General features: G+C 40.1%; 4 protein-coding genes and 3 long non-coding RNA genes across 7 annotated transcripts; 3 read left to right on the top strand and 4 right to left on the bottom strand.

Annotated features, from left to right (window-relative positions):
- Positions 1-12356: 12356 nt before the first annotated feature.
- LOC124267830 lies at positions 12357-27908 on the bottom strand. The gene is made up of 3 exons (XR_006896139.1): positions 27866-27908; positions 27633-27691; positions 12357-12438 (listed from the first exon to the last, which is right to left on the bottom strand). It is a non-coding gene; the product is annotated as an uncharacterized LOC124267830 (long non-coding RNA).
- On the top strand, positions 22811-24751 carry LOC124267829. The gene is made up of 3 exons (XR_006896138.1): positions 22811-23169; positions 24094-24149; positions 24603-24751. It is a non-coding gene; the product is annotated as an uncharacterized LOC124267829 (long non-coding RNA).
- A 686-nt stretch (positions 27909-28594) lies between the features above and the next one.
- On the bottom strand, positions 28595-29242 carry LOC124267856. The gene has a single exon (XM_046702848.1). The coding sequence runs from the start codon at positions 29240-29242 to the stop codon at positions 28595-28597; it is 648 nt and encodes a 215-aa protein (XP_046558804.1).
- Positions 29243-50232: 20990 nt separating this feature from the next.
- Positions 50233-97253, top strand: LOC124267826 (ADP-ribosylation factor 3-like). Its single transcript, XM_046702824.1, has 5 exons — positions 50233-50480; positions 88402-88479; positions 91965-92038; positions 92384-92621; positions 93370-97253. Exons 1-5 carry the CDS (start codon positions 50423-50425, stop codon positions 93615-93617), a joined length of 696 nt encoding a protein of 231 aa, XP_046558780.1. The 5' UTR covers positions 50233-50422; the 3' UTR covers positions 93618-97253.
- A 1825-nt stretch (positions 97254-99078) lies between these two features.
- Positions 99079-99660, top strand: LOC124267827. The gene is made up of 3 exons (XR_006896137.1): positions 99079-99089; positions 99201-99320; positions 99390-99660. It is a non-coding gene; the product is annotated as an uncharacterized LOC124267827 (long non-coding RNA).
- A 2426-nt stretch (positions 99661-102086) lies between these two features.
- On the bottom strand, positions 102087-116200 carry LOC124267825 (zinc finger MYND domain-containing protein 12-like). Its single transcript, XM_046702823.1, has 8 exons — positions 116006-116200; positions 112015-112156; positions 111735-111906; positions 109638-109807; positions 108739-108861; positions 108134-108257; positions 105175-105320; positions 102087-103568 (listed from the first exon to the last, which is right to left on the bottom strand). Exons 1-8 carry the CDS (start codon positions 116110-116112, stop codon positions 103461-103463), a joined length of 1092 nt encoding a protein of 363 aa, XP_046558779.1. The 5' UTR covers positions 116113-116200; the 3' UTR covers positions 102087-103460.
- An 8698-nt stretch (positions 116201-124898) lies between these two features.
- On the bottom strand, positions 124899-127484 carry LOC124267855. Its single transcript, XM_046702846.1, has 4 exons — positions 127299-127484; positions 126738-126903; positions 125780-125986; positions 124899-125270 (listed from the first exon to the last, which is right to left on the bottom strand). The coding sequence occupies exons 1-4, from the start codon at positions 127482-127484 to the stop codon at positions 124987-124989; spliced, it is 843 nt and encodes a 280-aa protein (XP_046558802.1). The 3' UTR covers positions 124899-124986.
- Between the last annotated feature and the right edge of the window lie 16695 nt (positions 127485-144179).

Below are 144179 nucleotides of genomic sequence, written 5' to 3'. Positions count from 1 at the left end.
ACTTTCATATATACCGTATCTATGATGGGGCTTTGTTTACATTTTGAGTTACAAGGTTCGAGTCCGTAGCCGCGGTAGTACGGTTCCGTACAGCATGTCCTCTTTGTCGCAGTCCTGAACCTCCTAGCTGTCGCACGCCTGCCGCTGTAAAGTAGTCAAATAAGACACGTTAACAGTGGTCGCAGGTACATGATCCGTGAAAGATTCCTTCCATAATATATGGGCCATACAACTATGTCATTTTCTGCACTCCGTATCCACACTGCCGCTGGCAAAGTAGTCAAATAGACACGTTAACCATTGAAGTCTAATTACGCCGCCCGTAATTCCTTCCATGTATGTTACATAGCAAGACATACGGCGCTATATTTATACACCTCGCTTGTCACACTACCCATATAAAGTAGTCAAATAGACACGTTAACCATTGATCTGGTCATAGTCCGTGATTCCTTCCATGTATGTTACATAGCAAGACGCCAACTATCAGTAATTATGCACCTCCTTGTCACTGCTGCTGTAAAGTGAGTCAAATAGACTTACGTTAACCATTGATCTCGTCATAGTCCGTGATTCCTTACCATGTATGTTTACATAGCAAGACATACAACTATCAATTGTGATATACACCTCCTTGTCGCACTGCCGCTGTAAAGGTAATCAAATGGGCACGTTCCAACCATTGATCTCGTCGTGCAGTTCCTTCCATGTATATTACATGGCAAGACTATGCAACTATCGAGTGCTATCCCACCTCCGTGTCACTGCGGCTGTAAAGTGGTCAAATGGATGCGTAGTTTCGCTTTCATGGGATCAATTAGTCTTACGATGAAGCGTCGTTAACGGATGCCATGTGGTGTTCATCGGCAAAGCATGGTCTTGACGGGTTAAATATTTGGAAATATTTGCACCGGCAAACATGTTTGGGTTTCGTTTTACGTGCCGCACCATGCATCGCGTGGGGTGTAATGCAGGCTTTTGGACGACGCTCTGTGGTAACAGATTGGACTGGACCAGATGAGGATTTGCGTTATGGATTGCGTTTGGTAGGTGTTTCCGGTGTTGTCGTGGTGGTTTGATTTGTTTTGTATTGACTGCGGGAAGTTATCGTTTCCTCGGAGCGGATTGGACTTGGCGCCGGGGTTGAAGCGTGGGTTTGTGTGGCGGTTAAATTTGACTGCATGAAATTAGTATTGGCGAAGATGTTCATGTTGCGTTGTCATATGTTTTTCGTCAAACATACAGTTAGAATAAAAGTTCTTATGAAAACCAAGTACGAGGAGTTTCGTGGACATTTATAATCAGACCCTCATTATTATATCATTTAGATTATGAAATGGTCAGGTAAAAATAATATAAAATAGAAGTGTGTAATTCAATATTGCCAAATACGTGGTTGCGAAATATATTTATGACAGGTTTATCAATGTTATCAAAATAATGTCTCAATTTCAAGTAATATATTGATAATTCCTTTCATTCAAAATGTCTCGAATTATATTCAGCGCTAGTGTGTTAGGTGAAATGGAGTTAGTGAAGGGAGATATGACGTAAAGCTGTGAAGGCGACTGAGACTGTAGATACAAGCAGTGGCACAGGTTACAGCATAGAGCTGTATGGTAAAGAAACAGTTGTGTAGCAATTCTGTCTATTGTTATGGAGACAGTGTTATGCGTTGTTCAACAGTACTTCTATTAGGTGCTAAACTCTGAGGGTGTGGGTTCGAATCCCGGATGGGACTCCAACTTAAAAGGTGCTAGAATCTGTACTTTACTGAAAGTGTTATCCCAATATAACATATGTTACACTGGTCCTATTTATTGGATTTGTTACTGTTACTGAAAAGTTAATATTACCACCATTGTCTATTGCTACAATCAATGTTCCTGTATTATATTTAGGAAGTAGAGTTTAACCTACCCCAATGTGTTTTGTAATAAAGTATGGTTTGCCCTGAACTATTATAATTAAAGAAAAGCACGAGGACGGTAGTCCCGCTCTACTAATAATGTTTTGTAATAAAGAGGACGGTAGTTCGAGGTGGCGCGATGTTATATTGGTTCGAGCGAGGCTATACTTTATTAAAACGACCGGTAAGAACAAACTTTATCTTTCTAAGATGCTAGAATTTAATACTTTCTAAGGATAATTACGATTAATTTAAGGCAGAAAACAAACGGCGGTGTCGGTGACCCTCAAATTAAGAGTCCTCGCACAGGGCTAGCTGGTGCGCTGTTCTATTGATGTGTCTGCCCCTACGTTAAGACAGACGTTACCAGAAAAAACAAATGATAACAGTTTGATGACGGTTTACGTTCGGATTAAATATCTCTCTGAATTATTTTAATTACATCTGTCATTAGCGGCGTAAACCATATGGGGCAATATAGACGTCGCATTTCTACTACCAGCGTAAGTTTAGATCGAAGGTACATCCAGATGAAGCTGGTAGTCAAGGCGACATTCCACGATTGCATTGTGGGAATGTAAACATTGCGAACGTTACCGTGTCGCTGAGAAACTTTGTGAGTCGAGATTGACACATTTTCAATACGTCGTAAAGAAACATAAACGTAATGTTTCCACACAAGTGATGTTAGCTGCGTGAGCGGCTGCAAACCAAAGCGAACAGGATTACAACGGGTAGTTTGCGCAACTGTAGGAGGCCGTACGAGGCGATGACAACTGACATGCATCGTGACGTCGCTTACATTGTGACTGTAATGTAAAATAGTTGTTCGATTACGAGGGGCGCACTAGAATGGATTCTTGCGGTGACGGGATAACGTCATTCAATTGTTGCGTCGTAAAGGCTATACATTTTGTTGTCTGATATTGTGTTTTTTCGGTTGTTTCTAACCGATGGGCGTCTTGGAATGTCAGTCGTATGTCGGGGTTTGGCTGGTTTTGGTGGCCCGTTGAGCGAATGTCCAGGCCAGACGTATTGCGATTGACGTTCATATTTGAGGTACTTATTGAATGCCCTCTGCCGGCTTGTTGTGTATGGCGAGCGTGACAGTGTTGAAAGACATTGTTTGATTGTTTGTCCTTATTTCCCAACATTTACCATGGACAGACTGCCTTTATTGAGAGATGCACGGTACGTGCGTTGTTTATTTCAGATAACTGAGTACTTTATAATGTGATGCCGATGTCTGCTTTCGGATAGTTTTTATGATGATCGACTTTCTGTTTATCAAGCGAAATATCACCTCTTCCGGGTGGGGATTTCGTTTCTTACGAAGCTTAATACGCAAAGCAACAACTGTTACCAATTTGGATGAAAGAGTGAAATACGGAAATAAAACTGTGTTCCGGCGATAGACGCCTCTCGAGATGGATGGCAAGCGTCTCGGGGACAGGGAGTTTGCGGACTTTTAAATGTAATCACGATTGCAGAGATTTGTTATGATGATGGGAATGGTTCTAATATCTATTATTGTGGACCAAACCCGTTACCACTACCACCTCATGCATGTGAACTCGAACTATGTCGCATGACGCCAAAACCTGTAATGGACGGTACACCGATAATGGCAGCAGTGTCTACTCATCATTATGACAAATACACCTACAATACGACGCCGGTCTACAGGAGGCTGCACATAGACACTTGCCCGACATAAGAAACATTTTCTCTCAAAATATCACGCACTTTTCAGCATTAAACAAAGGAAAAGAATAGACACCTAACATCATATAGGTAATTTTTTAGAAGAAGACCAAATATGGCATGTATCATGTGTTATTGTGTAGGATTACACAACCTATAGTAGTGTACAGATTCAAATGCATGGGGATGGAATTACCATCCAGGATTCGAACACACAGCATACACCTCCCAGAGACAGACACCGCCAGCACATCAATGGGACTTAACCCTCAGCAAACCTCAACTAAGTATAACATGTTGGACCACTTCCTTATAGATGTTATTTCTCAAATATGACATGTTGCAGTGGTTTTAAAAGTGTTTAAAGATACGTAATGCTGTTAACTATTTTACTTGCTTACCAGGTCTACAATTACAAATTTGTTTCTTTAATTTAAATTTGTAAAGGTTAGAAGAGACAACAAAAACGTTATTAAGGAAAAGCAAAGAACTGTTGGCAGAGGGTTAAGCTGTTGCAGGCAAGGTGAAGGTCAGGGCATTTCAAGAAATGGTTTCAGTGTCTCCCCTCTTGCTGTGGTACATTTTCTAAGGCGTTTTTGTGAATTTACGTTTAATTGCAAACAAGGTGAATAAACGTATTAAGAATGTCATGTTGATGCAAGAGCATTTACAGAAACAAAGGCAGTCGTTTTGAAGCAATATCTGATGAGATGGTTCCTTTTTTCCCCAATGCTGTCTTTACCCACTCTTTGCGGTTATCTCCTGCTGAATAGGGAGATAAATGAATGTCTTTATTATCCCCAAAGAAATTTGCTTTTCCCGGTTAAAATTAGAAACACCTACAATGCAACCAAGATGCATGTACATAAAGTTAAGCAAAACACTTACATACGTATGTAAAATGTTACAAAATGGCCCGACAGCAGCGCCCGGTATGCGGGGTAGGGATAAATGATGGATAAATAATAATGTATTTAAAGAGATTCCGGGGATATATGGTGAAATGGGCGGTTAAGAATCAACGGGGGTATTGGCGCTTTAAGGGTATGTTAATGTAACGGTTTGAGAACAATTGATAAGAGTATTATAAAATGGGGGTGACAAGGGCTTTGTATGGATGATCAACTTCTTCATTTTAACAATGGCAGAACAATGGCGACGTTTGATTATAAATTTATACCGTTTTCAAACATGTTAGGGAATGAAGAGGTACACCAGTTTATATACAAGATAAGATAAAGACATAGCTTATTAACAAGGGTGGGAAACAAAGCATCAAGAAAGTTGCATGATGAGCTACATGCTTATGATGTCATTAAAATATTTTTCACAGCTTTTTCAATTTATTTTGCTGTAAATAGTGCCGATATCTTGCATTTTTTAAGTGCAGAAATTTTACTTGCTGTCTTAACAATTTTTGGAAAGTTTACATCGATTTTAGAACTTGAACCAGATCCATTACCAGCAATGTATATTGAAAACTAAATACTTTGAATAAAAAAGACTATAAAATAACACGACAATATGGTTGTGTCGATACTTAAAATAACGAAGACGACGTAAAAGAATAGCCGCTTTAGTCCTTTCTTGTATATGTAATCAGTATTATTGTTCAGGTAAGCTTAGAATCTATCCACTTTTATTAGCAAGATACCTATATTCCTCAACTCTATCTATGGTTTTCGTTATCAATGGCAATTCAGCAGCAGCTCTTTTGCTTTTCCGAAAATCAATTACCATCTCTTTCGTTTCTTAACATTTAAGTTAAGGGATTCGTTTACGCAATCAAAATTTTGTGATTTGAAACGATAGTGTTGTCCGAGTGTCTTATAAATACAGCGAGTGTGGCGGAAACACCATGGAATATACGCAGTATCCTATTCAGGCTCACCCTTTAATTACTGGGACTTTTATAGATCTATTATATGATCTCTGGATATTTGGATTTGAAAAAATAAACACCTTAAGGCAATATAAGCAGCATTGAAAGAGCACAGTCAGCCAATGTGCAGATGCAGTTACTGACTGATGCACAGGAAGCTTCAGATAAAGTGAATGCAGCTGAAATTAGTTTACTGGCTGTCCAGGGTAGCTTTAGCGCGGCTTGATTGGCATAATGGAAGAGATTTGAAGATTTTTTTGGGCAGACGTAATTAAAGATGATTTGTGGTTTTCAGCACTAGAAAAGACGCCAACGGCAAACAACAAATTCAACAGCTGAATGAGAAAAGGTGGAAATAAACTTTGTTCATTAATGTGACAGTTGCATAGATGGTTAACTCTATCAGCGTAATTCAATATATCTTCATCACTATCACACCTCCTGGTGAATTCATGGATGGCTTGGACATAACTACAGTATTCATTTCTTTTTATTAGGGCGAAAATGTTTTAAAAATGTCTGAATTCGAAAACTATAAATATGCTGGACTTGTCATGTTAGATCTACAACCTGTATTGAATAATTTCAAAGATTAAAAGAGTTACGGAGCCGCACTGAATACTTGGGTCCCAGTTATCCCACATTATTAGGGTTACAAAGAACGTAATGCTCGATAACTGACAAGGCAATGTAACTGTGAGTGTTGGCCCCACTGAAGATCACGGGCCTCTCTGTCCTACTCCCCATCAGCTCAAACAGCTCCAAACGGCTCCGGTGGCTCAGGCAGCTCCAGGCGGCTCAGACGGCTCCAGACGGTTAGGTGTTGAACAGCCAGCAGTTGTTGAAATGAAGTCGTAATGCCAGCTACTTTTCTTCTTGAAATTGTTTGTGTATTTCTTATTTTGGATTTCTATTTCATTTCTTCTATAGTGGTATTGGTTTGGTTAAGTGATACATTTCGGGGAATCCTTTCACAGATTCTTGTGACTGCGAAAGATACTAGGAACGGAACAGTCGTTTTACAAAACGTTGGTCATAGTTTATTATGGATTTGTCATACAGACTCTGAAACAAATATATCAAAGAAGAGCTCATTGCAAATCTAGAATAGGTAGCAAGTCTAGATTTCCGATTTAGCCTGAAAATGAAGAAGAAAGTCTCTGGGCTCTTTTTCATTATATTTTATGAATAATTTTGCTTCTGTAAATATGTTTCATTTCCGAGACTAGATATGTTATCGTATGCACACCCTTGCACTTTACCCTCCTCCCACTTACTTGTGTGAAAGTGAGTGGAAACAGAAATGACTATAAAATCATGGTCTGTCGAGAAGGATCCACAGAGGATACCACATTTCTGTGAGGGGTGATTTCAGTTGCGATAAAGTCCTCGTCAATAGAAATCCCGGTTAGCGTAAACTAAGGATTAAAACCTAACCTAGAGCTGGAATAATGCACGTGTAATTTTATATGATATAAGTCATTATATTGAATATAATGAATAAACAGTGAAAGAATATGTCAAATCTTACCCTGTATGGAGATTACAAGAAGTAGAACCAAGACCCACGAAGCACCATGGTAGAAACGGAAGGAAATATATCGTTAAACAAACCTTGACGTACTGGATATCAATACATATTTGATCTAGGTTGATATCACAATAAAGCGCATGATATGGACAATATTGACATGAACATGCTATGTATCAATTGACAACATTGTTTTGGGAGATTATCAGAGGAATATCACCAACCCTACCTTTCACATAGGTGTTACAACGGCCGGTACAACTGGTGATCTACTGTTTGTGAGTAGATTCCATCTCCTTCTGGGGACAAAGTATGACGTATCAATCTTCCTCAGAGGAGGAAATAAAAGTCTACGATAGTAGCCTTGACTGGGTCAAGGTCATGTCACAAACGCCACATGCATTACAAGTTAATGTGAAGCTGAAACACGCAAAGGCTGCACAAATCCACAGAGACGGCTTACAATTACGGCCGCTACGTAAACGGCACAAACGGCAATGGTTTTGTTGTTACCCCGTTTATATGCAATATTAAGTGGGCACTTGTTTTATGTTATAGGAACATCTTACACTGCCTGAACAAGATGACCTAACCGTATGCACCTCTAATGACTTCCCGCTTGCACGGCTTCTGGCGGATGCTTGTTTCAGGAGGCAGCCGGTCGATGTCGTTGCCGCGTGGAAGTGTTTAGATGTAACTGACGTCCGAAACAAAGATGTTATAAACATACCCTAGGTCAGCTGCAATGGACAATCGCAGAATACTGTGATTGTATATGTATGTGGGGGTTTTATGCCTTGATTTGAGAGTACCAAAGGTTCTGCTCCTTCTTGGAGGTGTTCACGGTAAGTGAAGATATTCTTACTGTTGTGTTCGTTACAATGATCGTGCACCATTACTGTGTCCTGATGAGCTTCACTGGTCCCCAATGAATACAAAAAGCTATTATCGTTGTGCAGCGGGAATTAACGAAATCACCAGTGACGGTCGGGGACGCCTCCTTCTGTTCGCCTATGGCATCATGTGGCGGTATTCATGCATATTCAGGTCGATGCAAAGCCAGCTAACGAAGGCGAACAACGTACGTGATGGGCCTGCAGGCTCGCAAGCCCGTTCTTTTACTGCTTACCTGGGTTTATATTTCCCTGTGGGTGGCTGATAAAATGTAAATGCTTATAATGTACTCTGACATATGAATAGGAGGTGAAACCTTGGTTTTCTGTAACCATGGTGTAATACCATTGGTGCAGCCCTCCCCGACGGCGCGTCATCCAGTCTTTACCCGCCTATAGCAGGCTCTTATAGTCAAACCCTTCACTGGACGCACGATTGCAGGCAGACTGCAGAGCCAGGATTTACCAGTACCCTTTTTCCAATGTACCCTCATGTACTTTCCGTTCAGGAGTTCCTTTGGCTAGCTATACAATGCATGATAAACAAATTTACAAAGACAGCAATGAGCGAGTTTCCTGCTCTATGAGTTCCAGAATATATATACTTAAAACGTTGCAATGCTGGGTCTTTTAGATTATGCCTCTCTCTCTCTCTCTCTCTCTCTCTCTCTCTCCTCTCTCTCTCTCTCTCTCTCTCTCTCTCTCTCTCTCTCTCTCTCTCCCTCTCTCTCTCTCTCTCTCTCTCTCTCTCTCTCTCTCCTCTCTCTCTCTCTCTCTCTCTCTCTCTCCTCTTTGACTACTTTCAGTGGTTCCACAATTTCTGAGTTAACCTTGGCGTATGAGGGCATGGACCTTCACAGTCTGGAGGAAACCTTCGACAGCAACGGACAGACGATATACCGGGAGGAGGAATGAAGATGTGAGGCGGGGCTCTAGGAAGGTACATGCCAAAGGTGCCCATGTCAAACATTTTGATGAAAATCGTCTGAAGTTGTCGATGTGACCTTGTCTCGTGACCTGTACTGCACAAATGTCAATGTATGTGTCACATTACTGGCGTGTTTGGGTTTTGTTTTGTTTTGATTTTTTCTTGTTTTTGTGTGTATTTGGTGAGGCAAAGGAAATCAGTTTGGCGATGGACATGACGGACTCTATCGTTGCTTAAAATATAACAAGGGGATATAACATAGTTACAGGCGGCATTGGGCCATAGCAAAAGCTGTGAGTTATGGCAGATTGTGTGAGTGTGTCGTCTGGTTTCGAAGACTTGAAGGTATGTTGCCATTTCATTACTAAACATATAAACAGAAGCGACAAAACCCTTTCCACATCCATAAAGAATCTCTGCCAAAAGCAGAGTCGATTATACAGTTGTCACTGTATCATAAGCGGAGTGTTTGTTTCAGCAGTATTACGGCTGTATGATGGTGTTTGAAAACCGTGGGATCCCGAGGCCGGATGATCCGGGACGGGGCATGTGTTTGTGGATCGCTATGAATGAGTATTGATGCGGGTGTCCGCTAAAGGGTGAGCGTATCCTGCATCGCCGGTGGAACCCGTCATAGGCTTGTATGCTAGGAATCTTGTCATTTGTTCACCTGAGGAAATGCTGCGAGAGACATTATGGTGTAAAGTCAAGGTGGGGTGCTTCGGACATGAATTTTTATCACTGGGCTTTATCTTGTTGTTTGGAGCCTGGCCGGAGGACGTCGTCGGTGGTTGTCTCGGCACGTGGCGATGTTCCGGGGCTGCTGTCGCATTTCGGCAACAGTGTGGGTCGTTGGTATCGTACACACGGATTCCAGAGCGCAATGTTGGATCAGGGCGGTCCGCTCTTATTGTGTCGCCCCAAACCTGGTAGCAATAGCCCAGATCTACGGGACCCACAACACCCCCACAGCATACACGTCATTTTATCTGTCAAGCTGTCTCTAGACTTTAAAATGCCGTTGAACTTGTGACTGCAAGTTAGTGTCCCTTTCCTGTTGTGGACCGATCCTCCTGGTGTTAATGAACGGATTTGCTGGCCGGATAGCCGTCATAGAGCTGGAATATTGCTGACTGTGGCGTTACCCAACCGACAGAATACCTCCATAAACCTGGAAGGACGCTTACACCGGTATCCAAGTAAACCTGAGCAGCCAATATGACCAGACAAAACATTGATTACATACTAATTACAGATTGCATGTACCTAAAATCCTTATTTGTAGGCGATTCTCCTTCTACATTATGTTTCCAGCAATCATGCTACTCAGAGAATATCCTCGTGTTTGGATTAATTGAATATATGTCTTAAAGCTGTATGGTGTCTTAGGTTTGATCACAGATGACAAAACTCAAATGGGTTAAAAGCAATATCTTGATTGAAATTTATTCAAATAACATTCATTGTAACATGTAAAAATATGTATAAGTATTTACAATGGAAGTAAATGTGTTAGGGGGCAGTGTCGTGTTACAGGGTCCTTGAAGTGTCACTATTAGTAGCCATCTCCTCACTGAGGCCGTAAAAACGTTTGCATTTGGTACATAACTATTTATAAAGACAGGGTTACAATATAATTAAACATGACATATTTGCCCTTAGACCGTTCATATGTAGGCCGTCATCTACAGAAACACTATGACTGGGCCCATGTCTTCTTCATTAATTTCGTTGTAGATATGTTTGATTTCCGTGATGCGGCTTCCTTGGAAGAAGGCTACTGTCTTCCGTGCTCGTCCTGCAATAAACAATCGATTATCACAATTTGTATTATTTAAGTCAAAACTAATGGTTCTGTTAACGCCTCACCCAGCGGCAATCAACTCTATGGCGGCGTGCGGGGATATATTCAACCCCAAACCTCAAGCGTGTTCTGAAGCGAGGTTTCCATGAGTTATAAATGCCTACTTTAATGAGTGCGTTAATGCTTGACTTGATGGCGTCACAGAACGTGCTTGTGAAATCCTGTTCAGAAGAACAAAGACAGTTTAAGCAGTAATTCCCTGTAACATTCCTTATTCCTGTTTATACACAAATGCGCACTTCGACAGGACCAGCTATCAAGGTATTCACAGAGAATGTAAAAGATATAAAATGGCAAAATATCATTTACCTGTTGACACATAGCTTGTCTGTGAAGTACTCATGTTTGTACCCTTATGGTCCACTCGATAACCGCATTTTCGGTGCGTATAAGTGCATGTATTGCCAACCTTCAACGTGGGCCCGGCTAGCGGCGGATGTGGTTGGACACCAGGAGAGCCAGGAAGAGACGCCGCACAGCCTGTTGGGAGGTCCGATGTTGATGCCGTTCACTTGGTTCTGATGAGAGAATCATGTGAACGTGAATGGGCGGTTTAGATCGGTTGAGTTGGGGTTGACGGGTGGATGTGTTGGTGGGTGGGTCGATCTCTTGTTGTGGGTTTAACGGGTTGGTTATGTGTTGGTGGGTTGGATTAAGGATCTGTTTTGGGTTGGCAGTTGGATTATTACGTTTGATTGGTGGGAGGGATCGATCTCGGTGAATTAGCGGGGTTGGCTGTGGTGAATTGTGTTGCTGAAGTCGTTTTGGTGCGTCTTGGTTGAGTTCGGCGGTATATGTTGGTGGAGTGGAGTTAGGTCGATCTGTTCATTGTAGAGTTAGCATTGGATGTGCTGGTGAGATTCAATTGAATGTAGTAAAACATTCCGACTATGGAAACCATAAGTTAAGTCTATATGGTAAAGATTTGTATTAACAATGTGTTTTGCAGTACCTGTATCACATGTCGGCGCATTAAGACAATAGTCCATGGAGCAGTTGCTGGTACAGGAACGTTCACATGCACCTTCACTGACGTCACATCCGTTGACGCACGCGCCAGTCTTCTGATCACAGATCCCGTCACGACAAACCTCACAGCTGTTATTACAAAGCTCCCCAAAATACCCAGGTCTACATCCGTCCACACAGGTACCGTTGTGTGGGCCACAGGGTTAGTTCTTGCAGCGGCTTACAGTCTTACACGGCTCACAGTCCCTGCCAGAAATAGCCAGATCTACATCCATCCACACAGTCACCTACAGCATCACAGCGTCCACCACGACAACCTGCACTGCATGGAAAGAGGCACCGTAGACCATACCAGCCGTCTACACACAGCCATGGAGGCACTCGCCACTCTCCATGTGACACTCAGATGTACAGAACACCGAGGCACTGGCGCCATAGGACAGACATCTGATTGTGCGGATTGGTGCTGGATACAAACTTACAGTGTTGACTGCACTACATCAGGCAGTAGGCCTTAGTTAATTCATAGTAACTCTTACATTTAATTTTGCAGTTTATTCCATCGTAACCATGGATACAACCGTCAGTACATTTCCCCACGCCTGTCCTAGAAGTCGTCTTACATACATCATTCTTGCAGGCTTTGTTACATTTTGTTTGACAGAACAGGTCAAGGAATACCCAGTGTTACATTCTGTTTGTACAATGTCCTCTCTTGTCGCAGTCTGAACACTCCTGGCGGTCCCTGCACACTGCCGCTGTAAAGTAGTCAAATAGACACGTTAACGATTGATCTCGTCATAGTCCGTGATTCCTTCCATGTATGTTACATAGCAAGACAGCCACAACTATCAGTACTATACACCTCCTTGTCACACTGCCGCTGTAAAGTAGTCAAATAGACACGTTAACCATTGATCTCGTCATAGTCCGTGATTCCTTCCATGTATGTTACATAGCAAGACATACAACTATCAGTACTATACACCTCCTTGTCACACTGCCGCTGTAATGTAGTCAAATAGACACGTTAACCATTGATCTCGTCATAGTCCGTGATTCCTTCCATGTATGTTACATAGCAAGACATACAACTATCAGTACTATACACCTCCTTGTCACTCTGCCGCTGTAAAGTAGTCAAATAGACACGTTAACCATTGATCTGGTCATAGTCCGTGATTCCTTCCATGTATGTTACATAGCAAGACATACAACTATCAGTACTATACGCTACCTGCACTACTGGTGGGTACTTGACATCCGCGAATGAAAACTGAATTTGAAAAATATTGAATTGAAAAGCTAATTTCCCCTTTCATGGGATCAATTAGTCTTACGATGAAGCGTCGTGTAAGATACCATGTGATATTCCTCAACTTTTAAACATGGTCTGTGATTAAATGTTAAAATGTTTTCGCTAAACATATTTAGTTTCATTTACAATGCCACACCATGCATCACGTAAGGGTATAACTGAAGCTTTTGAACGACCTCATATGTGTACTGTAGATTAAACTAGACCAAATAAAGAATTACATTATAGATTACACATTGGCAAATATTTCCGTATTATCAGCCATTGGTTTGATTGTTTGTAATGACACAGGAAGATTATCATTCCTCGAGCAGATTAAGACTTAACGCTGATTACAAACATGTCCGGTTTAGTAATGGCAGTTAAATTGTTCACCATGAAAGTAAAATATGCCGAAAATGTTATATTGCATTGTCATATGTTTTCGGTCAAACATACAGTTAGAGTAAAAGTTCTTACATGAAAAACACATATGAGAGTTTCGTGGACATTATTAATCAGACCTCATTCTAATATCATTTGGAGGGAAATGGTCAGGTAAAAATAATATAAAATAGAAGTGTGTAGAATTCAATATTGTCAAATACGTGGTTCGATATATTTATGACAGGTTTATCAATGTTATCCAAAATAATGTCTCCAAGTTCAATGTATATTGATAATTCCTTTCGTTCAAAATGTCTCCGGAATTATATTCAGCGCTAGTGTGTTGGGTGAAATGGAGTTGAGTGAAGGGAGATATGACGTAAAGCTGTAAAGGCGACTGAGACTGTAGATACAAGCAGTGGCACAGGTTACAGCATAGGCTGTATGGTAAAGCAGTTGTGTAGCAATTCTCTGTCTATTGTTATGAGACAGTGTTATGCGTTGTTCAACAGTACTTCTATTAGGTGCCTGACTCTGAGGGTGTGGGTTCGAATCCCGGATGGGACCCAACCCAAAAAGTGCTAGAATCTGTACTTTACTGAGAAAGTGTAATCCCAAATATAACATATGTTACACTTGTCCTAGTTATTGGTTTGGTTACTGTAACTGAGAGGTTAATATTACCATCATTGTCCTATTGCTACAATCAATGTTCCTGTATTATATTATCCAATCATATGTCAGGGTTTAACAGTTTTTAGTAAGCCGGTAAGCGAAATGTCAAACCAGACATACGATGAAGTTCCTGTTGAAGCCTGTGAAATGCCCTCAGCCGGCTTGTTATGTATAAACGGCAATGACAACGTTGTGAAGACATTGTTTGATTGTTTTGACCATATTTCCCAAACATTATCCATGGACAGACTGCCTTTATTGAGAGATGCACGGTACATAGATACGTTGGTTATTTCAGATAAATGAGTACTTCCGTATAATGTGATGCCCGATGTCTGCTTTCGGATAGTTTTTTATGATCATCGACTTTCTGTTTATCAAGCGAAATATGACCTCTTCCGGGTGGGGGATTTCATTTCTTACATTATGCGCATAGAAACAACTGTTACAATTGGTATGTGAGAGAGAAATACAGAAATAAAACTGTGTTCGGCGATAGACGCCTCTCCGACTGGGTGATGGCAAGCATCTCGGGGACAGGGAGTTTGCAGATTTCTAAATGTTATCACGATTGCAGAGATTTGTTATTGCATAATTGACTATTGCATAAATATATTTTTAAGTATACATCAAATACAACTATTCTCTAAGTAGTCATAATTAGAGAGTTACAGTTGTGAGTGTCTAACAAGCTATTGTAGGATTATAAATCAATCATGAGAAGGTTGTTGAGTTAATTTAAGTATTTTCCTGAGAAAATTTGAAGCCTTGTGTCTTGATGATATAATCGTGGACATATTGAACTATTCAACTATGCCACTGCATAATGTTGACACCGTTCTGCTGTAGGAAGTCCCGTGTAGCTCTGGCAGTATGGGCCCGGGCGTTATCATGCTGGAAAATGTTGTTCCGGTGACGTGCGAAATGTGGTGTGACGTGGGGTCTGAGAGCTTGGTCGATGTAGCGTACTGCTGTGATGCCGCCACCTCTCCCTCTACCAAGGTTCCGGAACAACACAGGACCCACTCTCTGGTTCAGGCCTATTCCACCCTATACCATGATGCTTGCACCTCCCCATGTGTCTCTTTCCATAACACATTGGTGTGAGTCACGCTGGCGACGTTGTCGCCATATTCTTGTTCTGCCATCTGCAGTTGATACGCAGTACCGACTCTCATCCACAGAACAGTTCTCCATTGCCTGTATCACCAGTTTTGGCGTTGTAGGGCAAACAGTAGACGTTCACGCCGATGACGAGGGATTGGGATAGGTCCCCGGTAAGGTCTACGGCAATGGATGTTCCCGCTGTTACGACGTCGGCGTACTGTACGAGTACTGACTGGTCTTCAGTGTGTTCCCACTATCTGGCATGCTGTTTCGGATGCCTGCAAGAAGGGATTCTGCACATGCAGTAGTATATTCAGTGGGGGTACGAGATCACTTTTGCCAAAGGCCTCTGTAAAGCTTTATTTCATAGATAAAGCCTTTATCAGGACCTGATCTCTCTCCCCCCCCAAGTCCCCAAGTGTATATACCACTTCTGAATCCCCCCAACCAACTTCCTGGTCACTATGGCCTTGAATCGCTACTTGGGTGGCAATATGGTGCCGTGAGGTATGATCAATAATTCCTCTCTGACGAACCCCCTCAGCGGCCCGTCTTTCAAGTAGTACAAGTTCGGTTCGTCGGCTTTCATGTCCACTTTATCTATGCTGTAAGTCTTTACCGACCATGTCGGGTCGGTGGCCCGTTTCCGAGTGTCTCCTTCGTGTTTCCCCAGCTGGTAGAGGTACCTCACGAGAACCCGGTCGGGTATATGTTTCTCCTTCCCACGCGATGGTGCAGCCGATTCGGCCGTCACTGATTTCAGTTTGATAGCGTCGGCCGGTTTCTTGGTAGATAGCCGACACCAATTGGGGTAGCCGCGCTACCCATTCCGTCGATCGTCTCCCCCGGGTTGGCCATCTCTCTCGCATACTGGTGCCCGAATAAGCGCTCGGCAAAAGTCCGATTGAATCTCTCGACTATGGCTTGGCTGCGATGAGCTCCGGTCGCGCCACGCCTGACTTGGACGCCATGCTTGGCTAGCAGTTGTGAAACTGCACCCATGAACTCCCGTCCGGGATCAACTTGCAGCTCTGTGGGCCATGTCAGGGGACTGCGCTTGTATATGCGCTCGAACCCGCGGGCTACCTGGACCGATTAAGGGTTCAGCTTCTTTGTAGCGGCTGGCCACGTCAACGACGGTTAGGGCATACTTGTACCTCTTGCCGTGGGGTAGGAACAAGATCGGCCAGGTGGACGCTATTGGGCTTTGGCACAACGAACTTTCTTCTAGGCATGTAGTGTGGTGCCGGAAGGTAGATTGCCACAGGGCTTGTTTCCCCAACCACGCTTTCCCCAACCACTCTCGCCATTTTGGCTAGTGACCATGTCGAACTCCAGAGAGATGTTGTCGATGGTGTGTAACTGGCCTCATCACCGTTCGGCATACGCACGACTTTGCTGTAGTCGTTGAACGTGAGCTCGTATTCAAGTCTGGCCTGGTAAAACGGTGCATGCCCAGTGAGGAACTCAAAGTCGAGCAGCACGCAGAGCCTGTTCCTGTACGCTTCGGCAACTGCCTTTTCACCCGCGGGGATCTTGTCAAGCTTGTCTGCCGTGAAGCCATACCCAACGCGCAACCGAGTTGACTTAATAATAATCATAATAATAATAATGGCACTTATATTGCGCTATATCCACGCCAATAAGGTATGCTCAAAGCGCATTGCCTCAAACGATGGAAACAGAGGCAGTTGAGTTCTCCACAGTGGTATGAGTTATGGTATAGTGCTTGAAAAGGTAGGATTTAAGACTGGATTTAAAAGTTTCAAGAGATGGAATCAACTTCAGTGATTTGGGTAGAGAGTAGCGGCTGAGACAGAAAAGGATCTGGAGCCGAAAGTTTTAAGTTTGGTGACAGGCACCCGAAGGAGCTGTTGTTGACTAGAGCGTAGAGTTCTTGAAGGGAGGTAGGAGACAGTCAGATCACTCAGATAGGCAGGTCCAGTACCATGGACAGCTTGGTAAGTGTGTGATAGTATTTTGAAAATGATTCGCTCAGGAATGCGAAGCCAGTGAAGCGAGTTTAGTACTTGTGTGATGTGTGCCTTTATGTTCGTCCGAGTGACCAATCTGGCAGCATAGTTTTAGATGTGCTGCAGATTTGTTTGTTGTTTGGTGATTCCATAGAGCAAACTGTTGCAAAAGTCTAATCGAGAGAATATCAGAGATCTCACGAGGGAGGCAGCTGCGTCTCTCGTCAGCAAATGTCTGATGGCACTGATGTTCCTCAGGTGGTAATGACTGACCTTGCAGCAGTGGCTCACGTGATCTTCCATGGATAGTGAGGAGTCAAGGTACTTACTGACGCTTTGGTACACGTCGATGACATGTTCTCCCTCGCTTTTCCAGAGGTTCCCGTAGCAGTGAAACAAGTCGCTGTAGTCGATGCTCAGCACCTCGTTGCCGCTGATCTTGATTGTGGTCTTCTTGACGATGGCCCGATCTACGTTCCCCACGAGCTCGCGTTTGTCGTAGCCGGAGGTCAACGTGAGGTTGAAGGCCAGTCGAACCGTGCCGGGCATGATGAGGTCGTTCTCGCCAGGTTGGGGAATCGAACCAACAGCGTTTGGTTCTGGTCTATCTTGCTGGGATTGTTGGTGATGGTCACCGACTGGTGCACGGCTCTGGCGCCTAGAGGCTCCCTTGATCTCCGGAAAGGGTCTAGCTTCCTACCGTATGACATTGTTATATACATGAAATATATAAGTTTAACATAATTAAATATAATGGCTGAAGGTGGTTACGATAACATCCAGATGGATGACTTGTTGGATGATAGTGCCCACTCGGTCGGGGAAGAGGAAACCTCGTTCACCTTGGGCAACAAACTCCTGAAGCAGACCGTCAACGACTACTAGGACGCGTTGAAGCGTAGGCACAACGTCGAGGCGTTGGGACGAGACTATTCCAGGTTCACCCTCAACGAGAACGGCACGCTGCGATTGAAGGCTAACCAGAAGATCAATCTCATGAACGTGCGCACGAGAGAACCGCTTGCCTTATCGACACTCATCAGTCACCATGGGGGTATCCGTGATGAACTAGGCCTCATAGATTACGGTGGCGCACAGCCCCAAGCTTCCCCCGAAGGTCGTCCAAGATCTGCAAGCTACCAGGGCCGAACTCAACGATGAGCCCCAATGTGCCATCGAACAACTGTTGGACACGTACCATAACAAACCCTTAACTGGGCTCAAATTTACCGTTCGAGAACTGAGAGGGCTGGACAAGGCCATGCAAACCATTAGTGGGTCACTCGTGGACAACACGGCCAAACTGGACGCGATCAATGAACACATCACCCGTGAAAGAACCAAACTCGGTGAAGCGGAGGACGAGTCCAGCCGACGTCGGATCATGGAACGAATACGCAACCTGGAAGAGGAAAGGTCGACCTGGCTGGAAGCGATGTCCTCCTTCCAAGACCAGCTTCAGTCCCAGATCAGCCGCGTGTGGGAAACCATCGATCGAGTCCTCTATCAGGACACCACGCTAGCTGACAGGATCCGAATCCTCTTCCGAGAGCAAGGGATCACCATCGACAGCATTCTGACTGCATTGGGCTTCATCATATCAACCCTGGTCGTGTCGCTGATGGGTGGAGGTACACCAACACCCCCAACTGGTGGCGACGCCAGAGACTGGGTGAGAGGGCACCTGAAATCTCTCAGGGAGGCCCTGGCTAAACTTGCGGGTAAGGCCGCTGAAGCCCTGCCCGGCATCCTGGGTAGCATTGTCTCGTGAGTACGCTTGCTTAAACAGCCACATGGCTCGGGCAAAACCTGTGGGCAGCCATTGTCGCCATGGCCGGGCTGGTGTACGTCGCGGCTAAGGAGTTTTTAACCAGATGAGGCCGACCGCGATCCCAGCGACCACTAGCGTGGTTTTACTACTGGTGGAAGTGGCTGTGGGGGTGCGGGTCAAACCCTGCGCTCCGGGGGTGGTACAGTCCCACGTCGAACACGTAGTCGACTTTCGACCAGGCGTATTCCAACACGTTTTGGTAGCGTTGGATGGCACTCGGCAGGTCGACCGGTCTAGTGATAGCATCCTCGACGTTGGCCACGAACTGTCTCTGCATGTCGTAACCAGTCCTGGTGCCCACGATGCTGGAACGCGTTTGTGCCTGCGCACCCACCAGCGCCCACACATACGTTCGAATCGAGTTGTTCAAGCATGAACCTTTTCCAATTGTCCACGGAGTCTCGTCCTTGGGCTGCTCCACTTTCTGGACGGTGAAAGCAACACCACCTTTAAAGTTCATACGATCATCTCGCCATTCATTACTCGACAAAGCAAAGTCCTGGCGTAGTACATCTCGTTTCAGTAAGTCATCACTGACTTCTTTCACGGGCCGCACCCCATCATATTGAATACCCAACCCGTGGTTCGGCCCCGGCAAACGCCAATCTGTCTTCGGTCTAGTTCGAATTCATTGCAAACGCGTTCGTAGGCCCGTCGGTCGTACGGGTTGTTTGCCGCGTCCCATGCTTTGTCCTGTGGGAGCGGAGCACTGATCTCTTTGAGGATACGCCTGACCTGGTAGTACATGTGAAACATGAACACAGACCAACCCAGCGGGCCTCGCCGAGTGTCGGTCAGCGTCAAGCCGCACCCCGTTGCAGCGCACCACACAGCGAAGTTGAGTTGGTTCTGCCAGAACTGCATAGGGGCATTGAACCAAGCGTGGACTGCCTTCACGTTCATCACTGCAAAAGCCTATACCGGTCACCGTCATGGGTACGAAGGTACCCGACCTAGTCCCGTACCGCGAGCTGTGCATTCATCTCGATCAGCTGAGCACGACAGACAACATTCAGGCCGAACGCCCTTCAACGCTGCTGAGAGGCGTACTGGTGAAGACGGAGAAGTACAACGACGGTCGATACATCAGGAGTGGCCCTCAACACTCAGCTCGACCTAGTCCACATTGGTGATGATAGATGGTCGGTATACCCATCGTTCGATGGCAAACTGTTCGACCTAGAAGACGTCCAGAGCACAAACGTCGCCCGAAACAAGCCGTATGCCCTCGTCTTCACCGACGAAGACAAGTGGGTGTTGTTACCCTCTTGAGTCGACTGGTTTCTCAACATTAGGCTCGGCTCCCCCTACGTGTTCACGGAGAAAGACAACTACCTAAACAAAGTCGTGAACAATGGGACCCTGCTCATGGCTTACGTCCCGACGCAGAGGCGTAGCGTAGTCATCAGCCCACTCTCCTGTATGGCAGCCCACATGCTGTCGCGCAAGCCCGGGACGCAAAACGTGTGGTTGCAGGTGGTGTCTGAATTCGAACGCATGGTCAACATCCTGGAGAGTCTACCGGCGTACTCCAAGTCTACCTAGGTGAACCATCGCAGCGCGAAGTCGAAGTCGTGAAGGGGATCAAACTCCGGTGGGTCAAAGAACACCAGTATCACGTTTGCACTGTTTACGTGCCGGTGGGCGTCGACGCCCACACCAGTCTGCAGGGGGTCACCGTGACCGTGGAAGACACGATATCACTCACCAAGAACTTCCTACCCGACAACATACACTTCATGGGGGTGAGGTGCACCCCTGAACTACTATCAGAAAGACAGTTGGAAACTATCTTGTGATAGTAGTACAGCAATGAACAATCATCGTCCCAACATCACACTCGGGGACCTAGGAGACACAGAGGGGTTCGATCGGCTCGACGGGGAAGGCGTCTTGTATGGCCTGTATTTGAAAGGTGACGTGTACGAGCGGGTGTGGCTGGCAGCCTCTAAGGAGCCTGAGTGGTTGATCAACATTGCTTTCACCTCACCTTACATCTCTTTCAATGTAAATGGTCCTGTCTCCGAGGTTAAGAACAACGGTATCTTGCTTGGGGTGTTCACCCCGCATCTCCGTGATATAGGAGTCTCCCAAATACCGGATCACTCGGGTAACATGTTAGTTACAGACACGGAGGCAGAGTTAAGGTTGGCATAGGCGATTCCCAATTGGGGCTAATGGCTATGAAACCAAGCTCCACACTCTTCATAGAAGTCTTTCTCAAGGCCATTTTTAGGAGGGCAGAACGACAACTCCTACCCAGGTTGACACTACGCTGGATGGGCCTCAGTGACCAACGTTGCCGTATCGTCGTACACCTGGGGCCCTCGGGGTTTACTACCCCCTTATGCATCGGGGACATTGAGGTATCCACAGAGTCGCCTATTAGCCTCTCACCTATATCCCTGTACGATGATCTAAGCCTTATAAGCCTCAGGTACACAGGGCAAGAGTTAAGTATCACACAATTAAATCTTATCTCATAATATATTATACACAGGATGGGCCTGTACCCAGTCGTAGAAGAAGTAACGAAGACACTGGAAACTGTAGACGGGTTCTGCTTGAGGCAGTTATGCGACATAAAATGCCAACTAGAACAAGACCGCGACAGACGGGCAGCATTATGCAAGACGTACCATAGGGCTTTCAATGTCGTGGATGGGGTTGATAACGCCCTTATGACAACCAGCATGGGACTAGGGGCGGTAGGTGTCGGGTTGTTGGCCACCATCGTAGCTGCACCAATAGTGCTAGGCATCGAAATAACAGCTGGGGTGTCAGGGTTGGGGGGTTGGTGTTTAAGTTTGCATCCCGCTGACTGCATCGTAAAGCATTGAAGCACGATGAGATCAGGGTTCTGGCCGAAGCAAAGCTGAACATGGTAAGCGACCACATCTCCACCGCACTCACTGACAGTAAAGTCTCCGAGGAGGAGTTTCGTTTGGTCCTCTATGAACTCACCAAGTACCACGAGATGAAGCAAGAGATCCGGTCCAAGTCTCGTAAGACTGCCGTCAGCGAAGACGAGAAAAAAAAGTACATAGAACAAGGGGTACAACAAGCGTGGCAAGCCTTCATTACGAAGAACAAAGAGATCATAGGCGATTCACATTAAACTGTTTCGTCGAGGTCAACATGATGTAGGTGTTGGTTCGAGGTCATAGTGACCAGGAAGTTGGTTGGGGCTGCTGAGGGGGTTCGTCAGAGAGGAATTATTGATCATACCTCACGGCACCATGTTGCCACCCAAATAGCGATTTAAGGCCATAGTGACCAGGAAGTTGGTTGGGGGATTCAGAAGTGGTATATACACTGGGGAAGAGATCGGGGCCTGATAAAGGCTTTATCTATGAAATAAAGCTTTACAGAGGCCTTTGGCAAAAGTGATCTCGTACCCCCACTGTATATACTACTCATGCTGTCGCACAACATGGCGGTCTTGTCGTCGTTTGGTCACCCTTGGTCTGCCAGTACGGGGGCGATCATTGTGGTGTTGGTGGCCCGGAAACGTTGCTGCAGCCTGTAAATGGTCCGAACGTTGACCTGGGAGTGATTTGCAACGGCTTGTGCAGTGTGGCCATCTTCAAGTCTTCCTAGCGCCATTTTCCTCTGAGCTGTGGTGAGAAGGGGCATCCTGCTGACGTTGTAATGTGAATGTTTCAACCAGGTTTGGGGGTGCATTTTATAGGGCTGGGACTAGATTTTCGAAGCTCTCCAAGTGCTAAGATTGTCGTAAGTGCCATACATTAACTTTAACTTACGACTATCTTAGCGCTAAGACAGCTTCGGAAATCTAGGCCCTGGTCCTTGTGAACAGCAACTGCAGCATCAGTTGCATGAAAACATGGAGAAATGGGGAACATTCCTCAGTTATCTCCCTTTACAGCTTCGCCAAGAGATGGCGCCAATCACTACGGTCCTAAGTGTACTTCCGGCATAATGATGGCGTTCAAAGTTTGTTGCACGGTCGATTTCAAATGCGCAGCAATATTACGATGCCTGAAACGTGCTGCCGTGCCTCGGGATGCTGCAATAGAGGTTCGACGTGTCCGAGAGGTCAAAACTTGCTGAAGTGGTGGTTGACTATCATTCAAAGTAGCGACGAATGAAACAAAAAGCATGACGAGGTAGCAGTCAGCTCTTGCTGGTCTCACTCTCAGTGTTGTGTGCCATTTCCTCTTCTGACAGAGCGATTTTGTTACTGTAACTAATTATGGTAAGTACCACGTATTTTGTATCTTTTACAGTTTGAAGAAAACGTTGTTATTGTTATTCTCCTTGCCAAATTTAGTTAACGTGCATGCCAACCGAAATTACGAGCAGGGGTTTTGAATCGATTCAGGGAAAAAGAATGTGTTGCTTAAGAGGGACACATGCTGTACAGAACTGTTCACGCGAAACATTAGGGGCCTCTTACTGTAGTAATAATCAAAACGTACAGTACACTTTTCGCTTTACAAATGGTGCAGCCCAAGGCGTGACCATCTGTAGAATGCCACTCATGTTATCGTTTGAAATCGGCACCTCAGTGAAGCTATAAACATGATAAAACAGTTTCTGTAGTAGTTAGGCTTTATTCATTGTAAACATTATTTCAAAATGTTCCACCGTACTTGAACACAGCTATTGCATTCTAATTTCAGGTTAATCTATTGAATTTATTTTCAACTATATTTCAATTATATCTAAGCAAAGCATTCATCACGTGATATGGCCTGTTGATTTTACCTGCTTGTCGTCTCTCATACAACACCTGGTCATGCATCTTAAATACAGTTGTCAGTTACCTTGAGTAATTTACTTAAAATTCTAATGTTTGTGATATTTTCACATATGCTTATATCTCCTGATGACTGGTAGGTAGAGTAGGCAAGTAAATTGGAACCCCAAATTATTATTTTCAATGTTTTAAGGTAATTGGCATTTCACAAGTAAATTTTCATGTGAACCTGTGGGTTAACTTTCATTTTCTTCTTGCTTTAAAAAGCAAGTTAGCATCATTATATACATGATTGTGCAAAGTTGTTTATGTTTGACAATAACACCTTTGCTCCCTTCATTGTTGAATTAAAATTTACCAAGAATGCTAATACACAATTGACTTTTCCCCTTTAATGCATCACATTACATCTCCCTACAGGTGCCTGTTGTCCCCAACGATGAGGCCCAGGTGATTCCAGAATACACATGCTACAGGTTAGTGTTTGTTTACTTTTGATATGAATTTGTCTGAATAATGTCTGGTGTACTTGTTGAACACACTTCTTTGTATCAGAAAAAATTTTAACTAGGAGAGTTACTTGCTTGATAACGGCGTTAGTAGCTACACCACAATGTTGCTCATATTATATTAAAGAAGTTGTATATCCATAGAACTCTCCTTGTTGTTCATCACACCAACTTTTAAATGCCACTCAGAGAAAAAAATGTCAGCATATTTAAATTATGCTTCTCCGTAGTTGAAACATTTGTTAAGAATAATGTTTTCCACCTTTGACCTATCGGAATGAATATGTTCATTATGTGACATGTCTTTTTCTACAATAGTAACTTAAATCTGATAATGGTACATTTTCTCATAACTGGCAGTCATGAGATAATATTACCCTGTATCAGTTTGGATAGTAATACTCCACTGATGTTTTCCAGGATGAATACGTCTGAGGCAACAGAGAGAAACAGATGTTGTATGACCAATTCTTTCCCTGGACTGTATCAGCTGACCCACTTAATGCTGGTGGATACTTGTGATGTTGAATGTAACTTTAGTGAGGTCGCTGGGGAGGAAACAATCACCCATGATGATTTTGATGGCAAGAATATTGAGCCAAACATTTTCTCTCCAGACTGGGCACAGGCCAAATATGAAAGTACCTGTATATCAACACAGAGACAAACATGCAGTGCTTCCAGTACTAACTATTATGCTTAGTGCTGCAGCAATTTTCATTTACACAGGACTGTCAAAGTATTCAGACTTCACTGTTGTACTTCCATTTTTGGCGCATATGCATGTCACCTAAATTATCTGTACAGCAGTATTGACAGTATGATTGTCAGTGTGGAAAACATCAACATGCATCTGATGTAAGTGTTAATCAAGGTTCTTCAAAGGAGACCATCATTTTTTACTGTATGAATGTCTATATTTATGAATGTCCGTACATGCAGAATATAATATGTTGAACAATAAAAACTGAAATGACAACCCAGACTTTGTTGATTTTTGTCTGATGATAATTGACACAGGAGAATAACCTTAAGTATTGTAGAATCTCAATTGTACCATTTAGACTACCATTTAAAACTTAAATTATTCCTTGTTTCAGTATTTCAAATACACACTGTGTTCACTGACACTGTGAGTCCATTATAATTGTGATGAGCCTTGATGTAATTTGCAAACCCTTCACACATGCTGGAATAACAAATGTGAAATATTTGTATTCAAATTTAAAAGGCTCCCACCTTAAAAGACAATGTACCCGATACCCCTTGCTTCTGGCATCATATAGTTGCGACCTCCAGTAATGGTTCAATGTGTTTATAATATTTCAGTAATTCACTCATGCTTAGTTACATTATTTGACAACACCTGAAACACAATTTCAAATAATATTCTTGTGTTTTCAAAATGTGATCTATCATTCAGATACTGGTTATTTGTGTTGAGAAGAGACAGCCTTTAAAATGGTACAGATTGGGGTGGAGTCCCAAATGATACTTAGAAATATATTGTGCAAGCAATATGCCAATATGGTGTGTGTGTGTGTAAGTAAATTTGTACATAAAAAATATTATGCTTAAAATTATGGGGTGGGTTTAATTGATTTTGAATATGACATATGCAAAGGGGGTGTGACTTACTTTGTACATGAATTATAGGGAGGTCATTCACATTGTACATAAAAATCATCACAACACCCACCTCACTAATTTATGAACGGTCCTTTAAATATGTATGTAGAAACAATTAACCGGAAGTTGTGAGCTTATTTATCGAGTGAATGGGTGTAATATATATTGTTGAACACACTGTCAGCGAGTCGTTAATTCGATGAAAATGATTTATGTTCCGTTGCCATAGCATTTCCTCTTTCCATTGCATCCCAAAGCGTTATAGGCTATGAACATAGGTTGTTTACGTGAACGAAAACTGAAGCACTTATGTTGTGCGCGTAATCAGGTCAGCGCTAACGTTATTTGTGTAACGCTAATTTCAGTGTACATTAATCCTATGTTCTAACAACTATTACCACGGCATTAATGCTCTGTGTAATGTGACATAATGGGGAGTAAATGGTTTGACGAATTTACAAAGCAACTACTCAATAAGAAATTCCGAGAAACGGCAATATTACAATAACTGCAGTACCGTTCTGTTAGCATTATTTTTCGTCCAGACACGCTAGTTCTTCGTGCTTTGACAACAGTAGTCAGTCGGGACAACTTCCAGCTTCCGTAATTCGTAATATAAGAACCACAGAGTTAAAAGTAGGTTTAATGTCGATTTAAGTTTAGGCTTGGCCGATAGGCAGGCCTATATGCCAGTGTCAGAATGACAGCTGCTGTTGGACCGTAACTACCGCAGCGCTCCAGGCGGGCAAGGGGGCGCAACTCCAGGAATGTTCCCCATTGGCAACAGCTCACTTTTACTTTTCCGAAAATCAACTACCATCTCTTTCGTTTTCTTAATATTTGATTTAAGAAAGTTGATTTTGATTTTACAAACAACATACAAACAACAAATTCAACAGCTGAATGAGAAAAGGTAAAATCAACTTTATTGATTAATATGACAGTTATGAAATCGTTAACTCTATCAACATAATTCGATATATCTTCATCACTACCACACCCTCCTAGTGAATTCATGGATAGCTTGGACATAATACAGTATTCATTTCTTTTGTACGACGAAAAAATGTTTTTAAAATGTCTAATTCGAAAACATAAATATACTGCGAAATTGTTTCGTGTATTTCTTATTTTTTATTTTTATTTCATTTCATCTATAATGTAGTGGTTTAGTTCGTGATACATTTCGGGGGAAACGTTTCTAGATTCTTGTGACTGCGAAGATACTGGGAGCGGAACAGTCGTTTTACAAAACGCTGGTCATAGTTTATTGCTAGTTTGTCATACAGACTCTGAAACAAATATATCCAAGAGAGCTCGTGCAAGTCTAGAATAGGTGGCAAGTCTAGATTTCCACAGTTTCATACTGAAAATGAAGGAAGTCTCTGGGCTCTTTTTCATTATATTTTATGAATAATTTTGCTTCTGTAAATATGTTCATTTCCGAGACTAGATGTTAGTCTAGGTTTATTGACAGCTGTGCTCCATTGCATTGAGGACGCTCTTCTCGGCAGGGGAGATCGCATGCACACCCTTGCACTTTGCCACTCACTCCACTTACTTGTGTAAGAAAGTGAGTGGAAAACAGAATGACTTTATAACATGTGGTCTGTCGGGAAGGATCTAGAGGATACATTTCTGTGTGAGGGTGATTCGAGTTGCGATAAAGTCTGTCAAATCCACATCACGTCAATAAACCCTGGTTAACGTAAACTAAGGATTAATACCTAACCTAAACTGGAATAATACGTGTAATCTTATATGATATACGTCATTATGTTGAATATAATGAATAAACAGTGAAGAATATGTCCGTCTTACCCTGTGTGGAAGTTACTGCAAGAAGTAGAACAAGACCCACGGAGAGCACCATGGCGTGGCTGGAAGGAAATATATGCGTTAACACAAACTGACGTACTGGATATCAATACATGTTGATCTAGGTTGATATCACAATAAAAACACATACTGATATTGACAATATTGATATGAACATGCTATGTGTCAATTGACAAGTTGTGTTTTGCTGTATCAGAGGAATATCTTAACCCTACCTTTCACACGGGTGTTACAGCCATGAGTGCAACTGGTGATCTGCTGTTTGTGATAGTTTCATCTTCCTTCTGGGGAGAAAGAATGACGTACCAATCTTCCTCCAGAGGAGGAAGTAAAGGTGCACACATTAGTAGCCTTGGCTAGGTCAAAGGTCATGTCACAAACACCACATGCAGCTAAAGGTTAATGTGAATATTGTATTGCAAGGTGCAAAGTAAGCACAACTCTACAAAGTCTGCATAAACAACACAAACCAATACAAGCGTGTCTAGTTAAAGGCGCAAACATGATCATATCGTGGTGCCCATTATCTGTTCCCGCAAGACCTCCAGGCATTGCTCACGACGGGGGCTCCCGTTTTGCCGGACGCTTTTGTTCGGAATAAAAAATCACCGATGCGCGATAATCCCTATAACAGGGGATTCACTTATAGTCTGTTTCGATCTTACAAACGGTCTAACACACTATACTTCATCTCGATATTTTTATTTCAGCAATTCAATTTGGTATATTTTCTATTCTACACATTAGGTACATTTTCAGAAAATGGTTACTGAAGACATAAATAAATATATTTGTTATCATAAATATACAGAATATACAAATATACACATGTACAGAAATTTACAGAAGTATACATCATTATTCCAACACAGGGACACCAACCAGGTCTGAGACAATATCCCCATATGCCTCTGGGGTGTAAGCCCCATTCACGAGATGCACCTTCAGCACTGCAAGACGATCATCCAGGGCTCGATACAGCTTCTTCCTGGGACGTCTGGAACCGTAATTGTAATTTCCACCCTGGACTGATGGTTTTTTAGAAGGTCCACTAACTTGGACAAGTTTGGATGACAGGCTGACAGAGCATTTAAATGAGAGTGCCAACCTTCTACGTGATTGGTCGTTCTAGGTCCATCTGTATGAAAGTGGTTCCAGAGCAGCAGCTCGCCACCCTCAACCCACTGCTCGGTGACGTAGTCGGCAAACCGTTGCACACCCTGGTCATTCCGATCAACACTCTCTAGTGCATGAAACCAAAAGTTGTCGACATCACACCCCCTAACCAAAGGTAGTGCTAATGCACGCCTGACAAATGTACGCACGTTGTCATCATTCTTGTAAGGTCCCTGCAGTCCATAGTTTCTTCCATGTTTCACCAGGGCCTGTCTGTTATGGAACTTACAGCCCTTTAGCTCAAACTGGAACACTTCCGTTGCTGCATTCTGTGCACCTTTCTCAAAATCACGGAAGAACGTTGAAGGTCGTAGATTGATGTTGTGCTCAGCTGCCTTCTGCTTGAGAAGTCTTCCGAAATCTGCATAGGTTGATTGTTTCTTATCAGGCAGTAGGCCATACACTAGAGGAAACATTTTCCCCTCAACAAAAGCATGTATAGTATAGTATAGTGTACATTTGATAGAATAAAGAAGGACACATGCTAAAAGTACCATCACAATAATATACATCAGCAGCAGCAGCAAGGTGACGAAGGTTTTCATCCGTAGCAAATATCATGATCTTGTTGTGGTCAGTAGCTTGGAGCAGGAAGTCCGCGTTGGTAGCCGTCTTTTGGAAAGTTGTCGGGGAGATCGACGTCGTCGCGCCGGAGTGGCAGGTTTGGCATTTCCTTGGCTCGAGATCGGTACAGGCTGGAAGGCACTGCTTCGGGAACATCTTTCCGGAGTTCTGGAAACAAAAACATAAGATATATAACAAATAAAATAGAATATAAACTTATAACATATAGTATCTTACTGACTTGATATTCCATCTGGACTGGTCTGTAACCCCTCCGGACTTTGGTCTTCAACGTGGCAAGAAAGGTGTCAATGTGAAGCTGAACTTGATCTTGATGATGGTTGTGTATGTTCTTCGAACTGCTGACAATTGACAACCTCTCACCAATGTGCAAAAGTCAAGCATGGTCCACGTGCAGTGTTGCGGGTGTTCTGTGGAGTTTTAAAGGGTTCAGTTCCTAAACTCTTCTATCTCTGGCAGTCATATTTCAAAGCTGATCTTTCGTCTGACGGGGAAGATTTATCTATCAAGGTATCCTACATTTTGGAGAGTACATTTATGCAATTTATGATGATATTGAACAATCCATGCTTGTACCACTTAAGGCAACCAACGGAAACGAATAGTCAGGCTCCTTGTGTTAGATCAATTATCGGTGATCATAATCACTGGATGTTTTGGTCCGCACAAGAATATCTACATACCATCGCCGTTTGTCTGGCATATTAAATAAAACAGAATGTAATCGTCATGGTGGAGACGGCAAGCGATCTCATCTTACCATTGACCAGGTTGTTTGTTAGCCTATGGACAAGTAATATTTACACATTCATTCTCCTCTAACAGGCACCAATACCATCATTTTGTGTCGCTCTAGGATTTCACGATTGAAATAGCCATATAAACCACCAGTTGTAGTCGATGTTCATATAACAGTGTGAGATCTACCTTTAAATCGAAAAACAATTACAATGTTTCCATAATTTTGGTATTTTACAGTTGTCTAAAGTAGGCCAAATGTAACAAATCACGCTGTCGCCAGAGCACCCTTTGGTAGATATGGCCTGTCTAAAATCGCATCTGTAATCAGTATGAGGCAGGTTATTGTCTTATATGCTGCCGACTAGCTCTGTGTAAAATATAAAAGCCTAGAATATGGTTTTCCTCCAAAGAATCTCTACCAATGACAGCAAATGATGCTGTCTCTACACAGATTAACTGTTACTGTTACTACAAACACGGTGTGTTTAGGTATAACTGATTGTTGTTAATGAAAACTACCTTTAAAAGACGCTGAAGGCCAGCAGAGTAGCATAACTTTTGCTTTACCCATGATGTGTAAAATAGACAATTTTCATGTTTTCAGTGAATTATGAAAGGTACGCGAGATTTTGAACAGATATGTTACCAGGAAACCTAGAATTAATCGAAACGTAACTTACACTGCGGTATAACATATACACATGCAACGCCCTCACCTTACTTAGTTCATACAGACCCGAATATGCTCATTACAGTTTACACCTGTCTAAAGCAAACCCAGAAACGAGTTTTGTCACACAGATTCGTTACAAACAGATACGTTACTCGTTATCTGTATTTTTTTCATTTCCCACTGAAAATTACAATTAAATCACGCGTTATGTGCACAGTTGATGTGAGCTCTGTCAGTTGACACGTTACCAGCTGAAAAAGTACACAGGAAGAAGATTTTTAAACGTAATCAAGATATTTGTGGGAGGAATCTGATGAAAATAGGAAAGTAACACCATATGCTGGTAATCACAGTGTCTTTCTGGCTTACTGGGTGCTCTTTGACTTGTAGATTAGCATGGATGTTTGTGAATTAAATAGAATTGATAAATAATATGTTTTCTGATCATTCTGTCGGTAACGTATCGGATTTCACGTTTCTCTGTTCAACAATATAAAAAGAGAAATGGTATATGTTTGATGAAATAAATAATGTCTAAGGCAACATCCAAATGATTTATCAATATATTCCTTCCTCAGCCTTGTGATGGTTGGACAAAACATGTCATCTTCAATGGTAACGCACAAAACCACAATGAGGTTCCCATGACTGGGGCTTTGGTGAAAGAAGCATCTGTATATGAGATTCTTCCAGCTTCTGGGACATCACAGGACCTCACTGCCCTCGAGGCTGACGGTTCTTTAAATCCAACACAGGTACCAGACGTAGAGTCTTTTACTGCTGCAGTGTATGATGACCTGTGGTACGTTGGACAAGTTCTGGAAGTGGATGAAGTGGATGGAGAAGCGTTTTATTCCTTTCATTGTCAATTCAAATGGTCTGAGGAACTTGATGAGGTGTTGGTTTCATTTCAGGAAATTCTCTGTTTAGTGGAACCCAATCTGGTACATCGCTCCAGAACGTCCTGCAGGTTATCAAGTGAGGATAGCATGAAAGTTCAGGATAACTTAGCCAAGTACTTTGGACGTGCAAAGTAACAAACATGAAACTTGTCCTATTGTTTTATGGTAAATTTGAAGTCACATTGTTAATTATAAAATTGTTATGCTTGATCCTTGCAGCTTATTAGTTTGTCATGATTTGTGATACACCGGGACTAAAACCTTGACTCTTTTCGGAAAGTTCCGTTACTGCACATTTGTCCTGAGCAAAATGACACACATAATAATTTGTTTGTGTTTATGAAAAATATCATTTGATCAGTTCTTTGACAATATCATTTAGTATTTCAATGGTTGATTTGCTATCAAGGAACCAAACTAGTAACAGATGTCACAGATACGGAAGCTGATTCTTTTCAGCGAAAATATCCTCAAGTTGATATTAACATATGTTATATTTGGGATCACACTTTCTCAGTAAAGTACAGATTCAAGTACTTTTGTTGGGTTGAGTCCCATTCCGGACTTGATATTAGACTCAAAACATTGACTGCTATGTTATGTGAGGAAACATTGACTGTTATGTTATGTGAGGAAACACTGACTGCTATGTTAGGTGAGGAAACATTGACTGTTGTGTTATGTGAGGAAACACTGACTGCTATGTTATGTGAGGAAACACTGACTGCTATGTTAGGTGAGGAAACATTGACTGCTATGTTAGGTGAGGAAACATTGACTGTTATGTTATGTGAAAAAAAACATTGACTGTTATGTTATGTGAGGAAACACTGACTGCTATGTTAGGTGAGGAAACATTGACTGCTGTGTTATGTGAGGAAACATTGACTGCTATGTTAGGTGAGGAAACATTGACTGTTATGTTATGTGAAAAAAAACATTGACTGCTATGTTATGTGAGGAAACACTGACTGCTATGTTAGGTGAGGAAACATTGACTGCTGTGTTATGTGAGGAAACACTGACTGTAATGTTATGTGAGGAAACATTGACTGCTATGTTATGTGAGGAAACATTGACTGCTATGTTAGGTGAGGAAACACTGACTGCTATGTTAGGTGAGGAAACATTGACTGCTATGTTAGGTGAGGAAACATTGACTGCTATGTTAGGTGAGGAAACACTGATTGTTATGCTATGTGAGGAAACACTGACTGTAATGTTATGTGAGGAAACATTGACTGCTATGTTATGTGAGGAAACATTGACTGCTATGTTAGGTGAGGAAACATTGACTGTTATGTTATGTGAGGAAACATTGACTGCTGTGTTATGTGAGGAAACATTGACTGCTATGTTAGGTGAGGAAACATTGACTGCTATGTTAGGTGAGGAAACATTGACTGCTATGTTAGGTGAGGAAACATTGACTGCTATGTTAGGTGAGGAAACACTGATTGTTATGCTATGTGAGGAAACACTGACTGTAATGTTATGTGAGGAAACATTGACTGCTATGTTATGTGAGGAAACATTGACTGCTATGTTAGGTGAGGAAACACTGATTGTTATGCTATGTGAGGAAACATTGACTGCTGTGTTATGTGAGGAAACATTGACTGTTATGTTATGTGAGGAAACATTGACTGCTATGTTAGGTGAGGAAACATTGACTGCTATGTTAGGTGAGGAAACATTGACTGCTATGTTAGGTGAGGAAACACTGATTGTTATGCTATGTGAGGAAACACTGACTGTAATGTTATGTGAGGAAACATTGACTGCTATGTTATGTGAGGAAACACTGACTGCTATGTTATGTGAGGAAACATTGACTGCTATGTTAGGTGAGGAAACACTGACTGCTATGTTAGGTGAGGAAACACTGATTGTTATGCTATGTGAGGAAACACTGACTGTAATGTTATGTGAGGAAACATTGACTGCTATGTTATGTGAGGAAACATTGACTGCTATGTTAGGTGAGGAAACATTGACTGTTATGTTATGTGAGGAAACATTGACTGCTATGTTAGGTGAGGAAACACTGATTGTTATGCTATGTGAGGAAACATTGACTGCTGTGTTATGTGAGGAAACATTGACTGCTATGTTAGGTGAGGAAACATTGACTGTTATGTTATGTGAAAAAAAACATTGACTGCTATGTTATGTGAGGAAACACTGACTGCTATGTTAGGTGAGGAAACATTGACTGCTATGTTAGGTGAGGAAACATTGACTGCTATGTTAGGTGAGGAAACATTGACTGCTATGTTAGGTGAGGAAACACTGATTGTTATGCTATGTGAGGAAACACTGACTGTAATGTTATGTGAGGAAACATTGACTGCTATGTTATGTGAGGAAACATTGACTGCTATGTTAGGTGAGGAAACATTGACTGTTATGTTATGTGAGGAAACATTGACTGTAATGTTAGGTGAGGAAACACTGATTGTTATGCTATGTGAGGAAACACTGACTGTAATGTTATGTGAGGAAACATTGACTGCTATGTTATGTGAGGAAACATTGACTGCTATGTTAGGTGAGGAAACATTGACTGCTGTGTTATGTGAGGAAACATTGACTGCTATGTTAGGTGAGGAAACATTGACTGCTATGTTAGGTGAGGAAACACTGATTGTTATGCTATGTGAGGAAACACTGACTGTAATGTTATGTGAGGAAACATTGACTGCTATGTTATGTGAGGAAACATTGACTGCTATGTTAGGTGAGGAAACATTGACTGCTGTGTTATGTGAGGAAACATTGACTGCTATGTTAGGTGAGGAAACATTGACTGCTATGTTAGGTGAGGAAACACTGATTGTTATGCTATGTGAGGAAACACTGACTGTAATGTTATGTGAGGAAACATTGACTGCTATGTTATGTGAGGAAACATTGACTGCTCTGTTGGGTGAGGAAACACTGATTGTTATGCTATGTGAGGAAACATTGACTGCTATGTTATGTGAGGAAACTTTGACTGCTATGTTATGTGAGGAAACTTTGACTGCTATGTTATGTGAGGAAACATTGACTGTTATGTTATGTGAAAAAAAACATTGACTGCTATGTTATGCGAAAAAAAACATTGACTGCTATGTTATGTGAGGAAACATTGACTGTTATGTTATGTGAGGAAACATTGACTGCTATGTTAGGTGAGGAAACATTGACTGCTATGTTAGGTGAGGAAACATTGACTGCTATGTTAGGTGAGGAAACATTGACTGCTATGTTAGGTGAGGAAACATTGACTGCTATGTTAGGTGAGGAAACATTGACTGCTATGTTAGGTGAGGAAACATTGACTGCTATGTTAGGTGAGGAAACACTGATTGTTATGTTATGTGAGGAAACACTGACTGTAATGTTATGTCAGGAAACATTGACTGCTATGTTATGTGAGGAAACATTGACTGTTGTGTTAGGTGAGGAAACACTGATTGCTATGTTAGGTGAGGAAACATTGACTGTTGTGTTATGTGAGGAAACATTGACTGCTATGTTATGTGAGGAAACATTGACTGTTGTGTTAGGTGAGGAAACACTGATTGCTATGTTAGGTGAGGAAACATTGACTGTTGAGTTATGTGAGGAAACACTGATTGCTATGTTAGGTGAGGAAACATTGACTGTTATGTTATGTGAGGAAACACTGACTGCTATGTTATGTGAGGAAACATTGACTGTTGTGTTATGTGAGGAAACATTGACTGCTATGTTAGGTGAGGAAACATTGACTGCTATGTTAGGTGAGGAAACATTGACTGCTATGTTAGGTGAGGAAACATTGACTGCTATGTTAGGTGAGGAAACATTGACTGCTATGTTATGTGAGGAAACATTGACTGTTATGTTATGTGAGGAAACATTGACTGCTATGTGTTAGGTGAGGAAACATTGACTGCTATGTTAGGTGAGGAAACATTGACTGTTATGTGTTATGTGAGGAAACATTGACTGCTATGTTAGGTGAGGAAACATTGACTGCTATGTTAGGTGAGGAAACATTGACTGCTATGTTAGGTGAGGAAACATTGACTGCTATGTTAGGTGAGGAAACATTGACTGCTATGTTAGGTGAGGAAACATTGACTGCTATGTTAGGTGAGGAAACATTGACTGCTATGTTAGGTGAGGAAACACTGATTGTTATGTTATGTGAGGAAACACTGACTGTAATGTTATGTCAGGAAACATTGACTGCTATGTTATGTGAGGAAACATTGACTGTTGTGTTAGGTGAGGAAACACTGATTGCTATGTTAGGTGAGGAAACATTGACTGTTGTGTTATGTGAGGAAACATTGACTGCTATGTTATGTGAGGAAACATTGACTGTTGTGTTAGGTGAGGAAACACTGATTGCTATGTTAGGTGAGGAAACATTGACTGTTGAGTTATGTGAGGAAACACTGATTGCTATGTTAGGTGAGGAAACATTGACTGTTATGTTATGTGAGGAAACACTGACTGCTATGTTATGTGAGGAAACATTGACTGTTGTGTTATGTGAGGAAACATTGACTGTAATGTTATGTGAGGAAACACTGACTGTAATGTTATGTGAGGAAACATTGACTGCTATGTTATGTGAGGAAACATTGACTGTTGTGTTAGGTGAGGAAACACTGATTGCTATGTTAGGTGAGGAAACATTGACTGTTGTGTTATGTGAGGAAACACTGATTGCTATGTTAGGTGAGGAAACATTGACTGTTATGTTATGTGAGGAAACATTGACTGCTATGTTATGTGAGGAAACATTGACTGTTGTGTTATGTGAGGAAACATTGACTGCTATGTTAGGTGAGGAAACATTGACTGCTATGTTAGGTGAGGAAACACTGATTGCTATGTTATGTGAGGAAACATTGACTGTTGTGTTATGTGAGGAAACACTGATTGCTATGTTATGTGAGGAAACATTGACTGCTATGTTATGTGAGGAAACATTGACTGCTATGTTAGGTGAGGAAACATTGACTGTTATGTTATGTGAGGAAACATTGACTGTTGTGTTATGTGAAGAAACATTGACTGCTATGTTAGGTGAGGAAACATTGACTGCTATGTTAGGTGAGGAAACACTGATTGCTATGTTATGTGAGGAAACATTGACTGTTGTGTTATGTGAGGAAACATTGACTGCTATGTTATGTGAGGAAACTTTGACTGCTTTGTTATGTGAGGAAACATTGACTGTTATGTTATGTGAGGAAACATTGACTGCGATGTTATGTGAGGAAACATTGACTGCTATGTTATGTGAGGAAACATTGACTGTTATGTTATGTGAGGAAACATTGACTGCTATGTTAGGTGAGGAAACATTGACTGCTATGTTATGTGAGGAAACACTGACTGCTATGTTATGTGAGGAAACATTGACTGTTGTGTTATGTGAGGAAACATTGACTGTTATGTTATGTGAGGAAACATTGACTGTTATGTTATGTGAGGAAACATTGACTGCTATGTTATGTGAGGAAACTTTGACTGCTATGTTATGTGAGGAAACATTGACTGTTATGTTATGTGAGGAAACATTGACTGCTATGTTATGTGAGGAAACATTGACTGTTGTGTTATGTGAGGAAACATTGACTGTTATGTTATGAGAGGAAACATTGACTGCTATGTTATGTGAGGAAACTTTGACTGCTATGTTAGGTGAGGAAACATTGACTGTTATGTTATGTGAGGAAATATTGACTGCTATGTTATGTGAGGAAACATTGACTGTTATGTTATGTGAGGAAACATTGACTGCTTTGTTATGTGAGGAAACATTGACTGCTTTCTTATGTGAGGAAACATTGACTGTAATGTTATGTGAGGAAACATTGACCGTTATGTTATGTGAAGAAACATTGGCTGATATGTTAGGTGAGGAAACATTGACTGTTATGTTATGTGAGGAAACATTGACTGCTATGTTAGGTGAGGAAACATTGACTGTTATGTTATGTGAGGAAACATTGACTGCTGTGTTATGTGAGGAAACATTGACTGTTATGTTATGTGAGGAAACATTGACTGTTATGTTATGTGAGGAAACATTGACTGCTGTGTTATGTGAGGAAACATTGACTGTTGTGTTAGGTGAGGAAACATTGACTGTTATGTTAGGTGAGGAAACATTGACTGCTATGTTATGTGAGGAAACATTTACTGCTATGTTATGTGAGGAAACATTGACTGCTATGTTATGTGAGGAAACATTGACTTCTGTTATGTGTGGAAACATTGACTGTCATTTTATGTGAGGAAACACTGACTGTTATGTTATGTGAAGAAACATTGACTGTTGTGTTATGTGAGGAAACATTGACTGCTATGTTATGTGATGAAACAGTGACTGCTGTGTTATGTGAGGAAACATTGACTGCTATGTTATGTGAGGAAACATTGACTGCTATGTTAGGTGAGGAAACACTGACTGCTATGTTAGGTGAGGAAACACTGACTGATATGTTATGAGAAACATAATTCGTGCGTCACTGGTAACACATTTTTAAAATTATGCCTTATAAAGATTGTGAATATATAACCGGCATTCTCTAGAATAACATATAACATGTCTACCCTTACTACTTAAAAACTAGTTCATATGCATTTGGATGACAAAGTATTTTGAAAATCGAATATTCTGTGGCACTAAAGGTAAAAAACATTCAATTAATACACGTTTCTTTTCTATATTTTATAGAATTTGATATTCAAGCTTTAAAATGTTTACATTTTAAATTGTAAGAAAAATGTAATTGTATGAGAACTTGACCCCAAACTATCATTCTAGAGGTAATGCTTGTCACGTGACAAAATCTTTGGTCTGCTTTTCAGTGTATCAAAATATCTACGATTGGTGAAGGGAAGCTGTTTTAAAATCATCTCTAGGCACTAACCAATGTTAGTTTAAGACAAAGTATAAAAGGAAAGAAATAAAGATCCTTTTGAAAGTTAACAAAAGTAGATTGGCACATGTTACCTTGCAAATAGTTCGTAAATGAGAAAATGGTTTTGTTCCATGTTCAACAATGTGTTTGCTGTAACGATGTTGTATTGAGAGGACAATCGCGGAAGTTCTTAAACTAAGATTTCTTTGTGAATGTGGATCTTGATAAGAGTAAGATGTTGATTGTTGCTGGGTTAAGATGCCATTGATTGGTATAATCCCTTGGCAGTTTTAAAACCTAGAGCTGCGTTCAACCGACATTACCGTAATCATCCAAAACTCGCGGTCGAAAGGATGCTGAATTAAATAAATAACGACACTGTAATGTTGGACCATTCAGGTCAGCCGAAATCGTTCGGGCATTAAATTACTCTCTTGAATAGTAGTGACTGTGACTCCATAATGTACTTTCATACTTTTCATATAATATACCTTGACAAGCAAACACATCGGTAAGAGGACTGTGTTACCCAGATTTCAGTGCGTGTTTGCGAAGGTACAAAGTGTTACTTTGTTGCTGATCCATACAGTGTTCAGCACACGGTTAGTTTCACAGCAATTGTATTTCGCGACGTGCCAAGTAGGACATATTTACAAAACCTTCCTCATAATCACTTTAAGAGTCACATCATACTATCTATTTCCGAGGCTGTATCAGACAAACCGTATTTCCTCTTAAAGAAGTTGCCTGTACCTAACCTGGCTGTACCTAACCTGGCTGTACCTAATCTGGCTGTACCTAACCTGGCTGTACCTAATCTGGCTGTACCTAACCTGACGACCATGCAGGCCATGGGGCATCCTCGATAATCTCCAGGGTATACGTTACGATAACTCTCCACTATACCCTGGATGCATCCACGGCTTGGGGCGATGATTTTATTACCTCCCTTGGCTGGCTTTTTTTATCCAATCAGGTGCCTACGCTGGGAAGTTGAGCGTACCAATCACAACTCACTTTCGCTTCTTAAATTATCTAACCGTTTAAACTTTGCAACACAATTGATGCAGAGGTACTCTGAAAGAAGTAGAAGGAGTTCTTTCATATAGTTTTTGTTAAAGTTTCAGATCTGTCAATTTGTCTTTATTATTTCCCAAAAATCTGAGTGGCACTGCGAACAAACCTTCGCGACTGCGACCGCTATCTTTGTTGACACTGGCAAGCTCGGTTGTAACGGCGGCTTAGCTGATTGGCTACTGTGAGAATGCGGAGCCAGCCAAGGGAGGTAATAAAATCATCGCCCCCATGCCGTGGATGCATCCAGGGTATAGTGGAGAGTTATCGTAACGTATACCCTGGAGATTATCGAGGATGGCCATTGGGGAAAGGGGAAGTAATTGAATTTGTGCACTCCCTGCACGTATTAGAGACTCGGTGCACTGTGAGGTGTAGGCTGCTTCGTACCAGGTGCTTAATTACTGGAGGTCGAGGGCCTTTGGGAGCTGTCGCTTATTATAGGTAATACAGTATATATTGCTGCTTCCTTGTTTGTGTGCCGCAAGTTCACGACTTGAAAGTTCTCAACACAGGTCCTGTCTTGTTGTGTCAATCGCTTCTTTCCACAAACTAGCAGTGTGTATCGGGCACTCTGACCTCCCTCTCTAGGAGATTCACCCGGGATTCACCCAGTTTGCGTTAGGACTGTCCCGGTACGACACGAGTACAAGGAGTTAAGCGCGACCATCAAGAATACCCTTAAAGGGGTTAAGTATTCGCCCGGTCGGTGTGTTCTGGTATATCTGCTAAACGTCACATTGTAATTTGAAGCTCATCCCTTATCTGTTGTACACGAATGACAGTTATTATTAAATAGAACATTCTTTCAAACACTAGACAGACAAAATAATATATCGAGTCCAATGTACAACACAAACAACAAACAAAGCCCAATGTTTTACGATGACAGTATCTTCATTATTATATTCACGTTAAAACAAATCAGATGTAAATAAATGATGTCTGAAATAAACAAACATGGTCTGAGAGACATAATCCTGACCTCGACGACACGTTTGCGTGGTGGTGGTGGCGATGTGGGCCAAACACGTTCGCGTTACAGCATCAAGAGTTACTTCCCTTTGTCCCATTACAATGAACTAAACTATTCTGTTCGGGTACGCCAGAGAAGAGGTATATATACTGTTTCGAGTAATTAGTAAGTTTCCTCATTCGGGAAAAGTATCTACCATATAGTTATATATCTCCATCCATGGCGGTACGTTATCGCTGTGTGTCACCACTTGGTGTATAGCACCTCATATCTACTATCTACACGACGCCAGACTACAAATATTGCTAATGGTTATACCACCTCCGCCATAATGACTTTGTTATCTATCTTGTCCATATATTTTCATAACACTCAGTCTCATATGTTTTATTTCCTTGGTTATGATCTTGGCCGAACTCGGCAAGTCAACAAGCCTGACCACCCGATCTAGTTTGTCAGCTGACGGTTAACCTGACATGTACGACTATTCTTGACCCACTCCATTCGTGACCCACTCGTGTTATTCCGGGACAAGCGGTTGAGAGGTTACGGAAAGGGGCGAGTTGTGACGAATGGGGACGAGTCTTCTTAGAGGTTACGGAAAGGGGCGAGTGGTGACGAATGATGTACGGCGCGTCACGGGATTTTTCGATACGGTCAAAGGGAAATAACTCTTCACATCTTGTAGAATCACTTTTACAGATTATTGCTACATCCTCATTTTGGGTTGTTCATTTCGTAAACATCAGATTAACATTATCATTTTTGTCATGTTCTTGTTATTTCCGATCGTCTGACCTTTAACCATGAATTAAAACCGTTATTAATTAAAAATGATAATCTCAAACACTAAACAGACGAAAAGAATTGTGTCAAGTATTCATAAAGTCGTACCAAATTATTTAGTGCTTGCTAGTAGCTATGACCCTATGTATGAGAGGACAGAATTAACTGCTTTCAAGGCCTAACTCTTGCAGACATCGCTACAAAAATATGAGCGGATTGTTGTACTGCAGTGTCCCGAGACAACCGCTGCTTCTCAGGATAAGTACGAATATACAGTAAACTGTCCTGATCAGAAAATACCTGCCCAGTACAGGCTTGTAACATACGTTATATGTCGGATTACAATTTCTTAGTAAATACAGAGTCTAGTACTTTTGTTGGGTTGAGTCCCATCCGGGATTCGAACCCACTCCCTCAGAGTCAGGCACTTAATCGCCAGCACACAAAGTCAGCCGCCTAACCCGCTTAGCGTTTAACGTATCACGTAAACCAATACAGGTTAGCTATTTCAGAACATTATGTCCAAGTGATTATCTTGAGATGAATATTTTCTGTACTTCTTAAGATGATAAACATAATAGGTGTTCCTCCGTCAGATCAGGAAAAAGCAGGTAACTGTAAACATAATAATATTTCATGTCTAATGGTCAGCTGAAAGCATACCAATGTACACTCCCTGCACACACGATGGAGTGTTATCTGCACAACAAATGGGCATAGGACGTACGAGCGTTTATCTTACAACTCCCTGTAATTCTGTTTAAGAGGCATAGCTTCGTCGGCATGGTAACGATATGTAAACACAATTATCATGTTTTAGATTCCATAGAACGGATGCATGTGACTTTTCTGCTCGGCTTTTATTTCAATAACGTTACTATGCAGATATCTATACACTACAACTTGCCCATTTAATGCAAAGCAGAATATGTGGCATTTTTCCATCCAGTGTGAGTTTTGTTTTACGCCGCACCTCGGTTTGACTACGGGATAGATTGTCCAAGATGCTGATTACTTCATCAACTGCGCCCCCCTCAGGAATAGTGGTATGTGCCCATGCAGCAGAGGATGGCGGACACTGTACTACTGTAGCTGCAGGCGGTGTAAGGCGATAGTGAAGTAGCACCGTGGTTAAAGCGTTGGCCCAAAATGGGTTGGTTGGTTGTTTAACGCCGCACACAACATTCCAGCTATATGGCTGCCCCAGAATGGGAACAATGTGTGATACAGGCTACAGTTTACGCTGATATTTCAGCTGCGTCCCCTTCCCTGATGTTTAACGTATCATACCGGCTATCTAGGTGGAGCCACAGTCGAGGCCCAGTGACACACAGCAGCACCATGGTCCTCCCTCATTGTCGTCAATCACAACACAAGTGTATTTCTCTCCGACCACGGACCTTTAGACTTGCACTTTAAAGGATAGAACTAAGTACTAAACATCCATGGGCTTAGCCTTCAGTACAGCCTAGCAAGGCAAACAGACCTTGGCAACTGAGGAGCAGCGATAGACCAGTGAGGTTTATACAACTTTCATTGTGATATCAGAGTATTCACAAAGTTACTAAGTACATTTTGGCGACTTTTGATGAGTTAGCATGTATGCTTTTACGCCGCTTTTAGCAATATTACAACAATACCACGGCGGAGGACATCAGGAATGGGCTTCACACTGTGTACCCATGAGGGGCTTCGACTGCGTGGACGTCAACCCACGTCGTCGACACCACGTCAAAGCTGATGATCGAACCATCCTCGTGGTTAGACATACATGCGCATGCGCAATCTGTTAACTCAAGCAGCAATCTCCGATCAGCGTTAAGTAGTCTCACCTCAAGACAGACACGAGCCTGAGGCTGTGACACTGAGAGAGCTAATCTACCACAGAGACTGGCGCGGGTGTTCCCCGTAAAGCATGTGTTTGTATATCTCACACACACGCAGAAATACATGTATGTATATGCATAACCGGGCGTTGTGTGTGCACTGTGTATTTGTAAAATATACATAATAATTGTGAACATAGTGGGAGGGTTAGAAATATTTAGCACTTTAATGTATTTTTCATCTCTCTAATAATAAATGTGGTTGCATACGTGTCGCTGTGGTATTGCTGTGGTATCGTTGAGTTATTGTGGTATCGTTGTGGCATTGTTGTGGTATTGTTGTGGTGGTGGTATTGTGGTATTGTTGTGGAATCGTTGTGGCATTGCTGTGGTATCGTTGTGGGTATTGCTGTGGTATTGTGGCATTGTTGTGGTATTGTTGTGGTATTGTTTGCGGTGTTCGTTGTGGTGGCTTTGTTGTGGTATTGCAGCATCGTTGTGGTATTGCTGTGGTATTGTTGTGGTATTGTTGTGGCATTGTTGTGGTATCGTTGTGGCATTGTTGTGGTATCGTTGTGGTATTGTTGTGGTATTGTTGTGGCATTGTTGTGGCATCGCTGCGGTATTGTTGTGGCATTGGTGTGGTATTGTTGTGGTATCGTTGTGGCATCGTTGTGGCATTGTTGTGGTATCGTTGTGGTATTGTTGTGGTATTGTTGTGGTATTGTTGTGGTATCGTTGTGGCATTGTTGTGGTAGCGTTGTGGCATTGCTGTGGTATTGCTGTGGTATTGCTGTGGTATCGTTGTGGCATTGTTGTGGTATCGCTGTTGTATTGTTGTGGTATTGTTGTGGCATCGCTGTGGTATCGTTGTGGTATTGTTGTGGTATTGTTGTGGTATCGTTGTGGCATTGTTGTGGTATCGTTGTGGCATTGTTGTGGCATTGCTGTGGTATTGCCGTGGTATCGCTGTGGTATCGTTGTGGTATTGCTGTGGTGTGGTTGTGGCATTGTTGTGGTATCGTTGTGGCATTGTTGTGGTATTGCTGCTGGTATTGCTGTGTTATCGCTGTGGTATCGTTATTGTTCTTGGTATTGTTGTTGTATTGTTGTGGTATCGTTGTGGCATTGTTGTGGTATCGCTGTGGCATTGTTGTGGTATATATGTGGTATTGTTGTGGTATTGCTGTGGTATTGCTGCTGCATTGTTGTGGTATTGTGGTATTGTTGTGGTATTGTTGTGGTATTGCTGTGGTATTGTTGTGGCATTGTTGTGGCATCATTGTGGTATTGTTGTAGTTGTATTGTTGGGCATTGTTGTGGTATCGTTGTGGTATCGCTGTGGTATCGGTGCGGTATCGTTGTGGTATTGTTGTGGTATTGTTGTGGTAACCGTTGTGGTATTGTTGTGACATTGTTGTGGCATTTTTGTGGCATTGTTGTAATTGTTGTGGTATCGCTTGGCATTGTTGTTGTATTGTTGTGGTATCGTTGTGGCACTGTTGTGGTATCGCTGTGGCATTGTTGTGGCATATGTGTGGTATTGTTGTGGTATTGCTGTGGTATTGCTTGCTGTATTGTTGTGGCATTGTTGTGGTATTGTTGTTGTGTATTGTTGTGGCATTGTGTGGCATTGTTGTGGTGTTGTTGTGGCATTGTTGTGGCATCATTGTGGCATTGTTGTAGCATTGTTGTGGCATTGTTGTGGCATCGTTGTGGTATCGCTGTGGTATCGGTTGTGGTATCGTTGTGGTATTGTTCTGTATTGTTGTGGCATCGTTGTGGTATTGTTGTGACATTGTTGTGGCATTTTGTGGCATTGCTGTGGCATTGTTGTGGTATCGCTGTGGCATCGTTGTGGTATTGGTGTGGCATTGTTGTGGCATTGCTGCGGTATTGTTGCGGTATTGTTGTGGCATTGGTGTGGTATCGCTGTGGCATTGTTGTGGTATTGTTGTGGTATCGTTGTGGTATTATTGTGATATCGTTGTGGTATTGTTGTGGTATCGCTGTGGTATCGTTTGGTATTGTTCTGGTATTGTTGTGGTACTGTTGTGGTATTGTTGTGGCATTGTTGTGGCATTTTGTTAGTATTGTTGTGGCATTGTTGTGGTGTCGTTGTGGCGTTGTTGTGGTATTGGTGTGGTATTGTTGTGGTATTGTTGTGGTATTGCTGAGGTATTGTTGTGGTATCGCTGTGGTATCGCTGTTGTATTGTTGTGGCATTGTTGTGGTATCGTTGTGGTATCGGTGTGGTATCGGTTATGGTATCGCTGTGGCATTGTTCCGGCATTGTTGTGGTAATTGTTTGTGGTATTGTTGTGACATTGTTGTGGCATTTTGTGGCATTGTTGTGGCAATTGCTGTGGTATCGCTGTGGCATCGTTGTGGTATTGTTGTGGTATCGTTGTGGTATCGTTGTGGCATTGTTGGGGCATCGTTGTGGTATTGTTGTGGTATTGTTGAGTATCGCTGGTATTGTTGTGGTATTGTTGTGGTATTGTTGTGGCATTGTTGTGGTATCGTTGTGGTATCGTTGTGGTATCGTTGTGGTGTGGTTGTGGTATCATTGTGGTATTGTTGTGGCATTGTTGTGGTATCGTTGTGGCATTGTTGTGGTATCGTTGTGGTATTGCTGTGGTATCGCTGTGGTGTCGCTGCTGTGGTGTGGTTGTGGCATTGTTGTGGTATCGTTGTGGCATTGTTGTGGTATTGATGTGGTATGGCTGTGGTATCGTTGTGGTATCGTTGTGGTATTGTTGTGGTATTGCTGTGGTATAGCTGTGTTATTGTGGTATTGCTGTGGTATTATTGTGGTATTGCTGTGGTATTGCTGTGGTATCGCTGAGTTATTGTGGTATTGCTGTGGTATTGTTGTATTGCTATGGTATCACTATGGTATTGCTGAGGTATTGTGATATTGCTGTGGTATCGCTGTGTTATTGTGGTATTGCTGTGGTATTGTTGTATTGCTGTGGTATCGCTGAGGTATTGTGATATTGATGTGGTATTGCTGTGGTATAGGTGTTATTGTGGTATTGGTGTGGTATTATTGTGATATTGATGTGGTATTGCTGTGGTATCGCTGTGTTATTGTGGTATTGCTGTGGTATTGTTGTATTGCTATGGTATCACTATGGTATTGCTGAGGTATTGTGATATTGCTGTGGTATCGCTGTGTTATTGTGGTATTGCTGTGGTATTGTTGTATTGCTGTGGTATCGCTGAGGTATTGTGGTATTGATGTGGTATTGCTGTGGTATTGCTGTGTTATTGTGGTATTGCTGTGGTATTTTGTATCGCTGTGGTATTGCTGTGTTATTGTAGTATTGCTGTGGTATTGTGTTATTGCTGTGGTATTGCTGTGGTATCGCTGTGGTATCGCTGTGGTATTGCTGTGATTGGCATGTTAGAAGTTGATGAATACTAAGAACGGCCTGATACTTTATGGGTGACAAGTTCACTATGATATTATATTGCAACGTTCTGGTGTAGATTCCTGTACCGCTGTGAAGCAAGAGATACTAATAATACCATCATTATATAACAGAGACGTATCATATCATTCTGACTGTGACGATCAAATGTGTCACCATAGAATAACCGTTTTATTTGATTTTCAGTTTAAGCCACCACAAACGTCAATGCATGTTTTGTTTAACCCGGCAGTTTGTAGTGAGTGAGTTGAGTTTTACGCCGCACTATTCCAGCTATATGGCGGCGGTCTCTAAATAACCGAGTATGGACCAGACAATCCAGTGATCAACAGCATGAGCATCAATCTACGCAACTGGGAAACGATGACATGTGTCAACCAAGTCAGCGAGCCTGACCACTCGATCCCGTTAGTCGCCTTTTTCGACAATCATGGGTTACTGAAGACCAATTCTATCCCGGATCTTCACTGGTCAGCAGATTGTAGTCTTCTAACTCCTGCCAAACTGTAAACTGTTTGAAAGACGCTGCTCGTTATTGAAATGCGTGTCATAACCTGTGGATCTCCATCAGCCTGGACGGTACTGCAACTAGTGAAACAGATCGGATTACCTGTTGTTCGGATTAAACGCTTATTTGTATAGGGATTAGTGGTCCTTAAACAAATAGACATAAGCATTGTCATCATCCGGATTCGGGGGATAGAGGCTGGGAGAGCTTTGTATGCTTTTCGGGTGGCCCAGGTTCGTATCCCAGGTTCGAATCCCAGTTTGTAAGCACCATACACACCATCTGTCACCACGGTTCCGGCACCCAGCTAACACGCCGTGATATAACTGAAATATAAGTCACTGCAGCGTTCAACATAACCCCCTTATTCATTCCTTTAGTTGGGACAGGATCTGCTGATGCAAGATTCCCCCTGATAGTTATTCTGTTACATTCGCCACCACGGGTAACTTTCCGTAACCTACGAGAAGATCCAAGAATGGTCACGAATGACAAATGATTCCGTTAGCACCAGACGCATTTGTCACCCCTCTCTACCATCGCTTGTCGAATTGGTTGCCCCAGAACAAAGATCATGGGTTTCCGTGGTGCCATGGCCAGGGTTAGGGTTTTCCCACTGAACTGCGATATAACTGAACTATCTTGTGCAACGTATAGTGCGTTTTGCTCAAAAGCGGACCGATGAATTGCAATCCAACTCGAAAACTAGTAAACATATAATAATCAATGAAACGCTGATCATAATCAAAACATCAGACCAACTCTGTGATTTGTTTGCAGAATTTATGTCCTAAAATTTAAAAGTTGTTTAACAAACTATCATTAAAATATTGACACAGTTCACTATTTGTTACGAGAGAGTAGTGGAGAGAAAGGGACAGCCAGGTGTTGGAGAAGCACGTGCACAAGTGCCGACAAAGTTATTGATTCATTAACCTGTGCTGTGCCGTCTCCATCCTTTCTCGCACACCTGGCTGTCCCTTTCTCTGCACTCCTCCCTCGTAACAAATAGTGAACTGTGTCAATATTTTAATGATAGTTTGTTAAACAACTTTTTATTTTAGGACATAAATTCTGCAAAAACCTCACAGAGTTGGTCTGAAATTTTGATAATGATCATTGTTTCATGGAGTATTTTGTTTATTAGTTTTCGAGTTAGATTGCAATTCATCGGTCTGCTTTTGAGCCAAACGGACTATACGTGCCAATGAAGGGTAAACATTTTTTAATGGGATCAAAACTACTGATTTAGGGACTGACTTATAACTGACTTATTAACTCACTTGGACAGAATTGCATCGTTCTGCAATGATTAGTCGAGAACGCGCATGGGCATAGGCGGATCCAGAGGGGGGGTGCAGGGGTGCGCACCCCTCCTTTTGTGCTGAAAGTTTGTTAAATGACCATTGAAACTCGGGTAAAAATGAAGTGTGCACCCTTCCTTTTCTCAATAGTGTGCACCTTCTCTTGCATCCGCCCCTGAAAGCTGTATCCGCCCCTGATGGGTATTTAAGTTAGATAAGCCATCGTATTTATATTCACACATGAGACCAGTTATTATCTTGTTTGTCTAACACTTCACTGACATGTCGGGCAGGGCACGCGGAAACTGAATCGAGTTGGTTCCCAAAATATCCTGTGTGTAGTTCAATACAGTTCGGGGAAAATAAGTGAGTGACTTGATGAGTTGGTGTGGGTGAGTGAGTGAGTGAGTGGGTGAGTGAGTGAGTTGATGAGTGAGTGTGTCTATGAGTGAGATGATGAGTTGATGTGTGGGTTGGTGAGTGAGTGAGGTAATAGTTGGGTAAGTGAGTTGGTTAATGGTTGTGTGAATAAGTGAGTTAATGTGTCGGTGGGTGAGTGAGTGATTTAATGGGTGGGTGGATGAGTGAGTTAACAGGGTAGGTGAGTGAGTCAGTGATCGAATGGAGGGTCGAGTGAGTTGATGAGTGGGTGGGTGAGTGAGTGAGGTAATGGGTGGGTGAGTGAGTAGGTTAATGGTTGTGTGAATGAGTGAGTTAATGTGTCGGTGGGTGAGTGAGTGAGTTAATGAGTTGTTGGTCGGTGAGTGAGTGAGTTAATGTATTGGTGAGTGAGTGAGATAATGGGTGAGTGGATGCGGTGGGTGAGTGAGTTGGTCTGATATGCATGAGTGAGTAAGTGAATTTTAACGCAACATAGAAATATATCAATGCGTCTCGACTTGCTATGAGCAGGTCTTAATTGTTTATTGTGAACGTGTGCTGTCAACTCCTCTGTACAAATGACAGGTAACAGACTGGGGATCATGGCGTACATTGTATACCCCGTCTGTCAGAGATGGAGTCAAAACGTGTGTTGAACCGGCGATGTTTTGAGGGTCGTACTAATACACCGAGATGTACTTGAATTACTGGGAGGAGACAGGCGAATGAATCGTTTACGAAGAACATTCAGTGTTATTTGAAAGTAATTATTAAGTGATCAATATATCGATCTGTATTAAAAAACGTTTTTATTGCTATTTGATGTTGCTTTCTTCCTTGCCAAGACTGGGTGACTGAAAATATCATTTTGAAATCAAAGTTCGCGAAACTGAGTTTGTCACAGTTATCAAAGTAAACAAATAAACCTGAACTGACAGACAGGATTCCGGGAACACCTAACAGGAAAACATTCGCGATCCATAACGACACCATACTACTTAGAGCCCATTCAGTCAAATTCTCGTCAAAAGCAAACGTGTAAACCCAGCTTCACTCTGAACAATGAGATAAGCTGGCCTCAAATATGTCATTATCCTCTCGGAAGCGGAAAATGATACTTTTTGTCTGAAACTTCCTTTTAACTAACAGTGAAGATTTAGGCGTCCTGTGGATCTATTTGACGCAACAGGCAAATGTGCGATACCAGATCACAGCCAGGCGATATGCATTGCGTGGGTGTCTAAAAATAGCACAGCGCCTCTCGGAGCGCCAATCAGAGACGCGGAAATCGGGTCATCACTGTTTGGTTTGCATGCGCTCTTGAAGCTCCGTACGATTGTGGAGGATGTGTAGAGCCGTAATGCCACCTCCAGTATACGTGAGTCTAGTGGTCAGTTTGGAGTACAAGTGACCGTTCGGACGTTCAATACCTTCTAAACGATGACATGGAATATTGTGTGTAAAAGCTGAAGAAGCTTGGACCAGAATGGGCCATTTGTGGACCCGTCTCTTCAGGCATCGGGATGTACGCATTCTCCTGCTAGGTAGGTTTTTCTTGGAATTATTCCTGATAGTTGTATCATTGCCAGTGCACTCTGCAGCAGACAAGGTGCACATATGTGCGTGCTGCACTCTAGGGCGTTATGTCCGTATATTTCTCTCTACAGGCGTGTATATTACCGTTAACACAGAACCGTGGAATAGTAGAGCGGTTCAGTTGCTGTAATTGATACGACGCTTGTGATCAGCTGTTGACAGTGAAATTGACATTGTATGTCTGGGGCGAGCGTGGGGGTCGGGCTGACACCGCCTGGGTAACCAACAGGGTTGTTGATGTTTCCATGGGTGAAGTTGGAATGTCAGGACGGTTTCGGCAGTTTCAGATCAGATAGATGTCTGGAGCTAATGTTGATATTGTCATTGTTTTGAAGTCCGCTATTAGATGTCTTAGTGATCTTTATCATCGCCCATAGAGTCAACATGGACGTCATGATTTTGAAAATTGTGTATCCTTAATTATATTAATGATGAAACGAATGAAACTATTGATCTTTTGTGTAGACTTACGTGACTGTTATCGTTTGACAATAATGGTACGAATTTCAATTTCCTTACATTTATAGAAAACCCCAATATATATAATGCTTCTCTATATATGATGAAATCGCCTATTTGGTATATACTATAGGTTCCCGAATTGTTTCAGGTGAACTATTGACTTGGCTTTGCATGTGTTTATGACATTTGCCACCAGTGGTGCAGGAGACACTCACCTTTTTAGCTAGTCCAGCATATAACTAGACGACTTTGCACTATACCAAGGCTGGAATAAGAGTTTATTCATATGAACTACTTTTTAGCAAACCTGTGGTACCATCACTATTTCATAGTGATTCATAAACACCTGCTCATGATATGGTCAGAACTATACAAAGCTCTGGGCAGGCATTTCTGTGGATGTGGAAAGGGTTTTGTAACTTGTATTTTCATGCTGTACATCGACATGAATCATGTAATGGAGATGAAGTACAGATGTACTTGAGAAGTTCAGACCCCAGCATGCAGCTCCGCAACACGTCCAGGTTCATTTCACCTCAACCTGAAGTCACCATGCCTCCCTCCCTCTCACCAGGAACAGGGAGAGCTGGGCGGCAGCTACTTCCTGGATCCAGCATGTTGATAATGTAAACATGCCCTGAAGGTGGCCGGCCACCTTACACACAGCAGAGAGGTGTAAACTGGGGGGTAATGGATGTTTACAGATGCTCAGGGTGGTGATGGTCATTAAGTGGTCACTGATCTTGTCGGGGAGGGGGGGTACTAAATGGCCATTGATATGGTCTGGTTGGAGGTAAATGGCTACTCTGGGCTGGGAAATGGAAGACTGGTCTGGTGTGGGAATTGTCTAATGGTGTTTGATTTGTCATAATGTTTCTGGCTATTTATGTTTTTTCTTCTTGGAAGAGGATACCAGCAGAGGAGATGTGGGATGTTTTCTTGATGGGGCCGAGTATCAGGATTTCCTTCTCAGTTTTGACATGTGTTTATTTTCTTTTTGAATATTTTTTTCTGATGCGGTTTGGAGGAGTTCTCACAGTGATACAAGTTTTCTCATGTCCACGTATTTTATGGAGAGATGCAGTTATGAGATATTAAAATGTGTAGATAGTAAAAATATGTAAATAGTGTAAAGTTATTCTAATCTGTTAATAAGTTTAAAGAATGTTTATCTTTTTATATTTTTTTTTGAATATGATAAATTCTAGTCTACTCAAATGAAAGTTAACATGACTCATAAAACCCCTCATGAAACACAATATCAAATATTTACAGTGTTGCAAACATATATTTTGAAAATAGATAAATCACAGGGAAGAAAAGGCTTAGTGAGTTCTTTCTATTAAAGGTTATTCGCTGCAATATTTGATGGTGAGAAAATATATAAAATAGCCAACAATTCCCTACAGCCAGTTTCAGGAGAAACTGTTTCCCAAACAATACATATTTCTTATAAATGTATGAGACTAAAACAAGACATATCAACAGATGAAGAGCTGACAAGAAAAACCCATCAACCATCTCCTGCAGCAAGCTCAACATCTTATATATTTATTTATTTAGTGAAAAACAAGACAATATCATGTAAAGAAAAGTCAAAACATGTGTACACAATATGTGTACACAATCAGTAATTAATTACCATGTGATTGACAGTGTGTCGAGTAGAGAGCTAAGAACTCCTTGTTGTACTGAGCTAATAGTAATCTACCTACGGGAACATAGTATTTTGTCTGATCCAGCTCGCTGCTGGGGATAGAAGTAAGTAGTACTGATGAGGAGTTCTTTCCTCCTGTAGATGACGTAGTTGTGTCTGTTTCTGAGATGCTGGTTGTGCCAGGAATCAGTATCTTGTTAGTCATAGAACCATGCAAGTGTAGCTACTTGTATCAGTCATCAATATGTTGTGTAGGTGTTGCAAGTGAAGGTGTATTTCTTAGCCTTGCTTTGTCTTAATTTTATCGCCTTAATGCCTATATTACACTTTTGTTTTTTGAGTCTTCATTTCTTCATGTTACTGTTTTTGTCTGTATTTTATTGTACTTTTTGTATTATTTTTTTCCAAAAGATGGGGGAAGAGGCATGTATTTCATAATTTGTAAACAAAGTGAATCTATATACAAATGAATTTATAGAAATGATTTTGCCAACAACTTCGATGAGGCCAGACAACTATAAGTCTGCTGTTTTCTGTCCCTCAGTTTTTTTCCATCTGTTTTTTGTAGTGTTTAAGTTGCCATTTGTCTTATTCATCAGAAAATCTTTCTTAGTTTGTGACATCTGACTTCATTTGAAAAGAAAAGTTTTGCTAAGTCTTTTGTTATTTAATATTTTGATTCCAAACTCTCAAAACATAATTCGCAACTGGAAAATCATAAGCTGTTAGTTATATCATAAAGACCAACTTCAGAAAAGAAAAATAAGCTTGGGTGGCAAAAAGCTATGTTCCATGAGAAAAATTATGCCTTGGCATCTTTTAAAAACACTTATGACATTCTTCAATCTTATTTTATCAATTTTGATAAGAGCTGTTAGTGTAATAAAGATGACAGTCAGTCTTAAACCAATCAGAAACCTGAAGTCAAAGATGTTTTAGAATGATTCAAGGGGTGGCTATTTCAAACACTTCAATGTTAAGAGTATATTTCTTGTTCTACTTTCAGGAAATTAAATCATACATAAATAGCTAAATACCTAAATAGCTAAATACATAAATAGCTAAATACATAAATAGCTAAATACATAAATAGCTAGCTAATAATTAAGCATCATTTGAAAACAGTTACCAGCCTGTCCTTGTTACCATGGAAATTATTTCTGAAACTGACCAAACCAGTTATCTGACCTCCCTGGTGTGATCTAGTATCATGACATATTATCTGAGGACAGCATACAAGGAATCCCTGTCTGGCTGTCAGTGATGTCCACCTGTGGAAGCAAAGTCTTAATGGCGTTGCAGAGTCCAGGAATTTTCCTGACAACCCTCAGGTTGTAGCAGCTCCAGGCGGAGTGTGAACTCTTGACTTCTCCACGCCAATAACCTCGGTCATAATTACACACTTTATGGATTTTCACTCTTCAAGCAGATCTGGCAGAAAATTGTAGTATTGTCCAGTATGATCATCTTTCCAATTATCGGTGAGAGCTGTGTGGTGGACGGTGAGAGCTGTGTGGTGGATGGTGAGAGCTGTGTGGTGGACGGTGAGAGCTGTGTGGTGGACGGGAAACCACTCTTCACCTGGCCACACAGAAAATTATATGATCTGATCACATGACTCAGAAATACAGCTCATTTGTGGAATAATGTGGTTTGTTGAAAGAAAATACTTTTTTTTATTTTGGAAACCTTTATGATTGAAGAAGCAATGTAGGATAATCCAGGGGAAATGAAGAGGCATGATTGAATTTAGAGATTTATCCAATGATATCATTGATTGAGTGTTAATCAAAGATGATAATCAGATTAAAGAATAATAAGTTGATTTATATTTGGCATGTTTTTCATGTATTTTGGTTAAAAATATAGATGGAAAAACTAGGAATCCAAAACATTGTTATCTGATAAAGGGAAAACTTAGTTCAGGATTTAACAAGGTGTAGAAGTTACTTTGTAGAGTATGTTTACTGTTGATTGTTGTCATCAACAATGTGGGGGAAAGGAATCTTCTAGTTTATAAATCCTCAGTTTGATGAAAATATGTAATCAAAATCATATGAATATCCCTACTCTGGTCATTTCATTGACATGGATTAAACAAGCTTTCAGTCTTGTGTTAGTTAGCTTGAGGATATGGATGTTCCAACAAGAAGGTTGTAGCTATGTTTGACATATTGACAAGAACTGCAGAAAATATTCTTTGAAGATGTGAACATTTTGTATGATGTGTCTCTTTGACAAATACATTGCCTTTGAAGTTCAGACCTTCTTCTGCTGTAACATCTTTACTGGACATCAACTTATCACCTGTATAGAAGGGACTGGAAGCCAGCTGAATATTTCTGTAAGCATAGAGAAAACCTGTTCAGTGTACCATACTACCAATAATCTGTTATATTTTTAAGTAGACTTCAAGTAATTTGTTATCCCATTTTTACAAAACATAAAACTTATCATTTTTTAGACAATAAGTTTCACTAATAACAGATAAACTATAAAACATTTTCTTCAGTTCAAATTTGTTTGCACCAGACAAACCATTGACTGAAATGATGGAACAGAACCGTACAGTTGGGTACAGTGACATACAGAACCGTTCAGTTGGGTACAGTGACATACAGAACCGTACAGTTGGGTACAGTGACATACAGAACCGTACAGTTGGGTACAGTGACATACAGAACCGTACAGTTGGGTACAGTGACATACAGAACCGTACAGTTGGGTACAGTGACATACAGAACCATACAGTTAGGTAACAGTGACATACAGAACCGTACAGTTGGGTACACATGACATACAGTTGGGTAACATACAGAACCATACAGTTGGGTACAGTGACATACAGAACCATACAGTTGGGTACAGTGACATACAGAACCGTACAGTTCAGGTACAGTGACATACAGGTACAGTGACATACAGAACCATACAGTTGGGTACAGTGACATACAGAACCGTACAGTTGGGTACAGTGACATACAGAACTGTACAGTTGGGTACAGAACCGTACAGTTGGGTACAGTGACATGCAGAGAACCGTTACAGTTGGGTGACAGTGACATACAGAACCGTACAGTTGGGTACAGTGACATACAGAACCGTACAGTTGGGTAGTGACATACAGAACCATACAGTTGGGTACAGTGACATACAGAACCGTGACAGTGACATACAGAACCAGTACAGTTGGGTACAGTGACATACAGAACCGTACAGTTGGGTACAGTGACATACAGAACCAGAACCAGTTGGGTACAGTGACATACAGAACCGTACAGTTACAGAACCGTTTGGGTAGTGACATACAGAACCGTACAGTTGGGTACAGTGACATACAGAACCGTACAGTTGGGTAGTGACATACAGAACCGTACAGTTGGGTACAGTGACATACAGAACTGTACAGTTGGGTACAGTGACATACAGAACCGTACAGTTGGGTACAGTGACATACAGAACCATACAGTTGGGTACAGTGACATACAGAACCATACAGTTGGGTACAGTGACATACAGAACCATACAGTTGGGTACAGTGACATACAGAACCGTACAGTTGGGTACAGTGACATACAGAACCATACAGTTGGGTACAGTGACATATGCCACCTATGTCACTGAGTGTCACCAGCTGATTGAAAATGTAAACTTGTACGACAAGCACAGGTAGCTTGAGTGAGTGAGTGAGTTTAGTTTTACGCCACACTCAGCAATATTCCAGTTATAAGGCGTCCGTCTGTAAATAATCGAGTGTGGACCAGACAATACAGTGATCAACCAGCTCGTGTTTTTGCGAGGATTAATTATTAATGGTAGGTGTCATGAGTGGTGCTCAATAGGCCAATCATCCATGATCATGTTTACATTATGATTTAATCGATTGTATGCAATGGTAGCGTAGTGATCAGCAAAGCAGTTGGGTGGGGTGCACCGAAGTGTCTGGCCTTGTCATAATGTATTGTACTGTGAAGCATTTCGAGTCAGGGCTCATCTCAAATTTTTGTATATATTTTATAAAACCTTTAATCCTCACAAAGACACGAGGGCCTGTGTAACCAACAGCATGAGCATCGATCTGCGCAAATGTGGGAACCGGTGACATATGTCAACCAAGTCAGCGAGCCTGACCAACCGATCCCGTTAGTCGCCTCTTACAACAAGCATGGGTTACTGAAGATCGATATTCTAACCCGGACCTTCATGGGTAAGGTGGCTTGAGACCAAGAGTATTCACAGGGCCCAGCTTCATAATATAGAATAGTGATGTCAATAATGTCAATATACCTGTCACAATGTGTTTTCTAACTGAACAATGTTTAGGAGATTCTATTGATTATAATTGATTGACTATCAATTAATACATAATGAGTATCGATGAGTACATAATGAGTATCGGTGAGTACATAATGAGTATTGATGAATACATGATTATCGATGAGTACATAATGAGTATCGGTGAGTACATAATGAGTATTGATGAGTACATAATGAGTATCGGTGAGTACATAATGAGTATCGGTGAGTACATAATGAGTATCGGTGAGTACATAATGAGTATCGGTGAGTACATAATGACTATCAATTAATATAATGAGTATCGAGTATCATATGAGTACATATATGATCGATAATACATGAGTATCGAGTACATATTGAGTATCGATACATAATAAGTATCGATGAATACATGAGTATCGAGTACATATTGAGTATCAATACATAATAAGCATCATGATACATAGTATCATAATAAGTATCGATGAATACATGAGTATCGAGGACATATTGAGTATCGATACATAATAAGTATCGATGAATACATGAGTATCGAGTACATATTGAGTATCGATACATAATAAGTATCGATGAATACATGAGTATCGATGTACATATTGAGTATCGATACATAATAAGTATCGATGAGTATCGAGAGTATCGATACATGAGTATCGATGAGTACATAGTACATATTGAGTATCGATACATAATAAGTATCGATGAATACATGAGTATCGATGAGTACATAATGAGTTGAATGAGAACATTGAAAGTGTTGAAGATGCTCAGTGCTGCTGATCAATTATAATGAACTAATCTCGACATGGTGCCCTGACATCCATAATCGATGCTGTTCATGTTGTGCTCAACTGCCATTCTCTGTGTCACCATCATGGGGCATCGTCAGCTGATGTCAGTCTACACTCCATATTGTTTTGGGCTGCAAGTGCTCTTCAGTACCCATTAAAGTGATCAATCCCAGCATATTAAAGTGATCAAAGATGATTTGCCATTAAACATGTTAAATAGGTAGACAAGATACATCGCCTGGTGATCAGGATCCCATCCCATCCAGTACACAGACCAGGACTGAGCTGCACTCTTGCAGCCTGTGATACACTGCACCGTGTGATACACTGCAGCCTGTGATACACTGCACCATGTGAAAGAAATGTTTGTTGTCATGCAAGTTACAGAGTGCAGAGTCTGTGATGAAAGAACGAATACACGTCTGGCAACCATTAGAACATGAAATGACTTCTACAGAACAGATTGAAGAAATGAAAATGATGAAAATTGAATGTATACAGAGATGACAATGTTATTATTGTGAGCCAGTCTGCCCTTTCTGTATGTCTATTTTACTGGGGGTTGAACAAAACGCGTAACTCAAGCTATGAGATTGTTTAGTGTAATGGCGTCTTAATGTGAAAATTTCCCCTTTTGATTATTGATCTTAAGGACATAAATTGCTTTTTTCTTGTTAACAAAATATTCATTTAATATGTTCGTCCGAATCAATGTTAAGATGTACTTTGCATACAGTGGTTAATTAGGTCTTACCCAGTTCCTCAAATTGCTTCACAACAATAATAATAAATAGTTTCGTCGAAACAGAAGCCATTATTACCTGGTCCTGCTGGACGTTCAGTGTGGTGTGGCTCCAGGATGATACAGTTGTGTTTTGAAATGCAGACTGAAAAACTCTTCTGTCACACATAACTTTCCACATCTCCCCAGAATATGAAATGCTTTTTCTTTTATATAGACAGGAATTGTTATAGATGAGAGAGACCAAAAGACAAATGGGGATCTATTTCTGCACACAGAACCAAAGCCTTCATTTCCTGGGGAGACTGCTTCTGGAAGGTTCTTGCATGTATGAAGACAATAACAGTTTTTAGTCTGGGAACAGACTTTCTGATGTTATTCAAAACACATTCTTTTGATAAAATGTCAGTTGCTCATTTCTTGACTTTTCATGATATTTTCACATTTCATGTGGGTAGGCTTGACACATACTTCTGCATACAATACATCTTCCCAATCTGTTCTGTCTGGGGAAATGTTTTGGACTATTATATATGTAAGATAATTATTCATCATAGAACTCAGGCCCGAGGTAGGACTTGGAGCCACAATAAGACAAAGATCCACAGGTAGGACTTAGATCCCAGGTGAACTCACTGCCATTGGGGAACTCGGATTTGTGGTAGGAATCAGATCCATTGGAGAAACTCAGATTCATGGTGAAACTCATGGTGAGATTCATGGAAGGAATCAGATCCATTGGTGAACACACATCTGTGGTAGGACTCAGATCCAATGGTGAACACACATCTGTGGTAGGACTCAGATCCATTGGTGAACACACATCTGTGGTAGGACTCAGATCCAATGGTGAACACACATCTGTGGTAGGACTCAGATCCAGTGGTGAACACACATCTGTGGTAGGACTCAGATCCAGTGGTGAACACACATCTGTGGTAGACTCAGATCCATTGGTGAACACACATCTGTGGTAGGACTCAGATCCATGGCTGTTATGTGTAAATTGCTGGAGGAGACTCTGAGATATCAGAGAGCTCAGATCTGTGGTAAGAATCTGATACTTTGGTGAACTCAGATCCACTGCCAAACTAAAATGCATGGTCGGACTGACAGATCTGTGTCGAAACTCAGGCCTGTGTTTGGACTCCTATCTACAGTAGTTTGGAAACTATCTGTACTCAAATCCTCTTTCAGTAGCCAGGGGACATCCAGACACAGCATACCATGACAATATCAATTGATGAATCTTACTAAACATTCTTACATTTAAGATTGTTACAGGAATTTGGTTACACTATGTGCAAGTATACAATAATACAAAAAGTAATTTGGGAGATGTACTTAAGGTATAGATGATGGCTACCGAATGTAACTTGCTTGAAGGACTATTAACATTGCTGTTAGTATGAGGTCACATGATATTGATTTTCTTTTCTAAATCTCTTGGTCTTGCGAGGAGCCTTTCAAGACGGGTGCTTATTGTTTAGATAAGTGCTAATAACTTATTTGTTTAACAGTAGCAATTACCTTCCTTACCCTTCTGCACTTTTCTCTCATCCTGGTGACAGAATTGCTAGAAGTTGATTCCAACAGGCTGACTTCACTGGCCACGTGTCTAAATACGGGATCTGATTTCATAACAGTTGTCTCCATGACACTAAGTTTACTGTAGGCAGACCCGTCTCAGTGTAACCTGGCGGCTCAGTGTAACCTGCAGACCCGTCTCAGTGTAACCTGGCCGTCTCAGTGTAACCTGCAGACCTGTCTCAGTGTAACCTGGCCGTCTCAGTGTAACCTGCAGACCCATCTCAGTGTAACCTGGCCGTCTCAGTGTAACCTGCAGACCCGTCTCAGTGTAACCTGGCCGTCTCAGTGTAACCTGCAGCCCGTCTCAGTGTAACCTGCAGACCCGTCTCAGTGTAACCTGGCCATCTCAGTGTAACCTGCAGACCCGTCTCAGTGTAACCTGGCCGTCTCAGTGTAACCTGCAGACCCGTCTCAGTGTAACCTGGCCGTCTCAGTGTAACCTGCAGACCCGTCTCAGTGTAACCTGGCCGTCTCAGTGTAACCTGGCCATCTCAGTGTAACCTGCAGACCCGTCTCAGTGTAACCTGGCCGTCTCAGTGTAACCTGGCCGTCGTCTCAGTGTAACCTGGCCATCTCAGTGTAACCTGCAGACCCGGCTCAGTGTAACCTGGCCTGCAGACGTGGCCGCTCAGTGTAACCTGGCCGATGTAGAGGCTCAGTGTAACCTGGCCGATGTAGAGGCTCAGTGTAACCTGGCCGATGTAGAGGCTCAGTGTAACCTGGCCGATGTAGAGGCTCAGTGTAACCTGGCCGATGTAGAGGCTCAGTGTAACCTGGCCGATGTAGACGCACAGTGTAGACGCAGGAAGCAGTAAGTGTGAACAGATGCATGGTTACAGGTCAGAACCTCCGCAACTTGTCAGATCTGAGACTTCTTCCATCTAACATGGCCGCTCTGGTGATGGGGATTACACAAGACACCCTATTATCTATGAAGGTCAAGGACAGTGGCAACATACCAGGAACCTGATGATTATAAATGCTGGATAGCTCTCAAGACGCGGGTATCATGTTAACAGTCAACTTCAGGTACAAAGGGCACCGGGATTCTGGGTTAGAACTGGTTGCCAGCAACCTGTACTGGTTGTGAGAGATGAGGTAATGGATCAGAAGGTCCAGCTCCATCACATCTCTGTGTCAACACTGTGTTCAATCACCAGTTTCTCTGGTCCATTCTTGTGTATATAGAGGCTGCCATTATACAGCTGGAATATAGCTGCATGTACGGTTAACAAATGCAAACAAACAAATAAAACATTGTTACGGGGAGACTAGAGAGTCAAGCAAATTATTAGTCAGGGAATTTGTCGGTTAGAATTATGGATTAAACACCCAGAACAAGTTATTTCTTCTCAGAGACCTTTGTAATCTCCAGTTATTTTACAGTGGACACCATGAGTTGAACAGTAAGTTGCTAGTGTGTATCAGAATTATACATTTTCCCAGACTATAAAGCATTAATCTACTGTGATAGGAGCAAACTGATTGCCATCAGCCAAAGTTGCATAACTCAGGCAAGGAAAGAAAATCCTTCTGATAAAGTCATTACAACCCTGACATTCCTTGAACTCTTTTTAAGGCTGAATTTCTAGAAAAATGTAATGAAATACATGAAAAATTGTACATCATGTTATCTTAGCCAGGTAAATGATTGATACGTAGATCTTTCGATACCGGAATATAAAGCTTGATTAATTATGGATAGACCCATTCCTTCTACCTTCAGCCAACTGAATGTTGGTTTTCTCACGTTTATACTGAGCAACACCACACAGTGAAATACAAGATGTCATTCTTTGTTTGTGTTGATCTACCCAGAATGATTGGCTGGTTGTTATGAAATCCAAGAACAATATTATCATAACTATCATACAGGTAATAACAGGTATAACAATAACAGAAATATACTCCATTATTGTTGTTCTTTTCCTTGCTCAGAGCGCACCATTATTTCCCTGGTCAGTGGATTAGTGCGCTCTTTATCTGTTCTCAGCTCCCTGGGGAATATGCAACTCAAGTTGTCTGTGAGTAACTAAAACATCATATCCTACCGGGTATCCATTCACTGGTTGGTGAACACAGTTTTATCTTAAACACCTGATCACTTTTTTAAGGAGACCCAACATATTTATAAGATACATATATATAAGATACAATGATTAGATGTAACACTCACTTTTACCAGGATGTATTCCATATATATTAGTGGTGGTCCGATTAATTGAAATAATCAAAGATTGGTCGCAGTGACTAAACGACCAAGCAATCGATCATGTTTTCTCATAATCGCACACAAACAATTCTGGAACACTTGTTTTCATCAACAATATTTTTCACAAGGTTGGTTTTGTCTGTTACATTTCATAAGCATTATAAGCTCGTTCCAAGTCATCAATGAATTTATCTTAAAGACACCAAGAAATTTATGTTCCTAACATACTAGTCATCCTTTAAAGATGTGAAATTTTGCCCAAAAAACCCCCAAAATAAGTAAGTTTTTTCCTTATATTTTTGTGCATTAACAAATTTCATAAATGACGCTAACCAATTATTTTCGATGATTGATCGGTGGTAATGAACCAATCATCAATTATGAGATTTTAACCAATTCCCAACACTAACATATATACAGAAAATAATTATTTTGGTGTAGAGATCTTCTATCCAAATCTCATCCATTTTGTAAAAACAGCATGTTTTCTTCTTGCCGAGTTCACTAATTTCAGGAAAACGTTCAAAGAACAGCTGAGTGCTTCTTCAGTTATCTTAAGAATATGTTCAAAATTTTATTTACCTTATGAGAAAAACCAGTTTGTCCCAACCTGCCAAAAAACCCAGCCTACATGATGAGGAGTCATCTGTTTAGAAAATTATGATGGTGTAGTTTATGTAATAATTTCAGTTTTCACACCATCATAAACACAAGTTATGTTCTGTTAAAGAGCTGATGTACATGCTTATTAAAGGGAATACACACAAGATACTTGGCGGTGCATTAAACGAGAACAAGGTTTTATTACCGAAGCAGGTAACAAGAAAAGGAAAGATTATACAGATAGCGCTGGTCTCTGTGCTGCATAAACAGGCCCAGCTGTCGAACACTGAATCTGGACGCCTGTGATGCCAGGCATATGACGAGATGGAAGCAGTGGAACTATCAACCCCGCCATATTATCTTGTGTTCGCACACACCAGTTGGGGAATTAATCTCATACATTGAGCAGTTGCCAGCCACCAGGAGATGCTGACGCTGTTGCAGGTTTCTGCAGGAACGGCCTCAGAAAATCTTGTGGAATCAGATCATTTTTTATCACATGGAGGCAAATATACTGGCAACTGCAGCAGTTTGTAAAATTGTTTATGTTTTGTATTTTAGGCCAAATTAAATTTTAAAAATTTAAGTTTCAGATGATGTTTTATTAAAATGTGTTTCTCTTTTGTTTCATCACACAGTTGGACAAAAGTTATTGTTTTGGCAGACCAGGCAAAGGGTAATAACAGGATATTTTAGTTCTTATTCTTCTAAACTGTCACTTTTGTGGTCAGCAGATGTAGACTGTCAAAATACATCTGGCTATCAGGATAGCTTATACTGGTGCATGTTAGTCTGTCAGATGTGACAGTAGACAAATATATAGACTAAGGCTTAGTCTCTGAATACATATAATTTTGATAGTAACAAACAAGCCCATTTATATTGAAAAGGAGCCCGAGGGAGACCAGAGATTCAGAACCTGAACCTGAGGAAATTTAGACTTGCTTTATTTAGAGCTTTAGCACTGCAGAGAGGGCTTGGCAGTAGGGAAATTAATGTGGTTCAGGGACTGTGAGACAGACTAACAAAAATACTGCTGGACTAGTTAGACACTACTGTCACACCAAGGCTAACTCACCCAGGCCATTGACCAGTTACGGTTCATGAAGACAGCTCACATGCTTCAAATTATACATCCAGATGATCCAGAGACTCGACTTCCAGCGACACCAATCAGTCATATTCATTGTATTCAATTAATGTTTTTCAATCCTTAGACATTATAATTTCAAAAGATATATTTAGGCAGTGGTCCTAGTGACATAAGGGCTATTCTTATTGACTAGTTTACAATACTTGCTGATCCTTAGATGTTCCAGGATCTGATGTGATCATGATTTCCAAAATTTGGTAAAATGTCTGAGACCACATGCACACAGCCAGTTCAGGGGTGGAAATAACCCATTGCCTGATGTCCGAGTCCAGTGTGTTTTTCTGTCGGGCAAGCAAATTTGTATATCACACTGTCCAGTTGACTTTCCGATGTTAATTATGTTGTTTATTTAAAAAATCAACAAGAAAACGGACGGTATAGCGGAAATATTATCAGGGCAAGTGATTTTACATGTGCCACTGTACCGGAGTACACTAGCAATATAAAAGTTATTTCCACCCCTGCAGTTGACTATCCATGGTATAAATATTGTCCAAAGCAGCATCAAACCCAACTCACTCACTCACTCACTCACCCTTACACTGCATCACGACTGATGTGTATCTAGACCACTCTCTCTGCTATGTGTGTTGGCATCGACCCAGGAGATATGGAATACAAGCTGTGTGTGTCAAGTCGGCCATAACACAAGTCATACACATAGTATAAACTTACTGTAGAATCTGTTTGTCTGGCAGTACTAACGTGTGTTTGTGATTCTGTATGTAGGCGTATAGGGTATGTATACATGGCGTGGTGAGGTACGGAGACTGCAGCGTTAGATGGACACGTTATGTTGGTGTATTGAACCAGTGTGTGAACATCATCACAATATGTCAGGAACATTAGGATGTCGTTAGGTTTTTTGTTACATTGGTATTTTATTGATTTACAGATGTATGATATAGACAGTGTTGGTAGTTCCACATGGATATTGCTGGGTTTTGGTGAGATTGGTTTGGGATCGCGTCATTTAAGGTGCCAGTGTTCTCGAAGGTGTTGCAGTTCACAGAGCATTGTTGTCCAGAAGGTTAACACAACGAACACCTTTGATTGAATGTGCATGTTTGCTGCAACACTTAGAGCCAAATATATTTCAGAAAATAGTAACATCCTATAATTACTGTGGCAAGAGACAGTCTTCTTGGTCAAGTCGATACAGTGTCTGACCAGAGAACAGTCAAGGTCGGTGGTTTCATCTCCAGCTGCATTATGTCAAAAGACATTAAAAAAGGTACTTGTTATTACCTTGCCTGTCTGCCAGGCATCATAAAGGTGATACAGACTGGGTGGCTGAGAGGCAGCATGCATGCACACACTCACACGCACGCACCCACACCTGCTAACTCCTGAACATGGCAATTATCCTGAACATGGCATTAACTCGTCTTGGCTGACATGTGGTGACATGATCACAACACAGGAGACCAGCCCAGCACTGGTCACAGACACCGTCACGATGTCAGGAAAAGTGGATGATGTCATCTTCAGTCATTTCATCAATGTACTTGTATGACATCACAGGGCTATGGATGTCCCTACGTTCATAGAATTGCTGAAACTACATTTATTTATATTTATGCCCCTAGGGGTAATATTGTCCTGTATTTCATATTGGAGTGTGTGTTGTCAATGAAGGTATTCACTGTTTGTTTAGTTGTTGTTCAACACTCAGCAATATTCCACTGTATGATGATAGTCATTTCATCAGCAGCTTTGGACCAGGCAATCCAGTGACTGATGTCATGAGTGTCACAATACAATGACATGCAGTAACCAAATCAGCAAGTCTAACTCCCTCATCCCTCAAGTAGCTTTCACGATCAGCATGGGCAGCTAATATTAATTCCAACCCATGTGGAGTGAGTGAGTTAGTTTAGTTTTACGCCGCTTTTAGCAATATTCCAGCAATATCACAGCTGGGGACACCAGAAATAGGCTTCACACATTGTATGCATGTTGGGAATCGAACCCGGGTCTTAATGTGTGACGAGCGACCGCTTTAACAACTAGACTACCCCACGGCCCCAACCCATGTGAAGACAAGCAATGGGTGACTGGGAAGACCTAACTGTTTGTATATCTATACAGAAGCATTGGTTGGTGAAGAACATTGGAGTCTACCTGGGATCATCACTGTGGTTCCTTGTGGAGTTCATGATTGTGAATAATTCAGGAAGTCACCACCACTGATATTGATAAGTGATTAGCGAGATTGATCAGTACGATTAGAAGCACATGACTGTACTGTCATTCATGGATTTTCACTGTAAATATATTGTAGTGTGCATTGTGCAGCAGCTGTCACAATCATTGCAAAAGCTATTCCTTGTTTTCACAAAGCAGTCATGGTGCTTGTTGTAATTCCCATTAAGGTAGTCCTACACCAGTCATTATGCTTTGTAGTCACCTGGAGCATTGTTTGGAGATCTAACCCCCTCAGGAAATGTATAGCAGTTGCCATAGGAACTAATTCATGTCTGAGTGGAAGAAAATCCATGCCAGAAGAAGTTGTGGTGTTATTGTATCCTCTATTATTATATCAAGGAAATACATACAAGTGGTTTGTCTGTTTCAGTATCCTCAGAGTGAGTTCTTGTTTACTAACATAATAATCATATTCAACATAGAGTGTAACACTAAGTGCTCCATGTTTCCAGGGATTCAAAATGAAGTCCCTTTGTTAGGCAAATTGGGAAAACATTGGCATTAAGTGCATAAATTGTATTATTGCTTTAAAGTTATTATTTTATTTTTTCTTATTTAGGTTCAAAGGTATTTAGATGTGTTTTATTAAGTGCACTATACATGTAGTTAATCCAATTCCTTTCTATAGGTCCTGTTTTCAGTGAAATATAAAATACTTTACAGTCTAATCCTAAATATTACAATGCATTTGACCACTTTCTAGCAATAGTTATGTACATGCTCCAGACAACCAGCTGCGGTGGCTGAGTGGGTTAGATCACTGACTTCGTGTGCTGGTCATTAGGTGCCTGACTCTGAGGGTGTGGGTTCAAATCCCAGATGTTTGTCAATCAAAATATGTGTAGGAGTTCTTTACTGAGAAAGTGTAATCCAAAACATAGCATGTTACATTTGACCATTTGTAAAAGTCATTGTTGTATTCAAAGCTTCAGCCATGGGAATGTGCATGATCTCGACTACCATTTGTTTAACTTACGTTTTCGGGGAAAACATTGAATACTGAGTGAGTTTGATCGCTGACTTTGTGTGCTGGAGATTTTGTGTTTTACCCAGAAAGTTTGGGTTCGAATCCTGGTTGGGACTCAGCCCAAAAAGGTAAAAATCTGTACTTTACTAAGGAAGTGTAAACCCAAATTTAACATATGTTGCAATTGACCATTGTTTTAATGGTATTTACGACTTTCAGACTCTATCTTGATTTTGGCCATACTCAAACGTTGACTTCACTCAGTTTTCTCCCAGATACGTTCAGTATCAAACCATCAGACTGTAGACCATAGGTGGTAAACAGTAATGTTAGTGACAGTACTGTGTGGTCTATCTCCCTCCACGGAACTGACATCACTTGTCTCGTTCATCATCTCTAACCTCACCTTGGTCTCACTGCACTTCAGAACAACAATACTTGCCCATCTGGTACAAAGCAGTTTATCTGCAGCCCAAACCTATCTGTTACCCCGGATCTGCTGGAGTCTGCTGTTGGTGAAAGGTGCTGTTGTTAGCTTAGCCGATCAGCAGAGACACTCACTTGATTTAGGACTCCACAAGTTTATAGAAGACAAAAGGTTGTTTGTTTTTCTCTAGAAATAGGCCAGAAGCAATCTGTTTTATTCTGGTATTGTCATTCTTTTGTTCTAGTGTTCATTCCATAGCAGAATTGTTCTCCTGCACTCTGTGCTAGACATAGAGCTCTACAGTGAGAACTCAGTGGTTACAATGTCACTTCCGTCAGTGTACACAAGAGATGATTTCTAACACTCATTAATCACTGATGAGGGATTGTTGGTTACAGACCCTAGTAAAATATACCTGTAATATTCCTCAATACCACACAAAACAATCTCACCCTTCCTCTTCTTGCTCAAATGTTAACTCATAACATGTCTTAAGCATGCTGGATTTACCTGTGTCAAAAGAAGGTAGAATATTCTTAGTTTGTTTAAGTGGAGTTCTTGCAGATGACCCTGGTCCTAAACTGATACAGAAGTTGATCCAATAATATCAAAGTGAGGATAGACCAGAGATTGACCTTGAGAATGATCCTGTGGTAAAGGTAGAGGTCATCATGAGGGTCAACTAAGGATACAAATATTTCTATTTTGCACTGTATTTTCTGTGGGACTGTGAATGTAATATATTGTTGCAAGATAGCCCAGTTAATCTATTGATAGTGTAGACAGGCTGGTCTGCCAGAGTCATTACTAACTCTCCACAGTAAATTTTGTTAAGAACGTTAATATTTAGCTGGGAGTAGTGACTCTTGAGTGCACTTGTTGAAAATGGTTGTGTTGTGACAACTGGCATTGCTTCAGTATTTACCCATGGAGTTTATTTAGACTTTACCAACATGGGGACGATAAATGCTGAAATGATTAACAGTTTCTGAAAGGTGTATTGATCTGTGTGCTATTATCCTGAGAGCACTCTATGTTTTAGCATTTTGTGATGTAAAATACATTGCATGCAAATGTTTTAAGAATGTATTTTTTAAGCATGGGTGTTCATTTGCGGTTTTCTGAACCTATGTGAATTAATTCCTCATTTGGATAAAATTGATGCAAAATAACTTCAATAAGCTTATAGTTGTAAAACATTTTCAGGTCTTGAGGATTCTGAGGGGGCAAAAATCTGAAACAAGCTGTTCATTTTGCTGAAACTTTTACGAGGATTTGTAGGTTCCCATTCCCAGAATGGATCAGGTAGATTCATCAAATTCTCCTCAGGGGCAATAAAATGTGAGACAATAGTTTCCTGATGGCATTATCACCTGGGTCTGCTTAATCTACACGCCATCATTGTGCACCTGTGTTTTTTGTGATGAACCCTCTTACTTTCTTTCAGGGAGTATTTTTAGGTCAGACTATTAGGTTTTGTGGAATATACCAATCGCTGCCAATTTGCTCGTTTTTATTTGCTGTGAGATTGTATTTGAGTATTATTTCATGAACAGAACCTTGCATTAAAACTGTAACTGACACAAATTTTGAAAATTGTCATTCTTTCAGTAATAACCTTGTTTCAGCGCTATGATTTTATCAATATGTTTATCGCTGGCAAAAGTGTATAACAGGCTCATCATGCAATGAAGGTTAATAGGTTTGTGAATATTTGAATTGATTAATGTGAAAGAATATTTCTTAGTTTTGTGTTTGAAGTGAACATGTTGCAGTATCTGATAGATGATTGATTGATCGATCGATTGACTCGAGCGAAACAGATTTATCTGTGATTGTCATGTGCCTCCTGGGACGGCAGCCAGTATGTTGTCTCCGAGCAGGGTATTGATGTTAAACTGTGGCATGGTATCTCCCTGGGTTAGCACTAGGAAACAAACATTCCATTAGACACACACATGAACACGGTGTCACAACATAACAACAATAAGTTTTAACGTGATATTATGGCCTCATTTCTACTCACCAGAGAAGTAAATTCTGCCATAAGCATAATTGTTCTCTGTTCCCTCGGTGTGGGGAAATCCTTACATGGTATGTAGGGAGAAAATATCACATCATTTCAGATTCTATTTATTTTCTGAATATTTCAATGTAAGCAGTGTGAGTTGTAACTAAATTTGTTTACATTTAACAGAAATATAATAAATGTACTGTTTATTTCATGTATTTACTTTTAATTTGTTAAGAGTCAACACATTATCGATAAACCACTTGTCAGAAATCTCACTGTACTATCACATGAGCTGGCATTGTAGTCTGTTTGTGCTTCATCATTTGTTAACATAATGTTACACCCAGATAAATGTTTCTAGCAATTCCATTTCTCTCTGATCAGTTGTATGTATGCTTTGATCCATTAATTAATTTAATATTTCAAGACAGTTGTGTTTTGTTTCACACTTCAGCTACAAAGGTGAAACAGTTAACACTAATTATGGGCACAGAGTTTTTTACATCTGCAAGGGTTTGTCTGTCACACGTTCACACTGTCTGTTTCACGCTGAGTGTTTCATATCAGATGTTCAACTGACACATGGAGACACCATCTAATATAATTAATTTAACCTGAGAAGTCACCCACACATCATGCGTGTCAGTATTCAGTGTGACAATCAATACTTGTACTCCAAGGCAGTTCATACCTGTTGGCGGTGACCCTGACATCAGGGACACTGGTTATCTCCCTTGATGATGAACGTAATCAATACGATGGTACTGGCACTGAGGGGAAGTGGCAAGGCTGTGACTCATTCTTTTGTGAAGGCAGATGTTTTTTTAACATATTAGAAGCTTTAATTAATGATATTTTTCTTTGTACTTAAAATTGATAAAATAGATTATTAAAAAACTGATTATTTTGTTGTTTGGGTTGATAAGTTCATGTGAAGAGTTCATGTGAAGAAACATCAACTTCTACATGAACAGATGAGATAGCAGATTAGTCAGCCTTGACAATTTTCTTGCTGTCAGCATCATCTGATTCATGGGATAGATAGGATAGTTTTGTTACTATGGAAACACTTTATAGCACAGTTTACTTGGTGTTTTGGTGCCTGAGACAATCTCGGAGTGTAGGTTTAAATCCTGGATGGGATTTAATCCCTAATATAACATATCACATTTGACCACTTTCTTGAAGGCATTGTGTTTTGTTCATCAGTGATCCCCATCCTCCTCCCCTTGTCCTTCTCCAACCCTTGTCCTCCCCATCCTCATCCTTCCCCACCCCTCATCCTTCCCCACCCCTTGTCCTTCCCCTGATATACAAGCCTTATTACTATGGATTAAGGTAGATATCTGTAGAGTAACTGTATTGTTCTGTATTCAGCCTTCGTGTATGTAGCTTCAAATGTACTTCTGACTCACAAACAGCAACAAGTGTATGGGTTGCGAACGATTCACAACACAGATATCACATTCTATAACATCAGATCTCATGTTGACTGCACACATATCTGAAGCACACCAACACCATCAAATGTTTTTAGCTACCTTTTATCAAAGCCGATCCAGTTTAAGAGACTGGCTCAGGTGGTTTACCATGTCCTGCATATTTGTCTTGTCAAACATTTGCAGGTCAGCATTTATGTTGCCATGGAAACATGATTTCAAGAGTTGGCATGTTTTTGAAATATGTCACCAAATAACATCCAGTGGGACTTGTGAGACATAGTACATACACTGAGATATATAGACACATACACACTGAGATATATAGACACATACACACTGAGATATATAGACACATACACACTGAGATATATAGACACATACACACTGAGATATATAGACACATACACACTGAGATATATAGACACATACACACTGTGATATATGGACACATACACACTGTGAGACATAGTACATACACTGAGAAATATAGACAGATACACACTGAGATATATAGACACATACACACTGTGATATATAGACACATACACACTGTGATGTATAGACACATTGGATTAACACACTGAGATATATAGACACATACACACTGAGATATATAGACACATACACACTGAGATATATAGACACGTACACACTGAGATATATAGACACATACACACTGAGATATATAGACACATACACACTGTGATGTATAGACACATACACACTGAGATATATAGACACATACACACTGAGATATATAGACACATACACACTGAGATATATAGACACATACACTGAGATATATAGACACATACACACTGAGATATATAGACACATACACACTGAGATGCTTAGACACATACACACTGAGATATATAGACACATACACATTGAGATATATAGACCCATGCACTGTGATATATAGACACATACACTGTGATGTATAGACACATACACACTGAGATGTATAGACACATACACACTGAGATGTATAGACACATACACACTGAGATATATAGACACATACACTGAGATATATACACACATGCACACTGAGATATATAAACACATACACACTGTGATATATAGACACATACACACTGAGATATATAGACACATACACACTGTGATGCATAGACACATACACACTGAGATGTATAGACACATGCACACTGCGATATATAGACACATACACACTGTGATATATAGACACATACACACTGAGATATATAGACACATACACACTGAGATATATAAACACATACACACTGAGGTATATATACACATACACACTGAGATATATAGACACATACACTGAGATATATAAACACATGCACACTGAGATATATAGACACATACACACTGTGATATATAGACACATACTCACTGAGATATATAGACACATACACACTGTGATGTGTAGACACATACACACTGAGATATATAGACACATACACTGAGATATATAGACACATACACACTGAGATATATAGACACATACACTGTGATATATAGACACATACACACTGAGATATATAGACACATACACACTGAGATGTATAGACACATACACACTGAGATATATAGACACGTAGACATTGAGATATATAGACACATGCACTGTGATATATAGACACATACACACTGTGATGTATAGACACATACACACTGAGATGTATAGACACATACACACTGAGATATATAGACACATACACACTGAGATATATAGACACATACACTGAGATATATAGACACATGCACACTGAGATATATAGACACATACACCATGTGATATTTAGACACATACACACTGAGATATATAGACACATACACACTGTGATGCATAGACACATACACACTGAGATGTATAGACACATACACACTGAGATATATAGACACGTAGACATTGAGATATATAGACACATGCACTGTGATATATAGACACATACACACTGTGATGTATAGACACATACACACTGAGATGTATAGACACATACACACTGAGATATATAGACACATACACACTGAGATATATAGACACATACACTGGGATATATAGACACATGCACACTGAGATATATAGACACATACACTGTGATATATATACACACACGCACACTGGATATATAGACACATACACACTGTGATGCATAGACACATACACTGAGATATATAGACACATACACACTGAGGATATATAGACACATACACTGAGATATATGGACACATACCCACTGAGATATATAGACACATACACACTGAGATGCTTAGACACATACACACTAATATATATAGACACATACACACTGAGATGTATAGACACATACACACTGAGATATATGGACACGTAGACATTGAGATATATAGACCCATGCACTGAGATATATAGACACATACACACTGTGATGTATGAGACACATACACACTGAGATATATAGACACATACACATTGGATGTATGAACACATACACACTGAGATATATATGAACACATACTCACTGTGATATATAGACACATACACACTAATATATATAGACATACACACTGAGATATATAGACACATACACTGTGATATATAGACACATACACACTGAGATATATAGACACATACACACACGGGATGTATGAGACACATACACACTGAGATATATGAACACGTAGACATTGAGATATATAGACACATGCACTGTGATATATAGACACATACACACTGTGATGTATAGACACATACACACTGAGATGTATAGACACATACACACTGAGATATATAGACACATACACACTGAGATATATAGACACATACACTGAGATATATAGACACATACACACTGAGATATATAGACACATACACACTGAGATATATAGACACATACACACTGAGATATATAGACACATACACACTGTGATGCATAGACACATACACACTGAGATATATAGACACATACACACTGAGATATATAGACACATACACTGAGATATATAGACACATACCCACTGAGATATATAGACACATACACACTGAGATGTATAGACACATACACACTGAGATATATAGACACGTAGACATTGAGATATATAGACCCATGCACTGAGATATATAGACACATACACACTGTGATGTATAGACACATACACACTGAGATATATAGACACATACACATTGAGATATATTGAGATATATAGACCCATGCACTGAGATATATAGACACATACACACTGTGATGTATAGACACATACACACTGAGATATATAGACACATACACATTGAGATGTATAGACACATACACACTGAGATATATAGACACATACTGTGATATATAGACACATACACACTAATATATATAGACACATACACACTGAGATATATAGACACATACACACTGAGATATATAGACACATACACTGAGATATATAGACACATACACTGAGAGATATATAGACACATACACACTGAGATATATAGACACATACACACTGAGATATATAGACACATACACACTGAGATATATAGACACATACACACTGAGATATATAGACACATACACACTGAGATATATAGACACATACACACTGAGATATATAGACACATACACACTGAGATATATAGACACATACACACTGAGATATATAGACACATACACACTGAGATATATAGACACATACACTGAGATATATAGACACATACACACTGAGATATATAGACACATACACACTGAGATATATAGACACATACACACTGAGATATATAGACACATACACACTGAGATATATAGACACATACACACTGAGATATATAGACACATACACACTGAGATATATAGACACATACACACTGAGATATATAGACAGATACACTGAGATATATAGACACATACACACTGAGATATATGTAGACACATACACACTGAGATATATAGACACATACACACTGAGATATATAGACACATACACACTGAGATATATAGACATCATACACACTGAGATATATAGACACATACACTGAGATATATATAGACACATACACACTGATATATATAGACACACACACACATGAGATTTATGACACACATACACACTGAGAGATGTATAGACACATACACACTGAGATGTATGGACACATACACACTTAGATATATAGACACACACTGAGATATATAAACACATACACACTGAGATATATAGACACATACACACTGTGATATATAGATTTATACACAGGGTGATGTATTTGATATCAAAAGACACTCTGGGGAAATTCTCTATATACCCACTGAATTGAAAAATCAATATGCAAACTGTATGAGTCTCCGTAACATTCCTGCAATATGCACAGCTTTGGTGGCTTGTTGGATGCAGGTATTTTATCCCAACAAGATGGAGATAACACTGGCTAAAGAAGATGGATGTTAACAAGCTGTTGAGTTTCCCACAAATGGGCAACATCTCTTAGTTTGGGCTGTAGTCCAGTTTAAACTGACACTCCATGACGCTGTGGATATGCTGCAGAAAATTCACTCCCCTTATACGTTTCTTGTTCATGTTAAGTTTTGGTACCATCAAGTATGAGTGAAAGCCATGCAATGTTCTGACATTTTGTTTTTTTCTTAACGATACAACTGGATTAGACATTTGCTGAGTCATGGAAACTGAAGATAAGACATTTCTTGTTAAGTTTATGGATTGGATTTTGAGAAGCTACTTCTCAGCTGTTTGCCATGTTTGTGAAATAAACAAGCAAAAGTGCAAATGAATGCTGGAAAACGTGTGACTTGTTTTTTATATATTTTTGGTTCATATAAAAAACCCATTATTTTTAGGATGTATAAAGAAAAAGAGACATTTGGGTTTCAATTCCTTTTCAAGATTTTGGGTCAGATATATCAGTATTTGATAGCAAGTGGAAGCAATAAACAGATATTTTCAAATCTGAATGTTTTGTTAGGTATGCCTGACTTAGTGGAGATTTCTCTTTAGTATCTTTTCATATGAAATATATCACTGCCATGTCGATAATAGTCATAAAGCACCTTGCCAAAACTTGGATGTTATTACTGTTATCGACTTTCTCCAAGTCCTGCTGATATGTTGGGTATAAAAGAGATAGGAGAGATTGATGTTATTCACCATCAATTAAGATAAGTTTAATTTGGCTGAGAAATGAACATTTTACAACCATGCAATGCATTCAGGTTATCCAAGTAAACACAGCACATGGACCATGTTGTGATACTGTTGACTGTGACATTAATACTTCAAGTATCTTCAGGTTCATGTGTCAGGTGTGACAGAAATCAGTGACTGTGGCTACAGATCTCAGACTCACCTCGGTGTATCTGGATGTATCAGCAGCAAGCTGTTACTCATGATGCTGATGAAATGTTGTTCAAAGTCAAACTGACATCACAGGAAGTGAAAGTGGTCCTATTTTTACGTACCCCTCTTGGGTATTGATCACTGTTCTTTACTAAGAAAGTGTAATCCCAAATATAACATACGTTACATTTGACCACTTTCTAAAATGGCATTGTGTATTTCATAGCTTTCGGCCGTGGGAGCCGTAGCCAAATGACACTTATCAGAGGGGTACACAAAGTCCGCAGTCTAGACTACCAGTTGTCCGACTTCCATTTTTGTGGAAGCCGCGGTGGCTGAGCGGTCTAGGCGTCTGACTTTGTGTGCTGGCGATTAGGTACCTGACTCTGAGGGTGTGGGTTCGAATCCCGTGATGGGATTCAACCCAAAAAGTACAAGAATCTGTACTTTACTGAGAAAGTGTAATCCCAAATATAACATATGTTATATTTGACCACTTTCTAAAATGGCATTGTGTATTTCATACTTTTTCATGATAGAAAACAGGCATGGAAACTGCGACCTGATCAGTAGACCCCATTAGGCCCAATACTGGTTCAGGATGATTCACTGGAAGGTACCATGTTAATGGCATATATTTCCTTGCCAGATATGTTTTGAGTGTGTTTCTTCATACTGTTGAAATACACTTTTATACAAAATATCAAACACATATTAATTCTTCCCCTAGGTTCTGGTTTCAAATGTAGATCAATTCAGTGTTAACACTGCTAGATCATTGAACCCACTAAACACAACATGTCATAATCATACAAGCCCCCTTTGTTGAATACATAATATTTAACAATTAAACAGGTTTCTTGAGAATTGTAGATATCTGCCAGCTCAGATTTTGATCTCACTTGGTCAATGGAACAAAGTTGACAATTGGATACATATGGTGATGTGTTACTTGGGCCAGTCAGAGCAACTGTAAAAAGAATACAGTCGAGCACCGTTGTCTCGATATTCATGGGACCAAGAAAAAATATCGAGTTATCCGAACTTCGAGACATCCGACCAGGGCATATCGTCACATATCACTATGAAAGAAAACAAAAAGCTTAGCAGTATGTTTTGATTCGAAACTATAATCTGTTATCAGTAGTGTTTAGTTGCACTGAGTACTTCCTAATTAATTCCTTCTTAATTAACCCTAATGAAATAACAAACAAGTGACACCTTCAACTCAATTAGCCCTAATTAGTTTACACTACCGCATCCCTTTGATTCATGCCGCACCTGTGTAAACGTGTGGAAACAACCTCAGTTCAGAGGGATACTTGCTCATGAAAGGTACAAGTAGGTGAATATCGAGTTTCTTTGCAAATATCAAGTTAAAAGGGTAATTTTGCTTGTTGGGACCATGAAATTACATTTAGATATCCGAATATCGAGACAACCGTTTCGAGTTAAAAGAGCTTGAATAATGATAAATTATGAAGGATTTTGCCGGACCGAGATGTTATATCGAGACAACCGAGATATCGAGTTATCAGAATTCGACACAACGGTGCTCGACTGTATGTCATTTCTCAATCAAAATCTGTGAAAATACAGTAGTCAAGCTGACCTAGTTCCTGTGTAACACTGTTGTTGTTTGACGGTAAAGGAGGTGGTGACAGCAGCGTCACATGTCAAATAAAGATTCACAAGATGTCCAGAGGCAGGTCAGAAAACTCATGTAACAGCTGATGGCAACATGTCTGTATCATTTCTTGAAATTAGTACCTTTATTATTTAAAATAGTTCAGTCAGATAACATAGCTAAACCTTTTATGCATTTCGAAGCATATCCCATACCCTCATGACGCATGACATTTTGCAGCAGTTCGTTACAATCTCTTCACAATTGCTGCAGTCCTACAGATCTCTGACAATGCAGTGTTTCCGTTATCCGGTATATACTTGAAAATCGCCGGTAAAATTCATTGGGGACTGGTAAATTGAAAGCCAGCCGGACACTGTATCCGGTAAATAATCATTTATAAAAATATAAAAATCATGGGTAAGCGAAATGACAGTCTTGGCTGTGCTTTCATGGCCACAAAAATTGTTATGTTTTGGAAATAACCAGGCTAAAAATAACTTTAAAATGAGTACTTACAGTATGATAGTAGGATATGACCGGCAAATTTAATTCATGACCGGTAAAATTTTAGGTCGACGGACACAGTGTCCGATAAATATTTAAGTCAGAGGAAACACTGTGACAAGCAATCAAATGTTGACAAACTCTATCTTCAAGTGGCGATATGCAAACGTTATGGTTCCATATCAAGACAGAATTGTCTGTATATCTTACCGCCTGTCTCAAACTGTTGATGACCTGACATGACCCTGAGACAAAGTTTCTGTCTCCTGCCTTGAGTCGTGAATGAATGAGTTATTCAAATAACACATGTATCAAATTTGCCTGAGCTCATGTAAATACCACCTGCCTCACTATGGAGGTAATTGTCCTTGTAGATAATGTTCAATAAATATTACACTGACACAGGAAAAGACTTGGCATTTACACAAATAGTTCACTGTGTCACCTGATATGTCAGATGGCTTGATTCATGCTTCTGACAAACAGTACTGGAATGTCATAATTCAGGTTTTGACTGACACGGGCAACAGGTCATGTGACTCTCCCATCAGTGCTGGTTAAATATGTCACAGGTCACATGATGCATGAACACCTGGACAACGGATGGTCAAGTCTGTTACTCGTCTCAACCCAGCGTCCAGTAACAGGACATTCTGTTAGACAAAGAGTTCATAATCAGCTGTATATATTAACACTAATTTGTACTGGAAATGATTCCAAATGACCATTCAGGCAAATGAACTCTAAGTATAATTGTTATTTAATCTAGCTAACTGATTGGCTCAAGCCACCATCATGTAAAATCTCCTGTACGGAACCCATGATGTCTGATGCTTACATTTTGATTGGCTCAAGCCACCATTATATGAAATCTCCTGTACGGAACCCTTGATGTCTAATAATTACGCTCAGTTACCATAACGAGATCAGGTTGGCACAAGATAAATCTAATTGTAGTGTAAAGACATCTTACCCTGCAAGCAGCCCTGGGAACTTTCAGGGACAAGGTCAAACGAGGACTCTTTTTCACAACAAGTTATGGATGTATGGATCTGTATCATTTACGATTGCACAAGAATACAGAAATTGGTATGAAATTAGTCCGATATCTGGATGGACTGAGGATCCAAGAACTATGTATATTCAGACTTTGTACATGTATGTTGACACTTGCTGTGTTTGACACTCTGGAACAGCACAAACAGACAAGGTATGAGAAGGGTCCTGGGACCACTTGCACAAAGCGATCTTAGATCACCTTGTGCAAAGCGATCTTAGATCACCTTGTGCAACGTAACTCCCGGCCTACAGGAGCTACAGTAGACGCAGACTAATGTTTAGTCCCAGAATACATATAATTTTGATAGTAGCAAATAAACCCATTTAAATGGGTTGTCATACCTAGCTGAGCGACCAAATTACCTTCTATAGTCTGATCTATTGTTTTCAGCAGCTATTCGTATTTTTTTTTGTTTTGCCCTATTTTACGAGTAAACTAGACTAAGGCTTAGTCTCTGAATATATATAATTTTGATAGTAACAAACAAGCTCATTTAAATTGAAAAGGAGCCCTAGGTAGACCAGAGATTCAGAACCTGAGGAAATCTAGACTTGCTTTATTTAGGGCTTTAGCACTGCAGAGAGGGCTTGGCAGTAGGGAAAATAATGTGGTTCAGGGACTGTGAGACAGACTAAGTAACAGCCTAAACACATATTTTTTCTATTTCCGACAGTACTTTAAGTGTACAACCCCAGCAGATCCTCTGTCTAGAGGTCTCCTATGCTGGCATGTTCAACACACAATTACACCCATGACATATCCCTATCATACACTGGGGGGAGGATTTACTGTGATAGCTTTATCCAAAACCTTTGTCTTATGTAAATATTTTGTATTTTCCTGTTTGATATATATACAAATGGTAATCTAATAGTTTAATGTTGTATTACATTTAGATGTTTCAAGATAACAAATCCAGGGCATTTTAGGAAAACTAAAAAGATGTTTGATAACCATTTTTGTCAACACTTCCATGAAACATGTTGAAGTGCATTTAGTGAACATAACCATGAAAAAAAAAGAGATTTCTCTAATTTCTGTTATCTTCAATTTACATATCAAATGTGATATACACATCATATATATATCACATGCCACATACTCATATCTTATCAGCCAGTAAACAGACTGTCTAACATTGCAGAATGTGAAAACCGAAAATTCCATAATGACTTTTCCTGACATGAACGTTGAGATCATGAACCCACACTGGTGTGTGAAGGTTATCAGGGAACGGGCAGAGCAGAACAGCTAATCTCTCAGTTGAATCCCTCACATGCGTTCCAGAACAGATAAAGGGCAAAACATTTACCCTGCCACTAGATGTCACTTTTTGTTGCAGGCAGCAAGTGAAGTGCACATTGCATGATGGGAAGTAAGATGCTGACAAACAAGCTAGTCAGCTTGTGTTTGTAAATGTGTCCAGTCTCACGTGTCAGGGGTTGTGTCCAGTCTCACGTGTCAGGGCTTGTGTCCAGTCTCACGTGTCAGGGGTTGTGTCCAGTCTCATGTGTCAGGGGTTGTGTCCAGTCTCACGTGTCAGGGGTTGTGTCCAGTCTCATGTGTCAGGGGTTGTGTCCAGTCTCAGCGTGTCAGGGGTTGTGTCCAGTCTCACGTGTCAGGGGTTGTGTCCAGTCTCACGTGTCAGGGGTTGTGTCCAGTCTCGCGTGTCAGGGGTTGTGTCCAGTCTCAAGCGTGTCAGGGTTGTGTCCAGTCTCACGTGTCAGGGTTGTGTCCAGTCTCACGTGTCCAGTCTCAAGTGTCAGGGGTTGTGTCCAGTCTCACGTGTCAGGGGTTGTGTCCAGTCTCACGTGTCCAGTCTCGCGTGTCAGGGGTTGTGTCCAGTCTCACGTGTCCAGTCTCGCGTGTCAGGGGTTGTGTCCAGTCTCACGTGTCCAGTCTCGCGTGTCAGGGGTTGTGTCCAGTCTCACGTGTCCAGTCTCGGCGTGTCAGGGGTTGTGTCCAGTCTCCGCGTGTCCAGTCTCAAGGCGTGTCAGGGGTTGTGTCCAGTCTCACGTGTCCAGTCTCGCGTGTCAGGGGTTGTGTCCAGTCTCACGTGTCCAGTCTCACGTGTCAGGGGTTGTGTCCAGTCTCACGTGTCAGGGGTTGTGTCCAGTCTCACGTGTCAGGGGTTAAACAATTCTGGAAACGTCTACAGCACACAGGTCATCATCATCTTTATACTGATCTGTCATGCGACGCAAGATAAACGTCATGTTTCATGAGTTTAACATCTGAGTTCTGGGTCCCTAGATATCGAAAGATATCTGACACACTTGCCAGATTTTGTGAAGCTTTGGTAACCATATCTCTGTGCTAGTCCTCCTCTGTCTCACAGTCCCTGAACCACATTATTTCCCCTACTGCCTAGTCCTCCCTACAATGCAGTCTGCCTCCCTGAACCACATTATTTCCCCTACTGCCCTAGTCCTCCCTATGCAGTCTGCCTCACAGTCCCTGAACCACATTATTTTCCCTACTGCCTAGCCCTCCCTGCAATGTAGTCTGCCTCACAGTCCCTGAACCACATTATTTCCCCAACTGGCTAGCCCTCCCTGCAATGTAGTCTGCCTCACAGTCCCTGAACCACATTATTTTCCCTACTGCCTAGCCCTCCCTGCAATGTAGTCTGCCTCACAGTCCCTGAACCACATTATTTTCCCTACTGCCTAGCCCTCCCTGCAATGTAGTCTGTCTCACAGTCCCTGAACCACATTATTTTCCCTACTGCCTAGCCCCTCCTGCAATGCAGTCTGCCTCACAGTCCCTGAACCACATTATTTTCCCTACTGCCTAGCCCTCCCTGCAATGTAGTCTGTTTCACAGTCCCTGAACCACATTATTTTCCCTACTGCCTAGCCCTCCCTGCAATGTAGTCTGTCTCACAGTCCCTGAACCACATTATTTTCCCTACTGCCTAGCCCTCCCTGCAATGTAGTCTGAAGCACATTATTTTCCCAACTGCCTTAGGCCCTCCCTACAATGTAGTCTGTGTCAGTCCCTGAACCACATTATTTTCCCTACTGCCTTAGGCCCTCCCTGCAATGTAGTCTGTCTCACAGTCCCTGAACCACATTATTTTCCCTACTGCCTAGCCCTCCCTGCAATGCAGTCTGCCTCACAGTCCCTGAACCACATTATTTTCCCTACTGCCTAGCCCTCCCTGCAATGTAGTCTGTCTCACAGTCCCTGAACCACATTATTTTCCCTACTGCCTAGCCCTCCCTAGAATGTAGTCTGTCTCCCAGTCCCTGAACCACATTATTTTCCCTACTGCCTAGCCCTCCCTACAATGTAGTCTGTCTCACAGTCCCTGAACCACATTATTTTCCCTACTGCCTTAGGTCCTCCCTGCAATCCCTATCTACCAACTCACTGGGGCTCCTAGACTAACAACTAGTCTCTGAAATGAACATATTTTACAGAAAAAATAATCATATTAAAACAATATAATATTGTAATAGGCGCCCTCTAGTAGGCAACCCAGTGACAGGAGTTCAATGTAGAATGTACCTCGGTGTTTCCCTGTTCATAGTTTTATTATAGACTTTGCGTTGTGTACTTTTATTAAATGATGTAAAGCTTTAAAACCAGCGGAACAGTGTACAGTCTTCTTCGGTTCAGTGGCAGTAGTCACCTCTTGCAGCAAAATATGACACAAGGCAGAAATGCAAATAATACTAATTTATTCTGTTAAATAAAAATAAGGAAAACAAGCAAAACAAATGATAACAAAAACTGAACAAAATATCTCTCTTTCACTCGCTTAAAAAAACCTATACCCTACACTAATTCCTAAGTTCTACATGACCTACTTAATTCCTAACACTAATTTCTCCCCCAACCCACACTACCTACCTGTTAAACTCGAGAAAATAAACTATGTCATAATCTATGTTCTTACCTTACCCGACTACAGTATGAAACTACTTCTACAATAAGGGTCTAAAAAAAAACTAACCCAAACCTAACGAGCCGTAGGGAATATCCCCCGTATAGGCAGTGGACTTACTTGCTCGAACACCGATCGCTAAGACAACGATATCGGTCGCATCAGGCTCTTATATACCCGTGAGCTAACCTCCGAAGGTCACGGCCGAAGTGTTATGATTGGCTACGCAACAGTAAACAACTTCACGCAGCGGCATCTCGCGACCTTCCTTCCGCTCCCAACATGGCGGACAGCGAAGGGATCGACAGATACCCAGCTACCTTACATGACCGGCGAAGGAAATTCCAACGGAATTTTACTGCCAAACGTGAGTAATAAGTAGAATAAATGACTACAAGATAACGACGTCAATACAGTACTTGCAAAATAGGCAGTAACGTAATTATAAGCCACCCAACCTATTTGTTTACATTAGCAAACCACGTATATAAAAACCACCCAATCTGCCGATAAATAAATATAAACAACTCATAACACTATAACACTATTCTATTCCACCCAACAATCCATTTCTAAAGTATAAATTATCCGAACTCCTACAATATAATGAAAAGGAGCCCTCTAGATTTGCCTCATAATAAAGACTTGCGTGGGCTTTCCTATCTATATTTGCTTCAGGGTCTGTGTGACCGACTGTGGGGCTCCTTTTCAATATATATGGGTGTATTAAAATTAATCAAGTGCTTATGGAATATATTTATGAACATCGCTTGCGTAATGAAAAAGACATCGATTGCTAACAAGTTGTACTGTTAGTATAGGACAAGTGTTGTACTGTCAGTATAGGATGAGTGATTTTTTTATGAAATCATTTCCATTATATTTAAGTTGGTTTTGATTAGGTATGACATAAGGCAGAACATACCTGCTTAGTAAACTTACTCAGTCACATAATACTTAGGTGAGTAAAATGACTGAAATACGCACATATTAATGAAAGCAGTGGGTAACGGAAGATGAAATACCCACTCAACATTCATAATACCCACTTCAAAAGTATACAGTGGGTACAGTACCCACTTGAGATAAATCTTATCTGGAGCTCTGTATACTCAGGGAAACAAATAAGAGAACACATGAAAGTCAGGGGAGTAGCTACCATTATGCAAAAAAGCCTGGGCTTACACGTGATCGTTGCTAAAAAGGTTGGACAAGCCCTCAATACTGTCTAAATATAAAGCTTTTCAACCTATCGGGCTTACATGGAAAAAATGGCTTGCTATGCGCCTGAAAGTAAAAGTGTTCCTTTATTTATTTCTAGAATTTTACCCACAATGCAATACAGTCATACCTTGTGAAGAAACCTGGAAAAGAATAAGGGAACAGTTGTACTTTCATGTGTTCCCTTATTTGTTTCCATGAGCATAGTTCAGGGAGTAAGCGTTAGTCTATGCTAGTCCCTATAGACGATACTGATATAACTTCAGAGACCTTCAGTCTGTTCCATCATAGTTCTCCTCAGACACGCTGATCTGAATCAGTATCACTCTATATGACTCTGTATTCATCATGATCTAATGATGTAGGCATGTAGGCATGTAGGCTGCCTCCAACAGGAGTTTTGTGAACCATGCATTTACTGACTCGGAAATGTGACCCAAAAAATCACGAAATTTGTGTGCAATTCGATGAACAATATTTTATATTTAACAGAGACTGTTAAACCTGATGAGGCCAACATGCAATTTTCTACCATAGAGAACGTCTGTCATGAAATCTATGTTTCAAAATTTCTACCACATAAATCCAGATGCAGCTGTGGTGAACTGTGAGATGCGGTGCATGTTTGACGCAGGTGCAGCGAGTCTCATCGTGGTAGCTATAAACGTAATCCAGAAGTTGGGACTGTGTTTCCCAGGAATTACACTAAACACTTCTGGCTATAGAAGCATTTAAACAAATTGGTTTCAGCTGGACTAGGGGTTGGAAGGCTATCATACTTGACTGTTTTGTGTTCTTCAAGCCCGACAGACACATATTGTATCTGTAAATTGCGAACAGTAATAAAAATTGTTTTTGAAACCAGTATTAAAACATGGGCTCATCAAATTTTGAAGAGGATGTTGTTATTACAACCATATGAAGTAATTTAGTCGACATGGCCAGTCTTTGGTGCAAACTAATTTAGAAATAATCTGTCGTTAGCACCAGATGACCTATTGCTATGTATTGCTGACTGATGAAAATTGTACAATAATAAGGTTCTGTCTTGCCATTGTTTCCGTGGGTGTGACAGAATTTTTAATTTCAGTAAATTATCATGTAAAAATAGTTTAGCAAAACCAAATCTGTTTTTGTTTTGCAGACTCTCTTAAAATGAAGTACTCGTAAAGGTCCGGGTTAGAATATTGATCTTCAATAACCCATGCTTGTCGTAAGAGGCGACTAACGGGATCGGGTGGTCAGGCTCGCTGACTGGTTGACACATGTCATCGGTTCCCAATTGCACAGATTGATGCTCATGCTGTTGATCACTGGATTGTCTGGTCCAGACTCAATTATTTACAGACCGCCGCCATATAGCTGGAATATTGCTGAACTCACTCACTCACTCACTTAAAATGAAGACACTAAAAACTGACCATTAATTGATGTGGTCAGATCTGGTCTGAAATAGTTTGCTAAAAACACCAGCTAATAATCTTTAATAATTACATACAAACTACAAACAAATGTTTAAAGCAACTTTTTCAAGGATCAAGGAAGCATTCAGTTTAATTTTATTTGTATTATTTTATGTCTAAATTAAGGCAGGATCACCTGAGTGCAGTGATGGCTTGGTGGAGGTCGCAGAAACACAAGTATTTGTTATCAGCCAATCTGAATGTCAGTGGATCTTCCTCTGCCATGAAACCTGCCCCTTGCATTCACCATGTAATGACTGGTATCTGTAGTAGAAGGTCCTTACAAGCTGTAGTATGTAGCAAGCAGAAATGATTAAACCAATTTGGCTTCTACATCCTTGCCAAATTACAGGAAGTCTCGTTAGGTCTCAATGTTTAATTAACCATAAAATCTTGACAGGAGACCCAGAGAACTTTGTAACAACTGATGATTCAGGTTGTAAGGGGATGTGTCAAAGAAATATTAGGCAAATTAAAGGATGGACATGACTATTAAGATAAATATTCATGTTTTGTAGTTGGATAAGGTCACAATAAGTTTCATACTTGTTATTTTCAAAATGTGAGGCATGGAAGGTATATACGGTTTACTTCACAGCATGTGGATACAAAATAAAAAAATACATTTATGATGGCCTAAATCTGTTTGACAAAGCAGAGACCATATAATATATTATATGGTCTCTGGACAAAGGTAACAAGTCCTATCATCTTACTATTAATCCTTGACATCAGTGTGGTGATACTTGGTGCTTGGTTGACAGTGTGACATTATGTACTATTAATGTGGAGCATGGCTCTCGACATTGACCACTGGATTCTGGTCCACATTTACTTGTTTACAGGCCATCATCATATGACTGAAGAGTTTGTTCTGTGGCAGGCACCAAATAGTGACTAAATGCTTACCTGATCTGTTTGATTAGCATTATAGAAGTTGGTGAGTAATAAGGAAGTAAGATATTATATGGATGACAATGTCTTTATTATATACGATGAAACTTTTTGGTATAGATTCTTATACCGTTGTCAAGCACTCTTGCTTGACAATGCATCATATATAATAAAGAAGTTGTCCTCCATAAAGTGTCTTACTTTCCTAAAGACTTAATTAATGTGTGTTAATGGTGAAGGGTTTTAGTCTTGCGTTCAGGAGAACATAAGACTGGCAGTGGGTGCTTGTGTTATTTGTTCAGTCAAATAATTTTCATGATCATATTAAATCATTCAATTAATGTTGGATTAGTTTCTGTGAAATACAGACCAGCAGAGTGTTGTGATAGTCTCAGATCCCTGGTGCTGTTGAGCACAGTCCTGAATGTGCTTGAGATGTACCAGTTCCTGTAGTAAAGATGCTCCCCAGCTGACTACTCCAGATGTCTGACAGTCTGCAGCTGTCTAGTCAATATTTCAACATAGTCCCTTGTAAAAAACTAACTCTCTTTTGAGGAGAAGAATTTAACCTTGTTCCAAGTTGGTGATATTTCTGTCTGTGTCTGTTTATCCCGTCTCCACACTGTGTTCACATGTATTGTACATATTGCCAGCTTAGTTGTCAGGGAAGCAGGTTTTATATGCCTCTGCTTATCATGGGGATCTTCTTCAAGTGTAATTATGATTGGTTTGGCTTTCAAAATAGATAATTTGTTCCTTTCATTTAAACATGATATGCAAAACATCTTTTGTAACATCTTTTGTTTGCCATCTTGTTACTTCAAGTCAACCCTGCTTAGTGTTATAACACTGAAAGTAAGGTGCCTGAGTGAGTGAGTGAATGAATTATGATATCGAAACAAGGTGCTTGAGAGAGTGAGTGAGTGAATTATGATATTGAAAACTAGGTGCCTGAGTGAGTGAGTGAGTGAATTAAGATATCGAAACAAGATGCTTGAGTGAGTGAGTGAATTATGATATTGAAAACTAGGTGCCTGAGTGAGTGAGTGAGTGAATTATGACATTGAAAACAAGTTGCCTGAGTGATTGAGTGAGTGAGTGAAGAAACTGAAATCAAGGGTTCTTACTGAGTGAGTGAGTGAAGAAACTGAAATCAAGGGTTCTTACTGAGTAAGTGAGTGAAGAAACTGAAATCAAGGGTTCTTATTGAGTGAGTGAGTGAGTGGATGGGTGGATGGATGTGTAGGTGGTCTGTATACTTTGAGAAAAATTAATAAAACCAACATTTGAGAGTTCATTTGTTAAGAATGTTTTGTTCATTTCAGGACTTGACTGTGCAGGTAAAACCACCATCCTGTACAAGTTAAAGCTGGACGAGCTTGTCACCACCATTCCTACAATAGGTAATACAAAGTGTACTTTTGCATTTGTGTTTGACCACTTTCCTACAATAGGTAGTACAACATCTACTTGTCCATCTTAGTGTTTCACTACCTTACATACCATAGATGATAGTCTTTCATAACCACATGTCTAACAATAACACAGTTCTACTCATCCATCTTTGATTGTGTCATCACTCGTACACTCTGGTCAACCATTTGTACACAAGACTATCTGCGTGATGACTAATAATCGTTGCATCCGAAACCCTTGTTGGCTAAGCAATTAATAATACATTTTCTTTGTCTCATTTAAATAGTTTAAATCGGATTTGCATTTCCATTTTTATGACGTGTAGTTACATGTTCTGATTGAACAATATTTCACTTGACTCACAAACCTTATCCTCCCTCACCAATCTGATGATGTACATGGTCTGCCGATGATGAATGACATTTCTTGTAAGGTTTTCAAAACGTTTTTGACAATGAAATCATTAACTGCTGCCAAAGTCAATATGATATATTATTTGTGTTGTGTCGGCTTAATGTTACAATGAGCTTAATTATTTTTATCCTATATCTTGTCAGCAAGATATTTCAAGAACGGTTCACTGGATTTTCTTCATAGACTTTCAAGACCTCCCTTGAATGTTTTTCAAATAGCAAATTCTTTAGTACTAGTTTTGCATATTCATACACTATGACATTCATGTCAAGGTCAAAGTCAGTCTTGAAAATATGTGTGTGTTTGAACAACTAAAGAGCAAAATAATGTTTTTGTTGACATTTAACTTCATCTTAAACTTTCATTACTTTATAAGTTTGATTTGATAATTTGCAGCGGGGGATTATGTCACCTTAGTGACAATGCTTGTTAAGTGTATACTTTATGCCAAGCTAACAGCAATAGCAGAATTTCTATTTTGCCAAATGATACCTTTGTATTAAATATCATAACTAACTGGATCGTGTTTGAAAAGTTATTGATATTTGTTTAACAATTAGACTATTATTCATTGTTAACATCCTGTTAAGAAATTATGCAACATGTTTAAAGAAAGAGAAACAAGTGTTCCAACTTAACAGAATAACTACTTTGTCATGCCTGAATTAGAAGACATATATGCATATATTGAACGGGTTTTTTCTTGGTTGTTTTCAACATGAATGTGGAATTGAAAAGTTGCAGACAGTTGGATTCAAATATTTCATAGCTACAAATCCGTTATTAGCTATAGGTTTCGTTTAGTAATGGAATATTTTTAGTTTATGGCTACATTATGTTTACCTGAAAACGTCTTCCTCTATATTGGTCGGTTTAACACAGAGAGTCCACCAAGCCATGAAACTAGGTGTTAGTTGTCTGTCTTAACATGAACAGGGAAGTATTAAGTTCCAGTGACAGTTGCTGGAGACTAGAGGCTCTCAATACCAGCATCTAAGCAGGGCAAGTTATATGTACTTCATCATGCCACACGTCTAAAGCTTGGTACTCTGAAACTGAGAAAACAGCAACAACATGTTTCATCCATACTACAACAGAATACCCATACTACAACAGATTACCCATACTACAACAGATTACCCATATTACAACAGATTACCCATACTACAACAGATTACCCATACTACAACAGATTACCCATACTACAACAGATTACCCATACTACAACAGATTACCCAGTTGACATTACCATTGTAATCAAGGGCATGTATTGTATGTGGTCCTTTCAATTTCCTCATTAGGTCAGTTTGAATATCAACACATGTTTAATAATCAAAGTGAAATAAATCTTCTGAGAACTATTGTAGTTTCAAGATGTTTGGAATTCTTATTTATATCTATTGACGTCTCAACTTCATAAACAATGCGCATCACTTCCTGGTGGGTTTATACTCTGACAGCCAGATAACACCTGTCATACAACTGATTCCTATAGGTCACAGCCAGATAACACCTGCCATACAACTGATTCCTATAGGTCACAGCCAGATAACACCTGTCATACAGCTGATTCCTATAGGTCACAGCCAGATAACACCTGTCATACAGCTGATTCCTATAGGTCACACCTAGATAACACCTGTCATACAGCTGATTCCTATAGGTCACAGCCAGATAACACCTGTCATACAGCTGATTCCTATAGGTCACACCTAGATAACACCTGTCATACAGCTGATTCCTATAGGTCACAGCCAGATAACACCTGTCATACAGCTGATTCCTATAGGTCACAGCCAGATAACACCTGTCATACAGCTGATTCCTATAGGTCACACCTAGATAACACCTGTCATACAGCTGATTCCTATAGGTCACAGCCAGATAACACCTGTCATACAGCTGATTCCTATAGGTCACACCTAGATAACACCTGTCATACAGCTGATTCCTATAGGTCACACCTAGATAACACCTGTCATACAGCTGATTCCTATAGGTCACACCCAGATAACACCTGTCATACAGCTGATTCCTGTAGGTCACAACCAGATAACACCTGTCATACAACTGATTCCTATAGGTCACAGCCAGGTAACACCTGTCATACAGCTGATTTCTATAGGTCACAGCCAGATAACACCTGTCATACAGCTTATTCCTATAGGTCACAGCCAGATAACACCTGTCATACAGCTGATTCCTGTAGGTCACACCTAGATAACACCTGTCATACAGCTGATTCCTATAGGTCACAGCCAGATAACACCTGTCATACAGCTTATTCCTATAGGTCACAGCCAGATAACACCTGTCATACAGCTGATTCCTATAGGTCACAGCCAGATAACACCTGTCATACAGCTGATTCCTGTAGGTCACAGCCAGATAACACCTGTCATACAAGCTGATTCCTGTAGGTCACAGCCAGATAACACCTGTCATACAGCTGATTCCTGTAGGTCACAGCCAGATAACACCTGTCATACAGCTGATTCCTGTAGGTCACAGCCAGATAACACCTGTCATACAGCTGATTCATGTAGGTCACAGCTATATAACACCTGTCATACAACTGATTCCTGTAGGTCACACCCAGATAACACCTGTCATACAACTGATTCCTGTAGGTCACAGCCAGATAACACCTGTCATACAACTGATTCCTATAGGTCACAGCCAGATAACACCTGTCATACAACTGATTCCTATAGGTCACAACAAATTAGTTATTTGTTTGTCAGATCTTTTTTTCCCAAACTCATTCTTTGTATACACAGAACATTTAATGTTGTTTTCTATGACTATAAACATGTTGACATTCATTTGTTTCAGAGAGGAATAGATTTTTAGTCTGCAATTTTAGCCTCCACTCAGAAAGGCTGTTAACATAGGACCATGTTGAACTGAAAGACAGACAAATATTTTAAATTTCAGCGTTTTTGTTTGACATGAAAAATACAGTACCATATCATCATCATCATCATCATCATCATCATCATCATCATCATCATCATGAGCCTAAAGATATTGTAAATGTTGTTATGTCTGTGTCCAGGTTTCAATGTGGAGACAATCCAGTACCGAGACATCAACTTCACCGCATGGGATATTGGCAGCAGAGACAAAATCGTAAGTTTCAGGTGAAACTGAAAACTGTCAATAATGTTGTTACAATCAAATACTGGATGTGATGAGTATAAGAAGTTTAGTAATAAAGGGATGTACCGAAATTCTGTGTGTTGATCTGATAATCTGTATGAGTGATGTTTTTTATATATTTCTGGGCTCACCAGTGTTCCAGCTTTATGAAGGTGACATTCAGATACTCGAGTCTGAACCAGGTCTTCATCCAGTTCATTCATATCTTAAAATGATCCACACATGGAAACATGAGGTGTTTTCTTTTATATAGTTATGAAAGTGATTCAATTGTGTGATTATAGCAATTGTAACACGCCAGTTTCACGTTCCCAGCGTCCATTGTTCCGCCACTACTACAAAGGCACAGATGCTGTGGTGTTCGTGATAGACAGCCATGACCGGGAACGCCTTGACGAACTTAATTATGATGTCATCAAGCCCGCTGTGGCAGCTGACGAACTTTCCAACGCTGTGTTCCTGTTTCTGGCCAACAAGATTGATTTGGAGAACACCATGACAGTCGATGAAATATCTGACAAACTTGGACTAAAAAACCTTCGACACCCTTGGAGTAAGTCTTGCGCTGAATGAGTGAGTGAGTGAGTTAAACATGTTAGTGCAGCAGTATTTCACTTGTATAGAGATGACATAGTTAGGTCTACTATAGAACCTGTTGACAAAAGACTAACATGATATCACAGGTTTTGGTAACTGAAATAATGATTTTAACACAATGTATATGTATGAAAGTAGTAAAATAGAGGCTAATGGACAAAGCACCCTTTCTGGGGATAATGGCAGCTTGTCATTCGTCTTCCCTACCAGGATTCCCTAGATGGCAATTACATTGAAAATAATCACTTACTTACCAGTATTTAGAACAACATTGAGAGTTGTGGAAAAAAACACTGGTCATTGTAAAGTACCATGAAAATGACTGGACGAAATGATTGGAAATGCGAAAATCCATCTGGGAAGTTTGCTTGTGTTTTTCAATGTTACTTATGTTGATTTATTACAAGAGGGTAGAACTAAATCATTTCCTGACTAAATTGTGGGGAAAAAATGCCAATTGTTTTCAGTAATCCACAAAACGTTTCCCAAATCTGTGCATTCCCACCCCAATGTATTAAAACTGATTGTTGCATCCGTTGATAGAAGTCACGTTAGTAATCTTGAAATATAGACAAATACATCACTGTCCCAGCCAGCTTCGTCTGATTATCCCCACCTCTTCAGTTGTGAACCTCTCATATTTAAAGTTAAGTATTATTGAAAAACGATATAATAACAACATTTTGCATTGATTTCATTTTCAGACATAATGCCAGTCAGTGCAGTGAAAGGCGATGGATTGTACACTGCCTTGGATTGGTTAGCATGTAAACTAGGCTCCGCCCAGGCCCGTAAAGCATTGGCCACGCCCATGCCTCCCCCTGAGGTGGCCACCCCGGAAGGCACGGAGACACTGGAACATGGAATGGACTATTGTTCACGGGCGTACAGTGCTATTAAGTGCCTATTTCTGAGGACAAACCACACTGAGGGGGGTCGGGAGTCACCGTGACGGGTCAGGGATCCCTCTTATGTGTGTCTCTGTGAGGACAAGTGTAACGCCTTTACTAGTTTTAGCCCCAGAGAGTCTTTGTGTAACCAACCTTCCAACATGGTGCCGATATATATAAACATCTGATCAACAGAGTGTCTTTTCACAGGCTGTCTGGACGTCAAGATGGATTGTTAAAAACATTTTATTTAATTGGTCATGGATGTTTGCAGCAATAGATGACGGTGATTCTCTTGATTGTCTGTTAAAGTATCTATTTACTGAGTTACCGACTATTTGCCCATCAGGCTTCTCTGGTAACCATGGTCACACTGTACAAAGTGATCTTAACTTTGTCATAATGATTTACAATCATCTTAGCTTCGTAACTGGCGTGAGACAGGTTTGAGTGTGAGAGTTACAATCAACTTAGCTCTGTGACTGTCATAAGACAGGTTTGAGTGTGAGAGTTACAATCAACTTAGCTCTGTGACTGTCATAAGACAGGTTTGAGTGTGAGAGTTACAATCAACTTAGCTCTGTGACTGTCATAAGACAGGTTTAAGTGTGAGAGTTACAATCAACTTAGTTCTGTGACTGTCATAAGACAGGTTTAAGTGTGAGAGTTACAATCAGCACGGTAAAATGTCTCTCTGTAAATGACCCAGGGTTCCCTTGCAACAAGCTCTACTTCACCCAATGGCTATGATTGTTATAGCTTGTGCTGGGATTGCTCTGTGCCAGTAGGAAGATCAAGACAGATTGTGTTGCCTCCCCTGTGTAATCCACTGCCCTGTCGATAGCAGCACTTCTCCTGGTCGGTACATATGGTCATGCATTTTATATATGGCGTGCACTGATGAATTATTTTTGTAACAATATCCATATATTGTACAGAATGCAGTTTCTGGACAAAAACTCTTTGTTGTCAATGACTGAACACACCGACACCTGCAGACTGAAGCAGACTGGAAATATGGAGGATTGGGAACAAAGCAATATACTTACCAACAAAAGAAACACAACACTCATTGTCCCTGCTGTGATATTGCTGGAATATTGCTAAAAGCAGTGTAAACCACACACATTCATTCACTGCTTGGGAGAATAGTCAGGATGCAACATTTTCCTGAATATTTTGGTATGGCTTACATCAGAATGGGTTATTGTAGTAGCCACGTGGTTACAGTGTTTGCCCATCGCACCTAAAGAAAGGGTTTGATTTCCTTCATCAGTATCAGCGTGATACTTTTTTAATAATGTTCACAGCCATGATAATGCTTGCATATTTCTGTATGTCATGCTCACTCACTGTTCAACAAATACTGACAGCCAACGGTGTATGGTGTCGAGTTGTCTACCTTGGCTGTGACTGGATCTGTTGATCTTTGGTTAATGAACCATATTTTTTGCTTTCCAAACATGGTACAAACATCCTCAACTTTCTCCCACGTTAACTTGACAACCAACACTACACCCTATAGTATTTCAGGCGTGATTCAGTGGGATACAACTCAAAAATATGCATAAAGTATTCATACAAACTTACAAAATGGGACATTTTGGCCTTTCAGATATGTTGCTGTCCTTTCCTGCTTCAGTATATGTACTGCAGTAAATCTGACCGTAGAACAAACAAATAAACTGAACATGAGAAGATAATATATGTAAATACTTTGGTTATACAGATGATATACTGTTCATAGACATTAAATCTAACTGTCAGCACAGGACACAGTGGGTATATTTTACAAGTGCTTCATTCAGAATATATATTTGCTGCAGGCCTGTTTTACCCCATGAGGTCTTCAATAGTCTGATGAATTAAATGGGTTTTATCATCAGTGGTGCTCCAGACTTTATATGATGCCTTGTTAATATGTGATACAGATATATTTAATACAATATATCAGCGTGTTTGTCTTTTACAATCACACTAATTTCTGATTCAGGCTGAAGTTTGGTCTTTTGATCATGCCCTATATTTTGCACAATGCAAGAAAGGAAAATAGAGGTACTGTGTTTGATTCAAGATATGGTTAGCAGCATCATATTGTTAATATTGTTATTATTTCATGGTTTTGCAGGAAGCGTTTTTAGATAATTTTCCACCTCTATCTTAGACTCTTGTCTGAGAAAATCTGTGAGATAAAAACCATGATAATTGTGACTTAAAATGACAGACATTGGTATAAAAGGATCACTGAATATATGATATACAAGGTTTCACAGTCCACGACACAGAGCGCTGGATGACGTAGGTAGAAGCATTTGCCCTGTATACTCTACATTGTCCATCATGGCCAACTGTTGTGTTGTGACAGTTATTGGGGCTAGTGGACACAAGCTTCAGGTGCTATATAATGTGTGTCATATTCTTGCCAGGATCTGCATCTTGTGGGTTTCAGTGCTAGACTTAACCAAGAGGTAAATTACTTTGACCTTAACCCTTCATATCTTCAAACTCGTGTACTTGCTGCTATTCTTTCTGTAAATTGAAACATAACATCAACGTCGGAAAAATAGATCAAGCTTACAATGTAACAGTTTTAAATTTTATTGTATAAAGGTCAAATTCTAAAGGTCCCTAATGAGGAATCAGGTTATTGTACAGGGGGCCGTTGTACACAGCGATCTTAGAGCTACGGTAAGTAAGATGGTAGATCCCATACCTCAGCATGACTCCGACAGTCGTAGCTCTATGTTTGCTGTGTATAATGGCATCCTGATAGATTTCACTGGCACAGGTAGCGATTAACAAGGACACATCATTGGAATGTTCAATGTGCATATTATTATAACTATGTGATTATTTCAGTGTAAATCACAGTGTATAGTTTTTATACATTTTTAATTTATCATAACTATGTCATCACTGCTGCTGCCATGACTCTGCTGGAGGCAAATGCTACTTAAAATGTCCTAACATCGGTGCCATGTTCAACACTCTCTTACGGTGTGAGTTTCACTTGCTGTATAATGTGTTTTAAATTGTTGTTATACTTTATCTGTTATTTCTGGTGTTTTTATTAAGGACCTTACACAAAGTTACCCCCTACCAACAATTTGAAAAAAAATTGTTTGTAAATGAAACCGTTTTGAAATTGGACTGGTATTATGACACCATTTTTAGTAGGACACTGTTTAAATGGATGTGTTTTTTTTTATTTATGTTTTAAAGCTTTAACTCACTATCACCACTGTACATGCCATTGTAAATTATTTCTTATTTTGTACCATAGTTATCAAGTTTGTATTGATAATTATAGGCTTTTTCTGAAGATTATTATTTCATAGATTATGAAGAGAAAGTTTATGCCTTTTTGTACTAAAGAGGCCTCGTTCTGGTGCTTATATCTACATATACATATTACACTAATGTTTTGATTCTTTGGTCTTAACTACTGGATTGAAATTGGGTTTACCTTTCAAGGTTTGTCAAATACTGTTTTAGCAGGGTGGGAACAAAATTATTTAATTTTCTTTTTATAAGCTGTTTTTAGTATTTGCAAATGTAGCTTGAAGCAAATCCAAGCTTTTGTTTATTTTATACATGACCACTATTCCTATGTTTATGTTGATCTCAGACGTTTGGTTTCCGCTAATTCCATGTTTACACATTAATCAATTTTGAAACATTTATGAGAAAATGACATTGACAACACCAGTCAGGGGAATATATATACAATATGTCAGCCATCATCAGCTCTACAGGGTATTTTATCTCTATCCTTCAATGACAAATACTCTTGTAACCACATCCCTTCATGAATCTCTCCTATCACCTCCTTTTAACAACTGTTCCGACACAAGTTTGATATTTACAACCAATTACTGTTCTCCCTATATTGTATCTAAATATTATGCCAGTGTTATATCCCCTTCATCCAAAGTACAATGTAATTTCAATGGATTCCTTGTTCAGTATTTGATCTTTCACATAGGACTCTCCATGAGTGTAAATATTAACAAGTGGTTCCTGGTATTAATCAGAATGAGAAGATGAAGTACACTGGATAACTGAAGGTTTAGTCTTGTGTGAGTTTCTATGTACTAAGTCCTATGTTTCATTGGTAGAAGAATACAGACACTGTATGTTTTATTAGAGAAGCTGTTATTGTCCATTTTTCTTGAGTTTTAGGCCTTTCTTCTGTTTTATTTGCATTTGTGAGCACCTTGTGGTAAATAGCGACCCATGCTCACAGATTTAATTACTAGGGATTATTTCTATCAAAGTACCCAATCATTACACACATTCTGATTGGTTTGTCATAGTTTCGCACCTAACCCTCATCAAAAGTAAGACAATTTGTCTTGGAGGTTATGGAAAGGTGCAAGTGGTGACAAATGTTTTATTTCTTGACCATGGAATGTTTTTGCCAGAAATCAGAGGAAAATATAAACTGACAGTAATCAGCCTCTGCCTCTGGGTTTGAGTTTTAGACTGTGTTAGTTCGCAAAATATTGGCAGTTCTCGCAAAACATGGTTTGTTAACTTTTGAAAAATCAAGACAGTCAAATTTGAAATTTTCAAATTTGATGAAGATAGAATTGGAATCACTAATCCACCAAATAAAATGTTTAAGGCATTATACGGTAAGATTGATTAAGTACTTGTACACTCGTAATACCTGTATTAGTTGATTCGGACCAGCCATCATTAGATCAGGGCTCCAGATAAGTTTTCAACATCAGGAGTACGTACTCATTTTTTCAATACAGGAGTACTGGAAAACCTTAAGTTTACATTTTAGAGTACTGAATGGGATTAAATGGAGTATCAGTAATCTTGTGTTTCGTTTCATATATGCACCACAACATTGCAATAATCAATAAAACAATACATTTTCAGATAAATACGTTTATAAAGGATTTTTTGACCGTACACCATTGCTGTGGTGCGTATATGCTACGTTTTCTAAATTATTTCCTACCGTATCGTGCTTATTTTATATCCGTACATACGCCGATACGACCCTTATCTGGAGCCCTGATTAGATGTTATATGTACCCAGTATATGCGTTTACACAAGCACTGTGAAGACTGTACACATTTTGTACTTATTGTTGTATTATAAGTCCCTTAGAAATGAAGTCATTCTATAAATTACAGAATATCTCAGCTGCTTTCATAATAATATTGTATATTTTAGTTCATGTTTTGTTGTTGTCTTTATATGTGAACCTGTTTTGTCATGTTTGTAAGGAGGATGGATAAGTAAGGACCCTTTTTAATCCACAATCATGTTGACAAAAATTGTTGACGCTTGAGGTAAAAAATGTCATTCAAAGTATCACAAGTAACTGTCCTATAGCTGTCACCTGCCTTTTCAACAATTGCAGACTGTAGACTTGTAATAACATCCAGTACAGTAGGTGTAATAACATCCAGTACAGTAGGTGTAATAACATCCAGTACAGTAGGTGTAATAACATCCAGTACAGGTGTAATAACATCCAGTATAGCAGGTGTAATAACATCCAGTACAGGTGGTATAATAACATCCAGTACAGGTGTAATAATATCCAGTATTGGTGTAACAACATTCAGTACAGTAGGTGTAGTAACATCCAGTACAGTAGGTGTAATAACTTCCAGTACAGGTGTAATAACATCCAGTACAGTAGGTGTAGTATCATCCAGTACAGTTGGTGTAATAACATCCAGTACAGTTGGTGTAATAACATCCAGTACAGTTGGTGTATTAACATCCAGTACAGTAGGTGTAATAACATCCAGTATAGCAGGTGTAATAACATCCAGTACAGGTGGTATAATAACATCCAGTACAGGTGTAATAACATCCAGTACAGTTGGTGTAATAACATCCAGTACAGTTGGTGTAATAACATCCAGTACAGTAGGTGTAATAACATCCAGTACAGTAGGTGTAATAACATCCAGTGCAGTAGGTGTAATAACATCCAGTGCAGTAGGTGTAATAACATCCAGTACAGTAGGTGTAATAACATCCAGGGCAGTAGGTGTAATAACATCCAGTGCAGTAGGTGTAATAACATCCAGTACAGTTGGTGTAATAACATCCAGTACAGTTGGTGTAATAACATCCAGGGCAGTAGGTGTAATAACATCCAGTACAGTTGGTGTAATAACATTCAGTACAGTAGGTGTAATAACATCCAGTACAGTTGGTGTAATAACATCCAGTACAGTTGGTGTATTAACCTCCAGTACAGTACAGTTGGTGTAATACTTCCAGTACAGTTGGTGTAATAACATCCAGTACAGTTGGTGGAATAACATCCAGTACAGTTGGTGGCTTGGACATGAAAAAATGGTGGATTTGCAGGAAGGATTTTCTGCTTTCAAATAAGCAAATCTTTTAGTGAAGCTGATATTTTGAGGGTGTGTAGATGAAGTTACTTCTTCTGTATACATTCTTGTAGCTTGTTATTATACTTTTACTGACATTTGGAACATGCTGACTGAAGCTTGGGACGAGTTATTTCTAACTCATGTGTTGGCCACAATTAGACGTTTAAGACAATACACAGCAGTTAAGGCAACAGACCTTACATAGTCTCTGTATATATTATATTTGATGGGTGAGATTCACAAGAAGTAGGAATGATTTGGGACTATGGTGTCCAGAAAAGATGGAAGGGAACACATGGAGATATCTGTCAGCCCATAATACAGTGACGGATAGCAGTATCTGATAAAATACTTCTCTTCAAAAGTCTAGACTCACTAAAAACACTCACTATATGTTATGTATATATATATATGGTTACATCGAAGATTGATTTCTCCACTAACTTGGGGGGAACCAACTGCAAACCTTATGCAGATGAATTGCACAAGGATCATGCATTAAATTGCTGAAAAGCATGTGCAAATATCATGCATGTGAACTGCTGTGTTGTGGTGTAAAGTTGTGTTAATAATTCACCAATTTTCACTGATTTTTATCATTTACTTAACTCATGACAATAATCTTTTCAACATTATGAATTTGTTTTACAATACATGTACATCAGTTCATGCATGTGTAAACAGTACCTTTACACAGAAATGAATATTTTGCAAAATTTAGTTGAGAATGAGTCTAAACTTTTGATGAGAAGTATATATGTTCCATGGCCTCATTTGACTATGTTAGAAGACAAATTTGAAAGAATTGAATTGTTGTTTGACTGATTTTGTTATATATAGCAATGAATTGTTTTTAATGATAAGTTAACAAAATTAAAGGTACAGTAACATGTTGACCACCACAGTTGATGATTGTAAAGTCACAAACAAATATGTCTTGATAGCTTCACTTGCTCAATATATTGTGTGTATATATATAGAGGACTTATTGTAGTTGAGTGTGAGACTAGAGGTGGATCTGGTCTTGTTGTGTTGTCTGGTGGGAAGATATGGAAGTTACCAGATTCCTCCTCAAAGAGTCCTTGGACAACCAATGCTGGAACATGTCAGTACCTTTGTGATAGTAATGTGAGGTGACTAAATGGGGATTTGTTGGACAATATGTGTGCAATGTATAGACTGTAACTAGAATGATGACAATCTGTAAAAACATTCATTCAGTTCCACTGTACATAACTGTATGATGCTCATGATATCAACCACTGGTTTGTTGGTCTTGACTCGATTAAATATTGACCAGGCTGCAAAATGTTAAAAAGGTATTTCGTTAAAATGTTTTAAGTGTCATATTTTGCTTTAAGGCCACAGTCTGCTAAAGAGGATAAGTTTGGTAGTGTTAGATCTACCATTGGAAGGAGAAGGCATTTAACATTGTTTTGAAAGGTGTCAGTAGTGTATGCATGAGGATTTGACTTTGTTCTTTTCAACACTTGCATGTTGAGGCCTTAGACAACATCTAAAGCATAGATGTGGCTAAGATGGGTAACAAATGATGACTTTAGAGGTTTGCAAGAAGCATATTGCCAAGAGTTGAACATGAAAATCGAGCCAGTGTTCTATTGAAACCAAGATACACACACAACATATGGTGTAAACTTCAAGTCAGTGGGTCAGTTTGTCCAAACATCAAAGTTGTAACAGTCTATACTTATATACTTACTTTCTTAAACATTGTATATCCTCTGCATTCAAGTGTTAGAAAGATCCTACAATATCAGTCTCCCTCATGATCAATTGAGCATTCATAAAATGCTTTAGTTTTTTATAGCTTAAATATTTGCTATTTCCAGTGGATGACTAAGGGGCCTTGTCATACCTCAACCTTTCTGTGTGTGTTCCGTGTACAACGTTGTGTTTCAACTTCCACTGTGTAGCTCTACTTTGCCCTGGAAAGCAGTTTTCTGCTGTTCTGCCATGTAGGACCGACAGACTTTAGCTGTGTGTGTGATATGTATAGCCGATATGTACATGATTGTAAAGTATTTTCTTCAACAGAATCAATAAACAGAGAATATATAGTATCAAATGATGGTGTTGCTGTCATGTATTGTAAATACTGTTGAAATGGGTTTTTGTTTGTCCAAGTCCTTATATAAAAGTGCTAATGGCTTGTATCAAGTGTCAGCAGTCTGAGATGTTGGTAAGGCATTAAAAACAAAGGACCATTGTCAAACTGTGATTTTTTTGTTTGGGTAACATCTTCATTCAACCAGATCCCAGCACACAGACCTACTACAGTCCAGCAACCAGGTTTCACCTACCGGTATTGCTTATTATTTCTTAAATGTTTCAAAATCACAATTTACTGTTCTATTAACTCAGAGTTCTGTAATGAGGTACAGCATAGAGTGAGTGAAACAGTGGAAGAGCTGCTTCCAATAGGCAGACAGAACCTGAGATCTCACAGACATAAACATGGCAGAGACATAGACATATGATCCTCTTAGTACATGTAATACAAACGGTGTATGAAATAAGGACCATCTGACCGCCGGAGATAGGCTAGATTTCTGATGGATGGTCTAAATTTACAGCTAGTCAGCTTGATGGTCTGGTGAAAAGTTTAGATAACATGTTCCATACATGTGAGTAAAAGTTGAGTTATTTTCTTTGGATTGTCTGCTCTGGTTAAATCCACTTGGGCTGGTAACATTATGAAGTTACTAGCAGCGATGTCTGGCAGGGTTTTTGACTTAATTCATACACTAATACAAGTTACATTTTTAATTTCTTGTATCACATACATATATTTTATTGACTATTTTGAATAAGAAAGAATACTAGCTGACTGTCTCCCAATGTATGTATTCATAAAAACATGCAAAAACAACACATCATGCTACAAAGACGTATTGGCAACAACTGGCTGGTAGTCAGTTTACAAGTAAGGGATGATGCTTTTATTATGTTCGTAAATCATAAATGCTCTTCCCTGGGTGAATGCTGAGAGAGAGAGTGAGAGAGAGAAAGAGAGAAAGAGATATGGAAGAAGAAAATATACACAACACTATATTTACAGAACATGATACTGATGACATGCTTAGTACTTTGAATGAAAACCAGCTTCTCTTGAGAAAATCATTAAGTACCAGTTATTTGGTTTTAAAACTTCAGCCACTTCACATGAAGCAATCATATATTTCAACATGTGTAACAAGAAATCTAATATCTTCATAACAAAACACTACAGTAAACAATATATATACAAAAACATGATTACATTTCGAAATTTGCTCAGTGGAAGGTTTAAAGGTGTTCACATGAAAACCACTGTATTAGTTCCTTTACAAGACAAGCACAGCATCCATGATGAAAGGTAACATGTTGGAGTAGAGATGTCTGACAGACTGTTTACAGTTCCATAGGAGCTGTGGTTCTTGGAGCTCCACATTAGTGTCTGAACATTTGACACCAATCTCTTTAAATATGCTGGTTTGCCTCTGCCGTGAATGAATGATGGCAGACTCCTACTTATAATGTTCACATATCTTCATGAACTCAATGATGGAGCGGGAGATGTTGTCATCAGGAGAACCATCACTTGCCACAACTGCCTTGCGTCCAAACTCCTTCGCCTGAAACAGAGATTACACAATTGAAATGAAGAAATCTTTACAAGAACGTTTAGTTCTAATATTGACTCTCTGACCAAAGAGTTTCGATCTGAATGCAGATTCTAAACTGAAGTAAAAGGACACTAACATGTGTACATTCGTCACCACTTGCCCCTTTCCGTAACCTCCAAGAAGACTCGTCCCCCACTCGATACTTGTTATGTGCGAAAATACGACAAACCAATCAGAACAGGCGTAAATGAGCGCGGTGCTTTGATAAAAATAATCCTGAGTACTTAAATCGTTTATGGCATTATGTCATTGTTTAAAAAATCATGAAAAATATATATCACCATATTGAAAGTACAAAGAACGTAACTAAAAGGATTTTGCTGCAAATTATGAAGTTTTTAATAAGAATCATGCGAGTGACGGTGAGAGATTCAAATACACGCACGTGCGTTTGTTGACATAACTGCTCTCATGGGTCCAACTGAGTATTTCTGACGATCTTGCGAGATTGTACGTGCGCTTCGACCAATTTTAGGAAATGTAATTATAATCGCTACCAGTTTCAAAAAAAATAATATCGTATTTGTATGTAACTAATCAACCTTAACCTTAATCTTTAACATTGGGCTTATATTTCATATCTCTGGGGATATTTTAGTCCGACTGTTTTTTGGTCATTCATATTTTTTTCAGCGAATTCATTTAAAATTCCACCAGGGGTGTGACAGCAAGGTTACACGAATGTTCAGTTTGAGAAATATTTTAAAGTCATATTTGAGTATCTGCTTTGGGATTTAATGTAGCTGAATTTTTTAAATTTTATTTGTATATTCAATAAAACAATTCCCATTTGTGATGATAAAACCCTATTAAGAACCCTATTAATTAAGATAATTGGAAATATAAGCTGAACAGCTGGTAATAATTACATTAGAATATGTCTTTAACAAATATGTTTTTCTCCTTCTTTTAGTTGTATCAAAGAGGTTTAATTCTTTAAATAAATAAGTGAAAAAAACCAAAAAACAACAACCTAAGCAATACAATGTACATGTGCTTCGGTGATTTTTAGAAACATTGGAATCAAACAGGGATAGAGTTATCGTTCTTGTTTAAAGTAGTTCTGATGTTCATGCGCCAATATGAAATCCTTCGAGAGGGGCATGAGTCGCTATTCGGCTTGTCCCGGAATAACACGAGTGGGTCACGTGTAGTCTCCCCAGCATTTTACTAACAAACAATTACTGTATATATTAACTTGATCTATCATGAGGTATGAATAACCATGTTCAATAAATGCTTTGAGTTTCTCATTTATGAAAACAAGAATCATAAAAAGACATATATATTAGCAGAATCTGTTTCCAATGAGCCAGGGCCCCGTTTCACAAAGCTCTCGTAAGCCTAAGATCTCGTAACTTTTCTCGTAGCATCCGTACTTCCTATGTTACCGTATAGGAGGTGTGAATGCTACAAAAAAGGTTACGAGATCATAGGCTTATGAGAGCTTTGTGAAACGGGGTCGATGTATAAGAGTTACGACAGTCACACTGTGATAGCTGTGTGAAACAGGTCTCCGAATACTGTGTGTAAAGCTGTTTGTGTGTGTACCCACCCTCTTGATGTCCTGGAAAACAAAGTATAACATAGCCAGGGCGTGGCACACAGTGGCCAGATCCTCGGCGGCACGGTTCGGCTGATGTTCCCGCATGTCGTACATGGCGTTCAGGACCTGGATGGCTTCAGCCTCCTGGGCCTCGTCTGTGTCACAGCAGAAACACAACAAGGGTGAAACAGGGAAATAAAGGAGATGTCTACCAGGGTTATAGGGGTATTTTACAGGGGGGAAACAGAGACATATTAGCGCTATAGCAATATAACTGAGATGAATATATATCAGGGTTACAACAACATAACTGGAATGAAACAGGAGTCAGTGAGTGAGTTTAGTTTTACGCCGCACTCAGCAATATTCCAACTATATGGCGGCGGTCTGTAAATAATCGAGTGTGGACCAGACAATCCAGTGATCAACAGCATGAGAATTGATCTATGCAACTGGGAACCGATGACATGTCAACCAAGTCAGCAAGCCTGACCACCCGATCCTGTTAGTCACCTCTTACAACAAGCATGGGTTACTGAAGATCAATTCTAACCCGGATCTTCACAGGTCAAATGAAAGAGGAACGTAACAAGGATATATTAAGGTTACAAGAGTATAACAGGGACTGAAAGAGTTATTAGTGAAGAGTTATTCCTGCAATATCAGCTACAGGGACACCAGAAATGGGCTTAAACATTGTGCCCATGTGGATAATGGAACCGGGTTTTTGGTGAATACAAGAGTATAAAAGGGATGAAAGAGTTATAAGTGAAGAGTTATAGCTGAGTTATCAGCTACAGGGAAAAGAGAGGGGTATAAAACAAACATGGATAAGGATAGAAAAGGGATAAATTGGTAACAGAAGAAAACAGGTATGAACACAACATGGATAAGGAAAGGAAAGGGATACATTGGTAACAGGAAGAAAACAGGTATGAACATGGATAAGGTAGGAAAGGGATACATTGGTAACAGGAAGAAAACAGGTATGAACACAACATGGATAAGGATAGAAAAGGGATACATTGGTAACAGGAAGACAACAGGTATGAACACAACATGGATAAGGATAGGAAAGGGATACATTGGTAACAGGAAGACAACAGGTATGAACACAACATGGATAAGGATAGGAAAGGGATACATTGGTAACAGGAAGAAAACAGGTATGAACACAACATGGATAAGGATAGGAAAGGGATACATTGGTAACAGGAAGAAAACAGGTATGAACACAACATGGATAAGGATAGGAAAGGGATACATTGGTAACAGGAAGAAAACAGGTATGAACACAACATGGATAAGGATAGGAAAGGGATACATTGGTAACAGGAAGAAAACAGGTATGAACACAACATGGATAAGGATAGGAAAGGGATACATTGGTAACAGGAAGAAAACAGGTATGAACACAACATGGATAAGGAAAGGAAAGGGATACATTGGTAACAGGAAGAAAACAGGTATGAACACAACATGGATAAGGATAGGAAAGGGATACATTGGTAACAGGAAGAAAACAGGTATGAACACAACATGGATAAGGATAGGAAAGGGATACATTGGTAACAGGAAGAAAACAGGTATGAACACAACATGGATAAGGATAGGAAAGGGATACATTGGTAACAGGAAGAAACAGGTATGAACACAACATGGATAAGGATAGGAAAGGGATACATTGGTAACAGGAAGAAAACAGGTATGAACACAACATGGATAAGGATAGGAAAGGGATACATTGGTAACAGGAAGAAAACAGGTATGAACACAACATGGATAAGGATAGGAAAGGGATACATTGGTAACAGGAAGAAAACAGGTATGAACACAACATGGATAAGGATAGGAAAGGGATACATTGGTAACAGGAAGAAAACAGGTATGAACACAACATGGATAAGGATAGGAAAGGGATACATTGGTAACAGGAAGAAAACAGGTATGAACACAACATGGATAAGGAAAGGAAAGGGATACATTGGTAACAGGAAGAAAACAGGTAAGAACACAACATGGATAAGGATGGGAAAGGGATACATTGGTAACAGGAAGAAAACAGGTATGAACACAACATGGATAAGGATAGGAAAGGGATACATTGGTAACAGGAAGAAAACAGGTATGAACACAACATGGATAAGGATAGGAAAGGGATACATTGGTAACAGGAAGAAAACAGGTAAGAACACAACATGGATAAGGATAGGAAAGGGATACATTGGTAACAGGAAGAAAACAGGTAAGAACACAACATGGATAAGGATAGGAAAGGGATACATTGGTAACAGGAAGAAAACAGGTATGAACACAACATGGATAAGGATAGGAAAGGGATACATTGGTAACAGGAAGAAAACAGGTATGAACACAACATGGATAAGGATAGGAAAGGGATACATTGGTAACAGGAAGAAAACAGGTAAGAACACAACATGGATAAGGATAGGAAAGGGATACATTGGTAACAGGAAGAAAACAGGTATGAACACAACATGGATAAGGATAGGAAAGGGATACATTGGTAACAGGAAGAAAACAGGTATGAACACAACATGGATAAGGATAGGAAAGGGATACATTGGTAACAGGAAGAAAACAGGTAAGAACACAACATGGATAAGGATAGGAAAGGGATACATTGGTAACAGGAAGAAAACAGGTATGAACACAACATGGATAAGGATAGGAAAGGGATACATTGGTAACAGAAGAAAACAGATATAAAACAAACATGGATAAGGATAGGAAAGGGATACGTTGGTAACAGGAAGAAAACAGGTATGAACACAACATGGATAAGGATCGGAAAGGGATACGTTGGTAACAGGATGAAAACAGGTATGAACACAACATGGATATGTCAGTAACATAACACATATAACAGGAACACCACAAGGATTCCATAAGAAAACATTTATATAAGTTTCATATTTGTGTTAACAATGGGCAGTAGTCCACCAACCTAGTGGCTCCTCCTCTTCCTCCAGGGTCTCCACGGCCCCAGGTCCAACACCTTTAGGGATCTCTGGGGTCCGGGTGCGTGACATGACGATGCGGTTCAGGTGATGATGCCAAATGTTCGTCACCTGGATCAACAGCAACATATAAACTCCTACATGACATACTCCTGGACTTGTTACACTCTATTACTGTTCTTGTTAACAATAATACACCATCAGGTGGAAGCCTGGAACATAGGAGAGGCCATCCTTTATTGTCACATCTCCATTCCAACACATCATACATGGCCAATAGTTGTTGAGCCGAAAGACACTGTTTATTTATGACAGACGACAGCAGCTACATCACACAGCAATGCCTCAACAAGTTTAACAGGACTGACTGACTGACTGAGTTTGGTTTTACGCCGCTTTTAGCAATATTCCAGCAACATCACGGCCGGGGACACCAGAAATGGGCTTCACACAAGTTTAACAGGAACAGTGGCACAGTACAATATAGGTTTAATCCCCTCTGACAGTTATAATAAAGACAGAATTAAAGGTAATTAGAAGGAGACGCAAGAAAACACAAAAATACTGTCGTGTTGATCCAATCCTGTCCTACCTGTCTGTAAAGTGTGTCAGCGATGTCCATCTTTCCCTGGCGGAAAAACACATTGGCCATGTGGAAATAGCCCCCTGAGGTCCGAATGTCCTCAGTTCCAAACTCTTCTGAGGCATGATAAATCTGATAGTGGAAAATACATCATTCTCAATCAACTTTCTCACAGTTTTAGATTATCAACAGGTGAAAGGTTTGTATAAAGAACTGTACTCCCCGCTTCTGTCAAAGTAAGGAATCTGTGCAAACATGATTACCTCTGATCAATCGGCGACCAACACCTCACAATCTTCCAAACAATATTCAGGTTTGCCATTAAGCTGACAAGGATGTTTCTGACTTTATTTATCACTAACTACCACATGCATCTAGCAGACAGTCTGCAACAACTACCTACTTATCACGTTTCTACTCAACAGTATTTCACTGTAAAGCAGTGTATAAAATAGTTTGAAATATGGCCTGTCCAAGGACTGGCTGTCAAAAAAAGTGACCAGTCCCTGAACAAACACAGCCAGCCCCAAAAACTAAAACAATGAAAAAATAATACATAAGATGAAGTTCAAACCAAGTTAAGTTTATTTTTATAAATATTTCCCCTGACCAAATGGCGACCTTACTTCTTTAATAGACCGTCCTTCACAAATATAGACCGTCAAGGACGATGGGACGGGCTATGTTTTATACACAGACTGTAAAGTTAAATATCCTGGGCATCTGTTCCTGTGCAATCATATACATGTATTACTATCAAGTCTATAGACTAATGAATCATGAAGTCCTGAGTTTATCATCATTTTACCCTGTACACAGAGGAATTATACTGTCTGTATGTTGCTGGATTAAAGAGTCCTTGTAAGCTGATATCATGTCAACAGCATCTACATCTTCCAGGTACTTACATCATCTGCCAACTGCCTCAACGCTGCACCATACTCTCCCTTGGCAGCATACAGCAGTCCCAGGTTCCTGTACAGTTTGGACTTGATGGCATTGGAACACTCTGGTGTCTTCAACACCGTCCACTGGGCCTGTGCCAGATACTCTTCCGCCTGTGCTAATCTACCTAAACCTGGGGACCACAAGACATGGTTGTGTCAAAACACCTGGATATGACTTGACATCATATCATGATGAGACACCTGGTTATCACAGGATATCTGGTTATATGACACCTGGTTGTCACAGGATATCTGGTTATATGACACCTGGTTGTCACAGGATATCTGGTTAATGACATCTGGTTGTCACAAGACAAGTGGTGATATTACACTTAGTTATCACAAAATATCTGATGACATGACACCTGGCTATCACAGGATATCTGGTGACATGACATCTGGTTGTCACAGGATATCTGATGACATGACACCTGGTTATCACAGGATATCTGGTGACATGACACCTGGTTGTCACAGGATATCTGGTGACATGACACCTGGTTGTCACAGGATATCTGATGACATGACACCTGGCTATCACAGGATATCTGATGACATGACACCTGGCTATCACAGGATATCTGATGACATGACACCTGGCTATCACAGGATATCTGATGACATGACACCTGGTTATCACAGGATATCTGATGACATGACACCTGGTTATCACAGGATATCTGATGACATGACACCTGGCTATCACAAAATATCTGATGACATGACATCTGGTTGTCACAGGATATCTGATGACATGACACCTGGTTATCACAGGATATCTGATGACATGACACCTGGCTATCACAAAATATCTGATGACATGACATCTGGTTGTCACAGGATATCTGATGACATGACACCTGGTTATCACAGGATATCTGATGACATGACACCTGGCTATCACAGGATATCTGGTGACATGACACCTGGCTATCACAGGATATCTGATGACATGACACCTGGCTATCACAGGATATCTGGTGACATGACACCTGGCTATCACAGGATATCTGGTGACATGACACCTGGCTATCACAGGATATCTGGTGACATGACACCTGGCTATCACAGGATATCTGGTTATATGACACCTGGCTATCACAGGATATCTGATGACATGACATCTGGCTATCACAAAATATCTGGTGACATGACACCTGGCTATCACAGGATATCTGGTGACATGACATCTGGCTATCACAAAATAGCTGGTGACATGACACCTGGCTATCACAAGGTAACTGGATATAACAAGACACAGGGTGAGCAGACTAAGTGACACATTTGTTGGATGGAAGCCTGTCAATATCCTGTCCTATCCAGATGTAGAGTAGGTCCCATCATTTCCTATTGTAAGGCTATAAGACAACTAATATGATGATCAGAGACTCTGTCCTCAACCTCTTGTTCGCCTGGCTGGGACACAGACATCTACACTAGTGTTGGGAATTGGTTAAAATCTCGTAATTGATGATTGGTTCATGACAACCGATCAATCATCGAAAATAATTGGTTAAGCGTCATTTATGAAATTTTCCTGGTTATTTTTGTTAATGCACAAAAAATAAAGAAAATACATGCAGTTCTTGGGGTGATTTTTGCAAATTGCACATCTTTAAAGGATGACTAGTATGTTAGGAACATAAATTTCTTGTCGTCTTTAAAATAAATTCAGTTGTGACTTTGAATGAGCATGTTGTGTTCATGAAATGTAACAGACAAAACCAACCGTGTGAAAAATATTGTTAATGCAAAAAGTGTTCCAGAATTGTTTGTGTTCGATTATGAGAAAACATGATAGATTGCTTGGTCGTTTAGTCATTGCGACCAATCTTCGATTTTTTCAATTAATCGGACCACCACTAATCTACACAGCACTAAGATACACGTACTGAGGTTTACAACATCCACTAAACTACCAGTAGATCCTTAGTAATGTGACCTAACATTTCCATATCAATATAGAGAAAAGAAATGACGTCAATTCTCAAACAATATAACCCAACATTCTCATCTGACTGATTGTAATTCTTGTTGGTATATAATGTGGAAATGTACCTATGCTTGCTTCTCCCAGGATGAGGTATGATGGCACCAGCTCTATACTGGACAAGCCATGGACGTCGATGGAGAACCTCAGGGACTGCATCGCTGCTGGTACTGCCTGCTCATGCTTCCCCTCAAACAACAACTTCTGACCTGTCGTCCGTGTCAGGTCGATCATGTGCCGCTGTCAAGGACATGTGTTGATTTAGTATCATTGATATTACTAACCAGACAAGTGCAGCTGAAGTCACAATAAATTACTAGATTTTGTTTGTTTGTTTGTTCTGCTCACCTTTTTCACAGATAATTCCTTTTCCCTCTTTTGTCGCTCCTCATCTGATGGGAGGAAGGGAGCACTTACACGAAGTGGGACAAGACTATCACAGATCTTCTCATGGATGCCAAGCCAATCAGCCTTCTGATGCTCTGCCCCACTGGAATATGACAAATCATGTAATATATTAGATGCTGAAGGATCATCTCACACCAAGTCAACATCTGTCATGTTCATTTTTCAAGGCATCCGTGGTGTAGTGGTTAGAGCGTCTGCCCGGAGAGCGGAAGGTCGCATCCCGACCGCGTCATACTAAAAGACGTTAAAATATGGTACTTGTTGGTCCATGTCTGGCGCTCGGCATTACTCGGTATTAATGGGTACAATAAGGACTGGTCGACTCGGAGTCAGTATACTGTGTCTGAGTGGGGTATTCATGCTTCACTGCGGCATGGTATCTCAGTGAGCTAGCACTATAAAACCAGCTTAAGTCTGGGCTAGTACAAGCAGCACCACATACACATAGACACGCATGCACGTCGTCATATGAGTGAAATGTTCTCAAGCACGACGTTAAACCCAATTTCACCTCAACTCACCTCATTTTTCAAATATTTTACTTTCACATATCACCTGCTGATATATTTATGATATATAAATGGCTGCACCAAATCTGCTATGAGTATGAGGCTACTACTATGATAAATATCCCAAATAGGGGCAATCAATGCATATATTGGGTATTGAAAACAACAACATGTCAGCAGATAATGTATTATTCAATATGTTCAGTGAATCAAGTACTAAAAACTTCACTGACATGTTTTGACCGTGATGACAGTGTAAATTTATCATGACAATTACCAGTGGAAACAGTACTGTCAAATTAAACATATAAAAGCAGTGACTATTATCCTGCCTGGCTTGGATATATTCCGTTTTGCATACCTTGCTTTGATAAATAACACCCAAATGAACGTAAAAACACTCCTTTAAAAACATTCATGAATAACTGATTCACATGACCACAAATAATAAACTGAATTAATGAAGTGATATGGTTTAATTTAACCATGTGAGTGAATCAAAACAAACCTTATAGATATGAACCTACAACATCTACACACATGGCTGACCAATACACACTACAGAAACTTGCAACTTTAGAGATACTTCTAAGATGCCTAGCGGTTAGAACAATCGAAAAAACAAACATTATCAGACAATAAAGGTATAGTTTTTTGATGACGTAACAACTGAATGACGTTATCCCGTCACTGCGCCATTCTAGTCTGCCCCCTCATAATCGAACCATTTTACATTATGTCACAATGTAAGCGACGTCACGATGCATGTCAGTTGTCATCGCCTCGTAAGGCCTCCTACAGTAAACTACTCCGTTGCATCCCGTTTCTTGGTTTGCAGTTGCTTCATGCAGCTAACAACACTGGTGGAAACATTACGTTTATGTTTTACGACGGTTAAAATGTGTCAATTCGACTCACAAGTTTTCAGCGATACGGTAACGTTCGCAATGTCATACATTCCCACAATGCAATCGTGGAATGTCGCTTGACTACTCAGCTTCATCTGGATGTACTCATCTAAACTTACGTTGGTAGTAGAAATGCGACATTCATATTGCCCGATATGGTTTACGTTAATGACAGATGTAATTAAAATAATTCAGAGAAGATATTTAATCTGAACATAAACCGTCATCAAACTGTTATCATTTGCTTTTTTCTGGTAACATTCGTCTTAACGTAGGGGGGCAGACACATCAATAGAACAGCGAGCCAGTTAGCCCTGTGCGAGCATTCTTAATTTAGGTCACCGACACCGTCGTTAGTTTACTGCCTTAAATTAATCTTAATTATCCTTAGAAAGTATTACATTTGGCATCTTAGAAAAGAAATACAGTTTGCTCTACCACCATGTATAGTGTAATAAAGCACACTTTCGCCCTGAACTATTATAACGTAAACTCACTCGGACGCAAGCGCCCTCGTACTTTAACTATAATAGTTCAGGGCAAAAGTGTGCTATATTACACTATACATGGTGGTAGAGCGAACTGTAATTCTTAATTAATGGCAGTGACAATTTGGTATCCACAGGCCATCCTGGTGGAGATTCTTGACTGGAATACACCCCAGCAACATATACATGGTTACATGAGGCAAATTAATGGATTGGTGTCCAGGTTTGATGACCTGTCATTGTGACACGTTAGTGAGGATCGTGTTCATGATGTTAATCACTGTCATGTCTGGTCCAGACACTGTTACATGCTTGTCTCTGTCACACCATGTGAATATCATCACATTGGTTTCAGACATCATATGACAGTATTTACGTTGTGTAATGATTTGTTTTGCATGATGGCACTAATTCAATGTAAAACACTGGGATGATGGCTTGTATTTAAGATAAAGTTGTTCATATCATTAGTGAGAGAACAGCAAATGTTTCTGAAGCATCCCAAGCAAACAATACACTATATACAGGGATATTGTGTAGCATAACACATTGATAATTGCCTGCATCTTATATCATCTTGCACATATAGAGTTTATATCTAGACAACTTAGACAATATAGTTACTATCTGCAATGCCAAAAACTATTCAATTCATACACAACTGAATATAAACTTTTGTTACACCAGTTACAGTTGTTCATAGCTTGTGATAAAACACTGGAGTGGATTTGTTACTAAAATTATCATGTTTGAGGCAAGCAAATTCTCCAATAAGTTTGAGGCAAGTAAATACACCAATAAGTTTGAGGCAAGCAAATCCTCCAATAAGTTTCAATAATGCACCAGACCTCGGTAACTAGAATGTTTGGTAACTAGGGCATATTTATAGGTTTTTACATCTGGATAGTTAGTTTGAATTTCAAATTTTCTGATGATGCTGCTTTGGTTGGGTTTATTCGTCAATCGGAGTTAGAGTATAGGAGAAATATTGATGCGTTTACTTCATGGTGCAAAGACAATTTCCTCTCCCTGAACATAAACAAAGGAAATGATAATTAACTTCCGAAGCAAAAAAAGAAAACTGATACCAGTTTGTATTGATGGACAGGAAGTAGAAACAGTAGAAGAGTATAAATATCTGGGTACTATCATTGATAATAAACTTTCATGGAAATCAAATTCACATTGTGTACATAGGAAAGCACAACTGAGGCTTTTCTTTCTGCGAAAATTGCGATCATTTAATGTAGACACTAATATCTTAAAATGATTCTACCAAACATTCATTAATAGTATTTTAACTTTCTGCTTTCATGCCTGGTATGGCAATCTTCCTCTTAAACAGAAAACAAACTTGACAAAATTGTAAACATATCCAGCAAAATTTGCGGCTTCAATTTCGAACCTCTACCTTTTCAGTATGAATCAACAGTTAAGAAGAAAGCCCTGGCCATTCAATCGGATCCATCACACTTTTTAAATGAATGTTATGAACTTCTGCCTTCTGGCCACTGTTTCAAAATCATGTTTTACAAAACTAATAGAACTTCAAAATCATTTGTCCCATACAGCATAAAACCTCTTAATCTTCCTCCAAAATTGTAATAATGAAATCTATGATGAGGCACGAGTGATTATTATATCATGAACTTTGATTATGTTATAATTCAACATTATATTCTGATTAGCTTGGCATTGTGTATATATACTTTAAATCATTTGTTGTTATATTCTTGTATTGGCTCTTTGAATGCAAGACAAATTTCCCTTGCGGGACAATAAAGTTTATTTTATCTTACCATAGACATCTCCGGAGCACCTGTCAAAATCATGTTATGAATTAAAAAATCCTTGACTGTTATTTACAGTCACCTACATTCGACGCGAACATTATCGAATCACTTGCCATATGACATCATGATTCGGTCATTGCACGTACTAGCATAAACATGATGACAATTAATGGCAACAAAGAAACGTGGACCCACTGGAGGTGAAGAAATTGGAGAAGAAACGGTCAACTTACCAGTAATAGGTCACTCTGCAGTGCATGCATTGTATAAAGGCTGGCTTTTGACAAAGTTCACAGAGTAATTTCAGCCCCTTTGGGTTTGATAGAGGATTGAGTGTCATATTTTCTAAAATGTCGGGAATAACCACTATGTATTGACACTACTTCTCTGCTTCATGCTGTCATTCCGCCATTGTTGTTTATCTCGTTGCTATTGCTAATGCGCATGTGCGGATATCGCCTATCGGAATCTTTCGGACAACACCGTAACGCGCCACAAGCCGAATAGCGAGGTTACGGAAAGGGGCGAGTGGTGACGAATGTATTGTTCTCGGATTTCGTTGCTCAGCGGAACATCCCATAGAGCCTGGTAAACTTCTGGCGGCACAAGTGAAAATGAGTGTCAGATGCATAGGCATTAGAAAACATGACGACTTATCCTTAAATTGGCTCGTTAATTACTATTCAACATGTGATTACATACGTTGTGCAACCTTAATTAAGATGTGAATCCATGAGTGCCCCTTTAACTAATTAAGCCGTAACCGATCAATTAATCGTTAAATGTAATTAAAAGCAGAATGGTATGTTTTGGGGCATAAACTTATAACCGGAAAATCATCAAAACCATGCTTCTAAATATATAAATTAAAAATATTTAACGATTATATATTTGGCAAGTGTGAACATAAATGGATAATCTATCTTGAGAACATTTTCAACAATCTTGGACTGAGTTTCATCTGGAAATCCCCAAATTTTAAAATTATATTTTGGCTTAAAGCCGTTATCAAAAGTAAATTAAAAGATATTTATCAGCAAACATGGATGTCAACAATCGAAACCTCTTCCAAAGCAACCATTTATAGCATTTTCAAAAATCCTTTTCTCAATTTTGAACCATACCTAAATTGTCTGCATTACAATAACTTCTTGAAATTTCGAACTTCCAATCATTTTCTTCCAATCGAGACAGGTAGATGGCGACGAATCCCAGTAAATGATAGAAAGAGTGAGTGAGTGAGTTTAGTTTTACGCCGCACTCAGCAATATTCCAGCTTCATGGCCGCGGTGTGTAAATAATCGAGTCTTGACCAGACAATCCAGTGATCAACAGCATGAGCATTGATCTGCGCAATTGGGATCCGATGACATGTGTCAACCAAGCCAGCAAGTCTGACCACCCGATGCCGTTAGTCGCCTCTTACGACAAGCATGGGTTACTGAAGGCTCATTCTAGCCCGGACGTTCACGGGTGATAGAAAGTGTACTACGTGTAGCCTAAATGATATTGGTGACGAATTACATTATTTATTTATATGTCCCAAATTAGAATTAGAAAGGGAATAATGTATGGCCATTTTGACTTTTTCTATGGCCATTTTAACTTTTTGGTAATAGCTTTGCATTACTTCAACATGAAGTTTCCGTTGCTTCATTCTCCAAAATATCTTAATGTTGTTCATTTTGCTTTGCCGTGATACAGAAGGAACTTGGTTTTTAAAACTATATCGTGCCATACAATTATCGTTTAAAGGCCTTTTAAACCTTGTAACATATGTTATATTTGGGATTACACTTTCTTAGTAAAATACAAATTCTAGTACTTGTGTTGGGTTGAGTCCTATTCGGGACTTACGCGACCCATGTTGTAGAAACGTGTCGGTTTTGTGTTTATCGACCATAATATGTGAGCAGATGGGAAATGACTAAACACTCCCCTCGGTCATATCCAGGCACCTAGCTAGCATGAAGTGCAATGAAGTGATGGAATATATGTTAACGCCAAAGTTAGTTCTATTTCAAACACGATCAGGGCGGCCAGTGAATAATCTATTCTGGACCAGACAAGCATATGATCAATAACAATCAAATTACAGTGATATCATATTATATTTGGTTAGTTGTGCCCCACCCCACCCCCCTTTGAGAAAAGTTAACTACGACCCTAAATCTAAGTTTATCTCATTTCATAAGACGTTAGCAGGTGAACGTGACGTGGGTATTAACAGGTTAAGTCTCAAGCCAATGGCGTGACAGTTGGCAGGCATGCTTCTATCTGTAACAAGGAAGTCTTTACGTGGGGGTGGAATCGAGTTACTGAGGTTTTATAGCTACGAGGTTGTACTCGATCGCACCGCCAACCATTACAATTACAATACCAACCTACTCACTAACACAAACATTCCTCATTTTGTAGCCCACCTTTGTTTACATTTATGACTCGTGGGTTTGAGGCGGTTATTGAGTGATTGGGTGAGTGAGTGAGTGTTTACTGTTTTACGCCGCTTGTAGCAATATTCCAGCAATATCACGACGGGGGACACCAGAAATGGGCTTCACACATTGTACCCATGTGGGGAATCTTTGGCGTGACGAGCGAACGCTTTAACCACTAAGCTACCCCACCGCCCCTGAGGCGGTTATTAATACAATGTGTTAAAATATAATTAGAAGGTTGTTAGTCTATCTAGATATCTCACGTCGAAAGATGCTCATGCTGTCAGTCACTGGACTGTCTGGTGCAGATTCTGTTATCTTCAGACCGCTGTCATAATAATTTGTATATAATAATTCATTTATATAGCGGCTAGTATCGATCTGACTGGTTGCTCACTGGACGCTGTAATCAGAATCTGATCAGTATTACAGGATAACAAGCTGACTTATCTCACCGGGTACCCATTTTCTGCTGGGTGAACGGAGGTAATTTTGAACAAACTCACCTGCCTAAGGTGAGACCACAGGTATGACATGTGCTTCGTTGTGGGGCAGGACTGAAGTCCTAGAAACTCCCAGGAGTCAAGCTGCCAAACACAGTCACCCATCCAAAGACTCTCCGTGCTCGACGTTGCTTATCTTCAACAGATTCGTGATCTCAGCTCTACGCACAGGACCACACAACAACACATATGCTGGAAAACCGCTGACTGAGATATTAAAGGCAACACACAAAACAAACCTGCCTGTCTGCCTGTCGACAGACAAAGTATTAGACGGGCACAATATTCAAATGGTCAGAGAACCTTCAGCCTTTACTTTCCAAACGTTTCATGGTAGGAGGCAGAATCACTGACAAGAATACTGTTCCCAATTCCTACAGTGCTACGGACTTCACCAGAGATCCTATGATCATTCACCTGGTTTTTGTAACATTAATTTTAGTTCTTTCAATATCAAAGCTACGGTTTAAACATCATTACTGATATTCCTTAATATAAAGATATTCCTTAAGCAAAGGCGCGTCCTCATACTTTTCCTTCAGTCCTATGATCATGGAACATCTAATGTTGGTTCTTTCAACATCAAAGCTCGTTTTAAATATCATTACTGATATTCCTTAAAAAGGTGCCTCAATGTGGGTGTCCATTATGTGTAGTCGCAGTATGTCTTCCTTGATCTACATATACTGACAGAACTTGTCGTATGAGGTGACTAACGGGATCAGGTGGTCAGGCTCGCTGATTTGGTTGACCGTGAAGATCCGGGTTAGAGCTGATCTTCAGTAACCCATACTTGTCGTATGAGGTGACTAACGGGATCAGGTGGTCAGGCTCGCTGATTTGGTTGACACATGTCATGGAATCCCAAGTACGAACATCGATGCTCATGCTGTTGATTACTAAATTGTCTGCTCCAGACTCGATTATTTACAGACATATAGCTGGAATATTGCTAAGTGCGGCGTAAAAATAAACTCACTCACTAACTGATGAAGTAAATAGTGCATAAGTTGTTCCCTGAAACAGCATATTATGAACAATTGTTTCAAACATAATTGTTATTGTTGGTTAAAACATACAAAACTCAACCCAGTGATATAAATTATACAGGATGCTCACAGAATCTGTCCGGATCGGGTGGTCAGGCTCGCTGACTTGGTTGGCACATGTCATCGGTTCCCAATTGTGCTCATGCTGTTGATCACTGGATTGATTGTATGGTCCACACTCGATTATTTACACACCGCTGCCATATAGCTGGAGTATTTCTGAGTGTGGCGTAAAACTGAACTCACTCACTCACTCAGAATCTATCAGTACCCAGTACACAGTACCCAGAATAAACAGTAATTCCGTCAAATGTTATTTTGGTGTTAAGTTCACAGTTAGTAACTGGTCGTTCCCTTTCCGGCTGATGTGACCATGACACCTGAGATTACCTGATGCACCCCATTTGTCCAGTGGCCTGTTTCTGAGAAAGGATTTTAGAAATTTTAACCTGCTATTTTCATGGACATATACGGAATGAAAACTGAGGCATATCTATTTCAAAACTGAAAATTTTACTACTTCGCCCATTACTGTTCCTTGATCAAAACTCATATTGTTTAATTTGCAATTAAATGACATTGTGCCTACTAAGCTTCACGACATATGATTTAATGTGATCTTTTCGTTTATCAAATAATTATACATTTTTGAATAACCGTGTGATCATCTATGTCATACACGATGACTTGAATGTGATTCCGGGCAAAGAAGCGTTTTATTGTATGACTTATGAGATGTATTCCATTCCTACATCTCGTTAGGAATTAAGTTAGTATATTATTATTAATTATTAAGTATATTCTATTAATTTGTAGCGTTAAAGACAATGCTGAAAATAACTAATTTGACCGTTATGCACACATGTATAATAAATATATCTACAAGTATCTTCACACTACAGCCAGTCATGGTGGTCCAGCTGATTCAGCCTTTCCGTGAGAGGAAACATGGCAGTTCGACCCCCGGTATAAGGAAGCCGCGTGTTGTTTCCCTATCCCAGGCATGCGCAGTGAGGGGTTAAAGCAAAGACCGATCGGCTCTGGGTTAGTAAACCATGTCGGGTGTCCATGCTTTACAGCAGCACAGTACTTGCTGTGGACTGACACAACTAGAGTGCCTCTTTTAACAAACAAGGTTAAACACAACAATCATTAATTACTCTCATTCCAGCCTAGGACATTATTAAACTATCTGTAGAGGACGGCAACTTGACGTTTTGCGACGCTTCCTGAAAAGACCAATGAAACGACTAACAGGTGAGGTGAGGTGAAATTCGTGCTTGAGAATATTTCGCTCATATGACGACGTGCATGCGTGTGTATGTGTATGTGCGGCTGCTTGTACTAGCCCAGACTTAAGCTGGTTTTATAGTGCTAGCCCACTGAGATACCATGCCGCAGTGAAGCATGAATACCCCACTCAGACACATTATACTGACTCCGAGCCGACCAGTCCTTGTTGTACCCATTAATGCCGAGCGCCAGGCAGGGACCAACAAGTACCATATTTTAACGTCTTTTGGTATGACGCGGTCGGGGATCGAACCCGCGACCTTCCGCTCTCGGGCGGACGCCTAACCGACTAACAGGGAGTTAACGAACAGAAATCAGTATTCTCGACTTTCATTCCAAACTATGCTTTTTGAAACATCTTGAAATATGAAATTTAAAATATATAACTTAAACAAAACACATGAAATATCTGACATGGAATGGAATCTGAGATTATATAGCAGTAGTTTCCACGAGGTTAATCAGTGCAGCATTCCATATAGCTTATACATTGTGAAACATGCATCCTTTCACTTCTTCACCAAGGAACTCGCCCTGGACAGCCCTGATATCTGCCATCTCAAAATATGTCTGGATCTTTTCTTGAGACAGGGGCGGTGGGGTAGCCTAATGGTTAAAGCGTTGGCTCGTCACGCCCAAGACCCGGGTTCGAAATCCCCAGATGGGTACAATGTGTGAAGCCCATTTCTAGTGTCCCCGCCGTGATATTGCTGGAATATTGCTAAAAGCGGCGTAAAACCTAACTCAGTCAGTCAGTCAGTTTCTTGAGACAAAGGTAGCTTTAGGTAGCCCTGACCGTGGATATTGAGACGACTCCCGAAACGGCGACATGAAGCAAAAGTGCAGCTGCGTACTTCTGGAGCTGGTAGAGGGCCGGCACGTGAGGCATCTCTCTGCTACGTGATAAATTCTTGCCATAATTGTGATAAACTTTAGAATTTGTGGAAATATATACATTCATATCTTGGTAAAAGCAGACAAAATGAGTTGAGATCTTAGTGTCAATATATTTACATCATCCAAGAGTTTCAAACGTTATTACAGTGGAAGCCCTCTAAACCGGCAGCCCTCCAATCCTGTACATGCATGGCAGGCGTTTGTGACGACAATGATGTCCAAAGTGATTCACCATTTTCACGTTCACCATATGTTTACCTTTCTTCATTGTAAAAGCTTTTTTATCGTAAAGGGCTGGGTGGCAACCATTTTAAATTTCTCAAGTGAAGAGCTTTCTCCGTTGTCAATTGGAACAATTCCATAAATGTTTATCAACGTTTTATTACAAAATATACATCATCAACGTAGTATAATATAATAATAGAAACATTTGTTATGTACATTGAACTCTTCTTTCACAAATCTGCGTTATATCATCATAAAATCTCCTCATTTCTGAGCATTAGAGGTGAGGTGAGGTGTAATTGGGTTTTACTTCGTGCTTGAGAATATTTCGCTCATATGACGACGTGCATGCGTGTGTATGTGTAGGTGCGGCTGCTTGTACTAGCCCAGACTTAAGCTGGTTTTATAGTGCTAGCCCACTGAGATACCATGCCGCAGTGAAGCATGAATACCCCACTCAGACACATTATACTGACTCCGAGCCGACCAGTCCTTGTTGTACCCATTAATGCCGAGCGCCAGGCAGGGACCAACAAGTACCATATTTTAACGTCTTTGGGTATGACGCGGTCGGGGATCGAACCCGCGACCTTCCGCTCTCCGGGCGGACGCTCTAACCACTACACCACGGAGGCGGTCTCTAAGCATTAGAATCAATACAACTGGTTGCCAAGGAACAGAACTGTGAGGGGTAGTTACAAGGGCACAGTTTTTCTTGCACATCCGGCTATTCTCTGCCCACGTACCACTAGAGCTGAGCATCCGGATATTCTCTGCCCACGTAGCACCACCAGATGGCGTCACGTTGACAGTCTGCATGTGACTTTTAGACAAGAGTATCGCGACGTCTGCGCATCCGTAAAACTGTTCCGGACAGAATGAAAGATATCTCTAATTGAATTGAAGACATCTTTAATATGTTTGTGGATATGTATAACGTATATCAAGATATCTTCGATTGAATTCAAGATAACGTGAATATGAGTATGTGCAATGTGATCTGCCAGAACCTTTAAGTTTTCAAAATTTATTTTTCACATGAAACCTGTTTGCCTGAGATTAAATTTTATCAGATTTGTCATGCGTGATAACACTGTGAGTCTTAAGCTATGACAGTTGGTAGGTATGTGTCTACTTTAACTCAGAGTTGTTTAACTGAGAGTTGTTTACTTAGGTATGTGTCTACTTTAACTGAGAGTTGTTTACTTAGGTATGTGTCTACTTTAACTCAGAGTTGTTTACTTAGGTATGTGTCTACTTTAACTGAGAGTTGTTTACTTAGGTATGTGTCTACTTTAACTCAGAGTTGTTTACTTAGGTATGTGTCTACTTTAACTGAGAGTTGTTTACTTAGGTATGAGTCTACTTTTAACTGAGAGTTGTTTACTTAGGTATGTGTCTACTTTAACTGAGAGTTGTTTACTTAGGTAGGTGTCGGTGAGTTGTTTACTTAGGTGTGTCTACTTTAACTGAGAGGTGTGAGGTGAAATTGTTTACTTAATGATTACTTTTAACTGAGAGTTGTTTACTTGTACGGCACTGCACTATGCCGGTTTTACAATACCAGGGTGCTGACATTGGGCACCGCTGTTTAACACAAATACCCCTCATTATGTATTCCACCTTTGTCATTTATGACTCGTGGGTTTGGGTCGGCTAATTATACAATGTGTTATTATATGCTTGGAACGTTGTTCGTCTACCTTCAATACCAGGGTGCTGACATAGGGCACCGCTGTTTAACCATTTTATGCTCGTAGAACGATGCTCATGCTGTCAGTCACTGGATTGCCCGGTCCAGATATTATTACCTTCAGAGCGCAGCCATATGCTGGGAGAGTGCAGAGTGAGCCGTCAGGAAACAGCACACAAAACATACCTCCCTGATAATGTATTACCCGGATACAACATTCACATGCTTAGTCACGTGTCAGGCAGTAGCGGGTACCCGTAAGTAAAAAGTGGCTCGTCTCACGTAATACCCATATTATCAGGTAATGTACCATGCAAATACGACAGAAGCGATCGATTTGTACGGCACTTTTATGTTGCAAATGTGTCGAAATAGACCGAAGCACTCATTATAAAAACACAAGAATATAACAGACACACAACGTGAGTTCATATGTTCAGTCAGTCAGTGTCTACGCTAAAGTCAGCCCAGTCTAACAGACACACAACGAGAGTTCATATGTTCAGTCAGTCAGTGTCTACGCTAAAGTCAGCCCAGTCTAACAGAATTTAGAGCAGTGTCCAAATACTGCAATGGAGCCTTTATACCTCGCTTCAACTGTTCTTTCATCTTTCGACCGGTCAGCTTTCTCTGTTTGTTTCATTAGCAAAGTCTAACTGCATGACCTTCAACCGGTCAGCTTTCTCCGTTTGTTTCATTAGCAAAGTCTAACAACATGACCTTCAACCGGTCAGCTTTCTCTGTTTGTTTCATTAGCAAAGTCTAACAACATGACCTTCAACCGGTCAGCTTTCTCTGTTTGTTTCATTAGCAAAGTCTAACAACATGACATTCAACCGGTCAGCTTTCTCTGTTTGTTTCATTAGTTCGACGGGCGAAATATGTTTGGATGTCCGCTTGAAAGACGGCAGCCATTTTCATATTTCCCAAGTGAAGCGTTTCTTTGTTGTCAAAGTGGGTTCAGGATTGGAACGATTCGATAAATGTTTATCAACGTTTTATTACAAAATAAACATCATCAACGTAATATAGCATAAACATAGAAACACTTGGTATGTACATTGAGCACTTTTTTCGCAAGACCTCATAAAATACCTTCATTGGTGAGCATTAGAATCAGTGCAACTGGTTGCCAAGGTGACGGCAGCCCTCGGAACAGAGCTGTGAGGGACAGTTACCCAGGGCGCAGTTTGTCTTGCACCACGTGACAATTCGGCTATTCCCTGTCCACAGACCGCTAGCTGAGCACCCGGATGTAGCACCACCAGATGGCGTCACGTGGACAGTCTGCACGTGACTGTTAGACGAGAGTATCGCAACGTCTGCGCATCCGTAGAACTGTTCCTGGGGTCCACACCCAACACAGCAGTGGCCACTTGTTTCACATCCCCAAGAGTTGCCTGGTCAGAGGGAGAGGTACATATCTATAGGTGTATGTTTCGTTGAGTTCACCGAACTACAACGACGATAGAAATGTACTGACGTGTTATAAAATTAGTACAAAACCTTTAACTCTGTTGTCAAACATAGTTACATGTAATTCAATTTCCCTCAAAAGAAGATGTGGTATTTAAGTGAATAATTTTTGAAGTAACTAAATGCTAGATTGTATTTCGATGATACCATGTGTGCTACCAAGACAAGCAAGATTTGTTCTCAATGACCCCAGTCAAATATATTCGTCTTGCCAACAGGGTGCCAAGCGCTACTGGGGACCTCCTGTCTTATAATCGTTTACATTTCCCACTCTAAGAGTCTAATTCATCTTGAGTATATATTACAAGGTTTATTGGTCCCTTACGGATACTATAAATATCTTTCGGTATCGTTGGTTTAAACAGACGGAAACAGATATATTGCAACATAACATATATTTACTTTTCATATCAAGTAAAATCGGTAAACCTACCAGCGTTGTATTTCCACTGCAGGACACACTGAGAACACGTCACTTCCGCCGGAAGTATTACCTCCATGTTGTATTTGCCCACACGTGATGTTGTGACGAAGAAACGCGTGCTACCCTCAGGATGCTTCAGAAGATGTCTGTCCAGGCACTGCTGGGTGATAGGGGTGGAGGGGTCGTTGTTGGGGCACAGACGGAACTCAAAATAACCTGACGTAAGGAGAAGGAGATGTGTAAACATTAATTCCAACTCCAGTTTTCAATTGTGCCCCTTTTAGTAATTCCACATCAATGCTTTCCAAACGAGCTCTTCGTGCTTGCTGTATGTTTGTAAGGGTCACTAAGATAACGGGACAGGGACATATTCCTCTCGCTACTTAGTCAGATTAGGGCTGGTGAATCCATTACTGGACCCAGTATGTCCAACCTTGTGTGGAATAGAGAGGTTGTCTCTATGCTACTTTAGTGATCAAACATTCATTTGGCTGATTCGAACTTCCGGGTGGTGGTGGTGGTGGTGGAATTGGGTTTAACGTCGTGCTTGAGAATATTTCGCTCATATGACGACGTGCATGCGTGTGTATGTGTATGTGCGGCTGCTCGTACTAGCCCAGACTTAAGCTGGTTTTATAGTGCTAGCCCACTGAGATACCATGCCGCAGTGAAGCATGAATACCCCACTCAGACACATTATACGGACTCCGAGCCGACCAGTCCTTGTTGTACCCATTAATGTCGAGCGCCAGGCAGGGACCAACAAGTACTATATTTTAACGTCTTTTGGTATGACGCTGTCGAGGATCGAACCCGCGACCTTCCGCACTCCGGGCGGACGCTCTAACCACTACACCACGGAGGCGGTCTCGAACTTCCGGGAGCGTTTCATGGTATGAAAGTGCCAGAATTAAAAAACACATCACCGATGGTAATATCTTTATTAATGTAAATAAATGAAACTTACCTTTGTGGTTGGCGGTCAGATCAATGTCAATTCTGATCGTCTCTCCTTGATTGTACTTCCGGACGATGATACCATTAGCGTACTTCCCTCCAGCCTCGTTCTCGCGGATTCCGTCCCAGGGATCTCCGCAAACACCGCACTTCCCATTGTTCCGTTCCCATTGTCTCTGTAATGGAAACCATGGTGAAAACAATGTTTCATATTATGCAGGATTTCGCAATTTTAAGGTTCTGTCTATTTAAGATGTCGTTAGTGAAGTGAACTAGGAATTAACGCTGGATTCACGGCTGCTGCCCTAATATCAACACATGATGTCCTTCAAGAGTGTGGGTACTTTGTTATACACGCTACGCTCTAATGCTGCCAGCAAAATATATCAAGAAATAGAATAACCGCCTTGGCAGCCAATATGGCACGTTGACAGGGACCATTCTATCATTATCCTCCCATTTTATGTTCAACAACAATAAAAGGGAGGATATTGAAAAACAGACATAAATTTCGTTACCTGTAAGAAATTTTAATGTTTTTTTTATTAGTTCGAATTGTCACTAGCCTCACCTGGTAACCACCGCAGAATAACTGGTTGTCGTCGTAGTTTGGTGGGGTATTAAAACCAAGTCTCCACATACTGGCTCGAGACGGGGGTTCCAGCAGACGCCCGTGACCCTCCACCATGGACGGGAGGAGAAGGAGGGACGCCCACAGCACGCAATGAGCTGGAGCAGGAGTTTCAGACCAAAACATGTCTTCAGTTTAATGGTGGATCGTTCTTCACAAATTGTAGGTGCTTTACCAGACCTGATACGTGGAACGGTCGATTTGATTTGTCGTCTGCTTGATGAAGACTGCAATTAATCTGACGTCTGATGGTTATGATGAAACTACCAGAGAGTGTGTGAAGACACAAATGTTTGTTCTGGTATCTTGGCCCTTGTCCGTCTTCCAAACGATCTGGGGTGCTATATACCTCCGCGTCACCCACGTACCACATTTGTTGCTGAGAGAAAACTTCCATGATACCTGTTTTTCTTGAATACGGAGACATGCGAGAGGTCAGAAAAACAAGCTTGACCTCTGCCAAAAGTACGGATCCACGGCAACCCATTCCCACAACGGAAACCCCCATTGTCCACTTCGGTCAGTGTATCTACCCACTGGCGTCATGCACCCCGTCCTTACCTTCACCCCAGATAAACAAATATCCAAACACGTCAAACTGTTCGTGTGTAAACTCACCAACATCACAACCAGACTATCCGTGTGTGTATACCACACAAACGGAGCACCCCTACTCATAGTGGTAATACTTGTGGGAGTCGTTTATTGTGTAGATAAACAATTCATTCGTGCATAAGGTTTTGTCAGCGTTGATCACCTCCACGTGGATTAAATTCCTTTTGGAACAAGTATTGCCAGTGTAAATGTATAATGGACAATTTGTCTTGACAAATATTTCAATGAGAATAATTCCTCAAGAGAGATATAGTATAAAGCAACATTTTCACAACAGGAGCAGAGTAGTCTATCGAAATGCTCACTCTAATGAACGTTAAATATTTACCATACGATTCAAACATACAAAATATGAATCCTACAGTAAAATAAAACATTTTGTTAACGTTCTTTTGTGTTATTATGATTACATATTACCACACAAATAGTACTGACAATAGTCATCATATACAAATAGTACAGACAATATTCATCATATACAAATAGTACTGACAATATGCATCATGTACAAATAGTACTGACAATATTCATCATGTACAAATAGTACTGACAATATTCATCATGTACAAATAGTACTGACAATATTCATCATGTACAAATAGTACTGACAATATTCATCATATACAAATAGTACTGACAATATTCATCATATACAAATAGTACTGACAATATTCATCATATACAAATAGTACTGACAATATTCATCATATACAAATAGTACTGACAATATTCATCATATACAAATAGTACTGACAATATTCATCATATACAAATAGTACTGACAATATTCATCATATACAAATAGTACTGACAATATTCATCATATACAAATAGTACTGACAATATTCATCATATACAAATAGTACTGACAATATTCATCATATACAAATAGTACTGACATTATTCATCATATACAAATAGTCCTGACAATATTCATCATGTACAAATAGTACTGACATTATTCATCATATACAAATAGTACTGACAATATTCATCATGTACAAATAGTACTGACATTATTCATCATATACAAATAGTACTGACAATAATCATGATATATTTGTGTATCAATTACAATCCACTGATAACTGTATCAGGTTGGTTTGGGAAAATATTAATTTGTTTTGTTTCGGATTTGGATTCGGGTCTAATTGCAGCACATTTGTTTTTACTTGTTCTTTTAATTTCGCAATTATAGCGGTATAATATCTATAATTATAACACAGATTTCGCCTGCGACTATAACAAGACATGTTGTCATTGCTTTGTTTCCAACAGTTTTATTGTAATTTGTCAGGTCTACGGACAATCGACTGAAAGCATGGTTGCAGCCTGAGAGCAGACACCAATTCGTCAGTCTGGTGGTGCACGCTCTCCTCTGGTTCACATAATCTTTCGAACCAGAAACTGATCTCAGGCGCAAGAGAGTGGACTGACGCTTTGATGCCGAAGTTATGAACAAAGTGGCAAAGAAGTGAGTTGGACCAACAAAACAAGAGGTGAATAAAAGCTAAACAATTTAGGATAGCTACGGTAAATGGGCGCCTCGCATCGAGATGGAAGATTCACCCACCCATATGGCAAGAGATACTAACGATATATACTCATGCCAATAATGGTTGTCACCCCCTTCAATATTTTTTTTATTTGAGAGGAGGTGGGGTGTGGGTGTGTGTGAGTTGGGTTGTGGGGAGGGGGGTGACAACCATTATTTGCATGAGTATATATATATATATATATATATATATATATATATATATATATATATATATATATATATATAAGAAGTTTCTGAAACAATCACACGACACGGATCTTCTCCAACATGTTTCACTTTTATCTTCAGGGAGAAGTGATTACAGTTAACGGATTATGATATGACGTCACTTTGTCATGACGTCACAATGCCACTGTATACAAATCGTCGCCTGAAAACCAGAGTGTTCTAAGTCCACTTTTGACAAAATTAGAGTTAGTATGTTCAGGGTAGGTTTTAGAGCATAATCTATTACTCTAGCACCTTTTTACATTAGGAACGAACTCTGGAAACCAAAGTGAAAGAACAGTTAGGACCTGAAGTCGCTGAATACTTTAGAACAAATTGGCGACGTTTTCTTAACGATTGCTTCATGTTATGGCCCTTTGGAGATGAAAAATTAGCTCTGTTTATAACATCCTAAATAACTTGAACAAACATTTACATTTTACCATGGACTCAAATAATTCTGAAATTCCATTTTTGGACATTATGGTAAAACTATGTGGACGTAATCTAGAAACAGACATATATTATAAACCTACATATACTAAACAATACCTTCATTTTTCATCTTGCCACCCGAGTCATATAAAGAGAAGCATTCCCTATAATTAAGCAAGACGTATCTGCATGATTGTGCCACAAATACCGACAAGGAACATACGACTTGCAGTCCGGTGGATACCCAGTTCTTCTTGTGGAAGATGGAATAAAGAAAGCAATAAACACAGACAGAAGGACACTGTTGAAAGTTCGTGATAAAAAAATAAATAACACTGTCAATCTGGCCTATGTTTCAACGCACAATCACAAGAATCCGGAACTTTTTCATATCATAAGACAAAATGTTCCAATTTTAAATACTGATATGAAAATGAATCGAATTATGGCTAATGTAACAATGATAAAGAGTAAACGCCAAACACATATTGATACGTGCCACATTCGACTCATGTATTAAACCTACAGAATTCAGTGTCTCAAAATGTAAACGGGGAAATTGTGGAACTTGTGAATATATACTTGAAACTTCATGTATAAAGTTCAAAAACAGGAAACAATTATTTCATGTACACTCTAACATGGACTGCTCCGCAAAACATATTATTTATGTTATTATATGCCAAGGGTGTCATGAAGAATACATTGGACAAACGGAGTGCTTGAGGGACAGAATGCGCGTCCATAAACAACAGATTAAGGACCCCAAAACAAGGGACATATATGTCCTTCCCCTTCAACCCTCAATTTCAAGTCCAATAAAAATCAAAATATCCAACGCACACACCTACACTTTACAGTTTCGAATTATGCGGGACATTTCCTATTTCTTGATACCATCCACTATTATTTTAGACAAAGCTCAAGTGCTGAAAATGACCTTTCAAAATAGGCTTCATCGAAAATGTCGCCATTTTTGACACAGTACGAAATCGCGATTCACAGCGTTATTTGCTGTATGTTCTGAAATGTGAAAATCGGATAGTTACTGGGAGTATTGAATTTCAAAAATAACATATTCATGATCACTGATATCAGTTTTACATGAAATCGCTAATTATAATTCTGAAACGTTGCCGATGAATCTAGAATCGGTTGGGATGTTTTCGAAAATGCACTTACACGAATGCCGTAGAGCGCTTTCCGCCATATTGGACATTATTTACAAAATCACCTTTCGCGAAGGCCGGTATTGAGACGCCTATTACATCACGTATATTTCATATTCAGCTTCGAAATATGCATCACTGAATTCCCCATACATTTTAGAATCAAATTGCAACTGGTCTGTGTCACCAATACCAACTGTCTAGATAAAATGAGACGAAACATATTGGGTGTGAAAACGAACGCTAATTAAAACGTGATTCATTTTACAAAAGGTTTTGCTCTGTTTATGAGTCCTATGGTGTTTATGTTTTGAAACATCACAACAAAACGCACCATCCGTAAAATACCCGTATTTAACAGCATGATTTACAATTTCGGCGTGTAGTGTCACAGAATACACAATTCACATGCAATGCACGTGAAAGTTGGGGATCAGATAGTCTCAATGATGGGTATAAAAGGTTGATCGCTGTCTGTCGATTATTCACTGTATTTGGAATATTGTTGACGAACGCAAAATGCCATGTCTAAGTGAAGCCAACCGTCATATCGCCATTGGTTTGCTTGAAGCTGGCCAGTCTCAACGTGCAGTTGCCCGACGCATGAATGTTCACCAAAGCACCATTTCACGGCTCTGGGAGAGATATCGCCGGCAGAATGCGGTAGCAGATGCCCCTCGTAGTGGGCGACCTCGAGCGACCACTGCGGCGCAGGATCGCTACATCCGGGTACATCACCTGCGTCATCGAACAGATACGGCGACCAGTACCGCTCGACAAATACCCCGATTGAGGAGGCTTTCTGCACAGACCGTCAGGAACAGGTTGAGAGAGGCTGGTTTACGTGCCAGAAGACCTTATTTTGGCCCTGTGCTTCGACAACAACATCGTCGACATCGAGTTCAATGGTGCACCAACGTTCAGGCCTGGAACCTACCGTATTGGCGTAGAATCTGGTTCAGTGATGATTCACGATTTCTATTGGAACGACGCGATGGAAGAATGCGGGTGTATAGACGTCGACGTGAACGTTTCGCCGACGCTTGCGTTCCCCAGGTGGACAGATTCGGCTGGGGAAGTGTTATGATGTGGGGGGAGATCACCTGCCATAGGAGAAGTGATTTGGTGATGACCCAGGGCAACCTGACAGCTCAACGGTACTGTGACGAAATCCTACGCCAACACCTCCTTCCAATCATTGATCGCCAGAGGGAGTTGTTTCAACAGGACAATGCCAGGCCCCACACAGCACGTCACACTAGAGACTTCCTCCAGAACCACAACATCCGTTGAACGGCGAATATCTTGTACAGATATACAGGAGATTTGACATGAAGAAATATCTGGACTCATATTATATATATATATATATATATATATATATATATATATATATATATATATACATAGTTATACATAGTTGTACAAATTACATAGGTACTTAATTGTTATGTCAGTATTCCTTTGCTATGAAACTGCAAGGTAAATACCTTTCATGCTACACCGATGTAAAAACAGTGTGTATGTGTTGAGATTCTTGAGAGGCATTTAGAAGTTGGTGAATATATAAGACTAGTATATGGGTGGCAACGTCTTCTTTATTGTATAACACATTTGTGTAGAAGTTGCCATCCATATACTAGTCTTATATCGCATGAACTTGATTTGAACGTCTATGCAGCTTTGATATGTCAAACAAAATGTTCCATGAACCTGGAGAGATCCATGTAGACGAATATGGCAGTGTCTCTGTTATTTAGGAAATAAAGTTCGCTCTACCCCAATGCGTTTTGTAATAAAGTATGGTTTTGCCCTGAACTATTATAATTAAAGCACGAGGACGAAAGTCCGAGTGCTTTGATGTTATAATAGTTCAGGGCAAAACTATACTTTTATTACAAAACACATTGGGGTAGAGCGAACTTTACATCTTTCAAAGATGCTAAATTTAATACTTTCTAAGGATAATTACGATTAATTTAAGGCAGAAAACAAACAACGGTGTCGGTGACCTAAATTAAGAATGCTCGCACAGGGCTAACTGGCGTGCTGTTCTATTGATGTGTCTGCCCCCCTACGTTAAGACGAACGTTGCCAGAAAAAAACAAATGATAACAATTTGATGAGACTAGAATGGCGCAGTGACGGATAAACGTCATTCAATTGTTACGTCATCAAAAACTATACCTTTTATTTAGAGGCTACGCGTTCGGTTTTAAATGAAATTTAGAGCTATTATAATTTCGTTATATACCTCTGATTTTCCAACACAGTAGGTTTATCTCCATTCTACCATGACAATTTTATGAACAATTTCAGTGGAACTCTTTCTTTGGTTACACGTCAATACGTGAAGCGGCCTCGCATTCCAATCTCAGGTGATATCGCCCAAAATGTGGTGATTGGTGGTAAAACGTCAATACTTAAGGAATATTAAGTTCATGAATAACAAATAACGTTTGTGTTTCCACTGCATTAATCACCAATCAATATCTGATAAACTGGAAAACATAATTATATGGAATCATTTTTCTTAAAAAAAAAATTCCACCGTAGACCCTTTCCCCACCCGAATATTGAAAGCGATCGCATGGCCTTGACCTATTCTCGGAAGGTCAATGCTTATATTGACGTTGCATATTGTAAATTTGTAAAGATGCGACAGGAGAACTTCTGACAGTTTGTGCAAAGTTAACCTGATTGTATGAATGAGATAGTCTTTGATGTCGAATTTTTGGTACCTTGCAAAATTTAAGAGAAGAGTCGCTTTTGTTGTGATGAGGAGTCCGTCTTGTACTAATTATAGATACTGATGAATCTTGTGCCGTGTCAACTTTACGATTTCAAACACCTCTACGCCTGTGTGCGACAGAAGAGTCACTGTGATGTCTCTTACACGCTCTTTTGAGTATTTTGTGCTCAAATTCGATACAACTGATATTATTTTTAACATTTTGGAAAGTGTGCTGTGACCTTGTAGCTTCAAAGTGTAATGGATTCAATTTGAATCCGATTCGCTTCCGTGTTCGCGAGAATGTTGACAAAAATGTGGATTTGGGGTGATATTTCCGAGAGGATGGAACAGAACATAAGTGAATACCTCTGGCATAAATACGGTAAGGTAATTAATAATACTTCAATAGAATATTTTAGATCAAGCAGTGGAATGGATATGAAAGATCGTGACTAGGCTGAATCATCTTTTCAATGATATTATATTTTTAGATTTTTTTTTTTTGATTAACAGGACGGTTATAAGTTAATTTGACAGCTTCTGTAATTGTGAAATACTACCGCTAAATTTGAAACACTATATATTTCTCCAAAATATATCATTTTGTTCGAATTGATAACCCAACTGATGTATAATTGCGCACGGAAAATCAGAGACCTGTATAACGTGATTATATACCCCTGAATGACTTTAATTAACCAATCACAATCCAGTGTTTACTGAAGTCATAGTAGAATACCGTTATGTGTCGCCTATGACGACACTCAGCTTTCATTGTACACCTGAAGAGCCGTTGAACGGCGAAAGATCTTGTGCAGATATAAAGGAGATTTGACAAGAAGAAATATCTGGACTCATATTTTATATATATATATATACACTATATTTTGTATAACACATAGTTATACATAGTTGTACAAATTACATAGGTACTTGTTATATCAATATTCCTTTGCCATGAAACTGCAAGGTAAATACCATTCATGCTACACCAATGTAAAAACAGTGTGTATGTGTTGAGATTCTTGAGAGGCATTTAGAAGTTGGTGAATATATATACTGAGTCAAAAAAGAAACTTCACAAAATGTAATTTGAAAAATAATGAATAATTTTTCTCTGATGATACATCTATATATCCGGAATGGGATCCCTATCTTTCGACTCTAGAAAAACGTTAGCAAAACCCACTCAAACCCATCCATTCGTCGTGCAAATGACGTTAGTGCCAAATCAGGTTTTGCACGTGCAGTCGATCACCTGATCTTCGCATCGAAGTTTTCTTCATATGCACGTGTTTGCACTGGCCTCAAGAATTGAAAAAACGCTTTTAAACCACAGTTCTAACGGTACTTGAAATGCCACGATTGTCAAATGTGCAACGTGAACGTGCCGTTGGCATGTTGCAAGCGGGAAGATCAGTTATTGACGTCGCAAGAGCAATGGGATGCAGCCGTCGTACTGTGTATGACTTGCGAGGTCGTCTACAACAAACTGGCATCACTTCTGATCGCCCAAGGTCGGGTCGTCCACGTGTGACGTCACGAGCAGAAGACCGTCAAATCGTCCTACGTCACCTACGTGACAGATTTCTGCCGGCTACACGAACCAGGGCTGAGATGTTTAGAGGTCGACTGTCCTCACAGACCATTCAAAATCGGTTGCGAGCTGCCAATCTCCATTTTCGACGTCCATATCGTGGGCCAATATTGACGCCGAGACTGGAATCGAGTCGTCTTTAGCGATGAATCCAGGTTTACCCTCAGATTCGCGGACGGCAGGCATAGAGTCTGGCCCAATGTTGTGTACAGGAAGTCGACAGAATCGGGGGCGGAAGTTGCATGGTGTGGGGTGCTTTCTGTGGGAACAACCGTTCCCGACTTCTGGTCATCCGTGGAAACCTCACAGCTGCTGCTTACCGCGACCAGGTGCTCACCCCTGAACTCGTTCCTTTCATGGCGGCTCATGGCCCAGGTCTACAGTTCCAGCATGATAATGCTCGGCCGCATACCGCGATGTTGACACGAAATTTCCTTCAATATGCTGGAATCAACGTCATGGACTGGCCATCGAGGTCCCCTGACCTTAATCCAATAGAGCACGTTTGGGATGCACTTGGGAGAAGGCTTCGTGGTCTTAGGAACCAACCTTGCAAGAGCAATGGCGCAGAATCCCCAACCACGTGTTCACAAGCATCAGGCAGTCGATGAGGAGGCGGTGTTTGGCAGTGGTGAATGCGCGGGGCGGCCATACACGATATTGAACTGAGAAATTTCGCATTTTTATTCTTGTGACTTGACATTCTGTATACCCATGTTTTGGAACGGCGGTGTAACCTAATGGAACTGATTATGGCACTGTCAGTGTATTGATCTCAGCAATGAAATAATAACAATTTAACCATCTTACCATCTCTTGTTCTTTTATAGTGCCCTGAAGAAAGAATGTGAAGTTTCTTTTTTGACTCAGTATATAAGACTAGTATATGGATGGCAACTTCTTCTTTATTGTATAACACAATTGTGTAGAAGTTGCCATCCATATACTAGTCTTATATCGCATGAACTTGATTTGAACGTCTATGCAGCTTTGATATGTCAAACAAAATGTTCCATGAACCTGGACAGATCCATGTAGACGACTATGGCAGTGTCTCTGTTATATATACATATGTTCACTGGCGTCACTGTTGGATGCTTGATGACATTCATGACTGTGACGTCATGCTGGGCCCTTGTCGAAGAAAGGTGTGGTCAAGACATCTTTTGTAATCCTATTTCGAGTGCTAAGTAACATTTTAATTGTCGTGTACTTGTTTTGTCTTCAAGCTGATTTAACTCTTGTTAGCCTGAACGAGTCGCTTTTGTCGTGTAAGGAAAGTTTGTACACATTTTTCACACGACACAGCCAGTGAATCTGTTACCTTGATTGACATTTATTCACATATTAAATCAAGTTATCAAAATTACACGTAGATATGTATCTTGACAACACAGGTAATAAATACTCATTTTGTTTAACACAAACAACACTTATTTCGAAATTGCTGTTAATATATATCGAAACAGTATTGACATTTTCTTCAGGTCTTTGACGTCTCATGTCGTTTGTTTGTGTCCTGGAAGAAATTGTGAGTGATTGTCAACCTTGGAGGAGTTTCATGGGGGATCATCTCAAAGATCTTGTAACAAGATTCTCATGGACACGAGATGTCTTTCCTTTGCCTTAGTCTTTATGAATTAATTTATAAAACGCAGGAGACAAATCAACGTGGTTTAATACAAAATGTCATCTACGTCAGCTGAACCCAAGGGCGGACAAGTAGTTAATACAAGCCAGTTATGCCATACAGAAATTACAGTTCATGAGCAAACCCCCAATGTGTCATATCCTTACAGTGAAAACAAGGATGGGACGTGAGTAAGGATACTTTCCTGTTGATATATTTATTTATTGAGTGAGTTTAGTTTTACGCCGCACTCAGCAATATTCCAGCTGTATGGCGGCGGTCTGTGAATAATCGAGTCTGAACCAGACAATCCAGTGATCAACAGCATGAGCATCGATCTGTGCAATTGGGAACCGATGACATGTGTCAACCAAGTTAGCGAGCCTGACCACCCGATCCCGTTAGTCGCCTCTTACGACAAGCATAGTCGCCTTTTGTGGCAAGCATGGGTTGCTGAAGATCTATTCTACCCCGGATGTTCACGGGTCGATATATTTATTGAATTTGGATATTTTATATAACCTACAAAGTGATTTCGTAAGTCTAATATCCATCACACTTTAAAAATACTCTTGTTCTAAAGTAATTTTAAGACGGTTTGTGTAAAGTGTTAAGTGGTATATCATGTATTTTATGTTTAGCAGCCAACACCTTTTTGAAGACAGACGTAGGAAACGTGCTTCCTGTACATACAGACTGCAATACGAATGTATCACTTGCTAGTAGTCGATGTAGTTATCTGCAGTATTCAGTGAAATGTTAATGCATCGTGTATGAAGCAATGTAACAATCAAATCATCTCTTCGTCATGTGCTCTGTATTCTTGAGTTTGACACTTCAATAAATGGTCGTCATCTTTGGTCATCTGTTTTGTTGATTATCGTTATATACAATTACAGGCAAACTTTCAGAATAGGAATGTGTCGTCTACAACGTGATGAACGACTAAAGTCTCTTCTTAAATGTTGGGGGTTTGAAGTGTACTCAGTGTGATTTACAGACTCAAGTTTTAGCAGCAATAAATTATGAACGATCGACCACTTAACCAGTTCAAGATAATATAATAATAATAATAGTGGGTATTTGTAACCGCGCCTATATCCGTGCATTCAATGCTCGCTCAAGGCGCTACAGCACACATATTATTACCCCGGATAACCCAAGCTGCGCTGAAGGTTATAGTCACATGACTTATCCCACCGGGTACCCTTTTTCCTGCTGGGTGAACAGAGACAATGTTGAACAAACTCACTTGCCTAAGGTGAGACCACATGTGTCACATGTGCTTCGTTGTGGAAAACTCTCAGGAGCCAAGCTGCCAAGCACGGTCACCCATCCAAGGACTCTCCGAGCTCGACGGTGCTTAACTTCACCGATTTGTGACCTGAGCTTTGAGCACAGGACCACGCGCCACCATTGTCACAACACTGTCCATCGTGTTGTCTAAATGCTAAACATTAGCATAGAGCTAAAGCTAAACTTGTTCTCTGGAACAGCGATGTTTTATTACTTGTATTGGTTTTGTATTGTAATTAGTTGCAATAGTGTGCACTTCGGTGGTTGTCAGTTAGCTTACTACTCGCCCTACTCTCCACCATTATAACATCGTCTTCTCTATAATACAGAAAGACACAAACTAGCGAAGAACGAAACATGCACAGATAATGCATTTAACAACAAATGAATAAAGGTCAATTGACGATATCGCACTCAAACATGTCTCAAAACGTCTGTACCTCATTCACACTTCTCCAACATCTTTTATCATGCAATAACCAAATAAGATTTCGACTTAGTATATGCCCAACATAATCAATGGATACAAAGCCGGGACTCAGGCGACTAAACACCTCACCCTGTTTCGACAACAACCACTGAAAACTACCCCTTCGTCACCGAAGGTAAAAACAGTTCGTTGGTAAAAATATAGACCCGACTCCAATCAAGAATGGTCGATATGAACGATGTATCAAATTTTAACACACACACACACACACGCACACGCACACGCACACACACAAAATATTTCCCATTGATATTTTTCTGAATATCAATCCCAAGGCTAATATATGTACGAGTTTTGTTTCTTCCAAATTTTCAGTTATCCTGGGGTTTTCTAATAAATAATGGCATATAACATCAACATGGACACTCCATGGATGGTTGGCACAGAAATGTGACCTTATATTCAATCTTAAGCTTTTCTTGAGTGTGACTCAAATACTGTCACAGATACTGTTTTTGACCTCTTACTATTGATGGCTAAATTCTTTGAGTACAAATGTCGGGTAAAACCACACATTGATTGTTTTACGAAAGTGTGTGAACAGAGGTATTCTATTGAGAAAATTAGTTTCTCAAGCAGATATAAACTCAATAATTGTACACAAAGTGGGCATTCTATAATCCACTTTTCAGTTAGTCTAGCCCAAGTATAAGTGAAAAGCTGACACGTGGTAAAGCTAGCAGTTTATCTTAAACTTACAATAGTATTAGTATGAATATGAGAATGCACGAGTTTCCTATTTTTCTCGGGGTTTTTTTTATAGAAAATTTGAGAATTTCTGTCAATAAGCATTCAAACTGTACAGATGAGAATCACCCTTTCCCTGACGTGGATGGAAAACATTCAGCATGCTATATTATATTTATGGACTGAGGATGAAACAAAATGTTTTTGAACATACAACTTTTGAAACTGTTCCATTGCCCCATGGGCGATATTACTTGCTCAAAACTCAGTTAATAGTGTATGTAAGTGTCCTGACAATCTCGTGTGTCTGTGTTATTCTTTGTGTAACAATAATAAAAGTGTAATACTTTGAACATGAGGATGGTCAGTCAGGAGCAGTGACACACTTCTGGATGGTTGAACGGGCAAGGTATTACCAAATTTGGTGTTTGGCAGATGTGAAATTCTTTTTATCATATTCCTGGCTGGGGCAGAAAGTTTGAATGATGATCCTAAGGCCTTGACAGAAGAGAAGACTGACGCTTTTGTTTTAAGGTTTGTAGAATTGGAATTTAATATCCAATTATCAGCAAAGAACAAAAGAGAAAAGAGGGATAGTTTCGGTTAAAAGAATTAAAGCTAAAGCAGAAATGTAGCTGAGACAAATAAATTTACAAAATAATATTTCTCTCGGTACCTCAACAGGTGATAGGCTGTTCCGCCTTTCTGAGAGCTTGCTGTTGAAAATGTTTTGTTTCTTTTCCGTGGTGTCAAACTTGCTCAGAAGTTGTTTGATCAAGGTTACAACATTCAAGGCCTCGGTGAAGCTTTGAAAACGTTTTTAGTAGACATGTGGAGGAAATTTCCAGATTCCCAGAACAATCGACTAGACTTAGCATGTGGTTATGACGGGTGGTACCGGTGGGGAAGGATACGCTCACCTTTTCGCGAAAACCTGGTATCATTACTATTTTATAATGATTAATAAACACATGCTCTGTTAACGTATCTCATAGTGTCAGTAACTCGATTGTCTGGTTCAGACTCTACTGTGTACAGGCCACGTCGTACGACAGTAATACTACTGAATGCGGCGCCAAACAAACACATACTGATATGGTCAAAATTGTACAGTCGACTCTGCTTTCAATAGAGATTTCTTTCGAATGTGAAAGGGTTTTGTAGTTTCTATTTACCTGGGAGAAGGAAGCTTTGTTTGATAGGTGGTGTTCCACTAAACAGTGATGTTGATCATTCGGGGCAGTTGTTTTCGGACCTTTCTTAATGATCAGATTGTGGTTCACTTACACCAGGCTTCCACTAGGCCGAATATTATTGGCTAAGTCATAGGGTTAGGTTTACAAAGTCAGTGTTTTCAGACAGGAGTTCATAGAGGTCAACATCTCTTGCTTCTCAGTTTGTTGACAAACCGTCACGCCGAAAACCTGGGTTCAATCCCCCACTTGGGTACATTGTGTGAACCCCGTTTTGGAACGGTGTCATCTCAGGACGCCGACCTTTCGATTTTCGGCTAGTCTCAGGACGCCGAGCTGCGGTTTCCTTTTAAAGGTTGGTTCTGATTAGGCGTCATTAGGGTTGCGGACAATAGGAGTCTACCCCTAACCCATTCGTGACCCACTCGTGTTGTTCCGGGACAAGCCGAATAGCGAGGCGAGTGGTGACCAATGCTGACAAACGGAAATCTGGAAATCGTGTATATCTCGAAACGAGTCTCGGCCGCTAGAAAAATATGGCGGTCTTGTACGGACTTGATATTATATCGATCACATTGTACGTTACAAAATACATTAAATAAGCGCAAAGAACACACAACAGGTGTAACCAGTCAGCCAGATGAATTGTGAATCATTGTACGACCTCTTCAAACGGGCAGTCTGTGACGTCTTAGTTAACGAAATGCTGCCAAAACCTCAACATGAAATATAGAAATACGATTTTTTTAAAGTTTAAAATTAATGTTAATTTGTAAATACCATTTTCTTATGAAACAAAGAATTGGAATTTAGTGTAATTTAGTGGTTGTTTGTAGTGTCTTTTTTCACTTTCACACGAGAAAATTCGGATCGGCTGAAAAGTGGGTCATTGTCTGAATTGGTTGGTATAGAGTTTGCCTGTTATTGTATGTAATGATAATCAACCACACTGATGACGTAAGAGCGATTTGACGACCTTTTCCAACTCAAGAATATAAAACATACGAGCAATAGTTACATTGTTTCATACACGATACAGTAATACAGCGGATACATAGCTCTGCCGAATATGTTCTGTAATTCGTTTAGATAGGTATGAGTGTGAATGAGTAAATGGATTCCTGCCTGGGGGTCTCCATGTTTGCAACAGTGATGTTTTGCACATGAAACAAGCATTTACTGGTGAAAGTAATGTGTTCTGAAAAAAACCCACAGATTTGAGAAGACTGGTTTTAGGGCTACAAGAAACAACGTACACTTGTGTAGATAACAGGTTTTGGTATATTACGGTTTCCACGCAGAGACTCTCCAGCTGATAAAGAACGCCGGGAAAATAATACTTCCTGGTTGGTGAATCAACATGGAAACGTTTTGAAATGTAACAAATCAGAAATGGTATCCATAAAGTTGTAGATATGTATATCAACTGACCAACTCTTTTTACCCACTGTTGACAACCATCTGGAATCAGTCAAACAGTTGGTTTAAGGGTCGTTTGTCATTGTGATTAGGTAAAAGTTCAACAGTAGCCAGCAGGTAACGTGAGACGAAATCACCTCCACATTCAAACTTCACCACACTAAGGTAGTCTGGGTACAGGTATTTTGTGTACAGAGAAAGTTTACACTGTAAAGAAGCAGTTATACACATGCTGTTAGTCCTCCCCAGGACTTCTACTAGATTGGGTATAAGTTAATAATAAACAGGAACTAAGTTGTTAATAGGATTGTAAGTATTTTGTTTTGTTTGTCATAAATTATATAGTCAAAAGTTCAGAATGGAATCTCACTTACACACACTATTTGATCTGATGGAAAAAGAAATGTAGATCTCCAAATTCATGAAATATGTCAACAGGAAAGTGTCCCGGTTCACGTCCCATTATTTACACTAAGAGGAAATGACACATAAGGGGGTTTCCTCTCGACCTGTAATCAATTATGTCTATATTTCATTACCGACTCTTACTAACTGCTTGTCCGCCCTTGGGTTCAGCAGACTTAAATGAAATTTTGTCTTAAACCACGTTGATTTGTCTCTTGAAGTTTATAAATTAATTCATAAACACTAAGGGGCAAATGAAAGGCATCTCATGTCTATGAGAATCTTGTTACAAGATCTTTGAGATGCCCCCCATGAACTTGTTCGAAGGTTAACAAGCACGCCCTGTTTCTTCAAGGACACAAACAAACGACATGAGACGTCACAAACATGTCGAAACGTCCATATTGTTTCGCAATATTTTTCATATTAACAGCAATTTCGAAATAAGTGTTGTTTGTGTTAGACACATTGAACATATATATTACCAATAACTTTGTTGTCAAGAAACATATCTAACAAATTCATTTGCTGTGGAGTGTGAAACCTTTTTCGACGCGACACACGCGACTCGTTCAGGTCAACAGAAGTTTTGAAGACAAAGCAAGTACAAGACAATTAAAATATTGTGTCACAAGAAATAAGTATTTATTAGCGAATTACTTTGTTGCCAAGAGACACATCTTTTTAATATGTGAATAAACGTTAATTATTGTAACGAAATCATGTGCGTGTGGCGTGAAAGGTGTACAAATCTAATGATCAAATTAGATATAACGACATCTTATGTTGATAGATATGAATATATTAATCTCAATTGTGTTTCCACGTTACAATGTCATTTTAGTATTCCAGTAACTGAAAGTTTCAGGTCTGAGAAACACACATGTGATACAAACTCAACGGGTGGATCCCAATCAAGGATAACACGTCCTTTTAACGTGACCAATAATGAGGACAGATTGATCTTTGGATTATGCAGTTCTGCAAGTTGTTCTAGCAGCAGATGCTCCCGGGAGTGGTTGCTCTATTCAGGAACACCAGGTTCTGTTACTGACCTTCAATGAACAAGATCATATCATTTTCTCCATATTTCGCCATTTACACCCAGTGGTATCTGCTTTGGCTGATAAACAAAACTAGTTAATTTCTTGCGTTGAAGCGGTAACCTGTGTGTTACCTGGTTTGCAATTTATTACTTGCACAGAATAGAAATCAAATACTGTTATTACTGATATCTACCTGGCTGGATCTGGCAGGTGTGGTTGCTATGTCCAGAGTAGTGACCGAGGTAGGTATACGGGGCCAATAGTGTTGTGACGTTGGTAGAAGATAGACGGGGGAGGCAGGGTATTGTCGGGGTATTTGCACAGAGACATATATTTAGCG

This window comes from Haliotis rubra, unplaced genomic scaffold, assembly GCF_003918875.1.
Source record: "Haliotis rubra isolate DU_JTF1 unplaced genomic scaffold, ASM391887v1 Scf134, whole genome shotgun sequence".
NCBI classification, from domain to species: Eukaryota; Metazoa; Mollusca; class Gastropoda; order Lepetellida; family Haliotidae; genus Haliotis; species Haliotis rubra.
The sequence above is the reverse complement of the archived record's forward strand: the minus strand, read 5'-3'. Positions and strand labels throughout refer to the sequence as shown.

Bases quoted from the DNA above. Each gene is read 5' to 3' on its own strand.
- LOC124267855 (XM_046702846.1), bottom strand. From the start codon at position 127,484: ATGTTTTGGTCTGAAACTCCTGCTCCAGCTCATTGCGTGCTGTGGGCG. The intron at 126,904-127,298 runs GTGAGGCTAGTG...TTTCCATTACAG, and splicing joins TATTCTGCGGTGGTTACCAG to AGACAATGGGAACGGAACAA. The intron at 125,987-126,737 runs GTAAGTTTCATT...TCCTTACGTCAG, and splicing joins TCTGACCGCCAACCACAAAG to GTTATTTTGAGTTCCGTCTG.
- LOC124267856 (XM_046702848.1), bottom strand. From the start codon at position 29,242: ATGTTTCCTCTAGTGTATGGCCTACTGCCTGATAAGAAACAATCAACC.
- LOC124267825 (XM_046702823.1), bottom strand. From the start codon at position 116,112: ATGACACTCAATCCTCTATCAAACCCAAAGGGGCTGAAATTACTCTGT. The intron at 109,808-111,734 runs GTACATTTCCAC...TGTGGTCCCCAG, and splicing joins CCTGGGAGAAGCAAGCATAG to GTTTAGGTAGATTAGCACAG. The intron at 103,569-105,174 runs GTGGGTACACAC...TCTCTGTTTCAG, and splicing joins TTTTCCAGGACATCAAGAGG to GCGAAGGAGTTTGGACGCAA.
- LOC124267826 (XM_046702824.1), top strand. From the start codon at position 50,423: ATGGGCCATTTGTGGACCCGTCTCTTCAGGCATCGGGATGTACGCATT. The intron at 50,481-88,401 runs GTAGGTTTTTCT...TGTTCATTTCAG, and splicing joins TGTACGCATTCTCCTGCTAG to GACTTGACTGTGCAGGTAAA. The intron at 92,039-92,383 runs GTAAGTTTCAGG...TCACGTTCCCAG, and splicing joins TTGGCAGCAGAGACAAAATC to CGTCCATTGTTCCGCCACTA.